The following is a 144179-nucleotide window of genomic DNA, read 5'->3' as shown; positions in this document are numbered from 1 at the left end:
TATTTTGAACCATTAGAGCTTACATCTGTACAAGTTTCTCTCATAACTCAAGAGGACTCAAACCAAGAAAAGCCAAGGGTCTAAAAAATCACAGTTATATACCAAACAGTGGGAAAAAGGAGAGGGATATCAGTGCAAGACACCTCTCAGGGTCAGCTGCTCGTGGCGCTTCCAGACAGTTATTGTATTGTATGAAAGGCTGTCATTTTACCTGCAGGGAAGAAATACATGTTTGATGCAGAATGAGGAGGCAAGCAACATATCTAGAATTTTTTCTATGTGCCCTTAAGGAGAAAGAGAGAAAGAAGAAAGAATGCAAGGTTCCTATTAACTATGAAAAGGGAAAAAACAACAATATGCTCCAGTGAGCACCAAGATGACTGTTCAGTCCTAGTATAAGAACACATGATCTGTGCCACATGATAGATGTGCATTAGTGCTGAAAATCACAACTACCATTTTGAAATGACACCAGGAGAGAGACACAAACGGTGGCTGAAGATTCAGTTAGCAAAAGTGACATGGTAGTGCATATCATTCTAGAAACTTTTAACAGCTGGACTTTTTAAGAAGTGAGGTCACTTTAAATGGAAATTGAATGTCAAATGACACTTCAGTCATAAGTACATTACTGCTGTTTTCCTGTATTTGATATAGTTGCCATTAATGCCTATAGTCATTTAATGAAGGGTCTTTAATGAAAGATCTTCCTGGAAATACGTCCAAGTTTGCTTCCCTAATAATACAGGAAAATTTAGAAAATCTATAGCAATTTATTTCACAGCCAGGTGGCAAAGGATGCATAGATCAATGATCATAACACTACTGGAAAACTTTTGTATTTCATTTTAAGTATAGGATCATTGCCTTTCAAATTTGCATGTTTTCTACAAGGAATGTGTGTTGTATTTCATATAGTATGTGTTCAAGTTTGCTTCTATTAAGCAAAGCAAAGATGCCTTGATGTTCATACTACTTCAGGAGGAACAAGATTAGTTGTGGTTAGTATTTTCACTGACTCACACATCAGCAGGTACTTGAAGGCAGTGGCTTCATCGTAGCGTGGGCATCTCAAATATTGAGTGGATTACATTTTGTTCAACTATTTTAACAGGTTATAAGAAGTTTTATAAAGTCAGAATAGGTAAGTGACGAAGAGTCCACCATTCTCAGTGACTAATTCGTAACTGCAAGAAGCATACAGGTTTAATGGTTACCTTAAATGTACTTCATCACTTTGACTTTGGAGAGCCGTTTACTAATGCAGGCATCTGCTAGGTCAGTCTGAGACCAGAAACAGTTTTCAGACCAGTTGACATAGCTTAGTAGCACTGTGCCACTCAAAACTCTGAAGTGTAAGACTCACTGTGCTTTCTGTGATCTTGAAATATATTCAAATTCTCTTAAACACATTTAGACAGTTACAAAGGAGGACAAATTGCAGAAATCATTACTACTGGCAAGTCTGCCCTTGATAGCATATGGAAGCAGTGGCAGGGAAAGAAAACTAAAGGATACTCAAAGGCTAACAAGAGGCTGGAGGCCTTGCTTCAACTGGCTGCTTATGTAACCATCTGAGCTACCACCTTATCTTTTACAAACATACACTTCCTTGCCATTATTATTGAATACAATAAAAGACCAGGACCTAGGAAGATTTTTCTGAATACTGTTTAACTGAATGTCTAATGTGTTCTTCACAAGTTCTATGCCTTTGAAAATAGAAAATCTGCAGGGGAATGTTCCTTGCTTTAAAAACAGAGGAGGGAATTGTTCTTGCAATAATTCTCTTGTATGAGAATCATTTCATTTTCAACTAAATTAAATGCAAAATTTAGAGATGTTACTCTGCATATGCAGTCTTCAGAAAAGTCCTTAAATTGTGTCACCGACAAAGATTTGCACGGAAGCCAAAGTCTGAGGTCCTTTATTAGGCAAATGCTTTACTGACTCCCAAGGTTTTCAGAAATAGGTTGCTAGCAGTTTAATATTAACAACACCTTTCTGGAAAGACAGTAAGGGTTGATTTCGGGACATTTTAAGGAGGGTACAAACAGCTAAGCTGCTCAGGGATCAGTATTTGCACTTCACTCTCATTAGAGTATGCATTCGGCAGCATCAGTGCAGGAAAAGACCACAAAATAAGATCAGCAGTTAGAAATGCAGTAGCAGCATTTCCTGGTTTTGAATCCAACACTTACACGGGGCTTTAGACCCATCATAGTATATAAATAAAATGGTAATCCCACAAGTGATTTAACTTTGAATTTGTCTCCGCTGTAAGGAGGAAGGACCACATGACCCCCACATTGGCCCCTTCCAACCAAATTATTCTAGGATTTTAGCTATGAATTGAACTTTATAACCCAAGTTTTAGATTTAGAATGCCTGAGAAGATGCTTATTCAGCTGATCTATACTAGCATAGTCCTGTGATGAAATGGATCAATCAGAAAAGACAAACAGCAAAGTAAAACCTGGAGCATTTTTCAGTGGAAGAAATTCTGAGTATTAGAAACTATTTCAAATTATTACGACATTGTAAATACAAACATTACTATGCTATTATTTATGTCTCCTTTGAGAAACACTACCTACTGAAATGTTTCTCATTAAAAAAGCCTACATGTACTATCTTATCTTTTTAATTATTTTTCAATGAAGAATGCTCAACTTTCACTTCTGCTCTTCCCAGAAAGCTGCAGACGTCAGTTGCTCATTTCTGCCACTCTTAGTCATCTCAAATAGGGCTTTGTGCTCACCCAGTCTCTCATTTCACTAGTTAACAGGATACAGCTAAATGCAACTTCCATGAGTGAGGTCTCAGAGTACGTTCCTTTTTTATACAATTTTTAGATCCAAACTCCAATTACTTTAGTGACAGCAATGACAGAGGATAGCAAGATTTAACCCCCTTCCTTATCTCTGGCCACTGAAAGCCAAGCTCTAAAATTAATGAGATTCTGATTGCATCAAGCATAAGTTTGAAAAAGCTAGAAAAATACTTCAACCACTTATCACCTCATTTTCATCTCTGTCCGATCATATTCATCTATTTTTATATTCACAGAATATTCATATATGTTCTATTTATGTATTTTTGATTTATATTTATTGAGTTCTTGATACCTGATCACATCAATATACACAAAGAATGAATTTGTTGCTAGTGCTATGATCTTATTTATTAGACTTGAAGCAAGCTCCAGTTTTCTGTATTTGAAGTGAGAGTTCTTTGGTGGAGAAACACACTATAGCATTCATTGGTACTGTTTGTGTCACTGTATTGCAGAAAGTTTGATGACAATATCCTGTTACCAAAGTAGGATTGTAAATTACTGTTAACTCTTTCTGGGAATAACTACTAAGAGAGACATCAAAATCCTACTTCAGGTCTGGTCTTTCTGCCTCCTTTGTTTTCTCATGTAGTCTAAAAAGGAACTGAAGTCACCAGCCCCTGTGTTTTGAACTGAAAGAACATAGGATTCCTTCTGCCTCTTTGAAAGAGGCAAATTATCTAGAGGCCAAGGAATCTAACTGAAAGAACTGCTCTCCTAACTAGTCAGGTGCACAAAGCATACAGTGCATTTCCTCTTGTTCTCAGCTGTTACAAATGGGGAGCAATTTGTAATACTGGACCAAAGTTTCTGATTGCCTCCTTTGCAAACTGTTACAATCTGATCATGCTAAAGTGTGTATAGAATTAGGTACCATTACCCAGCAGAACAAAGTGGCAAAAGCTTCAAGCCTCCACCTATTTTGTAATCCACTGTTATTATTTTACCAGGAAATATTTTCCTATTATAAATACTTTAACCAGCTAAATGATACCAGACATTAGCAAGCAGTTCAAAACTGTTGTTTAAGGGACTTTTTTTTATTATTATTAATTGGTCTTGACACTGCAATTTACACTCACTTCCTAGACTAACAACCAAGAAACAACTTGCTCTATTACCAAGGACTCCAACTAATGCTTGTTAATGTTTGCAGCAAAACTCAAAACCACAAGACCTTCTCTATGTTTTGGATTTCATTATGAACTCAGTCCATGCTCAGTGAAAGATCTGATAGAAGTCTAAAACCTTTAAAGTAAGCCCAAGATCAATATTGTGCTGGGAGAAGTATATTTACTGGGTTTACTTCAAAATCATATAAACCCTCTGGTATTGGTTAGAAGCAGACAGAAGATCCTGTTCAGAATCCTAAGAAATCATGCATGAAGCCCTTTTCTGGGTCAGATTTTAACCAGATTTAAAAGAGTTTAATGACTCCAGATAAACTTTGGGATTTTCAAACACTTACTGAGACTTTCAAGGATCTACCATCAATAACTTTAATGGTAATGACCATTTCAAAAACATATTCAATGGCCTTGCAGTAGACAGACAGATGAAAGAGAAAATCTTTAGGCTGATATGCCTGAATCTCCCACACTGCTTCTGGGAAATGAGCATGACTAGGTACCCATATGAAGTACCTGTAGACCAATGCGTGTGAGATGGGGACTAAACAGGAGGAATCTGAAGTGGGTATGTAGTTGCAGGGCTACAATCTCACTGGGATCACAGAGATGTGTTATGATAGCTCATACACTGGAAATGCTACACTGGATAGGGGCTTTAAGAAGGGGACATTGGGACAGTAAGAAGGTGTACCTGTCCTGTGAGACAGCAACAGAAATGCATGAAGATCTGCCTTGGGATGGATAATGAGCTAGGTGAGATCTTATAGGTTAAGGTTAAAGGGCACACAAACATGAGGGACGTTGTTGTGGGTGTCTGCCACAGGCCACCCGAAGCCTTCTGCTAGGGAGATATTCTGTTGGACATGATACTTAGAAACATGGAAGAGGTGGTCAGGGATGTGAATGAAGGCTGGGGACAACCTTTCCTACATAATGGCCTTGCAACCGTAACATGGCAGAGTTCAGGATCCTATGAGGAAAGAACAAGGAAAAAGGCAAGATGACAAACATAAATCTGAGGAAAACAGACCAGTATACTATAAAAATTCCATGGAATATAGTTCTAGAGAAGAAAGGAAACCAGGACAGCTTGTTTCAAAGGATCACAACCTCAAGTTCAGGAATGTTCTATCCCTACATGTAGGAAATCAGGCAAATAGAGCAGGAGGCTTGTATATATCAACAAGGAGCCCCTGACAAAACTTGAACATGAAAGGGAGCATACAAGAGCTGTAAGAAGAGTCAGGTGACTCAGGGGGAATACAGACACATTTTAAGTTGTCAGGTACAGGGCTAGGAAAGCCAAAGCCATATGGAGCTGAGTCTGGCAGCATCATGAAGGACAACAAGACAGGCTTCTACAAGTACTTCAGCAGCAAAATAAGATTCTGGAAAAGGAGGCCTGCTGCTGAATGGAGCCTTTAGCAAATTCAGGTCCCTGTGGCTGGTGGAAAAGTCTGCAGCAAGGAAGACTTGCCATAGGTTGAGGAGAACCAGGTTACTGCACACACATAAATCCCTGAGACTTGATGGGATGCACCCACTCATGGGTACTGAGCAAGCTAGCCAATGTCACTCTGAAGAAAATTATCTTTGAAAGATCATGGAGAGCAGGTGAGGCTCTTGAGGATCAGAGGAAATCAAATGTTACTCCTACCTACAGGAAGGGCAAGAAGGAAGAACTGGGAAATGACAGGCCAGTCAGCCTCACTTTAATCCCTGGGAAGGTGATGGAATACATAATCTGTCAACAAGAAGGTGGATAGGAGTAGTCAATATGAATTTACAAAGGGGAAATCATGCTTGGTGAACCAGATAGCCTTCCACAACAGAATGACTAGCTCAGTGGATGAGGGAGAGCACTGGATATTATCTTGATTTTAGTAAGGCTTTTGATGGTCTCCCAATGCATCATCATAGGAGGATGAAGTATGGGCTAGGTAAGAGAACAGCAAGGTGAACTGAAAATTGTTCAGCTATTGGACTCAAAGTGTTGTGATCACCAGCATGAAGTCCAGTTTGAGGTCAGTCAAAATACCACAAGGGTCAATATTGAAGTCACTAGAGCTAAACATCATTGCTAATGACCTGGTTGATGGGACAGAGTACGTACTCTGTGCATGATACAGCATAGTCATGAATGGCTGACATACCAGATCGTTGAGCTGCTTGTGCAGGCCTTGACAAGCTGTGCCTGGGAAGATCATGGAACAGATCCTCCTAGAAGTTATGCTGAGGCACATGGAGGACAGGGAGGGAATTTGAGACAGCCAGCATCGCTTTGCCGATGACAAGTCCTACCTGACCAATCTAGTGGCTTTCTACAATGGAATAACTGCATCAGTGGACAAGGGAAGAGCTACAGATGCCATTTATCTGGATTTCTGCAAGACCTTTGACACTGTCCCCCACAACATCCTTCTCTCTAAGTTGGAGAGATATGGATTTGATGGTTGGGCTGTTCAGTGGATAAGGAATTGGCTGAATGGTCACATCTAAAGGGTGGTGGTCAATGGCTTGATGACCAGATGAAAGACAGTGACAAGTGGTGTTCCTCCAGGGTCTGTTCTGGGACCAATGCAGTTTAATATCTTTATTAATGATATTAACACTGGGATTGAGTGCACCCTCAGCAAGTTTGCTGATGACATCAAGCTGGGTAGTGCAGTCAATACGCCAGAGGGGCAGGATGCCACACAGAGGGAGCTGGACCAGCTAGAGATGTGGGCCCATGCAAACCTCATGAACGTCAACAAGGACAAGTGCATGGTCCTGCACATAGGTAGGGGCCATCCATCCAGGCTGCAGGATAATAAGATAAAGAGCAGCCCTGTGGTAAACGATTGCAATATTCATGGATGAAAAGCTGTACATGAGCCATCAATGTGCATCTACAGTCCAGAAGACCAACGGCATCCTGGGTTGCATCAAAAGAAGTGTGGCCAGCAGAGAGAGAGAGGTGATTCTGCCTCTCTGCTCTGCTTTGCTCTGGTGAGACCTCACCTGGAAAACTGTCCAGCTTTGGAGCCCTCAACACAAGAAGGACATGGACCTGTTGGAGTGCACAAAAATTATCAAAGGGCTGGAGCACCTCTCCTGTGAAGACAGGCTGAGAGAGTTGGCCTTGTTTAGCTTGAAGATGAGAAGGCTCTGGAGAGACCTAATAGCAGCCTTCCAATACCTGAATGGTGCCTACAAGAAAGCTGGGAAGAACTGTTCATGAGGCCATGTAGCAATAGGACTAGGGGTAATTGTTTTAATCCAGAAAAAGGTAAATTTGGGTGGAATATTAGGAAGACTTCTTCAATATGAAGATGGTAGATCATTGGAACAGGTTGCTCAGAAAAGTAGTAGAGGTCCCATCCTTAGAGATATTCAAGGTCAGGCTTGATGGGGCTCTGAGCAACCTGATCTAGTAAAGATGTCCCTGTTTACTGCAGGGGTGGTGGACTAGATGACCTTTAAAGGTCCCTTACAACTTAATACATTCTGTGATTATAAGGTGGAAAAATAGGCTGATAGGTACATCATGAAGTTCAACAAAGGAAAAATGCAGAGTCCCAACTCTGGAGAAGAATTACCCCATGCAGCAATACACACTTCAGTTGACCATTTGGAAAGCAGCTTTGCAAAACAGGAAGTGAGAGTCCTGCCAGAATGAACCTGAACCAGCAATATGCCCTTGCAGAAAGGATCAACAGCAACCTCCAGGGCTACCTTATGAAGAACACTGCCACCACATCAAGGGAGGTGAGACAACAACTAGAGTACTGGGTCCAGTTCTCAGCTGTGCAGTCCAAAAAACTACTATGGACAAACAAGTGGGTTCAGCAAAGGACCACTAAGATGATTAAGAGACTGAAGCAGATGATGGAGAGAGTCTGGGAGATATGGCATGGTTTATTGTAAGGAAGAAAAGGATCAAGGAAGATCTCATCAATGTTTACAAATACCTTTAGGGAGACAGCAATCTGAGTCTTCTCAATTCCTACTACTACCACTATTACCCAGCACAAATTGAAATGCAGGAAATTCTATTCAAATCTGTGAAAAACCTTTTTTACTGTGATGGTCATCAAACACTGAGACAGTTGCCCAGAGGGCATCTCCATCCTTCAACATATTCAAAACCTGGCTATCCATGATCCCAGCAACATGGTCTACCTGTCTCTGTTTTGACTGTGTGTGTATGGAGGAGCAGGGGGGAAAGGAGGGGTTAGACAGTCTCTAGAGGTCCCTTCCAGCCTCAGTGTTTTTAAGATTAAAGTTATTTGTAACACACTGAAGGAAAAACTGAAGGGTCTGTTTCCTCTCCATAGATTTACCAAGAAAAACAAGAGGTGTTAATTAGACAGTCCAAAACTCGTGCTACAGAATTTGGGAAGGAAATAATAAGAAAGATTTATACACTACCTATCAGGAAAACTGAGAGGAAAAAATAAGCTAAAACTGTTAAAACTGACACAGGATAGGATGAATTAAGAGAGAAGTAGACACATTTGCAGATGGCAAAATATTGATTATGATTAAGCATACAATGTTACTAGTTTGTATCTTGCCTAAAGCCACTCAAGAAGTGAAAAAATGTTTCATCCTTGGCTCTCTTGGCACGAAAGGTTTGTTTTACCAGTTTCTTCCTAAATGTCTAATTTTAAGCCTATGAGAAAAAAATTAGTAAATCATGAGATGATACTCAGTGCTTCAGATAGTAAGAGACAATTTTGCTGTCATGTTCAACATTATCAAAGGCAAAGAATAATTTATTAAACAAATAAAACCCGCTGACAGTCACAGAAGTATTTTAACACCCAGTAATGTGAAACTATTAGGCCAGTAAAATTCAGCAAACACAGGAACAAATAAGCATTCTCTGATATGGATACGATTTCATCTCATGATGGTGTTTATCTGAAGTAAAAATAATCCAAAAGATAATTTTGTAAAGTTTTAAAGATAGTATGCTGATTCAATAGTCCAGTGTAGCACGCTGTTTGCCCTTAAGTCCTGCTGAAAAGAGGCATATACCAAAAAAATCCTCTAGCATTTTTCTTAAATTTCCTTGCATACAAAAGCTAAATAATGTGAATTTATGTTAAAAAATGAATGACTAAAAAATTCAATCGGATTCAATTTGACCTATAAATTTTAATATCTAATCAATTATAGATGATCTAGCAAGATTTACAAAAACAGTGACTGAGCACAATTCTAGAACAAGTTTGGCCACAGAACTCTCCTTACTTTGAATATTTCATGTGCTAAATTGTTTGCGGATCATAGGTTTACCTTTAAGTAAAGAAAAAAAAGACTTACTAGAGCTTTCAGAACTACTTTAAGGAAATCACCTAGGAAAAGAATATTTCGTATTACCTCTACATACAAATTTTGTTTTACACTGTATTAGAAAAATGCTAACTGGAATTACTGTTCTATTGTAATGTATGCACAGATTGAGGTCTTGGATTTATTATACTTTCTTTTTTATTTTCACACAATAATTGAAGTAAAACTGTTTGTCAGTCTCCAATTCCTAACCAATCAACTATACAATCCTTTTATGGATTATATCACCAGAAATTAAAGATTATTCTGCTATTTTTTAGTGTGTTACACACAAGAGGATTTCCAATTGACTTTCTGCACATTATAAGAATGTTAAATAATGGCTTCGAAGACAGTCTAATTTATTTCTTTTTTCTGTTAGCTTGTTACTAGCACAAAGGGAAACAAGCAAAATAATTAAGATACTCTAACCACTGAATATAACCACAGTAGTGAAAAAGTCTGTAACTTTAAAGCAAAGACCTTTAGAAAGGTCTGAGTGAGCTTTTCTCACACAGAGTGAGACTTTCATAGTGTTACAGCTTTTAAAATAAATTTAAGTGTGATTCATGTCTTGATATCAAGTCTCCTTCCTCATCAAATATGTCATCATATACTTCTTCACTATTGAGCTGGAACAGGTGATTTCTAGAGCTAACCACAGCTATTCAAATTGTGACATTAAGCATTTTTTAAAATTTTGTTTTCAGTGGAAACTTCACCAAACATTCCTGCTCATCCCTCCCTTTTTCTTCTCATGCCAGATCACTTTTAAATCCTTTTTTTGTGATTTGGAAACTAAAAGGAAAATACAGAATTGGGAACAATGAGTATACCTCAGAGGTGAGGCCACAGAAGAAATGAAGGACTGCTGTCAGGGAGAACTACAGTCCATAACCAACCTGGTTTCATAGTTCTTCTTTTAGAAAAATTAGAGATTTTTGTTTCCTTTAATTTATCTCTAGAATCAAATTTAATAATCTTTCTTAAACCTAAAAAGAAGTAAATATGGCAGTGAAACTTCTTATTTGTAGCAAAATATTTTACACTTAAAATAGAAAAGTAACTGTACAATACAGTTCTTCCAGGAAGGATACAATGTACAATCACACCTCTACTTCATAAACAGTATATAGCATAATTAGGTCATAGCTGGTTTAGAACCAACAGCTTTTCCAGTCCACCTTTCCTTCCATCTTTGGAGTGCAGAATGGGTAAGTTTTTAGTACTGTTCAGACTTCACGTAGGCTTGTTGTTATTGGTAAGTACTCCCTAGTCCCCAGTTTTTACCACATTCAGAATTTGTTTTCTCAGTGAATTGTGGAAAAGCACAAGTGTTCTGATAGCACCTTTTCCAATTAAGGTCCCTGAATATATTTTTTAAACTGTCATCTCTGCAATAACATTTAAAGGTTTAGGAATGCCAACTCACATTCCAGTATGAAAAACTGAGCATTGTTTGTCCTTGAATACTGAATGTTATAGCAGTCACTTATATGAATACGGAACGAGGCTAACAAACAACTGAAAGACCAGGCTGCTGTACATTTAAAACAAACTATTAACTTCCCAGAAACTGTACAGCTGCATGGCAGCAAGCCAAGAAATGCAGGAGTGTTAACATTCTCTAAAAGAAACAAAAAAAATGACAAGTGATCCTGGTGTTTTTTATATGATGTGCTTTTTATGTAGCAGGCAGATATTGAAGTCCTGTTCTTTACCTAGAATTCCAGAATTACTTAAAAGGACAAAATAAAAAAAAACCTTCTTGTAACAGAAGAGAGAGTTTCCAGGAAAAAGGAAAGAGAAATGAAAGTAAGTTATTGGCTTTGCTGAGAGAAAGTAGAAAAAGAACAGGACCTTCTTAGTTTTGGTTATGTTAAAGGTTGCAGAGATTTTAAAAATGCCTCTGACAGGGCACTTGTTGAAAAACATCAAAAACTTTACAACACAAATGGCTAGATTCTTTATAGCTAGTCACTTGCAAATAGCTTTCTGAATCAGGAAAAATTCTGATTTCCAGACTTATGGTATTGCATATCACATCTCCAAAAGTCATTAATGAAGATAATTTGCTCAGGTCTTTATTTTACATTCCTGTGCATAGTAGTCTGCACAGGGTGGTTTGACCCTGTCTGGACGCCCACCAAAGTCTCTCTATCACTCCCCTTTTCAGCTGGACAGGGGAGAAAATAGATATTGAGAGACTTAGGAGTTGAGATAATGACAAAGATCATTCTGTAATTACTGTCACAGGCAAAACAGACTCAACACAGAATAAAGGAAGTTTGTCTGAGTTCAGCTTAGGTAAATCAGGCAAACAGGCCTGACAGACTTCCTTCACCAGAAAACCTCCAAGGACATTTTAAAGTGCTTGTTTGTGCAAGAAATGCCATCAAAACTAGAGTGAGGAGGTTGAAAGAGATGGCCTTCATCTGGAGTCAGTGAAGCATATTCAGAGACACAAAGCTAATCTACACTGCAATTACCACTATAAATAAATTAGCTCCTGTAACAATAGCAGGCAAACTACACCGCAGAAGCCAGGTGCCTTTAGCAGTAAGCCCCCTACATGCCTTTTTCTCTTGTATAAACAAACAAATGCTTAGACCACGCTGAGCTCTGTGCTGACACAGGTAAGTTACTGGTAGTGCCCCAGTCTGACTACTTGAAGGGCAGCTCATCTGCTGCTATGATAAATCTAAAGCAGCAGTCTGGTGTAGGATAAAAGCCAGGCAAATATGTGAGTCAAACCAAACCCCATGCAGTTGATGGCTAATGGCTTGCCAGATAGTGAAAACAGGTTTCTTACTGTTTTATTATGATTCCTCTGTAGTATTTTTGTCCTAAAATACGGGATCTGGAGATGAAGGTGAGATGACAGGATCAAAAGAAAACAGCTTGTGTTTCTTCATACAATATAGAGATATGCTTTGGAAATCCCTGTGCAGAAAGCTGCATGGGTACAAAAAGTGACTACATAAATGTCTAAAGTACACTTAACTCTCAAACTGTTACCTGTATTCCCCAAAGCCTGATGGAGAATGAAGGCCATGAGAAGTATGCAGGCCAAGAGACAACAAGAAGAGCATAAAAAACTACAGAAATTCTGGACTGCCCAAAACAATCCAGTCTTTACTGACTTTTATTCCTGAGGGCCATAGCATCCACAGATGAACTGAAAAGCTCAGGTAGCCATGGTGCAATGCCACACTGATGCATTCATGACCAACTGGGGCAGGAGAACTAAGATTCTACTAAATCACTCGGTGGTGAAACAGAAGATAAAAACTGTGATACCTGGATAATGTTTACAGATTACTATTTTTATGTGGTTTTGACTGGAAAAAAGCCCAGGGGAGCATCAGGACTACAACCCCTGTCTTTATGGCTTTTGCAACAGCTGTTCTCTCAGGATGGTGTATTCTTTCTCCACCTTCTGTATTTCCAGGAGTATACAAAACTCAGTGTTTGACATGCTGCTTATTTAAAGAAAAAAATATATTTTTAGCACTTTGAGCCATTTGGCCTCATCTATTTATTTGGAACTTTCTCACTCGGATAAGCGCCATGCACCAGATGGCACGATCGAGACCTTTCTATTTCATTCACATGTGTTAAATAAAGTCTATCGCATTCAATCCATGCTATGAAATATTTGGCATCTTGGCATCTGTTGACAATAGTGGTAATGTTAGCTATGCACACAAAGTATAAAACACAGGGATATGTTTATTTTTCCTTTATCAGACTTTCTTCAGTCATATAAAACTTTTTTAAATGGCATTTTTGATGTACCAGAAATGAGCCAAAACAGAGTTCATTCTAGACTTGTCTCCCAAAATCATACAAAAGAGTTCTGAAAGGACATTCAAAATCTTATTAAACTCAACTTACCTAATTTATTGATGGCAAACATGAGCTTCCTTTTAAAAAACTGAAAAGATGCAATTTTGCTCTGTCAGTGTATTAAACTGAGTGAAAATCGACTTAACAGATTTAGCACATTGTGTGGTTTAGATGGATACATTGCCCCTGAGAAGGACACAGTAGATCATTCTTGACTGGGAACATACCACCATCTCATCATTTCCCATAAGTTCACAGGATAAAAGCATTTGGCTTTTGTCCACTCAAATTTTTACATAGACTATACTGCTCTATTCATCCTAAAAACCTCCCTTCAGTTGTGCCTAACTATGCAATGATATTTCTCCGTAACACTCTCTTAACCTTCAGAAAGCTGCTGATCGGAGAAGTCCTGAGTCAGAGGTACTGCCTGGTTTTAATAGCTCTCAGTGGGAATAAAAAGAAAAAATACAATTGCTTTTTTGGTCACATTTTATCATCCCCCGCATCTCATGGCATGGAGTGCCACTGTTGACTAAGTGACATATGAATGATTACCTCCTTTTCTGAGTTTTGAGTCAAAAACCTGCTAATTTCATGTGATGTGTCCTACTTTGTGTACTGAAACAAAAAGCAACTAATACATCTTCACCCTGAGACTTCCAATTTTAGAGAGATCATATAAGTCACATTTTCCAGCCTTAGTCCTATTCTGTTTCTGCTTGTACAGAAGGTGCTTCATGACTGATCATGTCACATTCTGTTTTGAAGATGTAGGTACTGTACAGCTTTATGCAATGCTGTTCTCTACATTGTTGTCTATGCCTTTCCTAAGTAATCATGTCAACTACTTTTTTAACCACTTCACAGTTCTGATTTGACATTTTCTCCTGTGTAACCCCAAGAAGTAACTCCTAAACTCCAAGTCAGCTTAGAGACCATGTATTTATTTCTAAAGTTGTGACTGCTTTTTTGTGTATCATTCCTAGAATCATAGAATACAATAATAGAATTGTTTAGCTTGGAAAAATCCTTTAAGTGATCAAGTCCACCACTAAACCATGTCTTGAAGTGCCACTTCTACACATCTTTCAAATACCTCCAGGGATGGTGACTGCACACTTCCCCGGGCAGCCTGTTCCAGTGCTTGACAATCCTTTCAGTGAAGAAATTTTTCATAACATCCCATCTAAACCTCCCCTGGGAAACCTGAAGTTACAACCTCCTTTCAGGTAGCTGTAGAGAGCAATAAGATCTGCCCTCAGCCACCTTTCTTCCATGCTAAACAAGCCCAGTTCCTTCAGCCACTCCTCATAAGACACATTCTCTAGACCCATCAATAGCTTTGTTACCCTTCTTTGGGCATGCTCCAGCACCTCAATGTCTTTATTGTAGTGAGAGGCCCAAAACAGAACAGTGCCAAGTACAAAGGAATGATAACTTCCTAGTCCTGCTGGCCACCCTGTTTCCAATATAAGCCAGGATGCTGTTGGCATTCTTGGCCACTTGGGCTCACTGCTGGCACATATTCAAGCTGGCTGTTGTCCAACACCCACAGGTTCTTTTTGCTGGGCAGCTTTCAAGCCACTCTTCCTGAAGCCTGTAGCGCTCCACGGGTTGTTGTGACCCAAGTGCTGGACCCAGCACTAAGCCTTGTTGAAGCTCACAAAATTGGCCTTGGACCATCTATACAGCCTGTCCAGATCCCTCCGTAGAGCCTTCCTACCCTCCCAAAGTTCAACACTCCTGAAGAACTTGCTGTCATCTGCAAAGTTACTGAAGGTGTGCTCTATCCCCTCATCCAGATCACTGATAACCATACGAAAGAGAACTGGCCCCAGTACTGAGCCCTGAGGAATATCACCAAATGGATTTAACTTCATTCACCACAAAACTTTGAGCCCAGCCATCCAGCCAGTTTTTCACCCAGCCAAGGCAATGCCCATCCAAGACAGGAGCAGCCAGTTTCTCTAGGAGAATGCTGTTGGAAACAGTGCCAAAGACTTTTATAAAGTCTGTGTAGGTAACATCCACAGGCCTTACCCCATGCATTAAATGGGTAACCTTGTCATATGTCCTGATTTCAGCTGGGATAGAGCTAATTTTGCTTCTAGTAGTGGGTATAGTGCTGTGGTTTGGATTTAGTATGAGAATAATGTTGATAACATACTGATGGTTTTAGTTGTTGCTAGGTAGTTGTGTCTACATGAAGTCAAGGACTTTTCATCTTCTCACACCCTGCCAGGTTCACAAGAAGCTGGAAGAGCACAGCCAGGATAGCTGACCCAGACTGGTCAAAGGGATATTCCCTAGCATAGAACATCATGATCCCTACAGAACTGGGTAATTTAGCCAGGAGGTGGAATCACTGCTTGGAAACAGAATATTACCAGGAGAACAACCAGTCTTACTCTCTATTATTTCATCAGTCTTTTAAGATCCTTCTGAAATTCTTATTAGCTTTTCAGTGACTTCACAACCCAGAATGAGACAATACTGAAAGGAAACTTTGTGGTGTCATTATTCACTTAGCCTTTCAATATTATTGGGGTTTTTAGCAAAAATATAAAACTTACTAGTACAGAAATATGTTGAGACTCCACCAATGGTCACCTCCCAGCATGGCAATGACCCCATATTCCTACTGTGTGACTCTGATACCTGCACAGGTCAGATGTATTAGTACATTAGAATTTATTGCTATCTATGTAGTGCTGGTAGCATCTGTGACACTTGGTCATGATATGTATTATGCCAGGGGCTGTGTACACTGGAATACACCAGAGGCAGGCAGGTAGGCAGTCTCATGTCAAATATTAAATACTAACAGTAATAGATCAGTGTTAATTAACATTAGATATGCACTAGAATAAAAATACCTTAAGGATCATTTAGAGAACTCAGACTAACATTAGCATGTTCTGTTAAAGATCACTTTGTCCCCCCAAAATTAAAAAAGACCCCTAAGTATCATCAACACCATTGGGAAAGTCAGAGGCAGAGACAAAATAGATTGATGAGGATTTTACAGCACAGTCAGCAAATGAAAAATATCTGTTCATTCACAGTCTGTAAAGCCTTCAGCTAGGCCACCTAAACTTTGGTGTAGCAGCCTTCTAGTGCCTGCAGAGTTTAAAATATGTTCACTGGATCATACTCAGCAGCCCACATATGAGCACAGTGAGAATTAACAGTCATCTGTCTAACTCACCAATATCATTAGGTATCTTGAATAAGCAAGAATCTGTGTTAGCATTCTGTTCCTGTATTTTGTAATGTGGCAATTAAAACTCTATGTTCAATGGCAGGAGTAAGGGTACAGGGAAGAGAACAATGAACAGAAGTGGGTTTTGCCTGTTTGTTTATCCTGACTCTTGGGATGAAGAGTGCTAGCTGTGGATTTTTTGTTTTCTGCTTTATTCAGAGATAAATTTGGTATTTTCACATAGAAAATTTCCATAGGCAGCATATGCTGTGCTAAATGTTTTGAACATTTTGATCCCTAGATGTATATACTAGATGTATATTCCCAGGTATGAGCAATATCACTTAGCACCTTGTGATACTTATGTCAATAAAGGTGATAAATTAAAATTAAACTAAAACAGTGCAATTTACCAATCTTTAGGCAACAGGCAACAATTCATGAAAACCCAGTAAACGTGTCATGAAAAGCTAGTAAATGCATTAAAAAAACCTTTTCCTTTTCAAAATTTTACACAATGGAAGTACAATTACCATTTGTTTTTTTTTTTTCTTTTCAGTTCCTAAAAATGCTATTGTTCCAATCTTAACATCAAGTACATCATCGTATTAGTTCAGTTATCCCACTCTTACTCACACTACATTTCAGGCTTATCCAGGTTTTTAAGGAGCAAAATGCTTATACAAAATATTCAACAAGTTACTTTACACTGTATGGTATCTTTATTTAAGTTTCTGTTTGAATATGTTCACATACAAGACTTTTCTAAATAAAACTATTGTTTGTGGAGTTTCTGTTGAGTTTCATCTCATCCTCCTCACCAAAATGCTGGGAAAAACATACACTACCCATTCCTCTCTAGTGAAAACGATTTGTTATGAGGAGATTCAAAAGCCCTGAAATTAAACTGAGTATGGTGTTTTTACTGAAAGGCTGTAATGAAAACAAGCTAGTTAAATATGGTTTGGGGTTTAGTGAAAATACTTCACATGGCTGAATACGCCAAAGATGCTTTGTAGTTTGATCCTCTAAAAACATCATTACTAAAAGTCAAAGTAATCAGGCAACCAAACCAGAGTTGTTAGTTTTCCATCTGCTCTGACTTCACTTGGTAATTTACTTACTCTTTAAAGCACTAGGTTTTGAAGTGTGACTCCCTTTAGTCCCTGAGTAAGAAAAAATTAATAACCATTAATAACCATTGCAAAATAGATAGCTTCAGGCACTGTATTTTTAGCAGCGGTGGTATACTTTGTCTTTTTAAAATTCATTGTATTTATATCATGTCTGTGAGACACCTGACTAGAGGTAGGTGGGAATATTTCTTCTTTTCTCAACTGTACTCCAAATTTTGGTTCCTTAATAACCAAAACTGAGCAAAACAGACCTTTTGTCACTGTCCTGTTAAGTACTGAAGAAAAATTATGAAGTATTTTTACAGACAAAAGTGAAGAGTTGTCAAAACTACTGAAAATGCAAGACATAGCTTGTAAGAAAGTAGAAAGTGTGCTCAGGGAGGAAGACTCTGTAAATATATTTCCTTTATGAAAATGCCGGGTGGCAAAGCTAAATTACATGAATGCACAAGGACCCATAGTTAATTTAATTTAATGTTATACTCCTGAATAAAACTAACACAGATCAACTATTTTTCAGGTCACTGAAGGCTACTTGAATTTATTCTTGAAACAGTTATTGCCTTCAGCAAAGATGCACATTCACTTGGAACCTTATCTTTAGTAGTCTGAGGCAGGCTACAGACATTGTTCATGACCCTTCTTTAAATCTGTACATGAAGGAATGTCAAGATAAATCAGCAGAATTTGTATTCATTGCATGGATGACACAAACACAGTTTCAATAAATACAAAAACATTGTCCACAAGCTTCCTTACAGTAAACACTGAAAACTGCTTATTTAGCTCTAAAATATACAAAACAGAGCTATGTCTTGAGGAGAAACTTTTAGAAAGTTATGAACAGGAACTGTAGGGCAGATGGACATGGGAGGACAGCATATGCTCCTGAAACACAATTCTGTACACATTTGCATGGTCTGCTTTGGCACGATAGCCATAGCTGCTTTCATTATGAAATCAGAACAACATAACCTTAGTGTTTTCTACCTTCCTTTTTTCCTCTTAAGTTTTTTGACAACTTCAATTTCCCATCATGGTCAACTACTTAATACACTTTAAAGCAGATCAAAAGTACCACTAAATAAATAAATAAATAAATAAAAATTTGCAAAGAAACTAGACTAGCAGAAAACCAAGGCAGTAGTCTCACCATGCTGTTTTCTTCCTGCGTGAGCAAATCATCAAAAAGATCCCTGGCTGGTGATGGTTTAGAGAGTTCCTACTGATATGATCCACGTTCTGACTAATTCAATCATCTACTACTGCTTTACACATGGTTACCTTGGAATGTATTCAGCAAATTACATTGAATCTAGGACTTTAGAGATGTTGAACCTAAACTCTTTGAGATGATCTCGGCACATCTGACCTCCTGCCATGCAGCCCAAGAGCAGGACTCAGCAGGGCACTCCATCTCTTTCTTTAAGGTCAGAGGTTGGACTTACACTTCTGCCACTTCATCTATTCCAGAATTGAGATGACAATTAAGAAAAGCTGATGGTGAATAGAATGACCCTGAAACTACAATGACTGAGAGCAAGTGCTGGGTGGAAGAGAAAGTGGGCAGTCCCAAGCACAAGCACACACATCAATGAAAGCAACAACTTTACCACCTAGCAAAAGGAAGAAGGCATAGGGGTTTCCACATGATCCTTCCCAGAATTCATGATGCTTATGAGACACAGGACAATGACAAAACATTGTTCTCTCTGTATCATGAAAATATTTGCTACATTCCTGTAAGTATGTTTAAGACTATTTGCTACATGACATGAACCATCAGTTCCTTGAGGGGTCTCCTCATACTCCTATTTTTAGTGCACGGAAATGGTGAACAGACAGTTGAGAATATCAAAACTGTCTATGTTAAAACATGCAGCTGACACAAGTGTAAATTGTGATGCCAAACATGACGGCATTTCTGTGTAAACATAGTTGTGATACAAGAAATAATTAAGAAGTTTCTGGTAGCTGAACACACCTAGCACAGGCTGTAAAGCAGCCCTTGTTGCAGCTATGTAGGCACCTTTCAAAAAGAAATGTTGCTGGGCTCACAAACGTTTCTTTTTAGAATATGATCTAATTTTAAAGGCCTGTTTGATGTGATTGCTTGACATTTAGACTTTTCCCCACAAGAGACAAGCAGTTGAAAAGATTTTCTCTCTGTCTTCGCTCTATTCAAAAGAAAGGCCAGCATTTATGAACTAAGGAAACCTTAGACCAAGGTCCCAATTGAGGTGTAACCAGAGGACAGACATGCATTAACCTCGTCACAAAACTTTTTAATAACTGTGACTAAAATCAGTCCTTTGCATGACTGACCTTTGATAAGCCAGGAGAGATATGACAAGAACCTTTACCGACAATAGACTCTCAATGGTTTCAAATGAAGTAAATACACTGGAACAGAGCGATAAGGACCTGAAGCTTAGTTTACGTTACTGTTAGTTACCCACAGCAAGAACATTTTTAAATATGGTCACAACTCAAGGCAATCGGATCCTTTCCTAGAGTCTGCTTTTTCAGAGGACAATTCTAACATACTGATAAGGTCTAGTGTCAGAACAGAAAGACTGTCAAGAAATATGAACATAAAACAATTAAACATAATGTAAAGGAAGATTTAGATTAATGAAATACAAATTAAGCAAGTAGCACACTCAGGAATAATTTGTTATATTAAACAAACATGTTTGAAGTTTCTTGGTGCATCCCCTATCATATCTGGATTAAGTCGGGTGTCTAATGCTTTCTATCTCCTCTTGTAGCCCCAGCTTCTGAGAAGGGTAGGAGACAGGAGAAAAGCAAACACTTTAGGGCCACTGTTGTGAAAAGATTATATCATCTGAGGCAACCCCACTGGCATAACCTTATTGCAAGAAACTGTATGACTAATTTAGTATTTTAGGGCCCTGCACCTCCAAATTCTGAGTAACAGAAAACACTGGCAACAGTTGTGAATGCCTGGTATATGGTCTTTTCCTGGTTTGTATGTCAGTGTGATCCATCTTCAAGACAGTTAACTGCAAATGGGGGCAGGGTGAAGAATAAAAAAAAGGAGCTAATGTCCTCAATAGAAGACACAGGAAAGGGAAAAGAATCAAACTCACAGTTAAACTCACAAAGAAATTAAGAACAGTAAGTAAAATACAAGCTTGAAAACTGTACCAGAAGATGAGGACTTTAATCTAACACCTGCACGACTCTCTTTCTTAATTTGTTGGATGTTACACTAGAGTTTTTCTCCCTTATTTTGTTAAAAAGTTCAGCTATCATCCATCTTCTCTGCACTATTTAATACTGTGAGATTAAACTTTCTCATCATCACTATTATCACATCTTTTATTTAATCACCTATTTTCTTCAGGGCCAGAAGAACTTCCTGTGATTAGGTTTACTCTGGGCTACAGACTAGTTTTGCCCCATGCTGATGCAGCAAGAAATCAATAGTTTAACTCATTTGTAATTCAATGGATCACCTAATTAGCAGCCTTCCAAAAATGAAATTAGTTAATTACATATAACTTCTTCAGAAAGATTAAACGATACCCGACTCATTTTCCCATGGTAATTTTTTATTTCCACCCTAAATCACTGCTCTTTGTTCCACATGTATTTTTCATCGTATAGCTATTGCTAATCTCCTGGAGACATGAATGTCAGGCCATGTAAGCATGGATGTTCATTATGTGCCTAATTAATCAGTCCAAGTAGGCAGGTCTAGGAATTTCAATGGATCTATATTTTCACGTCTCAGGGCTATTACAGGAAGATGATGGATTTAGAGAGGCTCTGCAGTAATTTATAAGAACAGTGTGACTTGTCTGACTATTGTGAATTGTATGAACTGTGGAAGTGTATGGGTTAATGCAAAAGAAAGCTGCCTGGGGAAAAGACAGGGGAGAATAAAATGACAAAAGTCCCTTTTCACCAAATATTCGAGAGCTGTTAAGGAACAATACTAGAATTATCAGCATTGACTATTTTGCCTTCTGTCCAGTCAACCTTTAAAATAACTTTTGCAGAGAATATGAAAAGCACATGAACACGGGCAAACAAACAAAACTACTGCTAGGATAAAATGGGATAGATCTTCGAAAACAGGGACAGCTCCTTTCACCCAGAGGGAAGGCCACACCTCTGAGAGATATGAGCATAGCTAACATCAGCATGACATTAGCACAGACACATTTGTGCAAATTATTGGGTGGGGTTTTTTAAATCTTCCTTTTTCTCCAGATTTTTTCACTTTAGTAAAAAAACAAATAGTGCCGCTTTATGATCCACTAGTCTTACACTCCAAAGAGAAAGCTGCAGGAACCCAAATTCCATCAGATCTACTACAGAGTTCTGTAGCCAAGCTAGGAATTGGGGAATCTCCAAGTCTCCTCTGCAGTAAAAATTAAAGAATGTAAGTGGATACCTAGAGGTGGACACTCGCTTCACTGCACTGTTCAGCTCTCACACTGACATTGATCTAAAAAGACCCTAAACATGGAATTTTCAGGAATACATCGACAGATGATTTATAGAAGAAGGAGCATCTCCTTAAGTTTAATACTAATTTATTTTCTACTTTAGAAATCAATAAAATATGCATTCTAGGGAATACATACTTTTAAGACATGGAGGGGAAAATGAAGTTTAACAGCAGAAACATTCTAGATTAAGGCCCAAGGACAGCACAGACTTTTTAGTTCCTCCCTTCTATAAACTATTGCCAATCCAAAAATACCTATCTAATGTCTTTTTGGGCCTCACCTCTGGGAAATGTCATCCTTATATTTTACCTCTTGTTGGTGCCTGCATCTTGTTTTGACAGATCACTGTGTACTCCTGGGGGGGGGTGGGAGGTGGGGCAGGGAACAGAGAGGCATATGGGACAGAGATACTAACTATATTTTAAACTAAGGAAAGCAAAGGAATTAGAAATAGGAAATCTAAATTTATTGAGATTACCCCTAAGCAAAAGACTGCTTTCTGCACAGAAAGCACTCTTCCTACATGTAAAATCTCTCGCTCTCTTCTTGTTCTAATTGTTCAGGATGCATCTGCCTTAAAGGACTTCCATGGCATGTGACGGTACAGCACAGAAATTATTTCTGAGTTATCCAGAACTGTCTAGAATTTATTAGGGAAATAGCCCTTACTGTAGGTGTAATTCAGCCATTAAATTGTGTAATTAGCCATTTTATGATTCATCAGTGTTGGCCCATTTGTTTTGAAGTACAATAAAAATAGACACAGGGAGAAACAACTCCATTAAGTTTCTAAGCAATACATATGTTTTCCATTACATTTTCCACAAGATTTATCACTATAGTGAGGTTGGTAAAATACCCGCTAGTGCTGCAGTGGTCAGCTGCAGATAAATCTTTTGGGGATTTTTCCTAAGTGGAGCTATAGCACATTAGTCATTAGACTATAGCTATAGTCATTAATATAGACTCAACCTGAATTGACAAGTATTTCTACATAAAAGCAGAAAAAGGACACACAGTAAAATGAAATAAAACATATGTGCTAAAAGAAACAAAGAGGAGGTGGGGGACACATGACCAAGAGAGCTGAGGAAGTTTATTTAGGACGTTTGGTGACAAAACTGTTTGCAGTGGCTTGTCACACTTCCTCCATTTTTCCCCTCCCTGTCTCACAGGCTGATTCTCCTGCAGTCTTCTCTGACTGTCATGAACAACATGTAAACTTTTAATTCTGGGCCATCACTAGCATCAATCCTTCCAACCATATACCAAAATGTAATTTAAAAATTCAGTAATGTGGTGCATGCACAGGGTATGCTTACTTAAAGCGTTTTGGCTTTCATCCAAGAAGAAAATAATTGTTCAGTAATGTAGTTTACATTTTAAACTCAATTTGTATCGATATACAACACCTTCCTTGAAATTGCTGTCTTCTTGATTATAAGTAGAAATATCCCGTCCCTTTTATAAAGAAAAAGATGCTGACAGTTCAATGTGGATGTACATTTTAGTGCCAGCCATAATATGGTATCAGTATGTACCCAACCAATCCCCGGAAACTTTATGTTTTCATTTAGCTTTCTTAGAGATGAGAACACATGATAAACCTATCAGAGCTACCATCCCTCAACCTTGCCTGGCAGGCTGGGTGATAGAGCCTGCTTTACATTCAGACAGAAGACAAATTAGAGTCCACTGTGCTCAGGCTTCACGCTCTATTCTTGCAACAGAAGTCATTCATCTCATCCCCTTGATTGAGAGATACTGGGCAGTGTGCTGGGAAAGGGGGGAGGAGGATGAAGTAAAAAATCAGGGCAAGGAAGAAAAGTGCAAGGGAGAAGAGCAAAAAGAATTCAGGGCCTCATAAGCAACCCGAAGTAAAAAAGCATGATAATGTGCAGAGACAGAATAAAAGCTAAGGTCACATTCTCAAAACTGCATTTCAGTTAATGAATGTGTTTCTAGAATCAGATTATATATTACCGAGCACAAACAGATTTAGAACAAGATGTTTCAATTGCTTGAAAAAAAGAGTCCTTCCACTAATAGACAAGTAAGTGTATGGTGTGGCATGCAGCTTGAGAAACAAAGGCTCAAGCACTGCCAGGTTAACAGATAACGGGATGGAGCCTTTAGGCCATGAACCTCGGGGAAACTAAACAAGGTGGCAGCATCGTTGCCGGCCCCCTGCTGGGACAGGCTCCAGGAAAAAGTGTCCTCTATTGTTAAGGTCTATCTGCTGTCTGACGAGGTTTTACAAGTTCTATTAGCATGGTAAGACAGAGATGCTGCTGGGACAGCAAAACGTTGACCAATCAGATGTAGCCCACGAACACCGTATGTTTGACAGAAAGCAGCCGCCTGCAGAGCATATGAACAGGAATGGTTCTTCACAATAAATCGACTCTTGCTTGCATCAAGCTGTGTCCCGTCTCTCTGCGTCGCGGCAGTATGGCACCATAAACAGCTATCTATAATACAGTCTAACTGTAATGAATAAAATATTTATTTAAAAAAAAAGTCCAAAAGAAATGAAGATTTGTATTCTTAAAAACTGCAAGACATGTTAAGCTAGTTTTAAGTCAAAACGCAATGTGGAACAAGAACTCCGTAACAGAAGTGCTTCACTGACAAACTCAAGAGACATTATTGTTTTCATGCCCCTTAACTACCTTTTTGTTCTACACCTCCTGTAGAAAGGCAGTAGAGACAGCACCGTGGCCATGTCATCAGAAAGCAAAGTCCTGAAGGTACCCGGGACTTACACTACTGACAGCTTCAGATTACCTTGCTTACCACAAAAGGTAACTTACTTTTATAAAAAAAAAAAATATGCAAATACATAGTACGGAAGAATAAATATAATCTGGCTCTTTAAGCATTGTTTTACAAAATATATTTAATATAAAGTTAGAGGACAGGAAAGCGGCATGTATCCCGCAATCACACTGTTACTGTAAACACAGAATTTCCTCCTAAAGATCAATGGACCCAGTAAAACAATAAATTAAAAAAAAAAATTCCACAGCAATTATTCTATTTATCTATACAGTGTTCTGATTATGAAGCCAAGCACTTTTCAGTAATGCTTTAACCAGGTTAATTAATGTCATTTCTATTACACTCCAAGAGTAAACATTTGAAGCTTCTGATATTTCATTTAATTCAAAGCGATATTTCAAGATGACATGCTTCTTCTCTTCCCCTAAACATTAACATCATCTACCTCTGCCACCCATACTTTGGCAAAAGTTCTATGAAAGTTGGCAGTATTAGTACATCACAAAGCCGAACCATGAAACCATGGTGCATCCCTTCATCATCTCTAAGGTTAACTCTGTTTCATTACTATCTGACATAATTAAGGCAGCATATTTGAAGTCTTGCATGACAGTTACCCTACCTAACAATTTGCAACTAAATTTTAAGATAGGCAAATATGTAACTTCATGACACAAAACCCCTTGGAATACAAGTTTTGTTTTTCCTAAAGTATACCTGTCCATTTTCTATTCAACTGTTACTCAGGAGACAGAAGAAATGCTCAGGGAACTATAAAATAGCTAGTATTTTATTCTTCTTGAGTTAAAAATTTAGCCTTCCCTCAGTTTAAAAAAAATGTCCTTGATTAGAGTAAAATAAAAAGTCACATTTTATTTTTACCTGAAAGGATTTAATTCTTAAACACAGTATCATTTTAATATTATTAGAAATTTTATTAACACAAATCTCTTTCTATAACCTCTGTAAATTAACTGCTTGACAAAAGTATAATAATAAGCAGGAATATTCAGTCATATTACTCTTTCAAGACTTTTCATTTCAGTGCATCTTCAAAACATATTTATGGATGTGCCATCTTAATTCCTCATGCAAAGGTTGATTAATCTCTAATAACGCTAGTATCAATAATAATAAATGAAATTTTGATTTGCATTTTGTCATTCTCTTATAAATTTAAACTGACTAAAGAAGTCTTGCAGTAAATTTCTCAGATTGTAATTTGTTAAAGTGGAAGCCTAAGTAATTTATCAGAAGATACACATGCAACAAATGTTTTACTTGGGAAAAAAAATAAACAGCAAACTACTCAGAAAGGAGATGATAAAATTATTCAACTTACTTGTTATAGGTAATTCTTTCTGAATTTCATCCCTGAGTAAAAAAAGTAATTTGCTTTCAATTTAAAAATTGAAAATATATTAGCAATTAAAAGTTCATGCTTTCTTGGTTTTGTCCATTGGTCACATGGAATTGTCATTGGTTCATTTATGTAACTAACAAATGTATCACAAACTGGAAGTCACATGGTGATATTTTTCTACCACATGTGTGTTGCAATTCATGATGTCTGGAAAGTATATAAGCCTTCCAAAGCAATGATAAACAATTTTCAATGCCTCTATACGTCTAACAAATGCAAACGTCACAGCTTATATTTCAAATAGCATATCTGTTCATAAAATTCTTCCTTTTTTCTTACAATGTTGCCTTTTGTAACAATTCAAATATCAAAATGACAAATGAACATAAATATTTTTGGTAAATATGCAGCCACTGTGGCTTAAAATGCTCTTTTTATATTTCTAGCAATAAAGAAACTAGTACTTACATACTCAAGGAAAATTAATACAAAATATTGCAAATACAGCCAAATGTAAAGATCTACAGCCATTTTTAATTAGACACTCCCAAATTAGTACTTTTAATCTAATTTTGTAGGTACCTGAGCTGATCAGCAGATATTAAGTGGCTTGCTAAGAGTCACACACAGACATGTTAGAACGTGTTGAACCCTCTCCAAATCAGTACATTCCCCCCAGGGTAGACTTTTATGAGGATAAAACTGACAACCACTTTTATCCTGCAATCTTTAATTTAGACTAGAAAAACAAGTTCTCAGAAAAGTCAAATACATGCTCATTATCAACCAGGATAAAAATGACAGTCACCAGAGATAATAAATACAAAATGATTCCACTATCATTCCACAGATTTTTTAGGAAATTAAATTTCAGTGATTAAATATAATAATTTAAAGATGAAAAATAATGCTTTAAAATAACATAACACATTACAGAATAGCAAGGTGCATTAAATGAAGCACAAAAGCTTTGATTAACCACAAAACCAAAAAGCTATTATGAAGTGCATGAAGAAAAAAAAAAATAGCATTCACCTAAGCTTCTTAAGTGGTAGGTCTGACAATATGATGCTGAAAAAGGGAATGGATACACTCACATATTTAAAAAAGGTATGTTTTCTACATCTGTACTAGTGATCTTTTTAATCAATATGTAATTTTATTGTACCCCCCACATATAATATTCTATTTAATTATATTTCTAAACAATCCATACACTTAGTGAATTTCTTTTTAATTCCTTTTTTACTTTCATTAGAAGTAAAATATTTTTAAACAGCGTTAGGCTTATGATACAGGCAAAATACTGCAATTTATTTCACTAAGCAAGGACATCTTACATACAATTTGCAAGCTTCTGAGATATTGAAAGTTAATGAAACTGCAGATCAATAGGATTAGAAAGGTGAGTCACAGTCATTGTGATCCGTAGAGCTGTAAACTCTAAGGCTGTTTCTGAAACTGCTAATAATCAGATTCTTCCTGCCCTTGTATTTTCTGAAAGTAGTAAAGCAGAAAATATAGTTGTGCAAATGAGACCACATTTGGAGCAGTTTCATGAAAAATGATGGTTAAGGAAAAACGTTCTGTATGTCATACTCCCAAGTTAAAAACTATCTTGAAGAGAAACAAATTTCCTTAAGACCACCCTAAATGTTGGCATCACCCTGTTAAAAAGTTTGGTTTTTTTTTTTCAGGACAGTAAAATCTGGGCTAGCACTGAAAGCCACGCGGAGTCCTTACACATTCCTTCCAGGTTGGAGAAAGTAATGTAAAGGGTAAAATGTGAAGAATAGGAAAGTTGCCTTGCTGTAATTATGTACTAAGAATAGTAACAGTAACTACAAGTACATTTCTATCAGTATTGTTACAGTATACACAACACTTAGAAAAGATATTGAAATCATGAGAAATTTCTTCAACTCAATTAATGAAAATTTTACTGCAAAATTGCCATGGAGTTCCTTGGTTGCAGTACTTTTCTACTCTTCCAATCACGTGATTTAAAAAAAAAATCTGTCTTTATCAATTTTAAATGACAAGGTCATTTCAGATGTAAAATAATTAATTATACAAAGTCTCTACACAAACCAAGTCATTTTCTTTTTGTGACAGGTGTCATCTATGGTGCCTGAACATAAAAGGCTTCAAAAGAAAACTAAAAAGACCTTGCATCGAGCATAAGCTAGCTTTGCTGTAAGTACTTGCCTATTACAGGTCGAAGCATGAAACAGAGACGGGAATAAAAAGAAGCTTCAAATGTCACATGCCTGTATGACATTCAGGAACTGTTTCTACGGGTAGATTGCACCAGTTACAGAGCTGGCATCCTTGACCATCAAAAGTGTGAAGAACTAAAAAAAAAGGGTTTAGGCATCTTAAAAAAAATAATCTGTTGAACACATTTTTCATGTGTGAGCATGTATGCACACATGGTTGTGTCATTTTGTAGACCCATCCCAGTGCTTTATGAGACATCTCAAAAGCAGAAACATGAACTACTATTTTTATGTAAAAGAATACAGCTATCAACCCAAATGAGAATTCCACCTACCAAGTGATAGGTGGATATGATGCAGTGGTATTTTTGATATTTCTAGGCACTAGCATGAGAGAAGTTTACAATGTCGTTGCTAATATTTGTAGGATTCCTGAAACTATCACTCACTGCATTTATAAAGACCTGCCCTATCTGACTTTTGTTGAGATCACAGATATAATAAAATCTGTTTAAAAATTACATAGGAATATTTAACTGTCAAAAAAGACCTAGCATTCTCAAGAAGATTTAAGATTAATTTATTATTCCAGTTGTATAATTCCTCAGTGACCTTCTTCAACGTATATCAGGATAACCAGCATTTCATCTTTTCATGCTTATCTCAAGCCTTTTCTATGGTCACTAGCAGCATAAGCACTGTTTACTCACACCATCTTCTTAAAGACACTCAAATAATAAAAGTTGGTAAACTTTCCCTCCCACTCACCTTTTATTTCCTTTTTTAGGTAAGCTTTTAATAAAAGGCAATATTGAGAATGCAGTCAAGCAAAATACAACAAGGAAAAGCTCCTAGCATATCTGTTAAAATTCCATTCAGTTTGGCTGTGATTCCAGTTAAACCACAATAGGCCTAATTAACTACAAAAATAATTCTAAAGTTCCACAGAAAGCTTCCAACTTACAGAATGAAGCATAAGCATTAGTCTTCAAAAACTTAACATTAATCTGTTGGAATAAAAACATTATTAAGATAATGACGACAAAGTACAGAAAGTCTGGTCAGTAAGAATTATTAAAATGAAATGAAAGAAGCAGATGAAGTATTTTCAAGCATCATTAAGGCTTTGCTTCTTTTTCAGGCCCAATCTATTTGGAAAAGGATTCATAAGAAAAATTCTAAATGCCATCTAAAGAGTACTTTTGTTGTTATAGATTAAAGAAAGAGTTTCCTACACAAACACATAAACATCATACACATTGCTATTCTACAACACTAATTGGCTTGTACTTATTGATAAATGTTTCTTTTAGTGAAGAACTTTCAGTCATTGTGTATCACTAGTCACAGTGTCTGATCTCACTTGGATTTGTTGGACAAGATCAAGACATAAGCATGCAGTTCTCAGTCCAGAAGCAGAAATTCTGTAAAATCTCACTGAAGTTACACATCCATTTGGTATCACAGGTGATAAAGTAAAAAGAGGCTAAGAGTATCTTTTATTGCCATGGCAACAGATCTAGTTTCAGTTTTCTGCAGTTGACAATATAACCTTGACAGTGAAAAAGGATTGTGGCCATCCAGTGAGAGTAAGCCAAACAACATTTTCTTTGGCAGGGCTCAATAACCCAAAATAGCCTAGCAGTTTGCTAGTTAACTATCAATTCCCTCCTAAACAGATCATCAATATTGAATATTCAGTAATGCGTTATCAAAACCTTTTTCACCCTGAATGAAAGTAGATTTACTTTGACACTGACAAGGTAATTTAATGCCCTTAAACTGGGCAGTAAGCTAGACAGTTGCCATTAGCGTCCCACACTATAGATTTGTGCCCCTCCAACTTGCTACTTCTCACTGGAAAATATTACACAGGTAAGTTCAGTGCTTTGCCAATGAGACAAAAACATGGCTTTATGCATTCTGTTCAGGTTCACAGCTCAGTTTTGCCAAGTTATGCAGATAAATCAGCTCTAAGCCACTGACTCTGAGATTCAATAAAGTTCTTTCTTTGGAAAGATACAAGCCTTTCAAACCTACTTCATGATTTACAAAAGCATCACTAATAAGTGTTCCTCTTAAAGCCCTAGACTGTACTTTCATATGATGGGATTTGTTGTCTTCAGTGAAAGGTGATAATAACAACCTGGGACTTCAGGCATCCAAAGATTTAACTGACAGCCTGCCCTAGACATAAAAGGGCTACCTGCACATTGCTTATATAGCAGTAGCAGCAGCAGACAGTAATTATACATTTAATTGGAGTTCTAGTCATGTCTCATAAATGAGCCAACATTTATAATCAGCTCCAAGAACCATTCTCAGCTCAGGCCATATGACTCAGGCAGGACTCGTATGTAAATAAACACATTTCTGTTCCCCCTCCCACTTTCACAAAAACAGTATTTTATCAAGTTCTGATTTTTTCTTTTCTCTTGTCATACATTTGTGGACTCATTAAACCAGATTTCCATATACTCATGTTTACAATTATATAGATTTTATGGCACATCCAAGTCAGTTGTCTATCACCAGAACCAATGGCAGGTAGGCATTTTCTTACTTAGTGCTGCTTATGATACAGGTGCTCATTTACATATGTAAAAACATTGAAATACAATAGAAAATTTGGCTCACATTTAGAGTGGGTGGGAGCAAAAGGGGAGGCTCAGGTAGGTTCTATTATTTTAAAGAGAAAAATCACAGGTGCTTTAACACCTATTCAAAATACACCCTCCAAAACAAGAAAAGCCTCTGACAGCAATATAACCTAGTGATGGTATCTTTTCAGGTTTCCTTTTTTTCCCTTCCTCTGCAGGTGTGTTGAACTGTGGCTGTGGACAATAAGCACATTCATACACCTAGAAGCAGAGCCAGCATACCTTCGGGGAAAAAAGGTTAAAATGGTTAAGGTGGTAGAAGTGTTATTCCTGTCTTAATTCACTATTTAGGTGTACAATTATTTTCACACACCAGGAAAGCACATGTGTTTATTTTTCAGAACACAATTCAATACACTCAGCACAAATGAACCTGTGATTCTTACAAGCATCTAAAGTTTACCTTATTTTCAGAGTTCTAAAACCATACAGCCCTAATTATTACCCATTAACATTCCTCACAATATTTGCTGCTTGTTGAAATACCTGCCTTGCCCCTCCTATGGGCAGTTTTTTCCGCTACTGGTGCCAAAGACCTTGTAGCTTTACCAAGTAAAGCATCATCAAGAGGGACATACAGGACACAGGTATAACTTTAACTTTTGAGAGGAGAAGACATTTCCTTCTCCAAAAGTTTTTCTTTCAGAAGAAGCGTTACTAATTTTTACAAGCCTTTTTCTTGCCCTTGGGAGTCAAGGGCTATACCATATAGGGATTGTCCTCTATTTTTAATTTTATTTTCTGTAATATTCACAGACCTTAGACAATTTGTTCTGACTGAGACTTCAGGCAACAATATGACTACTGCATTTAGTGAAATGGGAAATATATCACATATATGCAGAATTAGGGACAACAGTTCACTTGGATCAGTTACTCCTTCCCATGTGTATGCATATTTACTCTTTACAGTACGTATTCTTCCTCATTCATTGTTCTTTCTTCATTTTAAATGTTAATATGCAAGAAGAAAATGTACTGAAAAATTTGTTGTTCTTTTATCTGCTGCACACGGGAATTTGCTTTAGTACTTGCAAGAAAATAAAGTAAAAGAGAATCAATACCTTCCCCCCCACACCTTTTTTTTTTTTTAAGAAACTTCTAGACACATACTTTCTGGATAACATCTGCAGCTTAGCAAGAGATCTATATTGTATAACAAGGAGAGCACATCTCAAAACTTCATTCATTTTTCAGTGGGTAGACATTTCTCATCTCTAATAGGCCTTTGCTCAAAAGCTGAAGTTATTCCAGCAAGACTCATGCTCCCATATATTCATTCCTGAACTCACATTATCATACATTTGATCTTTTATTTGCTTGCAGAAAGTATCAGCTTTCTGCCTGCACTTGTTTTTCTTCAGGAGATAAATCAATCAATCCCCAGCATTTCTGCTTGTACTGTTGCATACAGTACACAGTTACTGGATTGGGATAACAATGTCAATATTATTTTACCCGTTTTCATTTGTTTAATATCTGAATCAAATAAACAAAACTTTAAATGTGATGAAAAAAAGCATAAACCTCAAAAGAGTTAATGGGCAACGTTGATCAACTCTGTTCAGTTCTGTCAGTGTATAAAAGGAATGTGATTTTTTTTTTAGTTACTGCAAAATGACTTCCTTGCTTTCGTTAGGTTTATACATTCTGCACATCTGCGTTCTTCGCTCATCTGCTGACTTACAAACATTCTGGATTTCACATTCCAAAGTATGAGGGTTGTTAAAAAAGACAACCCATTCCAATTCTTTTCTTTCCATTTCTTGGGTTTATCATTATTTTTTAGGACTGACCTGGCAAGACTCCTGAGGGTAAACGCTGAAGATACAAAAGGTCACTTTATTCTCTGAGTTATTGTGGATTTGCTTTGTGTTGGTCTCATGGATTTATATTTGAGCTTACAACAAAGCTATGATCATGAGGAGAAAGATTTTAAATCACACCAAAAGCACCCTTTCCACAACAAATGCAAATTCAACAATCTCATGGCCATACCTACAAAGGAAAAAAAGTCACCAAAACTGAAGCCCTACCACATTTAAAAGCTGCTCAACATGCAAATACAACTCAACATAATTGTTACTTCGTGAGATGTGAGAGGCTGAAGGTTTCAGAGAATAATGACAGGAGGGACTTCAGCTTCCTTTGTCAGGTAACAGATAACCTGAGTTGCTATTGGTTGGGTTCTGTTCATTTGTCATGTAACATCTAATAACTCAATTTTGGTTTTGCTGAACACATTTGAATCTGAGCTACAAAAAATCCCAAGCCACCTTTCTATGATAGTATGAGTGCTTTTGAAACCCATGTGACACTACCTAGGAAGTCTGACCATGACTCTAACAGCTGTTAATGACCAATTCGTACCATAACAACAGATAATGTGACAGATGATGTAGACACACCACCCAAAGGCTTTGAATATATATGACAGGTTTTAGGAAAGGAAGATTGACACACAGAAGAGCCCAGAGGAAGGTATTTTTATACTATAGCTTGACTTTAGACCTCTCTCCTCCTTCCACCACCTCCAATTCCATGGGCTTTTAGACCAACACAACTTTCAGAAACAAATTAATTCTGCTCCAGGAACAAGACTCCATAGAGAGTGTATTTTGTATAGTCATACAAAAAGGAGGACATTTATATGCCATAAACTGGTATGCCATAGGAAACTTAACTGTGTAGTCCATTCATCTGTCTTGTCAGAAAAGAACTGCACAGAGTGGATTGACAGACACTCACTGTATACCTTTGTTCTCAGTGAAGATTTATCACTCATACTAAAACCTCTCCCATCCTTAAGCCACTGGAAAGGAGAGAGGAAGTAGACACAATTAAAAAGAAATGCTGTAAAATAGAAAGACGTCCAAATTACGTTGTCCTTGATAAAGTGTTTCCTCTGGGCACTAGGCAGTTATTAGGTGGTCTGGTGCAAGCTTAAGACAACTCACAAAAGCCCCCTATCTTCAACAGTGCAAATGAGGTTAATGGACTCATTTTCACTCTGTGATTTGCTTTCTCTGTTCTGCTTTTTTATTTTATGCAGATAATTGGAAACAACAAAGAAATATCATTCTCTAGAGCTTAGTAGGGAAAGGAAGTTAACTTCTTTCCAAAAACTCAAATTCAAGACACAATAGGAAAATAAAACCAGTGGGGAGAGAAGAATAGTTATACAGAAGGGTAATAGGCAATTAGCATCCACCCTCCCACATACACCAGCTCACATTCACACAATCTACAGAAATGGCTGATCTTTAGCACAGCTTCCCCTAGCTCTCAGGCTTGAATAAAACATCATTGCTGTCTGTCCCTTGGGAGGATCCTGGTACTGCTGGGAGATAGCCCAAGAGAGGCACAAAGGAAGGAAAAAAAACCAAAACCCAAGCTGTAACAGTACTGAACATGATTTATCCTCTAAAGAATCCTCTTATGATTTACTTGTAATTTTTCAAAGCTTGAAAAGTTAGTTCTGTGGACTGAAGTCACGAAAGACACATCTCCTTTATTCACATACTGCTGTACGGGTTGTCAACATCCAGCTTTGACAGTCAGTGACAAGCTTTTCTATTCAAATGAATAAACAAACTGAGGAATAACCAGAATCCATTTAGGAACTATTTTTGCGGGAAACAGAGTGTCAATTAGTTTCTCTAAAAGGACAACTCCCTCATAATTGTAGCTGGTGGCTGCTACTAGACAACGAGACAACTAAGGAAGCTGACTAGCTGGGTCCAGGATACTACTCGGAGACCAAACCATCTATTATTTTGTTAACACCTTCAGTGTTGAAACAGTGTTCAACCAGCCCTTACTCTACCCATTTGCACGCAGAGGAAGGCAGCACTCCGGTTCATAGGCTTGTTCCTGTCTGTCCCAAAATTTCTAATGCCAATTGCAAGACACAACCACCTTGTCCCTCTGTACTCCCCCTATTATGGATGTAGTTATCAAGTTCTAATCAAAATACTGTGAATATAACGATGGACTTTTCCAGACATCACTGCAAACCTATCTGTGTAAAAGTCAGCTTATATATCTAATTTCTCTGGGATGTTTTATCATTACATTTGGCATAGCAATATTCTCCTTGCCCACTCAATCTTTAATCCATTCCCAATTTTGATAGATTGTCTATTATGAGACTATGCGATATTGCCATTACAAAGTTATGATAATAATATATCAAATCCATCTTCCTTTTTTTCTCCATGAAAAAATGACAGTCACAAAAAATCACATTCAAATCTGTGGTATCTGCCTGTGGTAAATGCTGTCGTTGTTTTCATAGAAAAGGTCTACCTAGCATCCGCCTTAATACTTTAAGAAAACATTGTACCGCAGTACCAAAATACAACCTTTAAATCTTCTCTTCAGCAAAGACAAGACTATTGCCTCTAGTATATATTTGCTAAATTGACACCAGGAGACTAGAATACAGAGGCACACTTATTTTAAAACTCAGGGAAAGTCTGGAGAACAAAACATTCGCTAACAGGTGGTTCTTCTTTCAAAGATAAAGAAGGAAAATTTAAATCAGAAGAACATACGTGTTCAGAGTCTTCCAGAAATGTTGAGTGTAGTCTCTGAGCACAAATTCAGTGAACTTAGACTTGTCAGTATTTTGTAAGATCAAGAAATAGGGCAGTGAGATGAGATGAATATAACTTTACTATCTTTAAAACTGATCATTTAGCTTCTGCACCCGAGATGTATGTTTGAATTTTAGGAACACAAAGGTTTAATATTCAAAATATCTGTGACTATTGTATTCAGAACTTGTATCGAGAATATTGTATTCAGAATATTGTATTCATAACTCTAGCAAAGAAATTGCTGGATTCCTTTTCACATTTAAATTTTATCATCACTAAATAATTGATAATTCTTTCTGCTAGCCCTCTAGCAGTTTGCAAACAAACAAATATAGCCATATCCTCTGAACTCAACAGTCAGTTGCCCCTTTCCTAAGGAATTACACATATTTGCAGAAAAAAAGGTACTTGAACCTTTCTTATCTGAAGTTACTCCTAATGAAACTAATGTAAGCAACAATTACCAAGTGGCAAAAATGTTTCAAATTCCCCACTATTCTCACTTCTTGACCCTATTCTTTCAAATATTACTTATTAAGAGCCATAACTTGAAATATTTATAAAGAAAAATAAGGAGGAACACGTACATATAGAGGGAATAAAACAAAAGTAACTTTGCATTACGAGATGCAGATCATGAAGATAAAGATTAGGTTTCTAACATGCATCCAAAAGACTGGCATTAAGTTGCAAGTAATCTCTAATTAACAGACATAAATAGCAAAATAATATGTGTATATATATATATAGAGAGAGAGAGAGAGCGCACAATATTAAAGCGGGAGGATGCTAAAATGGGTTCATCAGATTTAAGTCCCCAATAAAGACTCCTCAGATTCACTCCTTGAGGCAGTTAAAACACAAAGGTACAATGTTGCAAGTGGAGACTTCATATTTTGAAATAGAACTGGACAGGAAGGTTAGGACAGTGCTATTCTGTTGATACACCTTTAGAAGACCTTCCATGTTATAAAAGATAATAAGGAAAAACAAAACCTCCATAGTTTAGACAACAGGACAATGTATTTGGGTGAACAGATGTGAGAACAACGCTTCAGAGAATAAATTATTTTCTTTCATATCCCACTAGAATAATTAATCTGCAAGCATACTTTTTATGGAAGGATGTTGGAATCTAAAGCAGAAGTCAACAATTGGAAGTTGTGCATATTTCAGAATCTAGCTGAAATGACAACAAATCCACCAGCATTTTGACTGAGAAAGTGTGTGAAAGCTACCTAGAGAAACTAAACAATCTGTCCCTCACAACTAAATAATCAAAGGTAAAAGACAATTCAGAAGAAATCAGGCAATCTCTTTCCAGAAATAGAATAATGTTCTGGACATTGAATCTATCAGAGTTTAACACTGGATGTATTATGTATAGCATTTCTTTTAATTTTTGATAGCAAGTTCATTTAAGGAGAAGGCCTCCGACTGTCCTGACAAATTGAAAGTGGTATGTTTTGATGTCAAAATAACTTCCAGGCTCTAGCATATGACATCTGGCCATGCTAGAACCCTTATTTGAGGCAGTATGATGAATAAATATTCAGCATTATTAGGTGAATTAAGGATATTGGGATTGTGATATCATCGACACAGTATTTCCAGAAATTTTGTGTCATCAGTATCTGCAGGATTACAATCTATTTTTAATTAACTATATATTAGTTTTGTAACATCATTTAAGCACTAATTTACATATATATTTTAAGGATTCTACTGATAGAAGATAATGAAATGAGAATAACCTTGAAAGAATTTCTTCCCCTGTTTACTCAAGGTACTTCATATGCCACTTTTTCATCACTTGCACAATATTATGACTATTTGCAGTATCGCATTTATAGTTTATTTGATTAGCTATGAACCTTACAAAATTGAAAAGAAATATCTGTTTTCAACACTAATAAATTCTACTTTTTGAATTCCCATTCTCTGCCCAAAGTTTTTATGTGCAACAGCACATGTGTGGGACACTTCAGATGTACAACTTGTAATTCCTTCGTGATCTTAGCATTTGAGCTTGCTAAGAACTCTGCTTGAACAAAGACTGCAAGTCATTGCTGAATTGGATTTTTTTTTCAAATTGGACTAGCAGTACAAAAAATTATACGTATGCTTGAGTTAAAAAACTCTTAATAAAATTTTCCTATAAGACAGTAGCATATAAAAAACTTTTCAGCATGCTCAATAGGCTTTTCAATACAGGATTTTAAATATCTATTTTATATATCTAAGAGTTTTGATGGCGTATTTTCTTAAATGCAAACATAGGGCAACAGGGGGAAAAATCATTAAAGCCACATTTTGCAAGAACTCTTTTTAGTATATACTCTGCCAATAGACATAAATACAGAACAATCTAAGGCTTCAATTTATGAAAGTTTCTTAATTACCCACAATGATTACAGCTCAAAAAAAATATCAGCAAAAGGTTAAGACTTGTCCTGAGCAATGATATTTTTTTCTCTTCAGGATTCTGAACTTAAAAGGATAAGTTTATCTCTCTTCTCAGTGCCATTTAATTAAACTGCTAATGGAAGGTTGCCCTTTCAGAGAACAGTCTCTGAAATATTCAGAGAAAATCTGGGAAATCATTCCAAGTCAGACTGACTTTTGTACAGAACTTCTCAGAGTTTCTTTTTCAAGGATGAGGAGTTGTAAAAAGATTCTTAAAACTAAAATTAGGTTTAGTATCTTACTTTTTGATTAGCAGCACCTAGCTATTTTAGCCATATTTATGTGAATGAATTACATCATGAGCTCTGTTTCACCTATTACGTAGATTAAAATACAACAGCACTTGAGGCAGATACTTGATTTTTGTAATTTTTTTTTTTTTACCTCCAAAGTAATACTTCTCTCCAGTCTTAACTTGTAGAGGGCTGTTTGTCCGAACAGCTGAAGCTTCGTCGCCATCAACGGTGAGGACAGCAAAATTTTCCTTAGCTAGGAATCTGACTTCATGCCACTGCCCATCATTGAGACCAGAGCCTATGAAGAACAGAAAACATTGGAACATTTAGTTCAATACTTATTATCTTTTAGTGTTTTGTGTGTCTTTCTACTAGGCTCATTATGTAAGATATAATGTAGGGTATTGCAGAAATGAAATAATTTTACTGTAATAACAATGCATTGTTAGTAACTATTACCAAAAACCCCAACATTATATCATAAATACAAATCTTGAAACTACCAAAGTGTCCATGCTTATATCTAATTACAGATGTTATCACTCACCTTTCCCATCAGAAGCTCAAATTATACATGCTATATAGAGTATCTCTTGTTTCTGTGATCAAGTTCAAAAGGAAAATATATTGATTAATCCATTTAACTATAGTAACAATCCCCAAAGGCTAATTATTGCTGCATTTATCAAAAGCCAGATATTTCTAAGAAAATATAGGAGGGTGAAAGGCTCCCATGGAAGGTGACTTCACAGATAATCATGTCAGTGCAACGTGGGGCTAGTCACAGAAGATGAAGACGTTATCACTGAGGCACCGCAAAACCAGCAAATGTCTGCCAAAACCCCCTATCTTAGGGGAGCACCATCCTCTTGATACTGGTAGCAGTGAAGCAGACAGATCTGTTCATTCATTCAGATCTTTTAAAAACCAGATTTTTTTATACTTCTGACATTGTCTCCAGCACCTGGCAGGAAGCCAGCGTGCCTGGCATGTTAAGCTGTCATTGTGGAACAGCAAAAGAGTGCTAACTTGCTCTAGTCATTACGGCGCAGATAGGTTATGTTGGGTCTTCAAGTTAAGTAGCAAACGCTCTAGTAAAAGTAAATTCTAAATTAGAGGAACTCTTACAAGTGACAATTATCTCCACGTAGATAAAAGTGCTAAGTCACCATAGCAAAAATGTCATTTGCCAAAATAATTTACAATACAGTAAGTTTTTAAAATTAAGTGGGACACACAATATCAGCAGAAATACAACATTAGATAAACTTTCCAAATATAAGAATATTATCTTCTATAAACAAGGAATAATATTCATGGCAAACAAATATACCTAGATATTTAATGATTTATTTTTTCCCCCCAGTGCTTCCGCATGTTTAAGATACAAAATCAAGTCCTGAGTCTTATACCTTGGAATATATTTGGAATGTGTCAGTGTGAATAAAAATGGCAGAAGCCCTTTAAAAAAATGTATCAATACGAAAGGTTTCTACCAAAACTTGTTCAAACTGTAGTAATAGATGAAAGACCTAATACACTAAACATAAAAGTTTTCTGTTTGTAAGCTCCTTTTTATTTTTCAACACATCTGACAAAGAAGCAGAGAAACATCTAACTCCAACACAGGTAAAAACAATTTCAACAGACAATAAACTCAGAAAGGAAAAATACATGCCTTATTATAGTTTCAAACCAAAATTGTTACAGTGTTCCTACAAGTGAAGTGTATCACAACATAAATAAACCCCCAATCTTCCATCTCTCTGACAGTTTTTATGGGGTTACTCGGTGACCTGGGTTATATAGGGTCACTCACTAACAATGATGAGAGACATCTGGACAAAGTTAAAACTTGGCTATTAAAACACAAGGGACAAAATTGGTGGCACGGGCCGTTTGTCAGTGAGTCAGAGGCTAAAGTGCTCTCTGAAAAGGGGGATATTTCAGAAAACAAGAAGCAACAGGCCATCAAGCAATAAAGCGTCAGCCTACCTTGAAGACAGTTTGCATTGCATCAAAAGAGGTAATAGAAAAGCTTTTGCACCTCCAGAAACTGCACCCAGAGTGTCACACCTCACCTGATCTCTCTGAATGCGTCCACCTCCCGCAAGCATCAAAACATCACTGCTTTTCTCTTCCTCCTGGCCTCAATTTGCAGTGGCATCAATTTAGATGGCAAATTTCTCCTCAATCTTTCACAGTAGTAACTTTCCAGGCCATTGCTGCTTGTGCTTTGATTTTTTTAATATGATGGTTCAACAACTAAACAAAAGGTTCTTGATTAGATATAAACATATGCAGAAAATGTTACCTGTTTTAAGTGCCCAGATACTGCCAGAGGGGTCTGTGCTGCGGTTCCTGTGAGGAGAGCCCAAGACTGCTCCGGGCCGGACACCACCAGTTCCAACCGGTTACAGCGGCCCCATCACGGGGCACAGTTGAGCCCCTCGGCCGCAGGTGGGCACCGCGGGGACGGCGCCTTTGAAGAAGGGCAGGCTGCTGCCTGGAGGTGAGGGGGTGTGAGCAGCAGTCGTGGGAGCTTGAGGAAGAGGACTTTGGCCGCTCTCTCTAAGCAGAGAGTCCCTTGCGGACCCCCCGACGGTGTTTCGAGGTGGGGGGGGGGTCATCGGGGGAGCTGCTGCCTGTGGAGAGCCCGCGCTGGGGCCGCAGGCCAACGGCCTGAGGGGGCAGGAGCGGCAGAGGGGAGCGGGTGCTTCCCGAGCGTGCCCCGTGTCCTCCTGTGCTGCTCGGGAACGGGCGCCAGGGGGGCTGGAAGTCAGGAAGTGAAATTGAGGTTGGGAGTAGGAAAAGTGGTGTTTTCATGATTGTTTTTTTACTACAGAAATTCGTTTTAATTAAGTCTGTTTTGCTTGCAGAACAGTTGTAATTGTTACGTGGCCTCCCTGTCCTGCGCCAGGAGCTGATTCTCAGCCGTGTTTTCTCCCCTTCTCCTGTTGAGGGGGATTGGGAGCAGCTGGGTGCAGCAAAACACTGCAGCAACTGGTAGAGCTAAAGATTGATGCCATGAAATTGGAATTTCACTGTATTTCTTACAGTACGCTTTAGTTTTCCCTCCTCACCTCTGGAAGATAGCCTTTCTTAAAGGAACAAACTGATGGTATTAATGACAAATGTGTTTTAAGCTGGCTATTGCAGGAGATGCAAAATACTTTAGTTGTATCAGTTTCTATTTTTGACTGCATATCTTAGTCTGCTCTGTACATACTGAATCAGTTTTGCAAAAATACCTGTGCTTTCCTTGTATGGCATGCTAAATAACACTAGAACAGGGACTGGAACCATGTACGCAGGCTAAAGAGGCAATCTCAGACATCAGGGTTATGTAGTTATTTACTACTATGTGCCTGACTGCTTGAATAATCTTTATTGGAGAGTTTGGGTTCATCTTTTAGGGACCATGAGATGTAAAAAAAACCCCCAACAACCACACACCCCCCACCCCACACCCACAATTAGCTCAGCTTCTCCCTGAACAAATAGGGTAAATACTGAAGAGGAGGAAACAAACAAAACCAGCTCCATTGTTTCAATCACAACCAATTTGTGGAGTCCCTCCATGTGTTGGGGTTTTTTTTAGGACACACACATACACATGTGCACACTATTTGTTGAACTCAACATGGATTTCTGTACATCTTAAAAGTCTGAAAACATTTTTTCTTAAAACACAGTGATGTTACCTGCTGAATTAACAAGTGAAAATGGTGCAGAGTATGCTAACTCTCCCAGCGTGCAGTGAAGGAAAAACACCCCAAGCTCACTTACAGCACACTAAAAAACTGAACATTGCAATGACTCAAGGCTAGCAGAAAGGTGCAGCAGTGGAGCAGGTGGATCTGCTGAGCAGATGGAATAGAAATAAGAGCATGAGAAGAACTGCAGGTTGTCAACAAAACCGAATTCCATACACTCTCTGTGGGCAGAGCATTTAGCAAAATACACTAAGGGTACATGTTGCTGTCTGTAACCTGCTTGAAAGAAGCATAATTGGATGACTGGTATTTTGCTGTATATTTGCCCTTACAATGTGGCATTGTTTTTGTCAGGCCCTGAAAGTCACCCTGTTTCTGCTTTATGAACTCTTCCCTGTATTGACTCCAAAATGATTATGAGTTAAGGCTGTCTTCTTAGCCTCGCAAATTAGCCAACCTTATGGAGCTTTACAGTATGACAGTAACATTTCTAACTATTCTGGATGAAACTTTCCACAAATATTCAAGTGCAATTTTACGTTTTTTTTAAGAAAACTTTTTACTGCCACATTTTCCTGTGATTTTTCTCAGTGATAATGAGAATCCCTCTCTATAACTCTGCAAGCACTCACTATCATCTTTACAGAGTTTTGCTCCCCAGTGGTGTAACTAAAAACACCTTTTACCTCTGCCTGTGTTTTTATCTGCTTTTTATTTACACTTTGTTTTAGAGGCATTAGTGTTGATACTTCTTTCTTAATGTGATAATGCTTAGTTCCAAGGACTTAAATTTGTTATTGAGATAGATGGTATATTCTCCTATAGGAGATAAATTTGTACAGCTGCATGACCTATTTTTATTGGAATATTTTATTATATGCCTGATATATAGTGAGGAATTATTTCTACTTGTACTTAAAAAAAAAGTCAAGCTTAAAGGGTATCTGTCTGTAAACCAAGATTTAATACTAAGGCTAGAACATGGCTCTTTCTATTAAAAGTATTTTCAGCTTTAAAGTTTAGAACAGAAAATATCCCAAATGCACAGTGGTGATTTCTCATTGCAGTTTAATCTCTCTCATCAGAACTGATACATATATTTATTTGCATTCTTTTTTTCTTATTGTAACTTTCTGGTATACAAATTGAGGAAAGAGAAGATGCACATACTGCTGCCACCACTAATTCCCCGCTGAGTTCCGGAAAAGCTGGTTTCATATGCAAATTAAATATGTTAATGAAATTTATTCTTTCTATCTATGATTTCTATTTAAATGACATTATTTTAAAAGTAGGACTCTTGAGGTAGGTGCTTTGATTGAACAAGAAGCAGCAGATGTTTTGCTTATTACAGACATGGAAGACGGATTAGATTAACGAATACCAAAAAACTGCAAGAGTTTGATACATAATGGAGAACTCAAAAGACAACATCTGTTTGAGTTATGCTTCAGAGAAAACAATGGTAGCAAAAATCTCAGATTCTTCTACAGTTAATTTTATGTGATCCAATCTTCCTATAGAAGGTCCTGACCCATGCAGTGGCTATGAATGAGTGCCAGATTATACAGCCTGCTGATGTATGTGGCCAGAATTATTCTGAAGTCAACAGCTGCATCAGAGCAGAACCTCGTAGTAATTTTGAAATATTACTGTAACTCAGAATTCGGTTAAAATGTTTATAGCAGGGAAATAATAGTATCATTAGCACTCCATGAAGCACTCAAACAATGTGGCTGCATACTGACCTTTAGTTCCTACTGTAATAGTTAATATACTGTAATTTCTTGTAAACTCTTATTAGGAGATTAAACCCTCAGTACTCCAGATGGGGAGACTTCGGAGCAAAACAGGGAGCAGGCACATGAGCAGCCCTCACAGAAGTGCTGTAAACAAGGATACTTTCCTGGGTATTCAGCAATGACTCTATAGATTCCTTGTAATCCAGGAATCCACAAGTCCAGTCAAAGTTTCTCTGTCAGTGGCAAGACCCATCCTGTCAGAAGCTGAAGGCAGAGGGAGAGGTTTCAATTCAGCCAGCCAGCACCATCTTTTGTCTGAGGATGGTGGTGTAGTTGCTATACGTGCCTAATCCCTCACTAAATCAGTACAATTTTGCACTAAAACCAGACTATAAGGAAACAAGACAACAATGTGTTGTTTGAAACATTCAGCAACAATATATGAAATGAATATTCAATCAGAAAAAAAACCACCCATCGGGATGTCATTAAAAGAGCTGTGCTTTTCTGGGCTAATCATATTTTTTAGACTGTGAAAACAAAATGACAGTTGTTCCTATAATAGGTTAGATATTTTATGGAATAAGTTATCTAACTATGTAGTCCAGTTTAGGATTTATGATTCAGAATAGTCCTTTTCATGTTTACTTTTATTAATTTTTAAGCTATCCAGATGATCAGTAAGCTGAGATACTGGCAAATGCAGTCCTTGAGGGGATCTTAATGATGGGAAAACACTGTTCTCCAGCAAAAACAAAACAGTTATGACAAATACCATCCTCGTGTTTCAGCTCAAGGTTCTTGATTAAGGTGAGAAGCATGCCACAATTTTGCCTGTTGACGATATTTTATTTATATTACACTTTGTCTGCATGTTAATGCCAGAAGAAAAAGATGAACATTTAGCTTTCAGTACATCTCCAGCCTTGTATACATAGGATGCATTTAAAAACAAACAAACCAACCAAACAAAATAGGTAATTTTCCTATTTGCATTGTTAACACTGTTGTGCAGTGCACTGAAAATGCAGCAATTTCATACAACTGCAATGCTGCAGACTCTGTAGCATTCAAACCTATTCTTATAAGAGGCTTGAGTACTGGTGATTTCAATGAAATGGACCATAAACCTGGCAAATAACGGTCAGACTCAGAATGATTTTTTGGTTCTGTCTGTCAGCGAAAAACTAATAAAACTCAGATGAAAGAGTGTACTTGAATAACAGAAAAAAAACAATGTTTTGCAAATTTTAAGCTTAGACACTTGTAGAATCTAATGCAACTGCTGAAACAGTTTTAGCTTTTCAAGCACAACCTTTTTCATCTCCTCTCACTCTTCTCACGTTCTCAGGGGAAAAAAAAAGTGTTATTATGCCTTAGATAGAAAAGTATGCACACCTGGAAGTTGGAATATCTATATGTGCCTCAGGTTGCAGACAGGATTCTGTTGTTAATGAACAAATACACTTTTTTCCACTACTATCTTTCTCTGTTCTAGTCCATGTCATTAAATGTTGGCTTTAGGAATACAATCTGGTGTCCTGGAATTGCACAGATTTTTTAGCTGCTCAGTGGTAATCATCTCAATGAATGGCTCCAGGATTAGTCTTTAATAAAAAATACACTATGGCTGCCATCAATTACTTGTGGTAACTGTTACTAACTTCCTCAAAACTCTTTCTAGATCAGCATCTAGCTTTATCTGTTTGGGTTTTTTTTTTTTAACTGACAACAGTGTAATTACTATAAAGCACCATGGGCCATATACAGATAATCAGCCATCATTGTATAGACTTGAACAGTGATCTACATCCTTAAGAGTACACAGAACACAATTAACTTAACTTTCTTTACTTAAAACCACAAACACAAAATCTGATCTATTTCTTAGGTTTCAAATAATAATTAGGTTTCAAATAATAATCATTACTGAAACTAATAATTCAACTACTCTTTGTCCAGCATACACATTTCATACAATAAACCTCCAGATATTTTTCAGGAAAGGATTTATATTTATCTTTTCTTATTTTTCTTGTAAATGATAAGAACTAAAACATCTTAGAAACAGTATTATAGTCATAAAACTTTAAGTTAACTTCATATAGTTACCTGCCAGATACCATTTTGCACTAAAGAATTATTAATATTAATATTGTTGTTATTGTTACATGCTCAGCATCTCAATATTTTCAGTGAGCTAACTAAATTTTCCTTTCCATCTTATGAAACTTTAAGGTACTTCTTCTATGTGACTATTATTCTCTCACATTTATCCATATTAGACATATTCCTTTAGGGTCTTCTAGGAAGACCTTTCTGAATTTGGAGCCCTTCCGTATGACAACAGTTATTTAGAATATTTACTCTATATTTTTTTCACATTCATTCTGGATAAACATGATGCACCACTTTTACAAGGATTTAGCTGAACCTCTGTCACAAGGTATGAACTGTGTAAAAACCATGTCCAATGCTCCCCAGCAGAAAAAAATACCGGATGTGGACATAATCTAGCAAATAACAATGACCAATGAATTATTCTTTCTTCAATATTATTTTTCATTGAACTCAAACTACATTAAATGATCTATTCTTTAAGCTTGGAATACTCCACTGCCAGAACCACACAGTGCTATATCTGAAGACTGATTTTCTTTGAATGACTGTGCATGCTGTGGTTGAGACTCTTATTAGTGACGCCTTAAGACTGGACTTAACCTTGGTTTCAAACAGTTCTGTTGAGGTGAACAAAAGCAATGAGGATCCACACAGCAGAAGGCAGTTTCAGGCATCAAACAGACACCTGTAGAGGTGGAGGTAGAGGTTTACAGGTAAATTGCATTTGGTTTTTCCTTTGTTGCTGGAGTGTATGTATAAAGCAAATCTCACAGTTGTCCCAGATAGTGGGCCTTGCTTTGTATTAGTATCAGTCTCAAAATGTGAGGACTGTATTTCCTTCAGCTCAAAACAAAGTCCAAGCTGACAAGCTCCAGTCTCAAGTGTGCAGATGACATTGCATGGACTTTCACAGCTCGGCATGAATTGTCCTGCTCTGCAGATCCACTCGTATTGTGCTGCACTGCTTGCTACAGCAGATATAGCCAGGTGTAAAATGTTGAAAGCAATCTTGTTTTGAAAAGAAAAACAGCTGCTTCTCTGCCAGTGAAAGGAAAAAAGGGAAAACTTAAGAGAAAAAGTGTGAACACCACCTTGCCATAGCACTCAGTGGGGTATTAGACCTGCTGCAAAGTAGAAGTTCAAGTGGCATCTCCCTGTCCTAAAACCAATATATTAACCCCAGAATTAGTATGTATTTGCTGGCACAGATGTAATTTTTCATTTGTATTAAGTGTTTGTTTTTAAAAATCAGAAAACCAACCAAAAAAACCCCAACAAACAAAAGTTCTTAGTGAATCAGAGTAAAGTCTTAATCTAGTGATCAGTTCAAATGATCCACTGTATTAACTAAAATATTTTTGTATATACTTTTTTTTTCTTTGTTAAGAGCACAGTAGCAGGTATACATATAAATGTAACAAAATATATTCTCTCTCAAAGGGAACCACACTAAAAATATTTGGACAGTAAATTTCTAAGAAAACCATAAAAACATGATTAAAAATCTATCATTGCAGGACTGCTCTGCATTTTACTGAATATTGCCTTTCACAGACTCCTTTTGAACAATGCAAGTTATACCTCAAGAAGAAATTCAGCAGAAAGCATGTACTCTGATTCTGTCCACAAACTCTGTGCTAGGTTTTAAAAGCTTATTTCACGCGTTCATTTAGGAAGAAGTATCTTATGAAAGCAGCCTTTCAGTACAAAAGTTGCTCTAAGAAGTGAAGAAACTTGAAAATGTCTGCAGCCCCTGTATTTTCCTGCCAGTTCAATATGGCAGTATTTCCTCTCATCTGCACCTTTCACTAGGGGTTGTTAAAGAGGAATGTGTAGTTTAAATAACTAACCCTTGCACCTTTGAAAAGGTATCAAACTATCTGTTCTTCAAAAATATGTTGCCTTATTTTGCTGCTCCTTACCAGAGTGTAAGATGAACCCTGCATGTCAGTAAAGCATCCCCAGACTCCTGGGGATGACCAGCCCAAACCTGATGAGAGAGGAAAGGCAGTTTTTTTCAAATACAGCCACGCAGTATTTGAATTCAGCATAGCCAGTGAGGTCAGAGCCAAGTGCTGCTGCCGTGCTGGATGCTAGAAGCGCTACTTTCAAAATCCAGAGTGAATCCACCAGCCATAGCGGAGAGGAGCCAGGAGAAGCAGAGCCCTGCCGGTACGACTGGGAGGACACTGGGAAAGCTGGCACGGGAGAAAGCCAAAACGGTGACACGTACCTTGCCTGTGCATCATAATTCTACCTGCTCGTTAGTAACGGAGGGGTTGAGGGGTCTGAAATTGTGATGTTATCAGCACAACTTTAGAACCACGTGCCTCAAAAAGAAAGTTAATTTATTAAAGATCCACGCAAATATATCTTTATCCTTAAGCTACGGGGAGTTCCGCTGGGTTTAATGCCACTGGAGAGGTAATTAAGACGGTAATCAAAGTAAATCCTCTGCTGAAATCCTGAACCTATGGGTGTCTGTACCAGCTGAGAATTTAGGCCAGCTTATAGGAAACCCCTAAATTTTCAGGGAGAGTATCTTTCATACCAGTCTGATAATCAAAGTCATTGTAATGGAGAGGCAGTACCTTTTCCCAGTTACAACTGCTACTAGATTTAAGTATCGAAGAATTTGCTCCCAGCTCAATTTATATGTACTCATAAATACCGAATCTGTTCTGACAGTGAGGGAATCAAGCTGCATTAAATTAATACCTCCTGGGCTTGAAGTAAATTTGTTTAACCAAAATGTCCATTCTTTTGCTTTGCAATTTGACCTTTTTTCACCATTTGCTTCTCCCTATGCACGAGTAGAAGAACTGTATTTTTATAACCCCGTATAAATTATATTCACAGTACAATCCCCTTAAAACCTTGTTTAATGGAAAAATGCATGATGGGAATATAACATTTTAAAACAACAAAGGCGTATCTGGGAAAATTATGAATACTTCATTCTCTATATGGTATATAAAATTTCATTTTTCTTATCTATTAAATGCCTATTTTATCCCCTTGTGGTCACTGCAACTCAGACCTAAGGTCTTTAATCCCTAATTTCTAATGGTCACTTCAACATAACCCACGTCAAAACCAAAAGCAGCATACTAGCATCACCTCCTACGCTACAAAAAAAGTATACATATCAGCTATTTTGAGGAAAGATTTCTATACAGAAGCATAAAGCATAAATACTTATGGCATTGAAGAGAACTTTCTGCTTTGGATTTAAATATACACTTACAAAGATGCATTTTTGTATTGGGTTGGCCTTGGCTGGTCACCAGGTGTCCACCAAGCATCTCCATCACTCCCCTCCTCAAAAGGACAGGGACGGGAGGAAAACAAGATGGAGAAAAAACCTTGTAAATCAAGATAAAAGCACTTCAGTATAGCAAAAGCAAAAGGCTGCATGCAAAAACAAAGGAAAAAAAACCCAAAAGATTTATTCTTTACTTCCCATCAGCAAGTGATGCCCGGCCACTTTCCAAGAAGCAGGGCTTCAGTACACGTACCAGTTGCTCTGGAAGGCAAATGCTTTAAATAACACATGCCCCAGTCCATCCTCTTTTCTCTTAGCTTTTTATTACTGAGCAAACATATGGTATGGAATATCCCTTTGGTCAGTTCAGGTCAGCTGTCCTGGGTCTGTGTCTGCTAGCAAGATCTTGCCCACCCTCCGCCTCCTGGGGGGAGGGGGAAATGTTGGAGAGACAGCCTTGATACTGTGCCAGTGCTGCTGAGCAGCAGCCAAGACACTGGTGTGTTACCAACACCTTGCCACCTACCAGTATACAGCACAGTGCTATGAGGGCTGCCTACAGGGAAAATTAACTCCCATCTCAGCCAGACTATATTTCAGAAATATAAATACTTTGAAAAAATTATCTAATATTTATCAATGCTTATCATATTTTACAAGTTTAAGCATGTGATGGGACCCTCAGTTAGGACACTAAATATGGGTAGATATGTCTTTCCTTTAAAGTGGGCACACCAGAAGTACCTAGAGAAGCTAATCTGTCAACACTGGAGTTGAATCTGTCCCATTTCGTTCTACACGTAGCTAAATTAAAACAGAATCTTTATAAAAACAGAGACTGAGATTCACTACTGAGAAAGAAATGTATGTACTACTATTATAACATTAGAGTACCTTTAAGATCAAGCCTTAATGGTTTTTACTTTGCACATGGTATATAATTAATAGAATATATTTTTAAAAATTATTAGTTCTTCATAAAGAAAAAAATATAGTACTTGATACATGGCATCTAATAAAAGAATAAATGGTTGCATTTATTATTAATGTAGAGTCTGATCAGTAATTGGGGCTTCACTGCACAGCATAAATAATCAAAGGAAAGGATATTCAATAGCTTTATGTGCAGCTATGCTTACGTTATGGAAGTTGCATGTAGGTAGGCAGGCAGGCAGACAGATACATATATACATATCTACCTATATATAAAAGGGAACAATGTGGTTCATTCAGGTCTGCAAGGTCTCGAGAGGTAACTTACTCTTGGAGGCAATAAGTGAACCTTGACTTTATGAGAAACTGGAATCACCATCTGAAGGCAGTAATTATGCCACATCCACTGTTAGAGCCATTTTCTGCCTCGCAGTGCAGCTCTGCTCTTGGGTCTGCACTGATCCAAGGTGTTAGTAGAAGGACCAGCAGTTAGTACAGTAGGTCTTGGTAATTTTATATTTTCACAGGAGACACTCAAGCTGAAGATTCAAATTCAAGTGTGAAAGTTGTTCATAGATAGAAGTTTGTTTTCTGTTCTGTTCCCTTAGGATATTTTGTTAAGGTGAATAATGATAGATTCTAATAGTTCGGCAGTTTATTACAGTGAGGTGGAACACTAATGCACATTTCAGAAGATTTTTAAGCTCTTCACTGACAACACTGTTGTAATAGCCACTTGATTATTGCTTTTTACTTCACAGGTATCTTTGCATTTTATTTTTTTTCTTTGATCCAGCAGGCAAGCAAAGAAATATGTTATACCAGGAAAAAACAAAGGGAGATGATGGAAATTTTGTTAAATTGGGTGGGATAGGAAATTTACAGCTTAGTCTAAATATTTCTCAGAAATCATCAACCAGTACTTAAGAATAAGGTGCCACTTCAGGAATTATCAATAATTGAGAAATTTTTTTCTGATTTTTTTTTCTGTCCATTCACCTTTCAGTAATATCACCAGTTTTTTTAGATCACAAGTGAGACCACAATGGAAAAAAGAGAGGTTTAAACCTGGGAGATTTTTTTTTCTTCTTTTCTGCAGCTTCTATTAAAAATTGTTCATACAAATATAGATTCTTTAGCGTCAGAAAATTTCGTCTCAGTCCTCACTGTAAAATTTCTTTATGATACGAACTTGAACTAGAGTGCTATAATAATTTTTCATTGCAGATTTTCTGTTGTGTTTTATGCATTAGGTGGTCTGTCATATGCATAATTAGTAATTATAGGACCCACAGTCAATAAATCATGAAAACATATTATCTTTGCGTCATACTTTACTTGGGTTAACAACATTCTGATGCATAGTAGAGGCTGTCACTAACATTTTATGAAGATAAATCATTGAACTCTGCAACTCATAAGCTGAATTGTAATAAATCATCCAGTTCACTGTTGTTAAAGGCCTCGTGACATTGTCAGTTAAATACAGCTGAGCACAACTTTTTGACTGTAACAGGAATACATGCTGCTGCTGACAAGTATACCCATACTGGTAGCCTCAAGACTGGTGAGGGACTTTTGGCACCAATTCATCTTAGAAAGTCTAGTCTCATTCAGAGCATCAATAATTTCATTTAGCTATTTGTGATCTGTTGACAAACCCCTCCTCTCCCTGAAAACAATAGCAAGGACAAAAAGCTTTTTCATATACACCTTACAAAAAAGTGACTACAGCTATTTGCTTTGCTGTCATTCTTGAAATGCTAGCATGGCAAGAAACACCTTTGTTGTTGAAGTGGTGTAACTGTTAAAAAACTGTATGATAGTGTAACAAATGAGGGAAAAAAACCCCAAAACTTAAATTGTGATCTAAAATGAGATTACTTTGAATAGAACTACCACATGAAAGTTGCTACAAAAATTAGTAAATAAAAAGCCAAGTAATTTGAGTATGAAATTTATTCTATGGAGGGCTTACTGTGGAGTTTTTTTAATTCACTAAAATATCCCCTTTGAAGAGACAATGTTACATAAATTTATCTTTTGAACTACTGAAAACCCAAATATGATTTTGTTGCTTAAATTGATATTCACAGAGGATGTTACACACTCAAAACCCTACCTATTTATTTTTACTTAAAGTTATCTGCCCATTCCACTTGTTCATCACTGACACATAGCAACTTCAACAATAAAATACGTTATAAAATAACAACAGCTTTGCAATTGTCCTAAAAATCCTCAGTAAATAAATAAATACTCAGTAAATAAGCATTTACCACAGTAAATCAGTTTTTTCATGCATGTCTTGCCTTCATATCACAGAGACCATCTGGAAATAGATTTTCAAACAAAACTTTGCTGAAAATTTGGTGGTGTAACTAATGTTGTTTTAGTTTGAGAAAAACACAGTACAGCCACATGTGAGATCCCAAAGCATGTTAAATAGAAATGAAATTTTATTACAGATTGTTTCTTGTCACTTATGGGCAAGAATGCTGGCAGAAGTCAAAAACTTCAAGTGATACTTCTTCCAAAACAATTTGTCTATATGTTGCTTTTTAAGTCATTCAGTGCAAAATAATTTAGATAGCTGTACATAATAACTTTGCATGCTACTTGGCTCATGATTGGGTTAAACAACACAGAAAATAAAGGCAGCTTGATAAACCTTCTTGTTCTGTATTTGCCAACTTCTTTTTAAATTTAGATGACCTGTCAAACTGGTAATTAAATGTTGATTTATTACAGAAGGCTGGTAATTACTGTTACTCATTTGCTAAAGACATGATTTTCATAGCACTATAGAAAATCAGGAAACACACAAAGTCCTTAGTGTTTGCTTTCAATCTTTTAAGACACGGCAACAGGAAAGCCCTTTCAGCTTCACACAGTAATGTTAGATTTATGGTTTGGAACAAGCTCAGTCACTCTTCATGTAGTTTATGTCTTTGTAATGTTACATTTATTCTTACAGAATCACAGAATCACAGAATCTTAGGGGTTGGAAGGGACCTCAAGAGATCATCGGGTCCAACCCCCCTGCCAAAGCAGGCTCCCTATCTCATATTACACAGATAGGCATCCAGACGAGACTTGAATATCTCCAGAGAAGGAGACTCAACCACCTCCCTGGGCAGCCTATTCCACTGCTCCGTCACCCTCACTGTGAAAAAGTTCTTCCGCATGTTGGTGCGGAACTTCCTATGCTCCAGCTTACAGCCATTGCCCCTAGTCCTGTCCCCACAGACCACTGAAAAGGGGCTGGCCAAATCCCCCTGCGTCCCAAGTCTAAGATATTTATAAACACTAATTAGGTCTCCCCTAAGCCTTCTTTTCTCCAGGCTGAACAGACCCAGCTTACTCAGCCTTTCCTCATATGGGAGATGTTCCAGGCCCCTAATCATCTTCGTGGCCCTTCTCTGGACTCTCTCCAGGAGATCCCTGTCTTTTTTATACCATGGAGCCCAGAACTGGACACAGTACTCCAGGTGGGGCCTGACCAACGCAGAGTAGAGGGGGAGGATCACTTCCTTCGACCTGCTGGACATACTCTTCCTGATGCATCCCAGGATCCCATTGGCTCTCTTCGCCACCAGTGTGCACTGCTGGCTCATAGCCAACCTGTCATCAACCAGGACCCCCAGGTCCTTCTCCACAGAGCTCCTTTCCAGCAGGTCATCCCCCAGCCTGTACTGATACAGTCGGTTGTTCCTCCCCAGGTGCAAGACTTTACACTTGCTCTTGTTGAACCTCATCTGGTTAATAATATCTATAATTAATAATACCTATATAATAATTAATAATTAATAATATCTATATAAATAATAATATCTATAATTAATAATATCTATATAAATATAGTAATAACAAAAGCAGGGCCAGGGAGAATCTCCCACCTTTATTCGACCCAGGGAGAACCATTGTGACAGAGGATGAAAAAAAGGCTGATGTACTCTAATGCCTTTTATGTCTCAGTCTTTAGCAGTAAGATCAGTTGTCTCCTCCTGATACCCAGACCCCTGAGTGGAAAGATGGAGACAGGAACTGGACTGAAGCCCCCATAATCCCAGGGGAATTGGTAAGTGACCTGCTCAGCCACCTTGATCTACACAAGTCAGTGGGTCCGGATGGGATACACCTGAGGGCACTGAGGGAGCTGGCAGAAGTGCTCACCAAGCCACTTCCCCTTATTCACCAGCAGTCCTGGCTGACCGGGGTGGTTCCTCCTGACTGGAAGCTGGCACGTGTGACACCCATCTACAAGAAAACGCAGGGGGACCCAGGGAACTACAGGCCTGTCAGCCTGACCTCGGTGCTGGGGAAGGTGATGGAACAAATTGTTATCAACGTTTGCTGATTCTTCCCTTGGGAAACTATAGTGGGCATAATCATTATGAAACTTAATTGTTGGTTTTAATATAGTGGGCATAATCATTATGAAACTTGATTGTTAGTTTTAAGAAGGGGTCTCCTTGGGAACCTTTATGCTTGCATAAGTTTAAACAAATATAATTGTGTTCCGAATCATAGTATATCTTGGGTCTTAGCTAACTTCGAAAGCATAGAATGAGCAAAAAGAAAGAGACAAGCTGATCAAAGGGGAAAACACCTTGCAGCCATGACAACCTTTGGAGCCCATACCTTGATCACAATGATGGGAGAGGGGCTCACCGAAACTAACCTTGAACGCATCAACGATTTGCGTGGAGACGGATTGTAAAAACCTTGTTAATGATTGAACTAAGAATGAAGGAATAGAAATTTCGGGGGCTTTTGTCTTGTCAGCTACCCAAATGTATAGATTGATTACCTTATTCTGTTGATGGGTATAAATATCTGTAATCTATCTCTCGACAGTGCGGAGCAGTGAGACTTCGGTCCCTGCCCACCCAGCGCTGCTGCTCTTTCTCTCTGAATAAATTACTATTAATCACACTCCTGTAGTGAGTGCTTTCTTTACCGATAACACAAATCATCTTGAGTGCCATCATGTAACACATGCAGGACACTCAAATGATCAAGCCCAGTCAGCATGGGTTTAGGAAAGGCAGATCATGCTTGACCAACCTGATCTCCTATGACAAGGTGACCTGCTCAGTGGATGAGGGGAATGCTGTGGATGTGGTCTACCTGGACTTTAGTGAAACTTTCATCACTGTCTCCCACAGCATCGTGCTGGAGAAACTAGCTGCTCATGGATGAGATGGGTATACTGTGTGCTGGGTTAGAAACTGGCTGTACAGCTGGGCCCAAAGAGTTGTGGTGAAGGGAATTCAATCCAGCAGGAAGCAGGTCACACGTGGTGTTCCCCAGGGCTCAGTGCTGGGGTCAGTTCTCTTTAACATCTTTATTAATGATCTGGATGAGGGGATCAATTGGACTCTCAGTAAATTTGCAGATGACACCAAATTGTGTGAGTGTTGATATGCTGGAAGGCTGGAAGGTTCTACAGAGGGACATGGACAGGCTGAAAAAAGGTCCTCCATTGGCAAATTCCTTTGAAATCTTCATCACTAAGGACCTAACTAAAATACAAGTAGTTGTAGAAGTCTTGATCTTTTAGGGAAAGTTACTTGAAGAGACATGCTTGTAAGGGCTCTCTGGATGATAATGAGCCTCATGATGTCTTTTCTTCTGAGTCCACAGACCTCAGATACCAAGAAGAGGGTGAAGAAACCTCTCAAGAAGTTCAGTCAGGAGTAATGCCCAAACTACCTTGACACACTAACAGGCCCCACTAGGAGCCATTACTGACAAAGCCTCCCCATGGGCTCATTAGAGCAGACAACTGGAGGCCATGAGGACAAACACAGGCAAAGCACAGGCAGCTCTGATGCTGAGGACACCCTGACTCTGATGAAACAGCAATGCCAAGCGCTGACCCTCAGCCCCTGGGAAGGCAGATCCTGACCCTCACCTGTGTCTCAGGGCTCTTCCATGGGATATGGGGAGTGTGACTCCATTGGAAGAACAGGGGTAGGACACATGGTGGCCTCCTCTGGTGTGGGTGCAAGGAGGCAGTGATGCTCCATGGCTATGAGGACAACGTGTCTCCCCTGAGGCCTCTGTGGCAGGGACACCAGCCATAGACGAGGGTCCAAAGATCTCATTTCTATCAGGCCCTTTCACCCTGTCCAGCACCCTTGGTGATCTGCACCACAGCCCATCCTACACTGCCTCATGCCTGTGCCTGTTTTCCAGCAGGCTGCAGGCACCCAACGCTCTTCCCACCTTGTTCTCACCCCACGATGTCCCTGCCTGTGCTGCTGTCTCTCCCTCCTCACCAGCACTTCCTGGAAACACAAACTTACCAGCTCACCTACACTTTCCCTGAGTGATTTTTTGCACCACAGCACTGCCCTCAGAATGACAGATCATTATCCTCATGTCCAGTCTGAACTTCAAAGCTGCAGTTTCAGGTTGACCTTCTTTCTTTTGTTCTTTCCACATAGCACAAAGAGGGCTTCCCTCAGCCTCCCTTTGCCCTGGCTAAAGAAGCCTTTTTCTCTCAGCCTCTCCACACAAGAACCCTAATCATATTTTGGCAGAATTTCTCTGCCCATTTGACAGTTCCTCTCCATTGCTTCAGACCAGGGAACCCGACACTGGGACTGACTGCTCCAGAGGTGGTTTCACCAGTGCTGAGTCCACATGGACAAGAAGGGCCCTGGTCTGCGTGGCCACGTTCCTCCCAGTGCAGCCCAATGTGCTCATGGCCAGATTCCTGTTCAGCACCTCTGACTGCTATGGCATCCCCTGGAATGCCCAAATTCTTCTCCTTGCAGCCCATTCTCCACCTGTAATATCTGAGCTGCCTTGATGTGTGGGTGTTGTGCTGGAACCTTTTGTCGTGGTTTTGCCCCAGCTGAGAGCCGAGCAGCACACAGCCAGTCTCTGTCTTTGGCTGCTTGGCAACAACTAAACCATCCGTGTGTTAACAGCACTGCTCTGATCTGAACTCCCAAACACTGCAGCCCGTTGTGTCCAGCCAGAAAGAAAAGCTCTATCCTGGCAGATAGATGCCACCAGGACACTTTTGTAGACAACATATTCGTTCAGAGTGGGTAATCACTTTGGTCAGTTATGGTCAGCTGGGCCTGTTCCGTCCCCTTCCAGCCACTTGTGCACTCCCAGCTGCAAGCACTTCTCAGCAAGGAACAAACATATTTATTTAGAGTTTTTTCCTTACAAATCCAAACCACAGCACTCAAAGCTTTTGTTTTGGAGCTGTACCTGGACATTTAGCAGTTTCTAAGGTGGATGCTGGTAGAGCCTGAAAATGATGTCAGGAGCTTTTAGGATCATTCCCCTGGGTAGGAATTACAGAATCATGAAATAACAGAGTTGGAAGAGACTTTGAAAGATCATCTAGTCCAATATTCTCTGCCAGAGCAGGATCACCTAGACTAAATTGCAGAGGGCCGCATCCAGGTAGGTTTTGAATGTGTCCAGAGAAGGAGACTCCACAGCCTTTCTGGGCAGTATGTGCCAGTGCTCTGTCAGCCTCACAGGGAAAAAGCTGATCCTTACATTCACAAGGAACTTCCTCTGCTTCAGCTTGCACCCATTTCCCCTTTTGCTGTCACTGGCTCCACCCTCCTGAATCTCACCCTTTATATATTTATAAACATGAATAAGGTCAGCCCTCAATCTCCTCTTCTCCAAACTAAAGAGGCCCAGCTCCCTCAGCCTTTCCTCATAAGGAAGGGGTTCCACTCCCTTAACAATCTTGGTGGGCCTGCGCTGGGCTCTTTCAAGGAGTTCTCTGTCCTTCTTGAACTGAGGGGCCCAGAACTGGACACAACATTCCAGGTGAAGTCTTACCAGGGCAGAGAAGAGGGGCAGAAGGACCTCTCTTGACCTAGTAACAGCACCCCTTCTAATACACCCCAGGATGCCATTGTCCCTCTTAGCCAGGAGGGCAAACTGCTGGCTCGTGGTCATCCTGCTGTCCACCAGGACCCCCAGGTACCCCATCACTCTCCAACAGGCCATTCCCCAACTGTCACAGATGGGATAGAGAAGAGGGATGCACTTCACTCTTAAGAGAGAGGCAATAATGTGTTTATTGATATAAAACAGAAGGGATTGTGGAAGAAAGTTCAGCAGCATGCTACAGTGGATGCTGATCCAGAGGTCTCCTAAAGAGTTCTGGACAGGCAGGAAAAGCAATGTCATGAGATCCAACCCTGTATGGAGAACCTTGCTCTCCCCCAAGCCCAGCAGTTCCCTCCCTGGCCTCCTGGGACTCCCAACACTTTTCCTCACATCATCTGTGCTCACAGGCACAGACAGATTTCTCAGACAACAAACAGCAGTTACACATGGTCCAGTTTAATAACCATGAAATCTCTCCCCTCAGCTGCCTGCTACAGCCAAGCAGCATGTGCAGGGGGTCAACTTTCAGAGGAGATTCTCTCCCAGAACAGCTTTAATCAGATACATAGAAAGGTCACTTATCAACACCCTGACCTTCTGACAGAGCAGTGCATTAGACTTCTGAAAGATGGGACATTTCCAACTCTCTGAAGTTCAAAGCAGAAACAGGTGAGCTGAGTGGAGCTGAACAAACAAACAGCAAGTGGAGGTGGAAACCTGTGAGCAAAGTGAAGGCCAGTGATATGCAGAAGATGAGCATGTTGTTGCTACTTAGAAACATCCAGTCATCAGTTTCCACACAGCATCCTTGAGCTCCTGGTTCCTCATGCTGTAGATGAGGGGGTTCACTGCTGGTGGAACCACCGAGTAAAGAAATGCCAATAACAGGTCCAGAAATAGGGAGGAGATGGAGGGGGGCTTCAGGTTGGAGAACACACCAGTGCTGAGAAACAGGGAGACAACAGCCAGGTGAGGGAGGCAGGTGGAAAAGGCTTTGTGCCGTCCCTGCTCAGAGGGGATCCTCAGCACAGCCCTGAAGATCTGCACATAGGACACCACAATGAACACAAAACACCCAAAAGCTAAACAGATACTGACCACAATGAGTCCAATTTCCCTGAGGTAGGTGTCTGAGCAGGAGAGCTTGAGGATCTGGGGGATTTCACAGAAGAACTGGTCAACAGCATTGCCATGGCAGAAGGGGAGAGAAAATGTATTGGCTGTGTGCAGCACAGCACTGAGAAAGCCACTGCCCCAGGCAGCTGCTGCCATGTGGACACAAGCTCTGCTGCCCAGGAGGGTCCCGTAGTGCAGGGGGTGGCAGATGGCAACGTAGCGGTCATAGGCCATGACAGTCAGAAGATAGTACTCTGTAATGATCAAAAACAAAAAGAAAAAGAGTTGAGCCACACATCCTGTGTAGGAAATGGCCCTGGTGTCCCACAAGGAGCTGGCCATGGATTTGGGAACAGTGGTGGAGATGCAGCCAAGGTCAAGAAGGGAGAGGTTGAGGAGGAAGAAGTACATGGGGGTGTGGAGGTGGTGGTCACAGGCTATGGTGATGATGATGAGGCCATTGCCCAGGAGAGCAGCCAGGTAGATGCCCAGGAGGAGCCAGAAGTGCAGGAGCTGCAGCTCCCGTGTGTCTGCAAAGGGCAGGAGGAGGAACTCGCTGATGGAGCTGCTGTTGGACATTTGCTTTCTGTGTGTATGGAGCCCTGTCCAAGGAGGAAAAGGCACAGTAAGACGTTAGAGAACTCTTCTTTGAGGAAAACCTCTTCCAATTCTTAGGGAATACACTCAGGTTGACTCTCTGGTTTCAGGAAGATTTGTGCAGGTCCCTTTTGGAGGTCTGTTTTGTGCTGGCTTGAGCGTGCCACTGCTGGGAGGAGGGTCAGCTGTGGGCTCTGGGGAACTCAGTCCTGCCTGGCAGCAGTAAGTGAATAGAAGGATATTGTGATCTCAGACTAAATCCCCTGTGGATAGGCATGAGCTTTTCAGCACTGTCACCCAAGGGCAGAGCAGAGCTTTGGAGCTTTGGTTTTCTCCTAGCTGTAGCTGGGGAGTGTTACTTCTGTCAGAACTCCCTGACATTGCTGCTGTAGTGCCAGTGAAACCTTCCCCTGAGTGCAGAGTGGAGAGAACTGCTCTGTCCATCAACCCTGGTCTCAGCTAACCTGTGCTGGATGCTCTGTGATCACACCCTGGTGTTCTCTGTTGAACATCAGTGTCTGCACTGCAGGGGTTGTCAGGGAGGTACCAAATCCCCACTGCCAGGGCATTTCTGGGAGCAGCTCCTTCTTTCTCCCCCGTGCCAATGTCTCTGCTACCTGGAGCTTTGCCTGAAGCTGCTTCTCTTTGCCCATGTCACCTCCGGTTCTGTGTTCACAGACCTCATCCAACCTGCCCTGCGCTCAGCTCTGCTCTGCAGACCCCTCCTGGCATCAGGGCACTGCCTTGAGCAACCTCTGTGTGTGCAGGGCTCAGGAAATCCTCTGATGTGGACATTCTTGAGGGGATTAATTAGTTCTAATACACCACACTCAGCACAGCCCACAGGAGAGGAAAATTCAAAGCAAAGACTCTGCCTGGCAGGAAAATGCTTCCTTGATGTTGTTCTTCAAATTCCCTTTGGAATTTCTCAAGGATCAGCTGGAGCTGAGAGCAAAGCTGACCCAGGCAGCACTTTCCTACATCAGAAGGACCTTACACTGCTCTTCTCTTGGTCACTCCTTCAACCCACAGGTCCTTCTCTATCCCCGTGGAAAGCCCACAAGCCAGGCTGAGTGCTGAGCCTGGCAGCAGCAGAGTCCCTGCCCCAGCATACAGCCCCCAGGGCGCAGGGACCCTGCTCACAAAGAACAGCCCTGGGCACTCCTGGGTGCACACGCTGCTTCACACCTCTGCAGCCATGACAAGGAGAAGACAGCTGTCCTGCTCTGTCCCTCTGATGAGGCAGAAGAGCATCCCTTCCAGGCAGCACTTTCTGGTCCTATAGAGAACCTGTCCTCCTGACAGACCCCACACACTGCCCCACGTCCCAACTTTAGGAGATCCCTCCAGGAACAGAACCTGCATTGCCCTGCACCCACAGACATACCAGGCAGAGTATTGTGGAGATTTCTCCTCCAGTGAGCTCTCAGCATCCATCAGCTCTTTCAGCCTCACAGGTCTCTGCTCAGTGCCTACAGGCAGTGTCCCCAGCCCTGTGCACTTGGCAGAAGAGCTGCTCCTGGGCAGAACTGTCTCTTGTCAGGGCTGCCGGGTTGCCATGAGCTCCCACTGTCCCAGGAGCCCAGCCCAGCTCACAGCAGAAGAGCAGGTGAAGACATCATACCCTCCATCCCCTCTGGGCTCCTCCCTGGAGCTCCAGGGAATCTACTTGGAAAGACACTGAAGTCCTCTCTGATGTTCCCTCCCTCGGCTGGGGAGAAATCCTTCTGTCCAGCAAAGTCCTTTCTCCTGATCAAACCAGAGCTGGGCAGGAGAATCACCTTTCCATGTCTCCCCATGTGACAGGACCCCCCGGCAGCAACAGGAAGGGGAATCTTTCCCCTGTGTAAGAGAGTCAGTTGACTGACTCCAGATCCCTCATCCTTGCTTTGCAGCCCTGGGGCTGGAAGGGAACACAGCTCCAGCCTGTGTCTGCCTCAAAGCCACTGGATCTGGGATTCTTCTTTCCCCAGTTCTGGTGGGCACAAAGTAGGCACCTTCTGTCTGGGAGCTGGTGGTGCCAGCTCCCATGGGAATTCCTAGATTTGTAGATAAGTTTGTAAGATCCCCTTCTCCATGAGAGTGGACTTCATCCGACTGAAAATGTATGTCACCCCCATTTGCCTGTACCCAAAACTGAAGACCAGGAATGACTCTTTGGGAGCCCATGGGAGAGGCTTCTGCTCCTCATACACACTTGAGAGTTTGAGAGACAAATCCAGCATTTTAATTTTTCCTTGTCATAAATCTCTCCTAACTCCTGTCTTTTACTTCTGCAAAACTTTCCCACACCCAGAGTCAGCAGACGTCCAACAGCAGCTCCATCAGCCAGTTCCTCCTCCTGGCCTTTGCAGACACACAGGAGATGCAGCTCCTGCACTTCTGGCTCTGGTGACACACAATGGAGTTTCTCACCAAACCACACAACTCAGGCCATGCAGCCCAGAGCTGTCCCGAAAACTGGACTGTCCCCAAAACCACATGTCCTGGAGCTGCCTCCCCCTCCTCCCACCAGCCCCCCCTTTTATGCTGAGCATGATGTAATTGGCATGGAATACCCTCTTTGGCCGGTTCGGGTCGCCTGTCCTGGCTGCGTCCCCTTCCTTCTCCTTAGTAGGGAAATAGGAACAACTGAAAAGTCCTTGATTGCTTGGCAACAACCAGAAGCATCAGGGTGTTATCAGCACTGCTCTCATCCCAACTCCCAAAAATAGCATTCCATCCACTATTAGAAAAGAAATTAACTCCATACCAGCTGAAATCAGGACACTGAGATAAGTTCCCTGTCAAAGGGGCTAGTTGGGGAGGGGTGGTCGCGGCAGGGTGCAGCACTCTGTTATTGTTGGGTTTGTAAGGTACTCTGTGCTATCACTGGGTGTGAGTGCAATTGGGACTGATATTGTTCCCCTTTTATGGTGCTTTTGTCAGTAAACTGTCCTTATCCCAACCCACAGAGGCTCTGTCTGTTTCTCCTCCAGGAGTGAGTGAGCAGCGTGTGGTGCTCAACCATTGCTTGGGGCTCAACCACCACAGTTTCCAAGCCACAAGCAGTGAGCTTCTCCAGGAGAAGGTGGTGGGAAACTGTGTCCAAGGCCTTGCTAAAGTCAAGGTAGACAACATCCAGAGCCCTTCCCTTGTTCAAGAAGCAGGTCACCCTGTCATACAGGGAGATCCAATTAGTCAAACAGGACCTGCCTTTATGAACCCAAGCTGACTGGGCCTGATCACCTGGGGGTTCTTCATGAACTGGATAATGCTACTCAGGATGCTCTGCTCCATCAGCTTCTCCAGGACTGAAGTCAAACTATCAGGCCTGTAATTTCTCTGATCACCCTTCTCTCCCTTCTTATATAGGGGGTTATGTTGATTGATTTCCAGTCTTCTGGTACCTCTCCAGTCAGCCAGGACTGAGGGAATGTGGCTTGGTGAACACCCCTCGCCAGCTCTTTCAGCACCCTTGGGTGCATCCCATTTAGCCCCACAGATCTGTGCACATCTCTGTGGTGCAGCAGCAGGATCATCTCCTGGATTGCGGTGGGGTCATTCTGCTCCCTGTCCCTGTCTCCTAGCTCAGGGAATTGGATTCTCCCAGTACAACTGGTCCTCTGTACAACTCAAGACAGAGGCAAAGATTTCATTAAGCACCTCAGCCTTGTCCTCATTTTTCGATGATACGTCTCCTCCTGAATCTGATAGGGGATGGAGGGTCTCCCTGGTCTTTCTTTCTTTACCATGGAGCTTGGCTTTGGACCTACAATGAGAAATGTTGTCCTGAGGAACTGGGGTGGGGCTCAGTGTCTCCTGACACACCCCTGGTAAGTCTGGGTACTCTCATCCCGTTGTCCTTTCCATCATCATTACACATCCCATGTTGTGCTGCCCCAGGAAGAGCTCTGAGCAATGCCTGAGGGACAGGATCTGTCTTCCCTGGGCTGGGGGTCAGGGCTTGGCCTTTATGCTTCATCAAACCAACCCAGGGCTTTCTCAGCATCTCAGCTGCTTGTACATTGCCTTTGCCTACCAGCCAACATAGCCTCCAATTACCTGTTCTAACGAGTCCCTGGGGAGGCTCAGCCAGCAATGGCTCTCGGAAGGACTCATTAATACTTCAGGGTACTTTGGCTTTTGACATTGAGTTTATTGTGTAATTTCCTGAGCTTCAAGTACCTGAGCTTCAAGGACTCAGCACCAAATGCACCCAAGGGCTCATAAAAATAAAAATCAAACCCTAACGAGCTATGTCTCTTTGTGTAATTATCTTCAAGTCTTCAAGAGATGTACAGATCATGGAAGCGGTTTCAAAGGGAGCTCAGAGTAAAATTGATTTATTTGTAAGAGTGTAGATTATTATTTTCTTTTAACCTCTCCTCAGGTGACAAACTCTGAGATTGATCCAGGGTGTCTCCTAAGGAGGTCTGGATTGGTCCAAAAAAGGGTTCCCTTGTGGCAGTGAGGACAACCTTGCTGCACATCTCCACAAGCCCACCATGACTCTCATCAGCCAACTGGGACTTGCATCCCTTGTCCTTACATCAGGTTTCTCTGCTGCACTCCACAGTGGGGCGTTACAGCCCCTCTCTACCAGCTCCCCCTGCTTTCCTTAGAGAACTGGCTGCACACAGGCAGCAGAGAGGCAGTTATTGTCCAACCAACAAAAGAAACCTGACAAGATTCACCATTAAATTAAACACTCCTCACTCTATGCCAAGTGCAATCTGCCACCAATGAGGTTCACCTTCCACAAAGCTTAACCATGTGAGAAATGTTTTAGTGAGGAAGGAGACTATGAAATCACTGCAACTGAAGAGTTGGCTAAAGACAGAATGAGTCAGACAACTGCCAGAAAGGCAAGGGTTTAACTCCCTGAACCTCAGAGCAGCAGCTGGATGGTTGAGAGGTGTCGGAATGGTCAAAGGGGAAGGGAAATCTAGAGAGCAACCACAAGTGCTGGTGTGCAGATCCACTGGTAAGTGGTGATTTCAGACACGGTCGTAGAATCTCCTTGGGATCCATAAGGATCATCAATCCAACTCCTGGCTCCACACAGGGCCAGGCAAGTCAGAGCACAGGTCTGAGCGCATCATCCAGATGCTTCTTGAACTTGGTCAAGTTCAGTGCTGTGACCACTTCCTTGGGGAGCCTGTTCCAGGGCCCGACCACCCTTTCAGCAAAGAACCTCTCCCTAATATCTAGCATAAACCTCCCCTGTCACAGCTTCATGCTGTTCCCTCAGGTTCTATCACTGGCCACCAAAGAGAGATCAGCACCTTCCCCTTCGCTCCCCCTCCTCAGGATGCCATAGACTGCAATGAGGTCTCCCCAAAATCTCCTTTTGTCCAGGCTGAACAAACCAAGGGACTTCAGCCTCTCCTCAGAAGACTTGCCCTCCAGACTCTTCACCATCCTCATTGTCCTCCTCTGGACACTTTCCAATATTTTTATGTCCCACTTGTACTGTGGCACCCAAAACATCACCCAGCACTTAAGGTGAGGCTGCACCAGCACAGTGTAGACCAGGACAATCCCCTCCCTGGACCAGCTGGCAAAGCCATGCTTGATGCACCCCAGGATACGTTTGGCTCTCCTGGCTGCCTGGGCACACTGCTGGCTTGTATTTAATTTCCTGTCTACCAAGAGCCCCAAATCCCTCCAGCGTCTGACCCCCCAGTCTGTATGAAGGGGCTGCCCCTGCCCAGGTGCAGGAGCTGGTGCTTGCCCTTGTTAAACTTCATGGTGTTGGTGATTGCCCAGCTCTCTGATCTGTCCGAGTCTCTGCAAGGCTTCTCCACCCTCAACAGAGTCAACAGCTCCTCACAATTTGGCGTCATATGCAAATTTACTTAAGACACCCTCCAGTCCAGTTGTCTGGTGGTTTATGAAAACATTAAAAAGAATCAGAGAATCACAGAATCACAAGGTTGGAAAAGACCTTTAAGATCATCAAGTCCAACCATTCCCGTCCCAAGCTGAACCACATCCCTAAAGTACCTCATCAACCCTTTTTTATAAACACACCCAGGGAAGGTGACTCAGCCCCTCCCTGGGCAGCCTGTTCCAGGCTCCTTTGGTTAGTTTGGGTCACCTGTCCAAACTGTGTCCCCTCCAGCTTCCTGGGTGCCACTCGCCTTCTCACTAGCAGCATGTAAAGCTGAAAAGCCCTTGAGTGCTTGGCAACAACTAAAACCACCAGTGTGTTATCAACATTGCTCTCACCCTAAGTTACAAACACAGCACTACATAACTACTACAAAGCAAATTGACTCTATCCCTGATGAATCCAGGACAGCCTGGAGCTGGAAAATAATTTCCTCTTTGAAAAAGTAAAATAAACAACACAACCCATGAAAGACCAAAACAGTAATAGAAAAGAAAATAAAACTATAGGGAAATATAAAAGATGGAAAATGTGGTGACTCTTTTTTTTTCCCCTTTAGATTTTTTTTCTCTAGATTTTTTTTCTTTTCTTCATTTCTTTTGGAGTTGGGAGTGAGGAAAATATAGTAATTATCATTTGGCAAAGCAATATCAGTAAAAAAAAAAATAGTTTGTGGTGTACAGAGCCCCATGCCCATGATTCTGTGAAAGCCCTGCTCAGCAATAGCTAAAGCATCTGTGTGATCTCAACACAGTTTGGGTCACAAATCTAAAGCTCAGCACTGTCCAGGCTGCAAGGAAGGAAACCAACTGCATTCCAGCCCCAGCCAATCCAAAGATGCTTCTCATGAACTGAAAGGAGCTGAAAGAGTGCTTGCTCATAATGGTTCTGCAGGACACGAAATTAGGGAAGAAGATGCTACATGGCAGGGCTGCCATCCAGAGGGACCTAGCCAGGCTGGAGTGGTGGGCTGATAGGAACATTATGATAGCCAGCAAGGACAAATCCAAGGTCCTGCCCCTGGTTTGAGTAGCCCACTGCAATGACAGAAGCTTGGGACTGCCTGGCTGCTTTTCAGCCCTGTGTACAAGGCTCTGGACTGTAGATATCTGGGGCTGTAGGTCCCCTGCACAGCCTGTGGAAGTGCTGATCCCCCTTGGCTCAGCACATCTCAGAAAACATCCAGAATATTTCTGAAATTTGACTTCCTACAATGCAAGAGAGGCATTGATAAACTGGAGCCAGTTCAGGGGAGGCCACCAAGATAGGCAACCTTGCCCAGTGAGAGGAGGCTGAGGGAGTTGGGCTTGTTCAGCCAGGAATGAGAAGGTCTTGAAGGGGAACACGTATAAGTTGGGTTTGCATGGCAAGGTGTTGGGAGTGGAGGGGGCTACAGGGGTGGCCGCTGTGAGAAGAAGACAGAAGCAGAGGTGGTAGAGAAAATGAGGTCTGAAGTGAAGCTCGGGAAGAAGAGAGGCCTTGGGGGAAGGTGGTTTTGAGAGTTGGTTTTATTTCTCATCACTCAATTTTGATTTGATTTGTAATGAATTCATTTTCCTGAGTTGAATCTGTTTATTCCTGATGGTGGCTGGTGATTGATCTCTCCCTGCCCTTATCAAGACCCATGAGCCTTTTCTTACGTATTCTGTCCCCTGTCCAGCTGAGGAGGGGCAGTGATAGAGCATCTTTGGTGGGCACCTGGGGTCTGGACAGGGTCACTCCACCACAAGGTAGCAGTGTAACTGCCTATGATAAGGTTCCAAGGTGACATTTTCAGACAGTACAGAATAAAAGTACAACAGGCCACGGGAGACAAGAGGGCATCAGGCCAGATGTAGGCAGAAAGTTCTCTAAAATGAGGACAGTCACCCTTTAGAAGCTGTTTCCTAGAGAAAATGAGTTGCACCAGCTTCATCCCGGAATGTTTTCAAGGTCCATCTGGACACAGTGCTTATTCATGTGGTATGACTCTGCTTCAGGAGGAGCTTGGTCTACAGGACTCCTGAGGTTCCTTCCAGGCAGAATGACACTGTCATTCCTTCCCAGTCACATTATCAGCATTACAGAAAGCACCTGGGTTGTCCCTTACCAGAGATGCAATTCACATGGAGTGCAGGGCTGCCTCTCAGGTACCCCAAACAGCCCTGACTGCTGCCTTGTCTTCCTTCACTCCCATTTACCCTCTTCTCCCCATCTCACCTTCTTTAACATCTCTATACTCTCAGATCCACCTACCCTGCTATCCCTTCCCACATGCAACATGCTCTGAATTATTTGCATCTTCTTTTGCTGTTTCTAAGCTGGTTGCTGTGGTTCTTGCTACATCAGGCACCAGCTTGTGGGAGGTGGGGTTCAGAGTGGGTCAGGAGAACACATGAATTGAATCAGTGGTTGAAAGGCTGGTGCCTGCACAAGAAGTTTGGGTTTTTTGACCAGGGGATGGTGTACTCTGCTCCGGACATGAGTACTGCTAATGGGGCTCGCCTGTCCCATAGAGGAAAGCGGATCCTAGCTCAGGAGATGGCAGGGCTCATTGATAGGGCTTTAAACTAGTTAGGAAGGGGGAAGGGGATATTACAAAGGCCGCTGGGGTAAGGCAGGTGCTTTGGGAGTCACAGCATGAGTTGATGGAGGAAACAGATAAATGCCAACAACACAATGGCAGACTTGGGGATGTTGCTCCACATGAGAGTAGGGATAACTCTGTGGATTACCCCGTGAACTCCTCAGTGGAGCCGCTTTTGTCCATCCCCTATCGAAAAACTCGCTGTGAGCTATTGGGGATATCTGCATCTGCTGCCCCACTAAAATGCCTATATACAAACGCACGTAGCATGGGGAACAAACAAGAAGAATTGGAGATCTTTGTGCGGTCACAGGGCCACGATCTCATTGTAATCACTGAGACGTGGTGGGACAGCCTGGATGACTGGCATGCTACCATGGATGGCTACGTGCTTTTTAGGAAAGATAGGCTAGGGAGACGAGGTGGAGGAGTTGCTCTTTATGTTAGAGAGCACCTAGAGTGTATTGACCTCCAGCTGGGTAGGGACGAACCACTTGTCGAGAGCTTGTGGGTAAGAATTAAAAGGCAGGCCAGTATGTGTGATGTAGTCGTGGGCGTGTACTACAGGCCCCCTGATCAAGAGGAGTGGGTTGACAGTGCATTTTTCAAGCAATTGGAAGTAGCCTCAAGATCGCAGGCGCTGGTCATTATGGGGGATTTCAATTACCCAGATATTTGCTGGGCAAGCAATACGGCCAGTCGTATGCAGTCCAGGCAATTTCTGCGGCATATGGAAGACAACTTCCTGATACAGATGGTGCAGGAACCTACGAGGAGAGGGCGGGTGCTGGACCTTGTTTTCACTAACAAGGATGGGCTCATTAGGGAGGTGAAGGTCGGGGGCAGCTTAGGACAAAGTGACCATGAAATGATCGAGTTCAAGATCCTGAGTGGAAGAGGCAAGCCAAAAAGTAGGACAGCTACCCTGAATTTTGGAAGAGCTAACTTTGATCTCCTCCGAAATCAAATAGGGGCTATCCTTTGGGCTGCTCTGTTTGAAGGAATGGGAGCCTGCGAGAGCTGGCTAACATTCAAACAGCACTTCTTCCAAGCACAGTATAGGTGCATCCCTTTGAGTAAGAAATCGGGAAGGAGAGGTAGAAGACCTGCGTGGATAAGCAGGGAGCTTTTAAGTAAACTCAAAGGGAAGCAGAAGACCTATAAACTGTGGAAACAGGGTCTGGGATCATGGGATGAATATAAGGATGTTGCCAGGGCCTGCAGGGATGCAACTAGGAGGGCTAAAGCCTGCTTAGAAATTAAGCTGGCAAGGGACATAAAAGATAATAAAAAGAGTTTTTTCAGGTATGTGAATAGTAAAAGGATAACCAGGGATAATGTAGGTCCCTTGTTAAATGAGGCGGGTATCTTGGTAACGGGAGATGATGAGAAGGTGGAGATACTGAATGCCTTCTTTGCCTCGGTCTTTACTCCGAAGGCTTCTCGGGACCCACAGATACTAGACGAAAGTAGCAGTGGTTGGGGAATGAACGGCTCACCTCTAGTTGAGGTAGGGGTAGTCCAGGAGCGACTCAAAGGATTGGATGCACACAAATCCATGGGTCCAGATGGGATACACCCACGTGTGCTGAGAGAACTGGCGGAGGTGATTGCAGAGCCACTCTCTATCATCTTCAATAGGTCCTGGACTACAGGAGAAGTGCCTGAAGATTGGAGAATAGCCAATGTGACTCCAGTCTTTAAAAAAGGCAAGAAGGAGGATCCCAGTAACTACAGGCCAGTCAGCCTCACTTCTGTCCCTGGAAAGGTGATGGAACAGTTTGTTTTGGATGCCATCTCCAAACAACTGGAAGAGAAGAAGGTTATGAGGAGTAGTCAGCATGGATTCACCAAGGGGAAATCGTGCTCGACCAATCTCATAGCCTTCTATGATGTCATCACCAACTGGGTGGACGGAGGGAGAGCAGTGGATGTCGTCTACCTTGACTTTAGCAAAGCTTTCGATACTGTCTCCCACGACATCCTGATAGAGAAGCTGAGGGAACAAGGGTTAGATGAGTGGACAGTGAGGTGGGTCGAGAACTGGCTGTCGGACCGGTCTCAGAGGGTCGTGATCAGTGGAGTAGAATCTGAATGGAGGCCTGTGACTAGTGGTGTTCCCCAGGGCTCGGTGTTGGGTCCAGTCCTGTTTAATATCTTCATTGACGATCTTGATGAGGGTATAGCATCCACCCTCAGCAAGTACGCCAATGATACAAAGCTGGGAGGATTGGCTGACACGCAGGAACACTGCGCTGCCATCCAGCGAGACCTTGACAGGCTGGAGAGCTGGGCTGGGAGAAACCAGATGAGGTTCAACAAGAGCAAGTGTAAAGTCTTGCACCTGGGGAGGAACAACCGACTGTATCAGTACAGGCTGGGGGATGACCTGCTGGAAAGGAGCTCTGTGGAGAAGGACCTGGGGGTCCTGGTTGATGACAGGTTGGCTATGAGCCAGCAGTGCACACTGGTGGCGAAGAGAGCCAATGGGATCCTGGGATGCATCAGGAAGAGTATGTCCAGCAGGTCGAAGGAAGTGATCCTCCCCCTCTACTCTGCGTTGGTCAGGCCCCACCTGGAGTACTGTGTCCAGTTCTGGGCTCCATGGTATAAAAAAGACAGGGATCTCCTGGAGAGAGTCCAGAGAAGGGCCACGAAGATGATTAAGGGCCTGGAACATCTCCCATATGAGGAAAGGCTGAGTAAGCTGGGTCTGTTCAGCCTGGAGAAAAGAAGGCTTAGGGGAGACCTAATTAGTGTTTATAAATATCTTAGACTTGGGACGCAGGGGGATTTGGCCAGCCCCTTTTCAGTGGTCTGTGGGGACAGGACTAGGGGCAATGGCTGTAAGCTGGAGCATAGGAAGTTCCGCACCAACATGCGGAAGAACTTTTTCACAGTGAGGGTGACGGAGCAGTGGAATAGGCTGCCCAAGGGAGGTGGTTGAGTCTCCTTCTCTGGAGATATTCAAGTCTCGTCTGGATGCCTATCTGTGTAATATGAGATAGGGAGCCTGCTTTGGCAGGGGGGTTGGACCCGATGATCTCTTGAGGTCCCTTCCAACCCCTAAGATTCTGTGATTCTGTGATTCTGTAACTCCATTCAATGTGTATTCCCTTGCCTGTGGTGTCCTTCAGTTCATGACCTTGCTATCCTCTTAGAGCCATCCAAGGGAGGATGAGACATCTCTCACTTGCTTTTACAGCTGGAAAAGTGGATCTTCGGTCCAAGGGACTTGAAACAGGTAAACAAGGTGATGAGGGTGACAGAGAGAGGAGAAGGACTGCCCCATTTATTGGATATAGGCAGCAGTGGTGCTGCAGAGGCCCTCTCTCTCAGAAGAAGAAGCAAGGGGCTTTCCAGTGCCTGGCACAGCTGGTTCTAGATGAATCACCAATGGACCCACTGATAGAAAATGATGAGAAGATGATCCTTGCACCCTTTTAGGTTGTTGTTCTTTGAAGGTATTTTTGATACCAGCTTAGGAAATAAATGCCAAGCCTCAGGCTCTGAACTGACATTAACTCCATTTCATTAGAGAGATGACACACAGGACTCCAGCTGCAGTGTAGTGATAGAACATGTAGAGAGGGTCTCTGGGTCAGAGAGGCAGGACTGGTGTCCTTGGAGAAGCAGGATGGCTGCTGTCATTCATGTATGACCATGATCATCAATGGCAGAACATCCAAAGCATACATACCACTTGTTTGAGATAAATGGAAGATCACTTGTCCATTTCACCACTTCTGAAACAGCAGCAGAAGGATGAATTTTTTCAATGCACCCTTGAGTTCCTTGTTCCTCATGCTGTAGATAAGGGGGTTCACAGCTGGAGACACTATGGAATACAGAACCGTAGCCATCAGGTCAAGAGCTGGGAAGGAGATGGCTGGGGGCTTCAAGTAGGCCAGCATTACAGTGCTGATAAACAGGGAGACCATGGCCAGATGAGGGAGGCAGGTGGAAAAGGCTTTCTGCCTTCCTTGCTCAGAGGGGATCCTCAGCACGGCCCTGAAGATCTGCACATAGGACCCCACGATGAAAATAAAACAAGCAAAGATTAAAACTGCAGTAAGCACAATTAGCCCAATTTCCCTGATGTTGGAGCCTGAGCAGGAGAGCTTTAGCAGTGGGGGAATTTCACAGAAGAACTGGTCCACACCATTGCCATGGCAGAGTGGTAGTGAAAATGTACTGGCCGTGTGCAGCACAGCATTGATAAACCCACAGCTCCAAACAGCTGCTGCCATGTAGACACAAGCTCTGCTGCCCAGGAGGGTCCCGTAGTGCAGGGGGTGGCAGATGGCAACGTAGCGGTCATAGGCCATGATGGTGAGAAGGGAATATTCTGCTGAGATCAAGAAGACAAGCAGAAAGACCTGTGCAACACACTCTTTAAAGGAAATGGCCCTGGTGCCCCAGAGGGAATTGGCCATGGCTTTGGGGACAGTGGTGGAGACAGAGCCCAGGTCAAGGAGGGAGAGGTTGAGGAGGAAGAAGTACATGGGGGTGTGGAGGCGGTGGTCACAGGCTATGGTGGTGATGATGAGGCCGTTGCCCAGGAGAGCAGCCAGGTAGATGCCCAGGAAGAGCCAGAAGTGCAGGAGCTGCAGCTCCCATGTGTCTGCAAAGGCCAGGAGGAGGAACCCAGTGATGGAACTTCCATTGGACATCTGCTTCCTCTGGGCATAGAGACCTGTCCAAGAAGGAAAAAGCAGTGACAGGTGAGGACAGTCTTGTTGGAGAAAAAACAAACACATTTCTCACAGACCCTTCTCCTGTCACCTACCCACCCATTTTCCAGCTTGGCAGGAGCTTCATGCAGCTCCCTTGATGGAGTTCTTTGTGCTGGCTGAACGTGCTGTGGAGAGCAGGGCCTCTGCCCATGGGCTCCTGAGGGGCTGGTCATGCTCTTGTTCAGGGTCTGCCTGGGAGCACAGGGGATGTGGGGGCCAGATCTGACAAAGGGCTAAAATCCCTTTCAACATTCAAGAGCAGGTCAGCAACTGCACCCCCAATACCAGAGGAAGTTAGTTGCACAAAGAGCTTCAGACATTTGTTTGTTTCTTTTTGGACAGCCCTTGCCCAATCCCTCTCCTCCTCCCCTGGGGTCTTAGAATCACAGAATCATAGAAAGTGTTAGGTTTGAAGGGATGTTCAAAGGTCATCTAGTCAAACCCCCTGCAGTGAGCACGGACATCTTGACTAGTTCAGGTTGCTCAGGGCCCCATGAAGCGTGACCTTGAGTATCTCCAGGGATGGGGTCTCCACTACATCTCTGGGCAACCTGTGCCACTGATCTACCAACCAATATTGAAGAATTTTTTTCTAATATCCAACCTAAATTTACTGCTTTCTAGTTTAAAACCATCACCCCTCATCCTGGGGTGACTACATGTCCTTGTGAACAGCATGCCTTGTCTTCTCTGAAGTCAAAAGTCCTGAGCATCTCTGCTGCACTCAGGCTGAGCAGGTATTAGTACAGAGAGGCAAAAGGATTTGCTGTGGCATAGTGTGGGGGATGGGGGGTGGCCAGCTGGTCTGTCCAGATGTCTTGTTCCCAGCTGCCTTGTGCTTGCTCCTTCCCCAGATGGAGGAGCACTGCACTCTGATGTTACCTGGAGAATAAATCACACCCCGCTGAGAGCATGGGGATCTGCTGCAGATCACTAAGTGTCTCACCTTGCCTCCAGGAACCTGAACAAGGTCTCCACACCCCACTAAATACCAAGGACGCAGAGTTCCTTTCACCAGCCCAGCAGTATTTCCCTGCCTGTCCTATCTCTGCTCTTGTCCATCAGGTTCCCCACAGATGCCGTGGGAGGGATGTGCAGTCTGGAGGGCAGCACACAGCTGTGAAGGACACCCCAAGGAAGTATCAAGTGTCCCAGTGATGGTATCTCATGAAGTCAGCTCATTCCTCACCACCACTGATTGCACAGTGCAGAGCCCCAGAGCTTAGAGGAAAGCCAGGACACTGGATTCCCATCGACACACATGTCTCTGTGGGAGGATGGACAAGGTCAGGTCCTGACTTTGCAGCTGAAACTCCCATCCCCAGAGGGCCCGGCAGCAGTAAGAGCAGCACAGACAGGCGGAGAGATTATAATCATAGTCCATCATAGAAGACTTTCAGAGAGACAGCCAGGCACTTAGGAAAGACTTCCCCTTTCCCAGCTTTTCACACCAGCTCCCAGGTGGCAACATGCGACATGGCAGGGAGACAGAGGTGTCTCATGCCCTGGACCCCCTCAGCTGTGAGGACAGATGCTCAGCTGGGGGAGAGAGGAACGGTGAGGTGCGGGGGTCTCTCAGGAGAAGAGATATGTGCTGCAGGGGATGGCAGGAGGTGCCTGTCTAGCTCCAGAGAGGGAATTTCTGTTCTACATTTCCTCTCATTCCACGCCCCTGTTTCTGTTGCCTTGACCTGTCTGCTGGGTGCTGCTTCTCTGACCCCTCTCTGTGCCCTGCCATTGCTCACAGACCCCATCCCAGCCAGGGTGTGCTCAGCTCTGCCCTGCAGACACCTCCAATGGCAGAACACTGCCCAGGGTCATCGCAGGTGATGCTGGTGATCTGTAAGCTGTGGAGGGTCAATCTGATGCTCCCAGATTTAGTGAAACAGATTTGGCAGCTAGTGCCTTCTCCAAACCTGTGAGAGCAATTCTCAATGCCCACTCAGCCAACCAGGAGGAGGAAACTAAAAGCACAGGTTCCTTTCCTTGAAGGTAAGGCCTCCTGTTTAGGGTTTGTTTGTTGGGGTTTTTTTCCAGCTTACAAGATTCCCCCCTGGAGATGACTCGGCTGTGATCCTGGGCTCTCAGCAGCCCTGACTCATGCAGCACCCTTTTGGTAGGCAGAAGGACCCTTTTCTGCAAGGCATCACTCCTTACACCCTGAGCTCCTTGGGCAGGCTGAGTGCTGAACCTAGCAGACAACAAGAGTCCCTGCCCCATCACAGCCCCCTGGGGTGCAGGGACCCTGCTCAGAAGGACAGCCCTGGGCACCCTGCAAGCACACCCAGCTTCACACCCCTACAGCATCCCTGGGACAAGGCAGACATGATGCCACAATGTTCCAGTAGTTTGGCAGTGAATCATGGACCTGGGGCAGGTTCTCCTGCAGACTGGTGAAGTTGTGAGAGTCCTCCTGAAAGACCCCATCAGCTGTGGGATGTGCCCCTTTAGGAGATCCCAGCAGCAGCTACATCTGCATTGCCCTCAGCTAGACACTTACCATGTCAAGGCCTGGGAAGGTTTATCTCACAATAAATTCTCTGCCCCCTTCACAAGGCTCTGTTATCTCCTTGTGGTGCCTGCCAGCAGCACCTCCAGCCCTGCAGCGCTCTGTGGAGGAGCTGCTCCTGGGCAGAGCTGTGTTTCTGCAGTGTTACCTGGTTGCCATGAGCTCCCAGTATCCCAGGAGCCTGGCCAACTCAGGAGCAGAGGCCCAGCCCAAGGGAGCCCTTGAAACGTCCTTGGGGGTCCCCAGAAACCTCTTCTGAAAGAGACTGAAGGAATCACCGAATTGCTACTAATGTGCCAGCTCTGCAGATGGCTGCACTTCATTCCAGCAGTGCCCTCTCTCTGCTCAGAGACAGAGAGAGGTAGAAGATGGCTTGTTCCTTGTCCCACCATTAGACAGGACACATGGACAGGGACAAGGAAGAACCCATACTCAGCCTGGGAGCAAATCCCCTTGGCCAACTGAAATGACGTCAGATGTCAGTATTTAGGGCCACAAAGCTGACCACACACATTGTTACCAGCACAACCTTTGCAGGCAGCTGTCCAGGTGGAGGCCAGAGTCTCTCTCTGTCTTCTTCATCAGCTGCATTTACTACATCCCCAGGGATTTCAAAGTTGGCTCATTTCCATCTCTGCTTATCACCAAGCTCCTGCCAGCACTGCCCTGCAGTGTCATGGTCCCTTTGAAGAGACACCCAGCCCTCCACAACATCAAGCAGTTGAGAGCAAAGGCCAGAGCTCTCAGGGCACTGGAGGATGGGCATGGAAGAAATCTTCCCAGTGTAACCTTACAGAGGGTCAGTCAGAACTCCGTGACTGATCACAAGGAGACATATTTCTCCTGGGTGTCCTGGCAAAAGCACACTCTTTGTGAGATCCTGGGGGGATTTAGGTCTGTGTCAAACCTGTTCTGGGGTGGTTCCCAGCAACCATGGGAATGAACAAATCTCATGCTCAAGGTTCAGGAGAAAAGGAAGGAAAACATGAGGATCAAGGTGAATCAGAAAATGGCAAGAGAGGAAAGGTGAGGGAAAGGGGCAGTCCAGTGTCAACAAGCTGCTGGTTGGTATGCTTCTCTGGCTGAACCATCCTCTCCATTATGCCCCTACTTGAGTAATGGGAGCAATGGTTGCCTGCCCCAGGCATCAGGAAATTCCCCCTTCCCAATGACCTTTCCAAAATGATGCTGTGGGACGCACAGCTTCTCTCTTACTATTTCTGACAGGTCGTGGAGATGAGGGCAGGCCTACCCAATGACCTGAGGAAATCCACATTTGCACACATCTTTAGCAAAGGGCCAAAGCAATCATCGAAAGAACAGCAGGCTGGTCAGCCCCACGTGGGTTCCGTGGAACCCAGGGAACTACAGGCCAGTGAGCCTCACCTCTGTGCCTGGGAAGATCATGGAACAGATCCTCCTGGAGGACATGTTGGAGCACATGAGGGATGAACGCGTGATCCAAGACAGCCAGCAGAGCTTCACTAAGGGAAGGTCGTGCCTCACCAGTCTGGTGACCTTCTCTGATGGAGTGACAGCATCGGTAGATAAAGGGAAGGCAACTGATGTCATCTACCTTGGCTTCTGCAAGGCCTTTGACACAGTCCCCCACCACATCCTTATCTCTAAATTGGAGAAATGTGGATTTGATGGGTGGAGCATCCAGTGGGTAAGAAACTGGTTGACAGAACGTAGCCAAAGGGTGGTGGTCAATGGGTCTGTGTCCAGGTGGAGGCTGGTGACAAGCGGTGTCCCCCAGGGGTCTGTCTTGGGACCAGTTCTCTTTAACATCTTTATCAATGACATTGATGATGGAATTGAGTGCACCCTCAGCAAGTTTGGGGATGACACCAAGCTGAGTGGTGTGGTTGACACACCAGGAGGAAAGGAGCCATCCAGAGGGATCTTGACAGGCTGGAAAGGTGGGGCTGGGTGAACCTCATGAGGTTCAACACTGCCTAGTGTCTGGTGCTGCACTTGGGCCGGAACAATCCGAGACATGGATACAGACTGGGAAAAGAGCTCCTGGAGAGCAGCCCTGCTGAGAAGGACTTGGGGATTCTGATAGATGAGAAACTTAACACAACAGCAGTGTGCTCCTGTAGATTTGCAAGGCCAATGGTATCCTGGGCTCCATCAGCAGAGGGGTGGCAGCAGGGACAGGGAGGGGATTGTCCCTCTCTACTCTGCCCTCATGAGGCCCCATCTGGAATCCTGTGTCCAGGTCTGGGGCCGACAATAGAAGAAAGATCTAGAACTGTTGGAGAGGGTTCAGAGGAGGGCCACAAAGATGATTAGAGGGCTGGAGCAGCTCCCCTATGAAGAGAGGCTGGAGGAGCTGGGCTTGTTCAGCCTGGAGAAGAGAAGGCTGCGGGCAGACCTCACTGCAACCTTCCAGTCCCTGAAGAGAGCAGAGGAACAAGAGGGGAATCAGCTTGTTAAAAGGGTAGACAATGGCAGGACAAGGGGGATGGATTAAAGCTAAAGGAGGGGAGATAATATAATAATATTAGATATTAGGGGGACGTTTTTTACAGAGAGAGTTGTGAGGTGCTGGAACAGGCTGCCCAGAGAGGTGGTGGATGCCCCACCCTTGGAGGTGTTCAAGGCCAGTTTGGATGGGGCCCTGGGCAACCTTGTGTAGATGCATACTGGAGATTGGTGTCCCTGCCTGTGGCAGGGAGGTTGGAGCTCTGTGATCCTTGGGGTCCATTTCAACCCATGCCTTTCTATGATTCCATGATTCTATGAAAGGCAGCATTTGAGGGTCCCCATTTGGCCTCAATGGGTCCAGACAAAACAAATACACACCAGTTAAGGGCTATGTAAGAGAATTTAGTGAGCTCATAAATATTAATGGAAAGCAGGAAGCTGACAGACATGCAATGCATATTATGTTATATACTACTGTGAATAAGGCATCTGTAAACCTTGGAAATACCTAATCCATAGGTAAACAAGGGAGGGATTTTTGGATGGGAATAGGGTATAAAAATGTTGCAGACTCTGCCCACGGGTGTGCCTACTTTGCTAGGTCTTTGCTCTGGCAAGAAGGTTTAATAAATTACTGGCATTTCTCACAGTAGCAGGAATAGATCAATAAAAAAAACCTGTACTGGAATCAGGCATGGCCTATTGCACTACTCAGGGTATGAGTGAACCCTGGGGCCAAGGGAAATTTAAGCCCTTTTGAGATACTGTGTGGAAGACCACAGGAAGCTTCGGGCTGGACACGTTGAAATGAGGCATATTCACTTTGGGGTTTTGCAGTTTGACTTCTGGACACTCCAGGTTGACGTCTGGGACCTCAACGTCTATTTTCAGCTCCTTGATGTTGACATCAGGTTCTTTCAAGTCACCTTCTACCTTCATCAGGGCAACGTCCACCTCTCCCTTCACTTTGTGTACCTTCAGGTTCCAATCGACGTCTGGCATGGACAACTTTGGCCCCTTGAGATTCAACTTTGGCATCTGAAATTTGGAGCCTTTTATTGTCCCTTCTGGACATTCAAAGTCCACCTCAGGCACATCCACATGCACTTTGGGACCTTCCATGTCTGTTTTAGGGCCTTTCAGATCTTCAGAGACCTTCAGGACCCCAAATATAAAGGAGAAGCCCTACATTGATTAGGATATTCTGCCTTGCAGAATTACACAGTATCTCTGGGAAAACAGTGGAAACCAATTAAGAAACGTGTATTAGGGACCAGAGCTGAAGGTTCAGACTGCCCCATTACACGCCTTTGGTCCTGGAAATTGGGGGTTTATTAAAATTTTTGAGGGAAAGGTGGGATGGACCATACCAGGTGTTGCTAACAACTTCAACAGCCAGTGAGGTACAAAAGTGACCTACCGGGATTCATTATTATAGAGTGAAAAGAGCCCCAGGAGAGCAATGGGCTTCTGAACGCCAAGGGTCTTTTGAAATAGAAAAAGGGGGAATTGAGATAAGGAAACCAGCAAAACTAAATTAAGTGATTTTATACAACCTTAGAGTTATTTAATAAAAAGAGCTGCATAGTAACCCCCTCTGGCTCTTGTGCTGCTCCATGTCCTGCTCCCTGTCCCTTCCCTTCTCCCTCCCTCACCCCTTCCCCTCTGTCACTCTGGCCTGCTCCCTGGCCCATGTCCATCTCACCTCTCTTCCCCCTTTTCTCCCCCACTGCCCCCCGTGCTGCTCCCTTGCTCTGCCTGTTTCTCTCTCCCCTTTCCTGCCCTTGGCCCTTTCCCTTTCCTTGCCTTCTCTCCCTCTCTTTCTCTCTCTCTTCCTCTCCTCCACTCTTCTGATACTTTCTCCTCCTGTCAGCATAGTCATGCCTCCATGTTCTCTTCCTCCACCTTCTCCTCCTCTTTGCCCCACTGTTGCTTTTCCCCTTCCATTTTTTTTTCTGACTCATCATCCTAGAAACCCTTTTTCTGAAGGATGCGGATACGGGCAGGCTGGTTGCCATCCCTCTCCCACTGGAGTTTGTTGACGACGTCCTGCAGCTTGCTGAGGGCCTCCCCCCTGCTCCTGATGGGCCTCACCATCTCCTCAGCCAGGGCCTGCTGCAGGCGGCGAGCCTGGCGAGTGGCAGTGCTGCACTCCTGCTGCAGCAGCGCCTGTGTCTGGCGGAGCTCAGCCTCCTTCCAGCGCTGCAGCTGGCGGGTCTCTGCTACCCGCTGCTGCTGGTTCAGCTCCTGCAGCTGGTGCTCCGACAGAACCCGTCGCTGCTCCCACTGAGACTCGAGCCGTTCCGCCAGCACCTGCCGCTCCCTGGCCAAAGCCGCCTTCAGCTCCCGGGTTTTGGCAGTGAAGCGGCGGCGCTGCTCTTGCTTGTGGAGCATCACAGAGGTGAGGCTCACTGGCCTCCAGTTCCCTGGGTAATTCCCAGTCAAGTCACTTTATTTGGCCCACAACAAGCATGCAAGAGAAAGGGGAAAGAAAGAGAAAAGAGTGAAAGAGAGCAAGGGGGAGTCCGAGCCCCCTCAAGAGGGTCCGAGCCCCCCCACACTTTGTCCTTCAGTTGACCCTGTGTCTGGGCACTTACTCAGAGGACTTGGGATACACGCTCTGAGATCAGCCACTTGGAGAGAAACAAGATGTACATCCATTCCTGATGGGTGGAATTCACTTTGCTGCGTGGGTGTCGTGGGGATGAGGTTTCATGGTGATTGAGAGAGAGGAAAGAGGGGGGTAGGGTTAGAGAGAAGAAAGAGAGGGGGTATGGTTCTATTGGCACTTGTTAAGGCATATCTCTGGTACCTTACAACCAGCTCCTAGAAAGAATATTAACTCCTTCCCTGCAAAAACTAGGATATGTCCTTAAAAAGAAAGCCAAAAGGAGTGGCAGATTCTGTGATTCTGTGATTCTGTGATTTTGCCACGAAAGAGAGGTGTGAGAAGGTGTGAGAGACTTTGCAGTCAGCAATGTCAGTGAAGAAGGAGGGGGAGGTGGCATTCCAGGTGCTGGAGCAGATTCCCCTGCAGCCCGTGAAGAAGACCATGGTGAGGCAGGCTATCCTACTGCAGCCCATGGAAGATTGTGGGGAGTAGATATTCCACCTGCAGCTCAGGGAGGACCCCACGCTGAAGCAGGTGGAGACACCTGAAGGAGACTGTTACTCCATGGGAAGCCCATGGTGGAGCAAGTTCCTGACAGGACCAGTGGAGAGAGAAGCCCACGCTGGAGCAGGTTTTTCTGGCAGGAATTGTGACCCCATGGAGGACCCACAAAAGAGCAGTCAGTTCCTGAAGATCTGCACCCCATGCAAGAGACCATGCTGGGTCAGTTTGTGAAAAGTGGTACCCATGGGAGCAACTCCCATTGTAGAAGTTTGTGGAAGACTGTCACCCCTGAGAGGGACCCCGCACTGGAGTAGGAGGAAAGTGAGGAGGAAGGAGACAATGTGTGATGAAGTGACTGCAACCCTCACTCCCCATTCTTTGTGCTGCTTGGGGGCAACAGGCAGAGACTTTGGGAGTAATGTGTTCCCTTGAGGAAGGGAGGGGTGGGGGAAGATGTTTTCAGATCTGGGCTTATTTCTCATTACTTGGCCCTTTTGTGCTTCTCCATGTGCCCAGAGATGTTCTCCAAGGCGAGCTGTTCCATGCTTTCCCACGGAACCCACGTGGGGCTGACCAGCCTGCTGTTCTTTCGATGATTGCTTTGGCCTTGGCTAAAGAAGTGTGCAAATGTGGATTTCCTCAGGTCATTGGGTAGGCCTGCCCTCATCTCCACGACCTGTCAGAAATAGTAAGAGAGAAGCTGTGCGTCCCACAGCATCATTTTGGAAAAGTCATTGGGAAGGGGGAATTTCCTGATGCCTGGGGCAGGCAACCATTGCTCCCATTACTCAAGTAGGGGCATAATGGAGAGGATGGTTCAGCCAGAGAAGCATACCAACCAGCAGCTTGTTGACACTGGACTGCCCCTTTCCCTCACCTTTCCTCTCTTGCCATTTTCTGATTCACCTTGATCCTCATGTTTTCCTTCCTTTTCTCCTGAACCTTGAGCATGAGATTTGTTCATTCCCATGGTTGCTGGGAACCACCCCAGAACAGGTTTGACACAGACCTAAATCCCCCCAGGATCTCACAAAGAGTGTGCTTTTGCCAGGACACCCAGGAGAAATATGTCTCCTTGTGATCAGTCACGGAGTTCTGACTGACCCTCTGTAAGGTTACACTGGGAAGATTTCTTCCATGCCCATCCTCCAGTGCCCTGAGAGCTCTGGCCTTTGCTCTCAACTGCTTGATGTTGTGGAGGGCTGGGTGTCTCTTCAAAGGGACCATGACACTGCAGGGCAGTGCTGGCAGGAGCTTGGTGATAAGCAGAGATGGAAATGAGCCAACTTTGAAATCCCTGGGGATGTAGTAAATGCAGCTGATGAAGAAGACAGAGAGAGACTCTGGCCTCCACCTGGACAGCTGCCTGCAAAGGTTGTGCTGGTAACAATGTGTGTGGTCAGCTTTGTGGCCCTAAATACTGACATCTGACGTCATTTCAGTTGGCCAAGGGGATTTGCTCCCAGGCTGAGTATGGGTTCTTCCTTGTCCCTGTCCATGTGTCCTGTCTAATGGTGGGACAAGGAACAAGCCATCTTCTACCTCTCTCTGTCTCTGAGCAGAGAGAGGGCACTGCTGGAATGAAGTGCAGCCATCTGCAGAGCTGGCACATTAGTAGCAATTCGGTGATTCCTTCAGTCTCTTTCAGAAGAGGTTTCTGGGGACCCCCAAGGACGTTTCAAGGGCTCCCTTGGGCTGGGCCTCTGCTCCTGAGTTGGCCAGGCTCCTGGGATACTGGGAGCTCATGGCAACCAGGTAACACTGCAGAAACACGGCTCTGCTCAGGAGCAGCTCCTCCACAGAGCGCTGCAGGGCTGGAGGTGCTGCTGGCAGGCACCACAAGGAGATAACAGAGCCTTGTGAAGGGGGCAGAGAATTTATTGTGAGATAAACCTTCCCAGGCCTTGACATGGTAAGTGTCTAGCTGAGGGCAATGCAGATGTAGCTGCTGCTGGGATCTCCTAAAGGGGCACATCCCACAGCTGATGGGGTCTTTCAGGAGGACTCTCACAACTTTACCAGTCTGCAGGAGAACCTGCCCCAGGTCCATGATTCACTGCCAAACTACTGGAACATTGTGGCATCATGTCTGCCTTGTCCCAGGGATGCTGTAGGGGTGTGAAGCTGGGTGTGCTCGCGGGGTGCCCAGGGCTGTCCTTCTGAGCAGGGTCCCTGCACCCCAGGGGGCTGTGATGGGGCAGGGACTCTGTTTGTATACCAGGTTCAGCACTCAGCCTGCCCAAGGAGCTCCCCAAGGTGTTTTAAGGAGACAGGTAGAAGGAGTGATGCCTTGCAGGAAAGGGTCTTTCTGCCTACCAAAAGGATACTACATGAGTCAGGACTGCTCACAGCCCGAGATCTCAGCCAAGACATCTCTAAATGGAAATCTTGCAAGATGTAAAATACCCTGAAACACTCAGGAGGCTTTATGTGCAAGGAAAGGAACCTGTGCTTTCAGTGTTCTCCTCTTGGCTGGCCTCACCTCACCTCTCCTCTCCCACCCAGCTGAGCATCTGTCCTCACAGCTGGGGGGGTCCAGGGCATGAGACACCTCTGTCTCCCTGCCATGTCGCATGTTGCCACCTGGGAGCTGGTGTGAAAAGCTGGGAAAGGGGAAATCTTTCCAAAGCGCCCAGCTGTCTCTCTGCAGATCTCTATGCTGGACCATGACTGTAAGCTTTCTTGTCTCTCCACTTGTCTGTACTGCTCATATTGCTGACAAGCCCTCTGGGGATGGGAGTTTCAGCTGCAGAGTCAGGACCTGACCTTGTCCATCCTCCCACAGAGACATGTGTGTCGATGGGAATCTGGTGTCCTGGCTCAGCCTCAGTGCAGCAGAGATGCTCAGGACTTCTCACTTCAGAGAAAACCCTCATGGGAGGTGAGGAAGGGATGGGCAAGGGCTGTCCAAAAACCCTCAAGCAACAAACAAATCTCTAAAGCTCTTTCTGCAGCTAACTACCTTTGTTTTGGAAGGAGCAGTTGCTGAAATGCTCTTCAATGTTAAAAGGGATTTTAGCCCTTTGTCATATCTGGTCCACAGATCCGCACTGGTCCCAGGCAGACCCTGAACCAGATCATGACTGACCCCTCAGGAGCCCATGGACAGAGGCCCACTCAGCCAGCCAAACAAGAGCTCCAGCCACGGAGAAGATGAAGCTCCTACACGGCTAGAAAATGGGTGGGTGGGAGATAGGCGAAGGGCCTGTGAGAAATGTGTTTGGTTTTCCTCTGACGAGACTGTCCTTACTTATCATTGCCTTCTCCTCCTTAGACAGGTCTCCATGCCCAGAGGAAGCAGATGTCCAATGGAAGTTCCATCACCGAGTTCCTGCTCCTGGCCTTTGCAGACACACGGGAGCTGCAGCTCCTGCACTTCTGGCTCTTCCTGGGCATCTACCTAGCTGCTCTCCTGGGCAACGGCCTCATCATCACCACCATAGCCTATGACCACCACCTCCACACCCCCATGTACTTCTTCCTTCTCAACCTCTCCCTCCTTGACCTGGGCTCTGTCTCCACCACTGTCCCCAAAGCCATGGCCAATTCTCTCTGGGGCACCAGGGCCATCTCCTACACAGGATGTGCTGTACAGGTCTTTCTGCTTGTCTTCTTGATTGGAGCAGAGTTTTCCCTTCTCACTGTCATGGCCTATGACCGCTACGTTGCCATCTGCAAACCTCTGCACTACGGGACCCTCCTGGGCAGCAGAGCTTGTGTCCACATGGCAGCAGCTGCCTGGGCCAGTGGGTTTATCAATGCTGTGCTGCACACTGTCAATACATTTTCAATTCCACTCTGCCATGGTATTGGGGTTGACCAGTTCTTCTGTGAAATACCCCCACTCCTCAAACTCACCTGCTCAGACACCAGTGTAAGGGAAATTGGGCTAATTGTGGTCACTGCATTTTTAATTTTTGCTTGTTTTGTGTTCATCGTGGTGTCCTATGTGCAGATCTTCAGGGCCGTGCTGAGGATCCCCTCTGAGCAGGGACGGCACAAAGCCTTTTCCACCTGCCTCCCTCACCTGGCCGTGGTCTCCCTGTTTATCAGCACTTTAATGCTGGCCTATCTGAAACCCCCCTCTATCTCCGCCCCAGCTCTTGATCTGGTGGTTACAGTTCTGTATTCCATAGTGTCTCCAGCAGTGAACCCCCTCATCTACAGCATGAGGAACAAGGAGCTCAAGGGCACAATCAAAAAACTCATCCTACATCTGCTGTTTCAGAAGCAGTGAAATGTACAAGTGGTCTTCCGTTTCTCTCAGACAAGTGGTGTGCTCTGAGTGGTCTGTCATTATCATGGTCATACATGAATGACAGCAGTCATCTCACTTCTCCAGGGACACAAGCTCTGTATCTGTCCCAGAGGGCCCATCTGCATGCTCAGTACATTACAGCTGGGTCCTCCCTGTCATATCCCAAATGAAATGGAGTTGTGTCAGTTCAGAGCCTAAGGCTTGGCATTTATTTCCTAAGCTGGTGTCTAAAATATCTCCAAGGACCTTCAACCTAAAAGGCTGCAGGGAGTATCTCCTCTTTATTTTCTATTAGTGAGTCCATTGGTGATTCATCAAGAATCAGCTGTGCTGGGCACTGGAAAGCCCCTTGCTTCTTCTTCTGAGAGAGAGGGCCTCTGCAGCACCACTGCTGCCTATATCCAATAAAAGGAGCAGTCCTTCTCCTCTCTAGATATCACCTTCCTCATCACCTTGTTTACCTGTATCTTTTTGTCAACCCCCGAAATATTTCAAGTCCCTTGGTATGAAGATCCACTTTTCCAGCTGTAAAAGCAAGTGAGAGATGTCTCATCCTCCCTTGGATGGCTCTAAGAGGATAGCAAGGTCATGAACTGAAGGACACCACAGGCAAGGGAATACACATTGAATGGAGTTGGTGCCTGATGTAGCAAGAACCACAGCAACCAGCTTGGAAACAGCAAAAGAAGATGCAAATAATTCAGAGCATGTTGCATGTGGGAAGGGATAGCAGGGTAGGTGGATCTGAGAGTATAGAGATGTTAAAGAAGGTGAGATGGGGAGAAGAGGGTAAATGGGAGTGAAGGAAGACAAGGCAGCAGTCAGGGCTGTTTGGGGTACCTGAGAGGCAGCCCTGCACTCCATGTGAATTGCACCTCTGGTAAGGGACAACCCAGGTGCTTTCTGTAATGCTGATAATGTGACTGGGAAGGAATGACAGTGTCATTCTGCCTGGAAAGAACCTCAGGAGTCCTGTAGACCAAGCTCCTGCTGAAGCAGAGTCATACCACATGAATAAGCACTGTGTCCAGATGGACCTTGAAAACATTCCGGGATGGAGCTGGTGCAACTCATTTTCTCTAGGAAACAGCTTCTAAAGGGTGACTGTCCTCATTTTAGAGAACTTTCTGCCTACATCTGGCCTGATGCCCTCTTGTCTCCCGTGGCCTGTTGTACTTTTATTCTGTACTGTCTGAAAATGTCACCTTGGAACCTTATCATAGGCAGTTACACTGCTACCTTGTGGTGGAGTGACCCTGTCCAGACCCCAGGTGCCCACCAAAGATGCTCTATCACTGCCCCTCCTCAGCTGGACAGGGGACAGAATACGTAAGAAAAGGCTCATGGGTCTTGATAAGGGCAGGGAGAGATCAATCACCAGCCACCATCAGGAATAAACAGATTCAACTCAGGAAAATGAATTCATTACAAATCAAATCAAAATTGAGTGATGAGAAATAAAACCAACTCTCAAAACCACCTTCCCCCAAGGCCTCTCTTCTTCCCGAGCTTCACTTCAGACCTCATTTTCTCTACCACCTCTGCTTCTGTCTTCTTCTCACAGCGGCCACCCCTGTAGCCCCCTCCACTCCCAACACCTTGCCATGCAAACCCAACTTATACGTGTTCCCCTTCAAGACCTTCTCATTCCTGGCTGAACAAGCCCAACTCCCTCAGCCTCCTCTCACTGGGCAAGGTTGCCTATCTTGGTGGCCTCCCCTGAACTGGCTCCAGTTTATCAATGCCTCTCTTGCATTGTAGGAAGTCAAATTTCAGAAATATTCTGGATGTTTTCTGAGATGTGCTGAGCCAAGGGGGATCAGCACTTCCACAGGCTGTGCAGGGGACCTACAGCCCCAGATATCTACAGTCCAGAGCCTTGTACACAGGGCTGAAAAGCAGCCAGGCAGTCCCAAGCTTCTGTCATTGCAGTGGGCTACTCAAACCAGGGGCAGGACCTTGGATTTGTCCTTGCTGGCTATCATAATGTTCCTATCAGCCCACCACTCCAGCCTGGCTAGGTCCCTCTGGATGGCAGCCCTGCCATGTAGCATCTTCTTCCCTAATTTCGTGTCCTGCAGAACCATTATGAGCAAGCACTCTTTCAGCTCCTTTCAGTTCATGAGAAGCATCTTTGGATTGGCTGGGGCTGGAATGCAGTTGGTTTCCTTCCTTGCAGCCTGGACAGTGCTGAGCTTTAGATTTGTGACCCAAACTGTGTTGAGATCACACAGATGCTTTAGCTATTGCTGAGCAGGGCTTTCACAGAATCATGGGCATGGGGCTCTGTACACCACAAACTATTTTTTTTTTTACTGATATTGCTTTGCCAAATGATAATTACTATATTTTCCTCACTCCCAACTCCAAAAGAAATGAAGAAAAGAAAAAAAATCTAGAGAAAAAAAATCTAAAGGGGAAAAAAAAAGAGTCACCACATTTTCCATCTTTTATATTTCCCTATAGTTTTATTTTCTTTTCTATTACTGTTTTGGTCTTTCATGGGTTGTGTTGTTTATTTTACTTTTTCAAAGAGGAAATTATTTTCCAGCTCCAGGCTGTCCTGGATTCATCAGGGATAGAGTCAATTTGCTTTGTAGTAGTTATGTAGTGCTGTGTTTGTAATTAGGGTGAGAGCAATGTTGATAACACACTGGTGGTTTTAGTTGTTGCCAAGCACTCAAGGGCTTTTCAGCTTTACATGCTGCTAGTGAGAAGGCGAGTGGCACCCAGGAAGCTGGAGGGGACACAGTTTGGACAGGTGACCCAAACTAACCAAAGGAGCCTGGAACAGGCTGCCCAGGGAGGGGCTGAGTCACCTTCCCTGGGTGTGTTTATAAAAAAGGGTTGATGAGGTACTTTAGGGATGTGGTTCAGCTTGGGACGGGAATGGTTGGACTTGATGATCTTAAAGGTCTTTTCCAACCTTGTGATTCTGTGATTCTCTGATTCTTTTTAATGTTTTCATAAACCACCAGACAACTGGACTGGAGGGTGTCTTAAGTAAATTTGCATATGACGCCAAATTGTGAGGAGCTGTTGACTCTGTTGAGGGTGGAGAAGCCTTGCAGAGACTCGGACAGATCAGAGAGCTGGGCAATCACCAACACCATGAAGTTTAACAAGGGCAAGCACCAGCTCCTGCACCTGGGCAGGGGCAGCCCCTTCATACAGACTGGGGGGTCAGACGCTGGAGGGATTTGGGGCTCTTGGTAGACAGGAAATTAAATACAAGCCAGCAGTGTGCCCAGGCAGCCAGGAGAGCCAAACGTATCCTGGGGTGCATCAAGCATGGCTTTGCCAGCTGGTCCAGGGAGGGGATTGTCCTGGTCTACACTGTGCTGGTGCAGCCTCACCTTAAGTGCTGGGTGATGTTTTGGGTGCCACAGTACAAGTGGGACATAAAAATATTGGAAAGTGTCCAGAGGAGGACAATGAGGATGGTGAAGAGTCTGGAGGGCAAGTCTTCTGAGGAGAGGCTGAAGTCCCTTGGTTTGTTCAGCCTGGACAAAAGGAGATTTTGGGGAGACCTCATTGCAGTCTATGGCATCCTGAGGAGGGGGAGCGAAGGGGAAGGTGCTGATCTCTCTTTGGTGGCCAGTGATAGAACCTGAGGGAACAGCATGAAGCTGTGACAGGGGAGGTTTATGCTAGATATTAGGGAGAGGTTCTTTGCTGAAAGGGTGGTCGGGCCCTGGAACAGGCTCCCCAAGGAAGTGGTCACAGCACTGAACTTGACCAAGTTCAAGAAGCATCTGGATGATGTGCTCAGACCTGTGCTCTGACTTGGCTGGCCCTGTGTGGAGCCAGGAGTTGGACTTGATGATCCTTATGGATCCCAAGGAGATTCTACGACCGTGTCTGAAATCACCACGTAGCAGTGGATCTGCACACCAGCACTTGTGGTTGCTCTCTAGATCTCCCTTCCCCTTTGACCATTCCGACACCTCTCAACCATCCAGCTGCTGCTCTGAGGTTCAGGGAGTTAAACCCTTGCCTTTCTGGCAGTTGTCTGACTAATTCTGTCTTTAGCCAACTCTTCAGTTGAAGCGATTTCATAGTCTCCTTCCTCACTAAAACATTTCTCACATGGTTAAGCTTTGTGGAAGGTGAACCTCATTGGTGGCAGATTGCACTTGGCATAGAGTGAGGAGTGTTAAATTTAATGGTGAATCTTGTCAGGTTTCTTTTGTTGGTTGAACAATAACTGCCTCTCTGCTGCCTGTGTGCAGCCAGTTCTCTAAAGAAAGCTGGGGAGCTGGTACAGAGGGGCTGTAACACCCCACTGTGGAGTGCAGCAGAGAAACCTGATGTAAGGACAAGGGATGCAAGTCCCAGTTGGCTGATGAGAGTCATGGTGGGCTTGTGGAGATGTGCAGCAAGGTTGTCCTCACTGCCACAAGGGAACCCTTTTTTGGACCAATCCAGACCTCCTTAGGAGACACCCTGGATCAATCTCAGTCAGAGTTTGTCACCTGAGGAGAGGTTAAAAGAAAATAATAATCTACACCCTTACAAAGAAATCAATTTTACTCTGAGCTCCCTTTGAAACCGCTTCCATGATCTGTACATCTCTTGAAGACTTGAGGATAATTACACAAAGAGACATAGCTCGTTAGGGCTTGCTTTTTATTTTTATGAGCCCTTGGGTGCATTTGGTGCTGAGTCCTTGAAGCTCAGGTACTTGAAGCTCAGGAAATTACACAATAAACTCAATGTCAAAAGCCAAAGTACCCTGAAGTATTAATGAGTCCCTTCGAGAGCCATTGCTGGCTGAGCCTCCCCAGGGACTCGTTAGAAGAGGTAATTGGAGGCCATGTTGGCTGGTAGGCAAAGGCAATGTACAAGCATCTGAGATGCTGAGGAAGCCCTGGGTTGGTTTGATGAAGCATAAAGGCCAAGCCCTGACCCCCAGCCCAGGGAAGACAGATCCTGTCCCTCAGGCATTGCTCAGAGCTCTTCCTGGGGCAGCACAACGTGGGATGTGTAATGATGATGGAAAGGACAATGGGATGAGAGTACCCAGACTTACCAGGGGTGTGTCAGGAGACACTGAGCCCCAACCCAGTTCCTTAGGACAACATTTCTCATTGTAGGTCCATTATGACACCCCCAGTACAGAGGCAGGCTGTCCATTGTGACATCCACAGTAGCTGTGGAGGCTGTCCATTGTGACACCCCTGGTAGAGAGGCAGGTTGTGCATTAAGACACCCCCAGGACAGAAGAAGGCTTTAAATTACCACACACCCCTTATAGACACTTGTGGTGCAAGTCACCACCTGTATAGAGGCAGGTTGTCCTTTAGAGCACCCTGGTACAGAGGCACAGTGTGCGAGATGACCCAGACAGAGGCAGATTGTCCATTATGACACCTCCAGTACTGAGGCAGGCTGTCCATTATGACACCCACGGTATGGAGGCAGGCTGTCTTTTTGGCACCCTGTTACAGAGGCAGGCTGTCCATTATGACACCTGTGGTATGGAGGCACCAGGTGCAAGACTCCTCCGGTATAGAGTCAGGCTGTCCATTACGACACCCCCGGTAGAGAGGCAGGCTGTCTGTTACCACAGACCCTGTACAGAAACACTGGGTGCAAGACACCCCCATTATAAGGGCAGGCTGTCCTTTACAGAACCCCGGTACACAGGCAAGACGTGCCAGACACACCCTGTACAGAGGAATGGGGTGCCAGACACTCCTGGTACAGAGGAAGGACTTGCCAGACACACCTGCTACAGAAGCCAACTTTCCATTACAACACCCTGATAAAGAGGCAGGCTTTTCATTTCGATATACCTGGTACATGGGCAGGCTGTCCATTACCACACACCCCGTACAGACACACAGGGTACAAGAAACCCATGATACAGAGGCAGGCTGTCCTTTACAGCACCCCGGTACCGAGGCAAGGGGTGCAAGATACACCCTGTACAGAGGCAGGGCTTCCATTACGAAACCAGTGGCAGCGAACCAGGCTGCCCATTGTGACACCCCTGGTACAGAGGCAGGCTGTTGATTGTGACATTCACCTTACAGAGGAAGGCTGTCTATTCTGGCACCCCATGTACAGATGCACAGGGTTCAAGACACACTTTTTCCACAGGGAGGCTGTCTGTTATGTCACACCTGGTACAGAGTCATGCTGTCCATTATGACACACCCCGTACAGACACACGGGCTGTAAGACACCCCCGGTTTAAGGGCAGGCTGTCCTTTGCTCACCACAGTACAGTGGCATGGGGTGCCAGACACACCTGGTACAGAGGAAAGTTTTCCATTACAACACCGCCAGTACAGAGGCAGGCTGCCAAATACAACAGCCCCTGTGCAGACACACAGGGTGCAAGAAACCCCCATTGCAGAGGCAGTCTGTCCTTTAGTGCACCCCGGTACTGAGGCAAGGGGTGCTAGACACACCCTGTACAGAGGCAGGTTGTCCATTATGACACACCCACTACAGAGGTAAATGGTCTGTTATGACACCCCCAGGAGAGAGGCAGGGAGTGTATTAAGACACCCCTGGTTCAGATGAAGGCTTTTGATTACCACACACCCCATACAGAAACACCTGATGCAAGACAACCTTGGTATAGAGGCAGGTTGTCCTTTATAGCACCCTGGTACACAGGCACGGGGTGCCTCTGTCCCTGGTGCGAGGCTCCATGGACAGAGGCAGGCTGTTGTGACAAAGGCAGGTTGTTCATTGTGGCATCTGTGGTACAGAGGCAGGTTGTTCATTGTGACATCAACAGCACACAGGGAGGTTGTCCATTATGACTTCTGCCTTACAGAGGAAGGCTGTCTATTCTGGCATCTCATATACAGATGCACGGGGTTCAAGACACACTTCTTCCACTGGTAGGCTGTCTGTTATGACACACCCGCTACAGAGGCAGGCTGTCCAATACCACACTTCCGGTATAGAGGACAGCTGTCCATTGTGACACCCTGTACAGAGGCACAAATACAAGAACTCCCCAGTATAGAGGTCAGGCTGTCCTTTATAGTACCCTGGTACAGTGGAACAGGCTTCCAGACACACCTGGTACAAAGTCAGGCTGTCCATTGTGGCACCCCATGTACACAGGACAGTTGTCCATTACGACACCCCTGTTACATAGGCAGGCTGCCCATTACTGTTATAAATGGCAGTGACAAATTTGTAAATTTCCAAACACAATTTGTTTAAGCAAGATGCGAGCAGGCAAAACAGTGCTGGGCGACAGGACCCAGACCCTTGCTCCTGCAAACGGCACGCGCCTCACTCCTCTGGAGTCCCCTTTTCATAGTCCCGTAGTTCCGGGCACACGTGGCATATCCTGGTGTTTTTCTGTGGCCGTGTAAGCTGGTAGTGGGGGTCGTCCTGGTCCCTCATAGTCCTTCTCTATGTTGTGTTAACTCATTTAATCCTATCAGGATATTGCTAGTGATGAAACAATGGTCTCCCTTTGCCCTGGTTTACCTATTTACAGTCATAGTAGGTTTGAGAACAATTCCTAGTTAATCTACTTATCACACCTTCTGGTGCAGTTGACTCATTTCTGGGCAGTCAGCGGGTAGGTAGCTGGGTCCGTAGGTCTGGTGGACTTGTGTTCCGTGGAGAATGAGTGTCAGGTGAGCAACAGCTTGGTCTGAGGAGGGGTGAGAGGGCTTCTGGCCCGCTGGAAGCGACTGCCAGAGGACTAAGTGTACTTCTGAATGGACGTGTGCTTCCAAATTCATGGTCCCCAATGCAGACATAGTTACCCTATCTTGGCTCCCCTGCTAAAGGGCTGCTTCCCCTGAGGAAGGAGATGGAGGGAGCGCCCTTCATTGCTGTTGCCTGCCCCGCTGGTAGTGACTTGTCCCTGGGGAGGGCTCATTGCCCTTCAGAGATTGCCATATGTGACCTGGGGCATCAGCAGGGCTTTTGCACCTCATTTCCCAGTACCCCCTGAGCACCCTCATCCTCCCAAAGAGACACAGAGATGTTCAAAACAAAGATATTTTAATGGAGAACAACAAGAGAAAGAAATGTCCCATCAAAGAGACTCTATGCCCCCTACCCAAATACACCCTCCCTTTCTTCCTCCATCACCAGCCCCCTGCTTCCATCTCATTCCAGCTCTGGCTCAACTTCCTACTCCGTCACCCCTGTCCTGCCAGCAAGAGCCCTGTGCTTGCTGGATGGATTTGCTGAGGCGCTCAGTCCCCGCATCCTGCCCCACATCTGTGAGTTCACAGCCTGGGACTGTGTCAGGTCCATCCCTGCTTCCCCCCACAGGTCCCAGTTATCCATCCCCATGGTGTCTTCGAATGTCAGGATGGTGTTGGCAGTCTCAGGGAAGCTGTAGGTTGGGGTCAGCAGGTCCTGGGGCAGCGGGTGTTCTTCCACAGGGTTTGCTGTGCCTCACACGATGCTTTGGGCATGCTGGCCCAAGACAGGCTGCTCATTGGAGCTGGTTGTGGGAAGACCCAGGGAGGCTGGGGCCAGCACACTCCCCTCTCTGCCGGTGCCTCCAGGCTGGCCCAGCATGGGCATCCTCCCAGGACTGTCCTGGCTGGCATCTGCTGGGTCCAGGGTGCATCCCAAGAGCCCTAGGGCCTTCTGGAGAGCGTCCTTATCAAACACTGCAAGGTCTGATACTGGGTCCACGAGCGATTCTCCGGAGGACTCATTGCTGCCTGGGGGGTTGTTGGTGTCCGGGGGTGCCTCCATGGATCCGACTGTTCCCAAGGTGTTGATCTGGGCAGGCTGCCCCTCAACGTGCTGGTAGCCAGCAATGTCTGTTGGCAGCACTGAGGGGCCTGGGGCTGGTGCTGGCCCTTCTCTTCCAGTGCATCCTGAGTCCACAGGCTTGTGGCTGCTTCTGGGACCACCCTGGGTTCCACTCACTGTGTCCAGGGGGCAGCCAAACAGCCTAAAATCCTCTTTGCAAAGCCCCTCCTTGGACACTGAGAAGTCTCCGTCCAGCTCCCCAAGAGCTGGGTTGTTGTCACCAGCAGAGGGGCAGGGTGGGGTGTTGCTGCCCAGGCAGATCTTGCTGCAAGGCTGTGTCCCAGGAGGTGTGGCTGTACCAGGGATGTGTTTTTTGGTGGGCTGCCCCTGGACACTGTGGTAGCCAGGGATGGATGTTGGCAGTGCTGGAGGGACCAGGATCCTGGTTGTTCCCTGGTGGCTGTTGGGTGTCACCTGTTGCGGCTGGCTCTGGGGGGTCAGAGAGACTGTCCGGAGAGGGTGTTGAAGACCCATGGGATTCCCAGGGCAGCACCCAGCACGGGATTGTTGCGAATAAACATCAGTGTCCCAGGGGGAGGCAGCCCTATGATTGTCCACTGGATCTGGATGAACCGGGGGTCGAACAAGCAGCCGCATGGACCCCTCTGCAGACCTGTGTAGGAGGACAGGGAGCCATGCTGGAACAGGGCAACACTCCAGGCCAACAGGCAGCCAGTCCTGATGGCTGATATCACCCAGCTCTGTGCCAAAACTGCTCTGGAAACAGGGGTGATAGGGATGCTGGCAGTGCCCATGGGTGGGAAATACCGAGAGCGCCGGGGTGGCAGAGAAGACAAGGATTCCATACCTGCCAGTTGTTCCTGGGGTTCCTGGCGGGTCAGAGACACCAAGCGTGCCTGGGGTGCAGGGAAGGGCTGCTGCTGGCCAGGCAGTTGGTACAGGATGGCTGATCCTGAAAGAGAGGCAGGAACAATGGCCAGTGGTCGTCTCTGCTCTTGGCCCCAAGAAATGAGTGTCTCTTGCTGCAGAGGTCGGGGTGGGTTCCTACCTGGAGGGTAGACGGTTTGGGGAAGGACAAAAGTCTGCTGGAATTGGTGGGACAGGGGGGCCATGGAGCTGTGCGGTCGGCGCTGCCTTAGTAGCGGCACCATGGTCCATTCTGGCTCTTGGCTGCTAAGGACTCTCTGGTGTCTCCCAGGAGGGAATGTGGGGGCTCCCCGTGTTCCACCCCAACTCCTATGATGCCACAATTGGCAGGCAACTCTGGAGATCATCTAGTGCTACCCCTTGCCAGAGCAGGATCACCTCAAGCTGGTTTTGAATGTCTCCAGAGATGAGATTCCACAAGCTCTCTGGGCAGCCCTTTCCAGGTCTCTGCCAGCCTCACAGGAAAGACGTTCCTCCTCATGCTCTGGTGGCACTTCCTATATTCATGTTTATGCCCATTGCCTCTTGTCCTGTCACTGGGTTCTAATTCCTTTAAAATCAAAATCATATTCTAATCTAAAATCAAAAACCCTAGAATTAGGGTGACTGTGGCAATGTAGCTTTTGCAGAGTGGGCTTGTGGCCCACAGTCCTGGTTTTGGTCAGGATGGAGTTAATTTCATTTGTAACAGCGGATGAATGCTGTGTTTGAGAGTAAAATGGGAGTAGTGCTGATAACACCCTGATGTTGTTAGTTGCTGTCAGACAGTCAAGGACTTTCTCAGCTCTTCATGAGAAAGGAGGGGCGAAGCCAGGACAGGTGACCTAACTGACCAAAGAGAGTATTCCACGCCAGTTACGTCCTGCCCAGGATATCGGGGGCTGATGGGAGGAAGGCCTGGGGCGGCTCCGGGATGCGCGGTTCTTGGGGGACGGTCGGGTTCTGGGACGGCTCTGGGTGGCACGGCCTGAGTTGTATGGTTTGGTGAGAAACTGCATTGTGTATCAGCAGCTTCATATATTTCTGCTTTGAAGTCCTGTTAGTATTGTTACATTGTATCTTTCTGTTATCTTAGTAAACTATCCTTATCCCAACCCATGGGCCTCTTAATTTCTTGATTTTGGGGTTATTTGCCCCTTCCTTTTCCTTTTCCCTTCCCTTACTTTTCACATTCCCCCTCCCCTTCCCTTTTCCCTGCTCTTTTCCTGTAAGGAGCAGGCAGCTGCGTGGATCTTGGCCCTCAGCAGGGTGAAACCACGACAGTCTTTTTGGCGCCCAATGTGGGGCCCGAAAGGTTGGGATAACGGTAGATCTGACCTTATCCCATTGTAATTAAGTCAAAGTTGTGATAAGTACTTTGATTTAAGCAGTCTCTGGTCACGATGCTCTGGTATTTACTTACAAGGCTGTGCTCACAGCTGTAGCAGCAAAAGCACCGTCTGTTGTATGCAATCCTAGCAGGATCCTTTAACATCCTGGGGCTGCAGCTCCTGTTTTCGTTCCCATACCTCATTTTGGTGTATTTTATGAAAACAGTTTATGATACAGTGATATCGATGATCATGAACGTGTTTTGGTATCTGTATGAGATTTTGCTGCCCTGTCCACTCTTTGGACAGGGAGGAGTTAATAATGGCAGCTGGTATGGTGGGAGTACGGAAAGAAATATCTATGCTGCTTTCTCTTCCTTTGGGCTAAATACAACAGCTCTGGTAACAGTTTTTGAAAATTTCCAATATCCCTGGGATATTCAAACTAGCATTTTGCTGTTGTTATGTTTGGTGAATATGGTTCTGCTTTTGTTAAATATTAAGCAAAGGTTTATGAATACCACTCAAGAGTTTTCTGCGAGGCCAGATAATCACGAGTGGCAGGGTACGTGGCAGAGTATGGGCAACTACCTAGGCACTTTCTCACGTCCGATGGTTTGGAGTTTCACTCCCGAACAGTTACAGGACCCTGATAAAGTGGCTGCATATCTGAAAAGAAATTGCCGCAAGTTTCCCAGAGATGCACAGCTTACTGCACTGTGCTGGGCCCTGGCCACTATTTACCAAACACTGCTTGATAGCAGTCAGCACTGTCAGAGGGAAAGGAAGGAAAACAGACCAGCAGAAACTGCAGCTACTGTAACCACTGGGACTAACACTGAGGCCACTGTAACCTCTGTGACTAGCACTGTGGCTACTGCAACCTGCCCAACTGATGCTGCAGCTACTGCTGCCCCTACAGCAGATACTGCCGGTAAAACAAAAAATCAACCCACATCAGTGTCTGTTGCTCCCGTACGAAAGAGGAAATACACAAAGAGAGTTGTTCCTGTAGTGAAGGATGAGGATGAGGATGAAATTGAATCAGGGCCACCTGATGAAGGTCAGGATAAAGCAGGGTCATCTGATGAATGTCAGGATGAAGCAGGGCCATCCAAACCATCTCAGGCTAAGGCAAAGCCATCTCAACCATCTCAGGATAAGGCAAAGCCATCTCAACCATCCCGGGATAAGGTTGTTCCGTCTCAACCATCTCAGGATGAGGTTGTTGTTACACGATCCCTGTCCCTGAGTGAGCTGCGTGAAATTCGAAAAGATTTCAGCCGCCGCCCAGGTGAGCACATCATCACTTGGTTGCTCCGATGCTGGGATCACGGGGCCAGTAGTCTGGAATTAGATGGCAGGGAGGCCAAGCAGTTGGCATCCCTAGCTAGAGAAGGAGGCATTGATAAGGCAATTGGGGAAAAGCCTGAAATCCTCAGCCTCTGGAGGCGACTACTGTCAAGTGTGAGGGACAGGTATCCCATAAAGGAATACATCACATGTCAAACACCCAAGTGTAACAACCTAGAGGCAGTTATCCAGCACCTGAGAGAATTAGCTGTACGGGAGGTAATTTAATATGATCTGAACAACTCACAGCTTCCCTCTGATCCTGATGACGTCCTATGCACCCCAGATATGTGGCGTAAGGTTGTACGAAGTGCACCAGCAGGGCACACCAATTCATTGGCAACAATGGACTGGAGTGATACATATCCACCAACCGTATCTGAGGTGTCCGGTCACCTTCGGAGATATCAGGACAATGTTTCTCTCTCTGTGATCGCAGCGGTAGAGAAACTGGTCAAGCGGCTTGACGAAAATGTGTCCAACTGCCAACCCGTATGCAGCCATGTTGCAGCTATTGGGAGAAAGCGTCCATCATCCCAGAAGGGAGGATACAGTAGGTACACACCGTGAGAGACGCTGTGGTTTTACCTGCGTGACCATGGTGAGGACATGAGTAAGTGGGGTATGCAGCCCACCGCAGCCCTTCAAGCACGAGTAAATGAGCTGCGAGGCAAAAGAATTGCACAACGCGATTCTGCCAGGAAGAACGATGCACCAGTGAACAGCCAACACAGCAACAATAGAGGTGCCCTGCCTCCAGCCAGGTGGAGGAGAGGGATAACCGTGTTTATTGGACTGTGTGGATCCGATGGCCTGGCACGTCAGACCCACAAGAGTACAAGGCTCTGGTGGATACTGGTGCCCAGTGTACGATAATGCCATCGAATCATGTTGGGACAGAACCTGTCAGCATTTTTGGAGTGACAGGGGGATCCCAACAATTGACTGTGTTAGAGGCTGAAGTGAGCTTAACTGGGAAGGACTGGGAGAAACACCCAATTGTGACTGGCCCAGAAGCTCCATGCATTTTAGGTATGGATTATCTCCGTAGAGGGTATTTTAAAGACCCAAAAGGGTACCGATGGGCTTTTGGAATAGCTGCTTTGGAGACAGAAGACATTGAACAATTGCGTGCCTTGCCTGGACTCTCGGACAATCCTTCTGTGGTGGGGTTTTTGAAGGTCGAAGAACAGCAAGTGCCAATTGCTACAACAACAGTGCACAGGAGACAATACCGTACTAACCGAGATTCCCTGATCCCCATCCATAAGCTGATTCGTCAACTGGAGAGTCAAGGAGTGATCAGCCGAACTCGCTCACCCTTCAACAGTCCCATATGGCCAGTGCGGAAGTCTGATGGAGAGTGGAGGCTGACAGTGGATTATCGTGGCCTAAGTCACTCCAGGTATGAGTGCTGCTGTACCGGACATGCTGGAACTGCAGTATGAACTGGAAGCAAAGGCAGCCAAGTGGTACACCACAACTGACATTGCAAATGCATTCTTCTCAATACCACTGGCACCAGAGTGCAGGCCACAGTTTGCTTTCACCTGGAGAGGCATCCAATACACGTGGAATCGTCTGCCCCAGGGGTGGAAACACAGCCCCACCATCTGCCATGGACTAATCCAGACTACACTGGAAAAGGGTGAAGCCCCAGAGCACCTGCAGTATATTGATGACATCATTGTATGGGGCAATACAGCAGAAGAAGTATTTGAGAAAGGAAAAAGGATAATTCAAATCCTTCTAGAAGCTGGCTTTGCTATAAAGCAAAGTAAAGTCAAGGGACCTGCTTAAGGAATCCACTTTTTAGGAATAAAATGGCAGGATGGGTGTCATCAGATCCCAATGAACATCTTTGATTCACAGACTATGAACATGGACCACGTCAGGTGTATCAGTCAAGAGCCCGAGATGCAGCATGCAACGGTCCAATGGCGCATAATGACACCATGAGAGACAGTTACGACGAATGAAGCCTGAAAATCATCATGGACTAAATGTTCATTCACTCAACAAACTCAGAAGAATGGTCCATAGACTAAGGGAATAATACCTGTATGCACACGTGTGTGTATACATGTGTGTACAGATATATATATGTCTGAAACAAGGAATGGTTGGATTTGGTCATGACGTAAATGGTATGGAATAAGGGGTGGATAATGTCCTGGTTTTGGTCAGGATGGAGTTAATTTCATTTGTAACAGCAGATGAATGCTGCCCAGGATATCGGGGGCTGACGGGAGGAAGGCCTAGGGCGGCTCCGGGACGCGCGGTTCTTGGGGGACGGTCGGGTTCTGGGACGGCTCTGGGTGACACGGCCTGAGTTGTGTGGTTTGGTGAGAAACTGCATTGTGTATCCGCAGCTTCATATATTTCTGCTTTGAAGTCCTGTTAGTATTGTTACATTGTATCTTTCTGTTATCTTAGTAAACTATCCTTATCCCAACCCATGGGCCTCTTAATTTCTTGATTTTGGGGTTATTTGCCCATTCCTTTTCCTTTTCCCTTCCCTTACCCCTCACCCCCCTTCCCCTTCCCTTTTCCCTGCTCTTTTCCTTTAAGGAGCAGGCAGCTGCGTGGATCTCGGCTCTCAGCCGGGGTGAAACCACGACACCTCAGAACCCCTATACATCACAGTCCCTTTACCTCACAATCACCTTACATCACAATCCACTTAACTCATAATCCCCTTACCTCAAAATCCCTATACATCACAATCCCTTTACCTCACAATCCCTTTACCTCACAATCCCTTTACCTCACAATCCCCTTAAAAAACAATCCCCTGACCTCACAATCCCTTTACCTCACAATCCCTTTGCATCGCAATCCCTTTGCCTCACAATCCCTTTGCCTCACGATCCTCTTAGCTCACAAAGCCCTTACCTCACAATCCCTTTAACTCACAATCCCTTTAATTTACAATCCCCTTACCTCACAATCCATTTTCCTCACAATCCTCATACCTCGTAATCCCCTTGACTCACAATCCCTGTACCTCACAATCCCCTTACCTCACAATCCCCTTGCCTCACAATCCCCTTGCCTCACAATCCCCTTGCCTCACAATCCCCTTGCCTCACAATCATCTCACATTACAATCTCTTTACCTCACAATCCCCGAACCTCACAATTTCAGTCAATTAATTCTGTGACTTCATAATCCCTTTACCTCACAATCATCATAACTCACAATCCCTTTACCTCAATATCCCCTTACCTCACAATCCCCTTCCTTCACAATCCCATTACCTCACAATACCCTTTCCTCACAATCCATGTACCTCACAATCCCCTTACCTCACAATCTTTTTACCACACAATCCCCTTGCCTCACAATCCCCTTAGCTCTCAATACATTGACCTCCCAATCTCTTTAACTCACAATATATTAGTTCCTCTCCTTACCAAAAAATCTACCTCAGTGAATCCCCTTAACTCACAATCTATCTGTCAATCGATTCTGTGACTTCATAATGCGGTTAACTCACAATCATTTTACCTCACTTTCCCCTTACCTCACATTCCCCTTTACCTCACCATATCCTTGCCTCACAATCCCCTTACCTCACATTCCTCTTGACTTCACAATCCCCTTGCCTCACAAGCCCTTTACCACACAATCCCCTTACCTCACAATCCCTTTACCACACAATCCCCTTAACTCACAATCCCTTTAACTGACAAGACCCTTAACTCACTATCCCCTTACCTCAGAATTCATCTCAATCCCTATACCTCACAATCTCATTTCATCACAATCACCTTACCTCACAATCTCCTGACATCACAATACCCTTACCTCGCATTCCTTTTACCTCACAATCCCCATGCCTCACAATCCCTTTCCCTCACGATCCTCTTACTTCACAAAGCCCTTTCCTCACAATCCATTTACCTCACAATCCCCTTTACTCACAGTCCCCTTTACCTCACAATCCACTCACATCACAAACCCCTTACCTCACAATCCCTTTAACTCACAATCCCTTTACTTTACAATCCCCTTACATCACAATCCCCTTACATCACAATCCCTTTACCTCACAATCCCTTTACTTGATTATCCCCTTACCTCACAATCTCTTTACCTCACAATCCTCTTATCTCAGAATCCCCTTACCTAACAATCTATCTGTCAATCAATTCTGTGACTTCATAATCCCCTTAACTCACAATCATCTTACCTTACATTCCCCTTACCTCAATATCCCCTTACCTCACAATATCCTTGCTCACAATCCCCTTACTTCACAATCCCTTTATCTCACAATCCCCTTACCTCACAATCTATCTGTCAATCTATTCTGTGACTTCATAATCACCTTAACTCACAATCATTATACCTCACAATCCCCTTACCTCCCAATCCCCTTACCTCACAATACCCTTACCTCACAATACCCTTACCTCACAATCCCCTCACGTCCCAATCCGCTTTCCTCTCAGACCTTTTGCCTCAAAATCACCTCACCTCACAATCTCCTTACCTCAAAATCCCCTTACCTCAGAATCCCTTTACCTTACAATTTCCATGCCTCACAATCCCTTTCCCTCACGATCCTCTTACCTCACAAAGCCCTTACCTCACAATCCCTTTAACTCACAATCCCTTTAATTTACAATCCCCTTACATCACAATCCCCTTACATCACAATCCCTTTACCGCACAATCCCTTCACCTCACAATCCCTTCACATCACAATCTCTTCACCTCACAATCCTTTTACCTTACAATCCACTTACCTCACAATCCCATTACCTCAGAATATCCTTACCTCACAATTCCCTTACCTCACAAACCCTTTACTACACAATCCCTTTACCTCACAAAACGTTTCCCTCCCAATCCCCTTACCACACAATCTGTCAATCAAATGTGTGACTTCATAATACACTTAACTCAGAAGCATCATACCTCAGAATCCTCTTAGCTCACAATCCCATTACCTCACAATACCCTTTCCTTCACAATCTCCTTACCTCACAATCCCTTTAACTCACAATCTATTAGTTGCTCTCCTTACCACACAATCTACCTAAATCTATCCCCTTAACTCACAATCTATCTGTCAACCAATTCCGTGACTTCATAATCCCCTTAACTCACAATCGTCATCCCTCAAAATCCCCTTACCTCACAATACCGTTACCTTACAATCCCCTTGACTCACAAGCCTTTTACCTCACAATCTTTTTACCTCACAATCCCTTTACCTCACAATTCCCTTACCTCACAAAGCCTTTATGTCACAATCCCCTTACCTCAGAATTCCCTTACATTACAATCCCCTTAATTCAAAATCCGTTTACCTCACAACCCTTTTACCTTACAACCCCTTACCTCACAATCCCTTTAACTCACAATACATTAGTTCCTCTCCTTACCACACAATCTACCTCAGTCAATCCCCTTACCTCACAATCTATCTGTCAGTCAATTCTGTGACTTCATAATCCCCTTAACTCACAATCATCTTACCTTACATTGCCCTTACCTCAATATCTCCTTACCGCACAATGTCCTTGCTCACAATCCCCTTACTTCACAATCCCTTTATCTCACAATCCCTTTATCTCACAACCCCTTACCTCACAATCCCTTTAACTCACAATATATTAGTTCCTCTGCTTACCACACAATCTACCTCAGCCAATCCCCTTACCTCACAATCTATCTGTCAATCAATTCTGTGACTTCATAATCCCCTTAACTCACAATCATCTTACCTTACATTCCCCTTACCTCAGTATACCCTTACCTCACATTCCCCTTGACTTCACAATCCCCTTGCCTCACAAGCCCTTTACCTCACAATCCCCTTGCCTCACAATAACCTTTGCTCACAATCTCCTTACCTCACAATCCCTTTACCTCACAATCCCCTTACCTCAAAATACCCTTACCTCACAATTCCTTTACCTCACAAACCCCTTACATCAGAATCCCTTTACCTCAAAATCCCCTTACATCACAAATATTTTACCTCAATACCTTTACCTAACAATCCCCTTATATCACCATCCCCTAACCTCACAATACCCTGACCTCACAATCTCCTTACCTAACAATCCCTTTACCTAAGAATCACTTTACCTCAAAATCCCCTTATCTCAAAATCCCTTTAACTCACAATCCCATTACCTCACAATCCCATTACCTCACAATCCCATTACCTCACAGTCCCCTTATGACACAATCCCCTCATGACACAATCCCCTCACGACTCAATCCATTTACCTCACAATTCCCTTTATCCAACAATCCCTTTACCTCACAATCTCGTTTCCTCAGAATCCCTTTACCTCACAATCCCCATGCCTCACAATAGCTTTCCCTCACGATCCTCTTACCTCACAAAGCCCTTACCTCACCATCCATTTACCTCACAATCCCCTTTACTCACAGTCCCCTTTACCTCACAATCCACTCACATCACAAACCCCTTACCTCACAATCCCTTTAACTCACAATCCATTTACCTTACAAACCCCTTACATCACAATCCCCTCACCTCACAATCTGTCAATCAAATGTGTGACTACATAATCCACTTAACTCAGAATCATCATACCTCAGAATCATCTTAGCTCACAATCCCCTTACCTCAGAATTCCCTCACATTACAATCCCCTTAATTCAAAATCCGTTTACCTCACAACCCCTTTACCTCACAACCCCTTACCTCACAATCCCTTACCTCACAATCCCTTACCTCACAATCCCTTTTATCTCAAAATCCCCTTACAACACTATCATTTTACCTCAAAATCCCTTTACCTAACAATCCCGTTATATCACAATCCCCTTACCTCACAATACCCTTACCTCACAATCCCCTTACATCACAATCCCTTTACCTCACAATCATCATACCACAATATCCCCTTACCTCACAATCCCCTTACTTAACAATCTGTTTACCTCACAATACCCTTGCCTCAAAATCCCCCTACCTCACAATCCCATTACCTCACAATCCCATTACCTCACAATCTTTTTACCACACAATCCCCTTGCCTCACAATCCCCTGAGCTCTCAATCCCTTGACCTCACAATCCCTGTAACTCACAATATATTAGTTCCCCTCCTTACCACAAAATCTACCTCAGTGAATCCCCTTAACTCATAATCTATCTGTCAATCGATTCTGTGACTTCATAATGTGGTTTCCTCACAATCATCTTGCCTCACATTCCCCTTAACTCATAATATCGTTGCTCAAAATCCCCTTATCTCATAATCCTTTTACCTCACAATCCCATACCCTCACAATCCCCTTACCTCACAACCCCCTCACCTCACATTCCCCTTAACCTCACAATCTCCTTACCTCACAAACCCTTTACCTCACAATCCCTTTACCTCACAATCCCCTTACTTCACAATCCCTTTACCTCACAATCCCTGTACCTCACAATCCCCTTACCTCACAATCCCCTTACCACACAATCCCCTTAACTCACAATCCCTTTAAGTGACAAGCCCCTTAACTCACTATCCCCTTACCTCAGAATTCATCTCAATCCCTTTACCTCACAATCCCATTTCATCACAATCACCTTACCTCACAATCTCCTGACATCACAATACCCTTACCTCACAAAGCCCTTACCTCACAATCCATTTACCTCACAATCCCCTTTATTCACAGTCCCCTTTACTCACAGTCCCCTTTACCTCACAGTCCACTCACATCACAAACCCCTTACCTCACAATCCCTTTAACTCACAATCCCTTTACCTTACAATCCCCTTACATCACAATCCATTTACCTCACAATCCCTTCACCTCACAGTCCTTATACCTTACAATCCACTTACCTCACAATCCCATTACCTCAGAATATCCTTACCTCACAAACCCTTTACTACACAATCCGTTTACCTCACAATTCCCTTACCTCACAAACCATTTCCCTCCCAATCCCCTTACCTCAAAATCTGTCAATCAAATGTGTGACTTCATAAAACACTTAACTCAGAATCATCATACCTCAGAATCATCTTAGCTCACAATCCCCTTACCTCAGAATTCACTTACATTACAATCACCTTAATTCAAAATCCATTTACCTCACAACCCCTTACCTCACAATCCCTTTAATTCACAATATATTAGTTCCTCTCCTTACCACACAATCTACCTCAGTCAATCCCCTTACCTCACAATCTCTCTCTCAATCAATTCTGTGACTTCATAATCCCCTTAACTCACAATCATCTTACCTTACATTCCCCTTACCTCAGTATACCCTTACCTCACAATATCCTTGCTCACAATCCCCTTACCTCACAATCCCTTTATCTCACAATTCCCTTACCTCACAATCCCATTACCTCACAATCTATCTGTCAATCTATTCTGTGACTTCATAATCACCTTAACTCACAATCATTATACCTCACAATCCCTTTACCTCACAATCCCTTTACATCACAATCCCTTTACCTCACAATCCACTTACTTCACAATCCCTTTACCACACAAGCCCCTTAACTCACAATCCCCTTACCTCGGAATCTCTATACATCACAATCCCTTTACCTAACAATCCCCTTCCATCACAATCACTTTACCTCACAATCCCCTTACCTCACAATCCCTTTACCTCTCAATCCCCTTTCGTGACAATTGCTTTACTTCACAATCCCTTTACCTCACAATCCCGTTGCATCACAATCCCCTTGCCTCACAATCTCTTTACCTCAAAATCCCTTTACATTACAATCCCCTTAACTCACAATCTATCTGTCAAACAATTCTATGACTTCATAAACCCTTTAACTCACAATCCCCTTGCCTCACAATCCCCTTGCCTCCCAAACACATTACATCACAATCTATCTGTCAATCAATTCTATGAATACATAATCCCCTTAATTCACAATCCCCTTACGTCACAATACCTTTACCTCATAATCCCCTTTCCTTACAACACCCTTACCTCACAATCACCTTAACTCACAACACCTTTACCTCATAATCCCTATACCTCACAATCCATTTACCTCACAATTCCCTTGCCTCACAATCCCCTTGCCTCACAATTTCTTTACCTCACGATTCCTTTTACCTCACAATCTCTTTACCTCACTAACCCCTTACCTCAAAATACCCTTATCTCACAATCCCTTTAACTCACAATTTATTAGTTGCTCTCCTTACCACACAATCTACCTAAATCAATCCCCTTAACTCACAATCTATCTGTCAACCAATTCTGTGACTTCATAATCCCCTTAACTCACAATCGTCATCCCTCAAAATCCCCTTACCTCACAATACCGTTACCTTACAATCCCCTTGACTCACAAGCCCTTTACCTCACAATCTTCTTACCTCACAATCCCTTTACATCAAAATCATTTTACCTAAAAATCCCTTTCCCTCACAATCCCCTTACATCACAAAACCCTTGACTCAAAATACCCTTACCTCACAATCCCTTTACCCAAAATCGCCTTACAACACTATCATTTTACCTCAAAATCCCTTTACCTAACAATCCCTTTACCTCACAATCCCCTTACCTCACAATCCCCTTTCCTCACAATCCCCTTACCTCACAATCCCCTTGCCTCACAATCCCTTTACGTCATAATCCCCTTGCCTCACAATCATCTCACATTACAATCTCTTTACCTCACAATCCCCGAACCTCACAATCTATCAGTCAAATAATTCTTTGACTTCATAATCCATTTACCTCACTATCATCATAACTCACGATCCCCGTACCTCAATATCCCCTTACCTCACAATCCCCTTACTTCACAATCCCATTACCTCACAATACCCTTTCCTCACAATCCATGTACCTCACAATCCATGTACCTCACAATCCACTTACCTCACAATCCCATTACATGACAATCTATATGTCAATCAATTCTATGAATTCATAATCCCCTTAGTTCACAATGCCATTACCTCACAATCCCCTTATGTCACAATCCCCTTACCTCAAAACCCCCTTACCTCACAATCCACTCACCTCACAATCCCCTTTCCTCTAAGTCCCCTGAACTCACAATCGCTTTACCTAACAATCCCTTTAGCACAGAACCACATTACCTCAAAAATCACTTTATCTAACAATCCCCTTACCTCACAATCATCATAACTCACAATCCCCTTACTTCACAATCCCTTTACCACACAATCCCATTCATTCAGAATCACCTTACCTCACAATCTCCTCATCTCACAATACCACTACCTAACAATCCCTTTACGTCACAATACCCTTACCTACCAATCACTTTACCTCACAATCCCCTTACGGGACAAACCCTTGCCTCACAATCCGTTTACCTCTCAAACCCCTTAACTCACAATGCCATTACCTCACAATCCCTTAACCTCACAATCCGTTTACCACACAATCCCCTTAACTCACAATGCCCTTACCTCACAATCCCCTTACCTCACTCGCCCATTATATCACAATCCCCTTAACTCAAAATACCCTTACCTCACAATCCCCTTACATCACAATCCACTTAACTCATAATCCCCTTACCTCACAATCGCTTTAGACCACAATCCCTTTACCTCACAATCCCCTTAAATCACAATCCCTTTACCACACAATCCCTTTACTTGACAATCCCCTTACCTCACAATCCATTTACCTCACAATACCCTTGCCTCACAATACCCTTAAATCACAATCCATTTACCTCACAATCCCCTTACCTCATAATCCCCTTACCTCACAATCCCTTTACCTCACAATCATCATACCTCAATATCCCCTTACCTCACAATCCCCTTAATTCACAATCTCTTTACCTCACAATACCCTTGCCTCAAAATCCCCCTACCTCAAAATCCATTTACCTCACAATCCCATTACCTCACAATCTTTTTACCACACAATCCCCTTGCCTCACAATCCCCTTAGCTCTCAATCCCTTGACCTCACAATCCCTTTAAATCACAATATATTATTTCCACTCCTTACCAAAAAATCTACCTCAGTGAATCCCCGTAACTCACAATCTATCTGTCAATCGATTCTGTGACTTCATAATCCGGTTACCTCACAATCATCTTACCACACTATCCCCTTACCTCACAATATCGTTGCTCACAATCCCCTTATCTCACAATCACTTTACCTCACAATCCCCTTGCCTCACAACCCCCTCACCTCACATTCCCCTTAACCTCACAATCTCCTTACCTCATAATCTCCTCACCTCACAATCTCCTTACCTCACAATCCCTTTACCACACAATCCCCTTAACTCACAATCCCTTTAACTGACAAGACCCTTAACTCACTATCCCCTTACCTCAGAATTCATCTCAATCCCTATACATCACAATCCCATTTCATCACAATCACCTTACCTCACAATCTCCTGACATCACAATACCCTTACCTCGCAGTCCCTTTACCTCACAATCCCCATGCCTCACAATCCCTTTCCCTCACGATCCTCTTACCTCACAAAGCCCTTACCTCACAATCCATTTACCTCACAATCCCCTTTACCTCACAATCCATTCACATCACAAACCCCTTACCTCACAATCCCTTTAACTCACAATCACTTTACTTTACAATCCCTTTACATCACAATCCCCTTACATCACAATCCCTTTACCTCACAATCCCTTTACTTGATTATCCCCTTACCTCACAATCTCTTTACCTCACAATCCTCTTTTCTCAGATTCCCCTTACCTCACAGTCTGTCTGTCAATCAATTCTGTGACTTTGTTATCCCTTTAACTCACAATCCTTATACCTCACAATCCATTTACTTGATTATCCCCTTACCTCACAATCTCTTTAGCTCACAATCTTCTTATCTCAGAATCCCCTTACCTCACAATCTATCTGTCAATCAATTCTGTGACTTCATAATCCCCTTAACTCACAATCATCTTACCTTACATTCCCCTTACCTCAATATCCCTTTACCTCACAATATCCTTGCTCAAAATCCCCTTACCTCACAATCCCTTTATCTCACAATCCCCTTACCTCACATTCCCATTACCTCACAATCTATCTGTCAATCTATTCTGTGACTTCATAATCACCTTAACTCACAATCATTATACCTCACAATGCCCTTACCTCACAATCCCCTTACCTCACAATAACCTTACCTCACAATACCCTTTCCTCTCAGTCCTTTTGCCTCACAATCACCTCAACTCACAATCCCTTTACTTGATTATTCCCTTACCTCACAATCCCTTTACCTCACAATCCTCTTATCTCAGAATCCCTTTACCTCACAATGTGTGTCAGTCAATTCTGTGACTTCATTATCCCTTTAACTCACAATCATTATACCTCACAATCCATTTACCTCACAATCAATATACCTCACAATCCCCTTACCTCAAAATCCCCTTACCTCACAATCCCATTACCTCACAATCTATCTGTCAATCAATTCTATGAATTCATAATCACCTTAATTCACAATCCCCTTACCTCTCAATCCCCTTATGTCACAATCCCCTTACCTCATAATCCCCTTTCCTCACGACCCCCTTACCTCACAATCCCCTCACCTCACAATCACCTTAACTCACAACACATTTACCTCATAATCACTATACCTCACAATCCATTTACCTCACAATCCCCTTGCCTCACAATCCCTTTATCTCACAATCCCCTTACTTCACAATCCCTTAACCTTGAGGCATGCAGTTTGAGAAACAAAGCCTCAAGCACTGCCAGGTTAACAGATAACGGGATGGAGCCTTTAGGCCATGAACCTTGGGGAAACTAAACAAGGTGGCAGCATCGTTGCCAGCCCCCTGATAGGGCAGGCTCCAGGAAAAAGTGTCCTCTATTGTTACGGTATGTCTGCTGTCTGATGAGGTTTTAGAAGTTCTATTGGCATGAGAAGATAGAGATGCTGCTGTGATAGCAAAACATTGACCAATCAAATGTAGCCCAGGAACACGGTACGTTTGCAAGAAAGCAGCCGTCTGCAGAGCATATGAAAAGGAATGATTCTTAACAATAAATCGACTCTTGCTTGCATCAAGCTGTGTCCCGTCTCTGGCCGTCGCGGCAAAGAAACATCAATTAGGATGTAAGTTTGAGTCTAACACTGTATTTTACGTAAATTACACACTGAAGGACTATGTGTTCTGTGGAAATAAAATGACTTTCCAGTACCCCCCTCCTCCTGATCTGTTCGATGAATTCCTTGCTTGTCTCGAATTGGTCACAAATGCAGGCAAAGCATTTCAATGTCACTAGTTCAAGCTCCCCCTTGTCCTTGAAGGTACACAAAACCTGCTGAAACCAAACTTGTAGTTTGGATCAGAGTCAAGTGTTCAGTTTTTGTCTGAGTCTGCGCAAAACAGAAGGTTACTTGCAGTGACAAATAGGAGCCATCCGACTTCATCCCCATGACCCACAACGACCACCACCAAACAGCAGTGCGCGGGCAGAATTGGGAGGAGTTGATGGAAATCACTTCTTGGAACTCATTTTAATACGAAGCGGGACAGGTTATGAATATGTACAGGTGTATGAGGTAACCTAATGAATAAGTAACATTGAACTGTATATAACCAAGAAGAACTGCCACGTTAGTGTGCATGTCTGCAGTGGAGCAATGCCCCATGCACCCAGCGCTGAACCATGACAAGTAGCAACTAATGAAACCCCACCCCTGTCTGACGTGAAGTCAATTCGGACTGATGGGACATCTCAGCTCCGTGGTGGTAGATAATGCAATCTCTCTCTCTCACTCTCTTTCTCACTCTTTTCTCTTTCTCTTCCCTATTCCCCCCCTTCTCCTGCACACTTGTTGCAGGCTAAGTAAAGTAACTTAAACCTTGACTCCATTTTGAGTCTTAATTCTGTTCCCGAGAATTGTGAAGACCTCCTCACGATAAAGCACCTAATTGGACATCACTCAGGGGTTAAGCCCAGCTGCCCCCAGCCACCCAGAGCAATCTGAGGTCGGTTGGAACGCAAGGGGGTTTAACCTCTGCCAAAGCAGTCTATCTGGGTGCAGATCGTGAGACACAAGTAAATGAGCTGCGGGGTAAAACAATTGCACAATGAGATTCTGCCAGGAAGAATGCTGCAAATACAATCAGCAACAATAGAGGGACCCTGCCTCCATCCAGGTGGAGGAGAGGGATAACAGTGTTTATTGGACTATGCGAATCCGATGGCCTGGCTCGTCAGACCCACAAGAGTACAAGGCTCTGGTGGATACTGCTGCCCAGTGTACGCTAATGCCATCAAATCATGTAGGGGCAGAACCTGTTTGTACTTCCAGAGTGACAGGGGGATCCCAACAATTGACTGTGTTAGAGGCTGAAGTGATGTAACTGGGAAGGACTGGGAGAAACACTTCATTGTGACTGGCCCAGAAGCTCCGTGCATTTTAGGTATAGATTATCTCTATAGAGGGTATTTCAAAGACCCAAAAGGGTACCAATGGGCTTTTGGAATAGCTGCTTTGGAGACAGAAGACATTGAACAATTGCGTGCCTTGCCTGGACTCTCGGACAATCCTTCTGTTGTGGGGTTGTTGAAGGTCGAAGAACAGCAAGTGCCAATTGCTACGACAACAGTGCACAGGAGACAATACCGCACTGACCGAGATTCCCTGATCCCCATCCATAAGCTGATTCGTCAACTGGAGAGTCAAGGAGTGATCAACCGAACCCGCTCACCCTTTAACAGTCCCATATGGCCAGTGCAGAAGTCCAATGGAGAGTGGAGGCTGACAGTAGATTATCGTGGCCTAAATGAAGTCACTCCAGGTATGAGTGCTGCTGTACTGGACATGCTGGAACTGCAGTATGAATTGGAATCGAAGGCAGCCAAGTGGTACACCACAACTGACATTGCAAATGCTTTCTTCTCAATACCACTGGCACCAGAGTGCAGGCCACAGTTTGCTTTCACCTGGAGAGGCATCCAATATACATGGAATCGTCTGCCCCAGGGGTGGAAACACAGCCCCACCATCTGCCATGGACTAATCCAGACTACACTGGAAAAGGGTGAAGCCCCAGAGCACCTGTAGTATATTGATGACATCATTGTATGGGGCAATACAGCAGAAGAAGTATTTGAGAAAGGAAAAAGGATAATTCAAATCCTTTTAGAAGCTGGTCTTGCTATACAACAAAGTAAAGTCAAGAGGCCTATGCAAGAAATCCAGTTTTTAGGAATAAAATGGCAGGATGGGAGTCGTCATATCCCAGTGGACATTATCAATAAAATAGCAGCTATGTCTCCACCAAGCAACAAAAAGGAAACACAAGCTTTCTTGGGTGTTACAGGTTTTTGGCGAATGCATGTCCCAAACTACAGTCTCATTGTGAGCCCACTTTACCACATGACTCGGAAGAGGAATGATTTCCAGTGGGGCCCTGAGCAGTAACAAGCCTTTGAGCAGATCAAACGCGAGATAGTCCATGCAGTGGCCCTTGGGCCTGTCCGGACAGGGACAGATGTTAAAAATGTGCTTTACACGACAGTTGGGAAGAATGGCCCCACCTGGAGTCTCTGGCAGAAAGCACAAGGGGAGACTCAAGGTCAACCGCTGGGGTTTTGGAGTCGGGCCACTGATGCTACATGGAGCAAGAGGGGTTGCACTAATTACTCAGCGGGCTCGAATAGGAAACCCTAATCCCCCAGGTATTGTGGAAGTGATCACAGACTGGCCAGAAGGCAAAGATTTTGGGATGTCACCAGAGGATGAGGAGGTAACACGGGCTGAAGAAGCCCCACCTTACAACAAACTGCCAGAGAATGAGAAGCCATATGCCCTTTTCACTGATGGCTCCTGTCGCCTTGTGGGAAGGCATCGAAGATGGAAAGCTGCTGTACGGAGTCCCACAAGACGAGTAGCAGAAGCCACTGAAGGAAAAGGTGAATCAAGCCAGTTATCTGAGGTGAAGGCCATTCAGTTAGCCCTGGACATTGCTGAGAGAGAAAAGTGGCCAATCCTCTACCTTTATACTGATTCATGGATGGTAGCTAATGCTCTGTGGGGGTGGTTGCAGCAGTGAAAAAAGAACAACTGGCGGCGTAGAGGCAAACCCATATGGGCTGCTGACTTATGGCAAGATATTGCTGCCCGGTTAGAGAAGCTTGTTGTAAAGGTACGTCATGTTGACGCCCATGTACCAAAGAGTCGGGCCGTAGAGGAACATCAAAACAACCATCAGGCAGATCAGGCTGCTAGCATTGAAGTGGCTCAGGTAGATCTAGACTGGCAACGTAAAGGTGAATTATTCCTAGCTCGATGGGCTGATGATTCCTCAGGTCATCAAGGGAGAGATGCAACATATAGATGGGCTCATTATCGAGGGATGGACTTAACCATGGATGCTATTGCACAAGTTATCCATGAGTGTGAGACGTGTGCCGCAATCAGGCAAGCAAAGCGGTTGAAGCCCCTTTGGTATGGAGGACGGTGGATGAAATATAAATATGGGGAGGCCTGGCAGATTGATTACATCACCCTCCCACGAACCCGCCATGGCAAACGTTACGTGCTTACAATGGTGGAGGCGACCACCGGCTGGCTAGAAACATATCCTGTACCCCATGCCACTGCCCGGAATACAATCCTGGGCCTGGAAAGGCAAGTCCTATGGCGACAAGGCACCCCAGAAAGAATTGAGTCAGACAACGGGACTCATTTCCGAAACGCTCTCATAGACATCTGGGCAAAAGAGCATGGCATTGAGTGGGTGTACCACATTCCTTATCATGCACCAGCCTCTGGGAAAATTGAACGATATAATGGGCTCTTAAAGACTACCCGGAAAGCGATGGGTGGTGGAACATTCAAACACTGGGATACACATTTAACCAAAGCCACGTGGTTAGTTAACTCTAGGGGATCCACCAATCGAGCTGGTCCTGCCCAGTCAAAATTTCCACGTACTGTAGAAGGAGACAGAGTCCCAGTGGTGCATATGAAAAGTATATTAGGGAAGATGGTTTGGGTCATCCCTGCTTCAGACAAAGGTAAACCCATGTCTGGGATTGGTTTTGCTCAAGGACCTGGTTGTACTTGGGTAATGCAGAAGGATGAAGTTCGATGTGTACCTCAAAGGGATTTGATTTTAGGTGAGAATAGCCAATATAATTAATAAGGTTGAAATTGTATTATAGTAATTGCTAAATAGCCCATTACTGTACATTCATTATTGCTATCCTTGCTGTATGTTGTTGTATGTTGTACCAATGGAGTTACAGCCGGAGTCATACAAGTCAGTGAAGGAAGAGTGCCACGATGACGGGACCAAGGACTTTTTTCCTCCTTCCCTTTGAAAATGACCTTCTTTGATTCACAGACAATGAACATGGACCATGTCAGGTGTATCGGTCGAGAGCCCGAGATGCAGCATGCAACGGTCCAGTGACGCATACTGACAACATGAGAGACTGTTACGACGAATGAAGCCTGAAAATCATCATGAACTAATTGTTCATTCACTCAACAAACTCAGAGGAATGGTCCATACACTAAGGGAATAATACCTGTATGGACATGTGTGCGTATACATGTGTACATACATATATGTGTGTCTGAAACAAGAAACTGGTTGTACCCAAAAGAAATGGTTGGATCTGGTCATGACGTAAATGGTATGGAATAAGGGGTGGATAATGTCCTGGTTTTGGTCAGGATGGAGTTAACTTCATTTGTAACAGCAGATGGAATGCTGTGTTTGGGAGTTAAAATGGGAGTAGTGCTGATAACACCCTGATGGTGTTAATTGCTGTCAGACAGTCAAGGACTTTCTCAGCTCTTCATGAGAAAGGAGGGGCGAAGCCAGGACAGGTGACCCAACTGACCAAAGAGAGTATTCCATGCCAATTACGTCCTGCCCAGGATATCGGTGGCTGATGGGAGGAAGGCCTGGGTCGGCTCCGGGACGCGCGGTTCTTGGGGGACGGTCGGGTTCTGGGACGGCTCTGGGTGGCACGGCCTGAGTTGTATGGTTTGGTGAGAAACTGCATTGTGTATCAACAGCTTCATATATTTTTGCTCTAAAGGCCTGTTAGCGTTGTTACATTGTATCTTTCTGTTATCTTAGTAAACTATCCTTATCCCAACCCTCGGGCCTCTTAGTTTCTTGGTTTGGGGTTATTTGCCCCTTCCTCTTCCTTTTCCCTTCCCTTACCCCTCAGCCCCCCCCCCCCCCCCCCCCCCCCTTTCCCCTGCTCTTTCCTTTAAGGAGCAGGCAGCTGTTTGGATCTCAGCTCTCAGCCGGGGTGAAACCACGACAGTCTTGGAACCCACCACCCTGAGGGCAGAGGTTTTGCTTGGAGGAATAGGGCTTTCTCATAGGAAGGGGTCTGCAGTAGAGGGGCTGATATAGGTTTTCCTGAATTCTCCCACCCACAACATTTCTGGGTTTGGTTTCCTCTCATTTCCTTGCATTATCCCTGATGCCTGGAGATTTTCCTCCTGGCAGATGTTTCCCTGTCACATGGCTTTTTCCTGTCATCTCTCACAGACCCCATCACAAGCTCTGTGGACTCACCTTGGCCCTACAAAAACATGTCTGGGTTCAGAGCACTGCCTGGGTGCATGTTCTTGTTGGCACGTGGTAAAGGGCAGGTCAGAGCATCCCTGATGAATCCGGTCATTGTCATGCAGCTGCTGTCCATGGGAAGAGAAGTAGCAGAAGACACTTCAGGTAGACCCAGTGATCACTCAAAGTGAGGATTCAGAAGTCTCAATGGCTTGTTCACACTGGAGAGCTCCTTTTCATAGCTCCTGTCCCATTGTCCAGCGGTAGGAAAAGGAGAAGTCAGACTCAGGAAATCTCCTCATCTTTATATGTCCCTGTGTTCCGAGCACCAGCTCTGGCTTCTCACAAACACACCCAGCAATTCCCTCCCCTTAAGGGGGGCAAATAAAGCTCTATTTTGATTTGCCTCAGGAAACACTAGAGCTCTGTCCAATCTCTGCTGGCTCTGGAAGTCCACTCTACACCCCAGACAAAAGTGTTCTCTGGATTACAAGACTGTCTTGATCCGTTTCTAAGGTCTCAGGTTCTGTCAATGCAATTTTCAGGCTCTACCAGCGTCCACCTAGGAAACGCCTAAATGTCCAGCAATAGCTCCCAAACCAAAGGTGCGAGGAGCGAAAGACATTCCTAGCCTTCAGCTTCCACAGATAACCCACAAAACACCCCCAAACTAAACAGATACTAAATACAAGAAGACCAATGTCCCTGGAATAGGTATCTGAGCATGTGAGGCTGAGGATCTAGGGGACTGCAGAGAAGAACTGGTCAACAGCATTGCCCTTGCAGAGGGGCAGGGAACATGTATTGGCCTTGTGCAGCACAGCACTGAGAAACCCACTGCAGCTCCCGTGTGTCTGCCATGGGCAGGAGGAGAAAGTGGGGAATGAAGCTGGTGTTGGACATTCTCTGCCTCTTTGCATGAAGCCCTCTGCAAAGAGGACAAAGCATTAGAACTTCTGGCACTCTTCACTGAGCAAGACGTTTTCATTGCAGACCCAAGGACTGCCTCTCCCTGTTCTATAATATATTGGAAAGGTCCTTTTAGGGAGGTGCATTTCCTGCTGGCTGAGGGGGCCTCTGGCTGTCTGGGGCTCTGATGTGAGCTCTCCAGGTGTCAGTTTGTCCTTGCAGCAGAAGGTCTATCTTTTTTGATCTATAGGATCTTTTCTGGATGGTGCTTTCCACTTCCCCCAACTGTAGAGCAGAGATTTGTAGATTTGGTTTTAACGATTTTGTTCTTGTGCAACACCAAGAAATGCCCAAATTCTCACCTAACTCCCTTCCATTCATAGGAGGAAAGATTCCCCTCAACCTGAATCCCTTCCTTTCATAGAGGGAAAGAGTGCCCTTACTGTGTCAACCTCGGGGTCCTGTCTCATGGGGAGGCAAGGAAAGGTGATTCTGCTTCCCAGCTCTGGTTTGATCAGGAGAAAGGACTCCGATGGACAGAAGGATTTGTTCCCAGCTGAGGGAGGGAAAATCAGAGGTGAGACTATAGAGTGATTCCCACAAGGCCTGAGGCACCAGGAGGGAGCCTAGAAGAACTGGTCTTATCCTGCTGAGCTGGGCCAGGCTCCTGGGATGGAGGGAGCTCATGGGAACCCAGCAGCTGTGATAAGATACAGCTGTGCCCAGGAGCAGCTCCTCTGCCAAGCACACAGGGCTGGGGACACTGCCTGTAGGCACTGAGGGGAGACCTGTGAGGCTGAGAGAGCTGATGGATGCTGAGAGCTCACTGGAGGAGAAAGGTAAAGAGATTTTGCTTTGAATTTTCTGCTCTTGTGGACTGGGTGGGAATTGGGAGCTGCGATTTTCTTGAATAACTTTGAAGAAGTCAGTGGTCATTAGGGCTTGTCAGAGCTTGGCCAGAGCCCTACACACACAGAGGTTCCCCAGGGCAGTGCCCTGATGCCAGGAGGGGTCTGCAGAGCAGTGCTGAGCAAAGGGCAGGTTGGATGATGTCTCTAAGCACAGAGCAGGAGGTGACATGGGCAAAGAGAAGCAGCTGCAGGGACAGTTCCAGACTGCAGAGACTCTTCAGGGAGGGAGAAGGAGCTGCTCTCAGAAATGCCCTGGCAGTGGGGATTTGGTACCTCCGTGACATCCCCAGCAGTGCAGACCCTTTGCCTCAGAGACTCCCTGGTGTCTGCCACCCGGCACAGGCTCTGCACCCAGAGTTGCAGGGTTTCAGGCTGAGTCTTCTCCTTGGTAGCATAACCAAAGTAGCAAGAAACCTCTGAGTGCCCCGCACTCCTAGGGACTGTTGTGCCCCAGAGAGGAGCCTCATGCAGAAGACATGTTGGTGCTAAGGGCATGGCAATGCTGATCATCGCCTGTTTGTGGGCAGCTGCACTGAGATGTGTGTGCCCCTGGCTTGGAGTGGGGATCCTTGGGTAGTATGAGACCGTAGGAGGGATTTGGAGCTCTGCCCTGGAAACTGGATTCCTCAGCTCGCTGAGACAGCCAGTTTCTTCTAGGAGGAACACAAGGATGTGATCACAGAGCGTCCAGCACAGGGCAGCTGAGACCAGGGCTGATGGACAGAGCAGCTCTCCCCACTCTGCACTCGGGGGAAGGTTTCACTGTCACTGCAGCAGCAATGTCAGGCAGTTCTGACAGAAGAAAAACACCTCAGATGCAGTGAGGAGAAAACCAAAACTCCAAAGCTTTTCTTTGCCCTCAGCTGAAATTGGAGTGACAGTGCTGAAAAGCTCATTCCCATCCACATGGGAGTCAGTCTGAGATCACACCATCCTTCTGTTTACTTACTGCTGCCAGGCAGGACTGAGTTCTCGAGCACCCAAAGATTTTTAAGAGGTTTTCCTGAAAGTAGGTGTCCCTAACATCTCACTGTGCCTTTTCTTCTTTGGACAGGTCTCCACACTTGATGGCAGCAGATGTCCAATAGCAGCTCCATCCGACAATTCCTTCTCCTGCCCTTTGCAGACACAAGGGAGATGCAGCTCCTGCACTTCTGGCTCTTCCTGGGCATCTACCTGGCTGCTTTCTTGGCCAACGGCCTCATCATCATCACCATAGCCTGTGACCACCACCTCCACACCCCCATGTACTTCTTCCTCCTCAACCTCTCTGTTCTTGACCTTGGCTGCATCTCCACCACTGTTCCCAAATCCATGGCCAATTCCTTGTGGGACTCCAGGGTCATTTCCTACACAGGATGTGTGGCTCAACTGTTTTTCTTTGTATTTTTGATCACAACAGAGTACTGTCTTCTCACTGTCATGGCCTATGACCGCTACGTTGCCATCTGCCACCCCCTGCACTACGGGACCCTGCTGGGCAGCAGAGCTTGTGTCCACATGGCAGCAGCTGCCTGGGCCAGTGGGTTTCTCTATTCTCTGCTGCACACGGCCAATACATTTTCCCTTCCTCTCTGCCATGGCAATGCAGTTGACCAGTTCTTCTGTGAAATCCCCTATATCCTCAAGCTCTCCTGTTCAGATACCTACCTCAGGGAAACTGGAGTCATTATGTTTGGTGCCTGTTTATGTTTTGGTTGTTTTGTGTTCATTGTGGTGTCCTATGTGCAGATCTTCAGGGCTGTGCTGAGGATCCCCTCGCAGCAGGGACGGCACAAAGCTTTTTCTACCTGCATCCCTCATCTGGCTGTTGTCTCTCTGTTTCTCAGCACTGGTGTGTTTTCCAATCTGAAGTCCCCCTCCCTCTCCTCCCTATTTCTTGACCTGTTATTGGCATTTCTTTACTCGGTGTTTCCACCAGCAGTGAACCCCCTCATCTACAGCATGAGGAACCAGGAGCTCAAGGATGCCATGTGGAAATTGCGGACGGGATGTTTCTAGGCACCAATGCCACATCACCAACTCTGTAACTTTCTCCTTCTAGTTTGTCTAAACCATAACAACATTGTCCACGTTCATCTCATTCCTAATACAGTATCTCCTGATCTTGTGTGACCCCGACACTGCATAATGAGGAGTTGTTCTCTCTTTCCATCATGACTGCCTGCAAAGGTACACAATTATTAGTGGCTTGGTTTTTTCCTTCTTACATTTAAAACCAATTTACTATCTTCATCAACTGAATCACTTGACTTCTTGGAAATTTCCAGGAGGTGTACTGATGGTAGGGGAAGAAATACTTACCTTCCCCTGTACCTGCATTACCATTAGACTTTCTCTTTCATCTCCCTCATCATTCACGTGTTTTTACCTCTCCTGATGATTTGGCCATGCTTAAGGACATGTTTTCAGCAGACTGGTGAGAATTATGCACTTCACTTTGCTCAGTGGTTTCCACCTCTGCTTGCTCTTTGGTCACTCAGATGTCACTCAGCTCTCCAGTGTCTGCTCTGGGCTTCAGAGTTTTGGAAAACCCCGCATCATTAAGAAGTCTAGTGAAGTGTTCTGAGAGAAGTTCAGTCTGTTCAGAAGTAAGCTTTCTATGTATCTGATTAAAACTGCTATGGGAGAGAATCTCCTCTGAAAGCTGACCCTCTTCACTCGCTTCTTGGCCGTAGCAGCAGCTGAGGAGAGAGATTTCATGGTTATTAAACTGCATCATGTTTAACTGCTGTTTGTTTTCAGAGAAATCTGTCCCTGCCTGTGAGCACAGATGATGGGTGGAAATGGGTTGGGAGTCCCAGGAGGCCAGGGAGGGAACTCCCTTAATTCATTGGTGGTAGGGGTGTGTGTGGGGTGCGTAGGGGGTGCTGAGGGGGCATATGGGAAGTGTTTTGGAAGGAAGGGGTGGGGGAGTTCTGGGCATCATGGTGTGGTTTTGGGCGATTCTAGGGTTGCTGGGGGAGTTAAGGGTGGGCTATGTGGGATTAAGTGGTTTGGGGGAACACATGATTTCTGAAGGGGAGAACAAGGGGGTGCTTGTATGGGGAATTGGAGGGGGAAAGGAGGTTTTAGGGGGTAATATTGTGCTGGGGTGTATAAAATGTAGGCTTGGGATGTTAAGGGGGGGCTGGGGGGGATACCTTTGTTCTCTGAGGGAGCATGGAAGGGGTGTAGGAGGGTGCTGGGGAAAATTGGAGAGATTTGGAGGTGAGAAGGGGGGTGTGGGGGCAATGGGCACCAGCATGGCTTCTGGAGAGGTTATGGGTGAGCTGAGGTAATGTTTAAGGCATGGAGGGACATTTGTGCGTGCTGGGAGTGCACATAGAGATTTTTTAGGGGCGTGCTGGGGGTGGATATCATCAAATCCCAGAGTTTGTCAAGGTCTGTTTGAAGGGAAGCTCCATCTTTTTAATAGTCCATGTGTGCTTGCCGATGGCTCTCCAATTTGTGGTGCCTATTGCAAAATGACAATAGTAAGTGTTAAAGAACCTCGTACTCTGTGTCTGGATGTGCAGCATGTTTGAAGGAGAATGCTGGTAGAGGATGAAAATGACGTCAGGATCTGTTAGGACAGCTGACTTAGGTTTGAAAGCCTTGAACCTCAAGCTTAGTGAGGCTTTTAATGTCTTTTAATGAAAGAACATTTTGCTCTGGAGTTATTGATGGACCTTTAGCAGTTTTCAAGACTGACATTGGTAGAGCTGGAAAATGGCATCAGGCAATGTTATGCCCATATTATGCTCTGATCCTCAAGGTTACTGAGGCTGCTAGTTGGCTACCTGGGAAGATTTCAGGAGAGGAACATTATTCCACCCTCGAACCATTTCTTTGGGAGCACGTGATGGATGTTTGGCATTCTCAAATGTGGACACTGGTAGAACCACAACATGATGTCAGGCACTGATAGGACCGTTCTCTTGGCTATGAAAACTGTGAGCCTCAAGGTTACTGGGTTGGTTAGTGGCCTTCCATTGAAGGTTTCAGGCAAGGAAATATTTTCAGGCTTGATGCTGTTTGCTGCCAGAGCAAGGAACGAGAAAGTGTAAGGAACTTTGCAGACAACAATGTCAGTGAAGTAGGGGGACAAGGTCCTCCAAGCCTGTAAGGGGGTCTGTGAGGAATCCTCCCCCTGATGAGGAAGGAGAGGCCAAGAAAATGTGTGGTGAATAGACCCCCAACCTCCATTCCCTGTCCCCCCATGCTGCTCATTCAGGGGAAGGAGAGAATGGGAGAGTGAAATGGACCCTGGGAAAAACAGGGAGGAATTTTTCTACTCAGACGCCTACCTCAGGGAATTTGGAGTCACTGTTGCCGGTGCCTGTTCAGGTTTTGTGTGTTTTGTGTGCATCGTGGTGTCCTATGTGCAGATCTTTAGGGCTGTGCTGAGGATCCCTTCGCAGCAGGGACGGCACAAAGCCTTTTCCACCTGCCTCCCTCACCTGGCTGTGGTCTCCCTGTTTCTCAGAACTGCCTTCTTTGCCTACATGAAGCCTCTGTCCATCTCCCCCCCTTTTTTACATGTTGTTTTAGACCGGACCGTCCCCAAAAAACATGCGTCCTGGAGCATCCCCAGTCCTCCTCCCACCAGCCCCCCTTTATACTGAGCATGATGCATATGGCATGGAATACCACCTTTGGCCAATTTGGGTCACCTGTCCTGGCTGTGTCCCCTCATTTCTCATTAGTAGGGAAATATGAGCAACTGAAAAGTCCTTGATTGCTTGAGAACAACTAGAAACATCAGGGTGCTATCAGCACTGCTCTCATGCTAACTCTCAAACAGCATTCTATCCACTATTAGAAAAGAAATGAATTCCATCCTAGTCAAAACCAGGACACTATCTACCCCTTTTCCATACCATTTACGTCATGACCAAATCCAACAATTTCTCTTGGGTACAACAAGTTTCTTGTTTCACACACACAGATAATGTTTGTCCACATGTACACACACACACACACACGTGCATAAAGATATTACTCCCTTAGTCTATGGACCATCCCTCTAAGTTTGTTGAGTTCATTTAGACCATGATTTCGTGCTCTATGTGTTGTTACAGTCTCTCAGGGTATGAATAATAGTATGTGCCATTGGATCAATGCATGTACATCCCGGGCTCTCAACCAATAGACCTGACATGGCCCATGCTCATAGTCTCTTGGCCAAAGGTGTTTATTTTCAAAAAATATTCTTGGGAGGCCAGGTTTTAGTTCCATCATGGTGGCACTCTTCCTTCATTGACTTGTATGACTCTGACTATAATGCCGTTGGTACAACATACAGCAATTACAACAATAATGAATATAAAGTAATGGGTTATTTAGCAATTATTATAATACAATTTCTACTTTATTAATTATATTGGCTATTCTCAGCTAAATCAAATCCCCTTGAGGTACACGTTGAACTTCTCCATCCCTCTGCATTACCCACCAAGTACAGCCAGGTACTTGAGCAAAAACAATGTCAGATCTGGGTTTACCTTTGTCTGAAGCAGGGATGACCCAAAACATCTTTCCTAATATACTCTTCATATGCACTACTGGGACTCTGTCTCCTTCTAAAGTATGTGGAAATTTTGACTGGGCAGGACCAGCTCGATTGGTAGATGCCCTAGACTTAACTAACCACGTGGCTTTGGCTAAATGTGTATCCCAGTGTTTGAATGTTCCACCACCCATCGCTTTCAGGGTAGTCTTTAAGAGCCCATTATATCGCTCAATTTTCCCAGAGGCTGGTGCATGATAAGGAATGTGGTACACCCACTCAATGCCATGCTCTTTGGCCCCGGTGTCTATGAGAGTGTTTCGGAAATGAGTCCTGTTGTCTGACTTGATTCAATCTGGGGTGCCATGTCGCCATAGGACTTGCCTTTCCAAGCCCAGGATTGTATTCCGGGCAGTGGCATGGGGTATGGGATATGTTTCTAGCCAGCCAGTGGTTGCCTCCACCATTGTAAGCACGTAACGTTTGCCATGGCAGGTTCGTGGGAGGGTGATGTAATCAATCTGCCAGGCCTCCCCATATATATATTTCATCCACTGTCCTCCATACCAAAGGGGCTTCAACCGCTTCGCTTGCTTAATTGAGGCACAAGTCTCACACTCATGAATAACTTGTGCAATAGCATCCATGGTCAAGTCCACCCCTCGATCTCGAGCCCATCTATATGTTGCATCTCTCCCTTGATGACCTGAGGAATCATCAGCCCATCGAGCTAGGAATAATTCACCCTCACGTTGCCAGTCTATATCTACCTGAGCCACTTCAATCCTAGCAGCCTTATCTACCTGATGGTTGTTTTGATGTTCCTCCATGGGCCCGACTGTTAGGTACATGGGCGTCAACATGACGTACCTTTAAAACAAGTTTCTCTAACCGGGCAGCCCCGGTGACCTATCTTGCCATTGCTATGACAATATCTTGCCATAGGTCAGCAGCCCATATGGGTTTGCCTCTACGCTGCCAGTTGTTCTTTTTCCACTGCTGCAACCAACCCCACAGGGCTTTGGCTATCATCCATGAATCAGTGTAAAGGTAGAGCACTGGCCACTTTTCTCTCTCAGCAGTGTCAGGGCTAACTGGATGGCTTTTACCTCAGCGAACTGGCTTGATTCACCTTTTCCTTCAGTGGCTTCTGCTACTTGTCTTGTAGGACTCCATACAGCAGCTTTCCATCTTCGATGCTTTCCCACAAGGCGACAGGAGCCATCAGTGAACAGGGCATATGGCTTCTCATTCTCTGGCAGCTTGTTGTAAGGTGGGGCTTCTTCAGCCCGTGTCACCTCCTCATCCTCTGGTGACATCCCAAAATCTTTGCCTTCAGGCCAATCTGTGATCACTTCCACAATTCCTGGGCGATTAGGGTTTCCTATTCGAGCCCTCTGAGTAATCAGTGCAACCCACTTGCTCCACGTAGCATCAGTGGCATGGTGTGTAGAAGGGACCTTCCCTTTGAACATCCAGCCCAGCACCGGCAGTCGGGGTGCCAGGAGGAGCTGGGCTTCAGTTCCAATCACTTCTGAAGTGGCTCGAACCCCTTCATAGGCGGCCAGTATTTCCTTTTCTGTTGGAGTATAATTGGCCTCAGAGCCTTTGTAGGCCCGACTCCAAAACCCCAGCGGTCGACCTCGAGTCTCCCCTTGTGCTTTCTGCCAGAGACTCCAGGTAGGGCCATTTTCCCCGGCTGCAGTGTAAAGCACATTTTTAATATCTGTCCCTGTCCGGACAGGCCCAAGGGCCACTGCATGGACTATCTCGCGTTTGATCTGCTCAAAGGCTTGTTGCTGCTCAGGGCCCCATTGGAAATCATTCTTCTTCCCAGTTACGTGGTAGAGTGGGCTCACAATGAGACTGTAGTTTGGAACATGCATTCACCAAAAACTTATAACACCTAAGAAAGCTTGTGTTTCCTTTTTGTTGCTTGTTGGAGACATAGCTGCTATTTTATTGATAATGTCCATTGGGATATGACGACTCCCATCCTGCCATTTTATTCCTAAAAACTGGATTTCTTGCGTAGGCCCCTTGACTTTGCTTTATAGCAAAACCAGCTTCTAAAAGGATTTGAATTATCCTTTTTCCGTTCTCAAATATTTCCTCTGCTGTATTTCCCCATACAATGATGTCATCAATATACTGCAGGTGCTCTGGGGCTTCACCCTTTTCCAGTGTAGTCGGAATTAGTCCATGGCAGATGGTGGGGCTGTGTTTCCACCCCTGGGGCAGATGATTCCACATGTATTGGATGCCTCCCCAAGTGAAAGCAAACTGTGGCCTGCACTCTGGCACCAGTGGGATCGAGAAGAAAGCATTTGCAATGTCGATTGTGGCATACCACTTGGCTGCCTCTGCTTCCAGTTCATACTGCAGTTCCAGTATGTCTGGTACAGCAGCACTCATACCTGGAGTGACTTCATTTAGGCCACGATAATCTACTGTCAGCCTCCACTCTCCATTGGACTTCCGCACTGGCCATATGGGACTGTTAAAGGGTGATTCTCTTTGGTCAGTTGGGTCACCTGTCCTGGCTTCGCCCCTCCTTTGTCATGAAGAGCTGAGAAAGCACTGCTTTCATTTTAACTCTCAAACACAGCATTCCATCCGCTGCTACAAATGAAGTTAACTCCATCCTGACCATAACCAGGACAAAAATGTTGCCCCGAAAAACTCCAATTTCATTTTCTTAAGATGGGGATGGGGTCAGGGGACACAGCCTAGTAGAAGTGACCATAGGAGGCTGGGCAGGGTGTTCACTAGGGACAGGAATTAGTGACAAGGCTCTGGGCAGGAAATTTGGCCAGGATTAAGGCCAAAGTGGGTGCTGAAGCTCTGCCAGAAAAACCTGAGAATTTTCTTCACATTTAAAATGATACAAGCACATTTTCACTGAATATTTCCAACCAATCAACTGTTGTTTTCCACAATCAGACTAAGTTAGGAACTCTGGGGATAAGTATGAAACGTAGTAGGAAAAACACACATCCTCCTGAGTCTTTGGGGTGTCAGGACACTGTCACACTGTGCACTGAAACTTGCCTTTTGGGTATTTCCACCTGCCCTGAGGAAATGGACTGTGTCTCAGGGACCCTTTTCAGCAGACTATCTGGCCATGTGCCCTGTCCTTTGCTTTTGGGATTTACTCCACCCCCTTACAGATTTTTACTCATAGTTGGGGAATGTGTTTTATTTCTTTTTTAAATTTTCAATATGAGGAAGAATTCTGTTTCAATTCCCAGCCAGTCCTCAGGGTAAACGGGGTGGGAATTGTTTCAATTCCCAGCCAGTCCTCAGGGTAAACGGGGTGGGAATTGCAGCAAAGGGGCTGCAATATTCGGCTGCAGACTCAGTGCAGAAGCCTGATGGAGGAAAAGAGTGCAAGTACCAAGCATCCCTTGGAGACATGGTGGGGTTGGGAAGGTCTAAAGGAGGGTCATCGAAGCAGTGTGGGAACTCAGGGAGACAGCTGTTGTGAGCTTTCCACACCCCCTTAGGAGGTCCTCTGGTTCTCTATCAATTGGAGAAAGCTGCTGTCACTTCTGTAAACCTCTTTTTTTTTTTTTTTTAAGTGCTCATTAAAATATTCCACTTTAATTAGAGTCCTAAAACTTCTCCAATTAGCTGTACAACACTGAGGAAAAGACACATAGCTCGTTAGGGCTTTTTTCAATTTTAATGAGCCCCTTGGTGTATTTGGTGCTGATTACATGAACTGCAGATACTGTGAGGAGATTGAAGCAGTCTCTGCAAGAGTTAAGGTCAGAAGAAAAAGCTGAACTGCTGTAGTGTTAATTGGTCCCGCTGAGGCCCATTACTGAGAAAGCCTCTCTTCTCATGAATGGGTTAGAGCAGAAAATTGGAGTCTGTGATTTAAGGTAGACTAAGGCACTGTGCAAGTGGATCTGATGCTGAGTAAAACCTTGATGTATTTTATCAAGCAGAAGAGCCAGCCCCACAGAAGTGGGATTCTGCCCCCTGCATTGCCTCAGGGCTCTTCCTGGGCCAGTGTCACATGGAGTGTGTGATGCAGGGTATGGTACAAGGGTACCACAGCTCCCAGCATCCTGAGGGGGTGCAAGGATACAGTGAGGTCCCAGTTCTGTGAGATTAGTATGTGTGGTGGTTTAGGCCTGGCTGGAGGCCAGATGCCCACCAAAGTTGGTCTATCACTCCCCTTTTTAGTTGGACAGGGGAGAAAATATATATTGAGAGGCTCAGGAGTCAAGATAAGGACAGGGAGAGATCATCCTGTAACCAACGACACGGCAAAACAGACTCAACACAGAGTGAAGGACAGAAAACTCTCTGATTGATGACACTGCACTACACAGACAGTGACACCAGAGTCAGATAATGAGAAGTGTGACCAGATCTTAAAGCACCTTCCCCCACCCCTCCCTTCTTAGCAGACTTCACTTTAGTCAGGATTCTGCTCCCTTCTCTGGTGGCAAATGCAGCTGCTTGTGTTTTTCTTTCTTCTATATGTGATTCCCAGAGGCGCTGTGACCATCGCCAATTGGCTCGGCCTTGGTCAGCAGCAGCTCTGGCCTTGAATTGGCCAATGTTTACTCTCTGGAGCCTGCAGAGAGCTTCTGGCTGCTGCTTACAGCAGCCATTTTCTGTACCCCCATTCTCTCCCAGTACCCAGCTATGCAAACTGCAACACTACACCCCTGGCCTCTGTGAAACACATATATGAGAACTGATCTTTAAGTCCCCATGCCAACAGAAATTCTCTACAATCGTTACACTACCCAGCTCTGTTCATTCTGTTCTGCTTATTCCCTCAGCTAATTAGTGTCCTTATCTCAAAATCCTTGAGCCTCACGGTAGATGCCAGAAAGGACTGTGGTGTTTTGCCATGGCTATAGGCCAAATGCCCACCAAGCCACTCACTCACTCACTCACTCCCCTTTTCAGCCTGAAAAAGGGAGAAAACATATATATTGAGAGGCTTAGGATTCAAAATAAGGACAGAGGGATCACTTTCCAATTAGTGTAAAGGGCAAAACAGACTCAGCACAGAATAAAAGAAAGAAAAGTCATTTATTACTACTACAACTACGCAGCCAGTGAACTAGAGTTGGGTAATGAGAAGCTTGGCCAGGTATTAAAGCACATTCTCCCTGCCACACCTACCTTCTCAGCAGAGTTAAACTTTAATTTCGATTTTACTCCCTTCTTCCGCCCCAACATGGTGTGGGGTGTGGCAGGGAATGGGGAGTGGGGTTCTGGAGGTTCCTCACCAGCTGCCTTCCTTTCCCAGGTCTTAACACTTCTACTTCCCCCCCACCCCTCGCTTCTTTGCAGACTGACTTGAATCATAAATTCTCTCCCTTCTTCCCCCCCGTCACAGCATAGGGAGGGGCAGGGATTGGGGAATGGGGGTTTTCAGTCCCTTCCTCCCAAGTTGTCTTCCGTCCTAGCTGGTGGGGGTGGGGGGAGGAGGGGGCATTCCACACACCCCCCCTTCGTCTGTGGCACCATGGGGTCCCACTCACGGGAGAGTTTCCTCTACAAACTTCTGCAGCGTGAGTCCTCTCTGTCGGGGAGTCATCTCCTCACCACAGGCCTCAGCAGGACTCCCTTCCATGGGGTGCTGACATTTGGGCCCAGACTCCCACAGCCTGGTCCCCTGCAAAGTCACAAGTCCCTTGGCAAGCCTGATGTGGTGTGGATCAATCTCTTGACAGGCCATAGATGTCTCTGCTCCCCATCCATATCCATGGGCTGCGAGGGTACACCCGCTCCACCATGGTCTTCTCCACAGGCTGCAGGTGAATCTCTCTTTCCAGCACCCAGAGTGCCTCATTCTTCCCCCCTTCTCCTTTGGGCCCGTCCCTGGTGTCACTCAGATTGTTACATCTTCTCACTCCCTTCTCCGGTGGCAATATGCACCTGCCTGCAGTTTATTTTTCTCCTATATGTGATTCACAGATGTGTTGTGACCATCTCCGATTGGCTTGGCCCTAGTCAGCAGCAACTTTGGCCTTGAATTGGCCAATATTCACAGTCTGGGGCATGCAGAGAGCTTCCAGATGCTTTTTGCAGAAGCCATCTCAGCAGCACAGCTACACAAAACTGTTAACCCAGGGTGCCAGGCAACTGAGGTCACAGGACACCAGCGTCCTGGAAAATCTGTGGCCCAGGAAACCAGGGACTTAGAAACCAGGGGTCATGGAAACCAGGGTTTCCAGGAAACTGGGGTGAATGGAAAAAGGCACACGGGAAAGTGGGGGCAGGAAAAAACAGTGGCACTGGAACAGGGGAGTGTGGGAAACCAGGAGTGCAGGTAACCTGGGTTCACGGAAACCAGGGTGAGGCGACCCCAGTGGGGTGCCGGAAAACTGGGCACGCAGGAAACCAGTGACATGGAAAATCAGTGCCCAGGGAAAATAGCATCTTGGGAAATCAGGGCACAGGAAACCAGGAGTTCGTGGAAAACTTGGTGCTGGGAAACTGGGGTCCTGTAAATTCAGTGACCTGGGAAACCATGGCCGTGGGAAAGCTGGGTCCTGGGGAACTGGGGGTATGAGAAACCACATGCTGTGAAAATACAGGTGTGGGATCCAGTGGCACAGGAATCTGGGGGTGTGGGAAAGTAGGGTCCTAGGAAACCAGGTGACCGGGAAAACAGTGTGAATGGAAAAATGGGGAACGAGAAACTGGCAAAGTGGGAAACCAGTGACATAGGAACCGGGGCGGTGCAAGAAACCATGAGTGAGGGAAACCTGGGTGCCGGTAAACCGGCGCACTAGGAAACTGGGGGTGCCTGGAGACCGGGCTGCCAGGAGAATGGCATGCAGTGAAAACTGTGGGTGCGGGGAAGCGGGGTGGAGAAATGTCAGTGTGCTGGGGAAATGGGGTCCCAGGAAACTGGGGGTGCAGGAAACCTGTGTGGGGAGACCCTGGTGTGCTGGCAAACTGCAGTGTGCACAAACTTGGATGCGCAGGACACTGGGAGCATGGGAAACCAGGGTGCTGGGCAACTGGAGGCGCAGGAAACTGGTATCCTGGAAAATCAGTGCCCCGGGAAAACAGTGGCCCAAGTAAATAGGGCCCAAAAAACTAGGGGCTTGTGGAAATTGGGGTGCTGGGAAAGCAGCGCCCTGTAAATTCTGTGACCCAGGAAACCAGGGGCATGGGAAACCTGGGTCCTGGGAAACTGGAGGCATGAGAAACCAGGGTGCTGTGAAACTAAGGGTGCATGAAACCACTGGCACAGGAATCTGGGGATGTGGGAAAGTAATTGCACGGGAAATTGGGTTGCCGGGAAACTGTGATGCTAGGAAAGCGATGTGCTGGGAAACTGCAAGTGTGGCAAGCTTCACTGGAGAGACAACAGTGATCTGGGAAAATGAGGTGCCAGCACAATGGGCTTGCAGGAAACTGGGGGGCACAGGAAACTGGGTGTGCAGGAAACTGGGATTCCGGTAAACTGGGTGCGTGGGAAACAAGCATCCTGGAAAAACAGTTCTCTGGAAAAGCAGTGGCCCAGGAAACCAGTGGAAATTAAACCAGGGGCTCATGGAAACCGGGGTGCCTGGAAACCAGGGTCCTGTAAAGTCAGTGACCTGAGAAACCAGGAGCGTGGGAAACCTGGGTCCTGGAAAACTGAGGGCATGTGAAACCAGGGTGCTGGGAAATTAGGGGCATGGGAAACCAGTAGTGCAGGAACACGGGGACGTGGAAAACTAGGGCCGCAGGAAACCAGGTTGCTGGGAGACCAGGCTGCCAGGAAAGTGAGGGCACAGGAACCAGGGTGGGGAGACCTTTGTGTGCTAGGCAACTGGGGGCATTGGAAGCCGGGGTGCTGGGAAAACAGTGTGCCGGGAAACTGGGGGTGTGTGAAACCGGAGTGGGGAGACGTCGGTGTTCCAGGAAACCAAGGTGCCAGCTAACAGGGCACGTAGGAAACCAGAGTCTCTGGAAACAAGGGTACAGGGCAACTTGGGGCACCTAAAAACTGGTGTCCTGGAAATCAGTGCCCCGGGAAACCATCAGCCTGGGAAACCAGGGCCCAAGAAGGCAGGGGTCATGGAAACTGGGGTGCCTGGAAACTGGTGTAAATGGAAGAAAGGGGTGTGGGAAAATGGGGACGTAGGATACCAGCGGCATGGTAACTGGGTCCGCCGGACACCGGGAGTGCGAGAAACTGGGTTGCCAGGAAACTGGTAATGCAAGAAACCAGTGTCTTGGAAAACCAGTGCTCTGGAAAACCAACAGCCCAAGAAACCAGGGACTCATTGTAATTGTGGTGCTGGGAATCCAGTCTCCTGTAAATTCAGTGACCTGGGAAACCAAGGGCGTGGGGAAACTGGGGGTGTGTGAAAAAGTAGCATGGGAAACCAGGGTGCTGGGAAACAGGGGGTGTGTGAAAAAGTAGCATGGGAAACCTGGGGGCGTAGGAAACTAGGGTCGCGGGAAAACAGGTTTCCAAGAAGTAAGAGTTCTAGGTAACTGGGGGCGCAGGAAACAAAGCTGCTGGGTAACCAATGTGCCTAGAAACTGGGGTGCTGGCAAAATGGGCATGCAGGAAACCAGGGTGCAGGTAAACCAGGCTGAAGGGCAATTGGGGCACGGTAAAGCATTGTCCTGGAAAATCAGCACGCCGGAAAACCAGCAGCCCGGAAAACCAGGACAAAGAAACCAGGGGCTCATGGAAACTGGAGTGAAAGTAACCAGCATGAATGGTAACAAGGGGTGCGGACAGTGGGTGTATTGGAAACCAGTGGCATGAGAAAACATGGGCACGGGAAACTGGGAGTGTGGGAAACCGGGGTGGTGGAACACTGGTGGCACGGGAAATCAGGGTGGGGAGACCCCAGTGTATCAGAAAACTGGGGTTCTGAAAAAAGGTGTGCGGAAAACTGGGGACGTGGGAAACCAGTGGTACAGGAAATGCGGGGTGCAGGAAATCAGAAGGCTGGGAAACCGGTGTGCCGGGAAACCAGGATGCCAGTAAACAGGGGGCGCGGGGATCTGAGTTGCTGGGAAAATGGGGTGCTAGAAAACTGAGGCCTCAGGAACCAGGGTGGTGGAAGCCCATGTGCCAGGAAACTGGGTGCATTGGAAACCGGGGTAGGGAGACACTGTTGTGCCAGCAAACTGGGCACATATGAAACCAGGGTGGCGGGAACCCGGCTTGAATTGAAAAAATTGGCGCAGGAAACTGGGGGTGTGGGAAACCTGTGGCTCAGGAAACAGGGGCAACAGGAAACCTTCATCCTGGAACATCAGTGCCCAGGAAAACCTGCCGCCCAGGAAATCAGGGCTGAAGAAGCTGGGGGTAGCGGAAACAAGGGTGCTAGGAAACTGGGGGCACAGGCAACCAAGGTGCTGAGAAACCGATGTAACGGGAAACTGTGGGGGCAGGAAACAAGAGTGCGCAGACGCAGGTGTGCCAGGAAACTGGGGTGCTCGCAAAATGGGTTCACAGAAAAATGGAGTGCCAGTAAAACTGGTGTTGGGCAACTGGGGGTGCAAGAAATCGAGGCCCTGGAAAATCAGTGCCTTGTGAAACGAGACCCCAGGAAAACACCTCCCCGGGAAAACAGGGCCAGAGAAGCCAGAAGCTCATGAAAACTGGGGTTCCAGGACACCAGGGTCCTGAAAATTCAGTGACCCAGGAAACCAGGGGCATGGGAAACCTCAGTCCTAGGAAACTGGGGGCATGAGAAACCAGGGTGCTGGGAAACTAGGAGCGTGGGAAACTAGTGGCATGGGAACCTGAGGTTTGGGAAACTAGGGGCACAGGAAATCAGGTTTCCAGGAAACTGGAGGTGGAGGAAACAGGGCTGGGGAGACACAGTATTTCCAGGAAACTGTGGTCCAGGCAAACTGGGTGTGCAGGAAACAAGTGACATTGGAAACTGGGGGTGCAAGTAACCAGGAGTGTGGCAAACCAGGGTGCTGGGCAACTGGGGGCACGGGAAACCAGCGTCCTGGAAGATCAGAGCTCTGGGAAACCAGCGGCCCGGGAAAGCAGGACCAAAGAAACCAGGCGCTCGTGGAAACCAGGGTGCCAGGAAACAGGAGTCCTGTAAAGTCAGTGACCTGGGAAACCAGGGCGGTGGGAAAGCCGGGTCCTGGGTAGCTGGGGCCATGAGAAACCAGGGTGCTGGGAAATGAGGGGCGCAGGAAACCAGTCGCGTGGGACCAGGGGGCATGGGAAAGTAAGGGCATGGGAAACCATGGTGTGGGAAACCAGGGTGAATGGAAAAAAGGGGTGGGGAAACTGGGGACAGGGGAAACCAGTGGCATGGGAACTTCGGGGGCGCAAAAAACCCAGAAGACAGGATACCAGGGTGCCGGGAAACTGGGGGTGCGGGAAAATGGCGACCTGGAAAATCAGTGCCCTGGAAAAACAGTGTCCCAGGAAACAAGACCCCAAGAAACAAGTGGCTCGTGGAAAACAGTGTGCCAGGAAACCTTGGTCTTGTAAATTCAGTTACCTGGGAAACCAGGGCTGTGGAAAACCTTGGTCCTGAGAAACTGGGAACATGGGAAACCAGGGTGATGGGAAGCTAGGGGCATGGGAAATCAGTGTTGTTGAAACCTGGGGGCGGAAGAAAGTAGGGGCGTGGGAAACCAGGTCATAATATGACTGGGGTTAGCACATTCGTGATGCCAACACAGTAGAAGAGCAATATGTGGGTCACCCTGGCCAATACTACAGGTAAGGATTCCATTATTCTGGCAAGAGCATCAGAGGAGAACCTGTTTTCAGAGCTCAGTCTCATTGGTCTGCCTGTGGACACAAGGCCAAACCTCATCAAAGAGCCCAACCTGTGTGCTACCCCCCAGTCCTGCGCGGACAATCGGGACGGGGTTTTTTGCCCGCTCGCCACAAGTGACAAAAGAACCCCAAGAGCTGGAATTGCTGGGAGCAGTGACAGTGGACACCTGTATGAAGTTTAATTATAATTAGAATACAACTCAAACGGGACAAAACGTTAATGCTACTTTGTCAATTTATCAAAATGCTGCCACAGGGTGTAATTATACCTCAAACAAGGTATCAAGGTCTTTTAATGTTCCTGTTGCTTTACCTAGAGGGGTATTGCTGTCTGCAATAAAGGCTGGATTGATTGTTCTAGTAGTTATTGTGGTTGTGTTACTAATGTTGCCCTGAATTATCTCTCTGCTGCAAAGGGCCCTGCAGTGGACGATGAACGTGATTTCTGTAGCACAAATACAAAAAGGGGGAGTTGTGGGGAACTATGACAGGCCTGTAGAACCCTTGGTTGAGAATATAGAGCTGGGCCTTGAAGATATTAAAGTGCACCCTTGAGAAAGAGGAAGTGTAGAACATCCAGAGAAGTAAACCATTTTAAGGAATTTGCTGACTGCAGATGAAAGAACCTGTCAAGAGATAAACCTTGTTAGTGAAGTTAAAAACGTCAACCAATTGCATGATAGCATCTACCTGAGAGACAGTTAGCAAAAGGACACGTGTAGTAGTAGCATATATAAAATGAGGATACAGAACTAAATCGGGTCCTTTTAGTTTGTGCACCAGGAGACCTCTTGTATGTGTCGTTTGTCCATCTCAACAGTGACAGGGTCCAACAAGGCCAAGTGCTGGGTCCTGCACTTTGGTCACAATTACCCCAGGCAGTGCTACAGGCCTGGGGCAGTGTAGATGGAGAGCTCCCTAGAGGAGAAAAGGACCTGGGGGTGTTAGTATAAAGCTGTGGGTGTTAGTGTAAAGCCAGCTGAACATGAGCCAGGAATGTGTCCAGGTGGCTAAAAAGGCCAAGATTATGCTGGCCTGCATCAGAAATAGTGTACCTAGGTTGAGTAGGGAAGGGAATTCCTGTTATACTCAACTGTCCTGTTTTTGGTCAGGATGGAGTTAACTTCATTTGTAGCAGCAGATGGAATGCTGTGTTTGAGAGTTAAAATGAAAGCAGTGCTGGTAACACCCTGATGTTTCTAGTTCCTGTCAGACAGTCAAGGACTTTCTCAGCTCTTCATGAGAAAGGAGGGGTGAAGCCAGGAGAGGTGACCGAGCTGACCAAAGAGAGTATTCCATGCCAATTACGTCCTGCCCAGGATATTGGGGGGCTGACAGGAGGAAGAGCAGAAGCGGCTCCGGGACACGCGGTTCTTGGGGGACGGTCGGGTTCCAGGACGGCTCTGGGTGGCACGGCCTGAGCTGTGGGTTCAGTGAGAAACTGCATTGTGTAGCAACATCTTCATATATTTTTGCTCTGAAGTCCTGTTAGCATTGTTACATTGTATCTTTCTGTTATCTTAGTAAACTATCCTTATCCCAACCCACGGGCCTCCTATTTCTTGCTTTTGGGGTTATTTGCCCATTCCTTTTCCCTTCCCTTACCTCTCACCTCCCCCCCTTCCCTCTTCCCCTGCTTTTTTCCTTTAAGGAACAGGCAGCTGCTTGGATCTCGGCTCTCAGCCGGGGTAAAACCATGACAGGTGGGTTTCCCATCTCACCTCCTCATGTCTTCACCATGGTCATGCAGGGAGAACCACAGGATGCCTCTCGGTGTGTACTTTTTTCTGGAACAGGGGAAGGCCTCCTTCAGGTAGCTGAAATTATTATCTGCCCAGGTGGGCAGTAGGACACATCCTCTTTGAGTTGCCAGACCTCTCAGGACAACTTATTCACAGCTGAGACAAGGGAGGAACAAAGACTTTCTTCCTATAGACAGAGTTGGCCAGACACCTCAGCCACTGTCAGTGCTTCTTCCTTTCCCCAATCCATTACTGCCAGTCAGTTGGCATATGATGCTGGTACACTCCACACAGATTTACGCCACATGTGTGAGGAACATTGGACTTCATCAGGATTGGTGGATAGCTGCAGATCATCAGGATCATAGTAATTCATCTCTCACATGGCTAATCCCCTCAAATACTCCATACTCTGCTCTGTGGTCATGCACTTGCCTGGCCAACACATGACCGAATTTCCTCACTGAACTGGTACTTTACCCCACACTTGACAGAAGTGCCTCCAGAGCCTGAGGGCTTGAGACTTCTTTCCAATCACCTTGTCAATGACTCTTTCTCTGGCAGGGATCCCAGCTGCTTGGCCTCCCTGCCTTCTAATTCCAGGCTGTGTGCCCCATTGTCCCAGCATCAGAGTAGCCAGGTGATGATGTGCTCCCCAGGAAGGCAGCTGAAATCTTTTCTCATTTCTCCCAGCTCACTCATGTACAGGGGTCAGGTTATAATGCTCACTCCTGGAGGAGCAACAGACAGACCCTCTGTTCGGCTGGGAGGAGGACAGTTTACTGACAAAATCATGGTGAAAAAATGATAATAGCACACTGCAGACTACACTCACATCCAGTGACAACACAGAGTAATTTATTGACCAAAGGATCACAAGGTACTGCACAATGCAAGGACAAAGAAAACACCCCAGTCACACTCAGACTACCCTTAAGGAACCCAGGAGGGCCCCTACCCAACCAGCCCCTTTTATGAGGGAGGGATATCAGGTGGTGTGGAAAACAGCCTGGACACACTCAGTTCAGCTGTGCTAACTCAGATCACATTTGCTGGCTGCTTGGGGAGGTGAACTTTTGCCTGGCCTGAAACAGGACAGCTGTGCATTTAATCTCCCCTGTCTGTCACATATTTCTACCTGTCCAAAGTCAATTGACCAAGTCTGAAATCATTGTTCCAAGAGTGGATCTGCAGAGCAGTGCTTCTGGTTGCTCTCTAGATATCCCTTCCCCTTCCCCTTGGACCATTCAGACACCTCTCAACCATCCAGCTGCTGCTCTGAGTTTCAGGGAGTTAAACCCTTGCCTTTCTGGCAGTTGTCTGACTCATTCTGTCTTTAGCCAGCTCTTGAGTTGCGGTGATTTCACAGTCTCCTTTATCAAAAGAAAATCTCTCACAGGGTTAAGCTTTGTGGCAGGTGAACCCCACTGGTGGCAGATTGCACTTGGCATAGAGTGAGGAGTGTTTAATTTAATGGTGAATCTTGTCAGGTTTCTTTTGTTTTTGGAAAATAACTCCCTCTGTGCTGGCTGTGTGCAGCCAGTTCTCTAAGGAAAGCAGGGGAGCTGGTACAGAGGGGCTGTAATGCCCCACTGTGGAGTGCAGCAGAGAGACCTGATGTAAGGACAAGGGATGCAAGTCCCAGCTGGCTGGTGAGAGTCATGGTGGGCTTGTGGAGATGTGAGGCAAGGTTGTCCCCACTGCCTCAAGAGACCCTTTTTCGGGACAGTCCAGACCTCCTTAGGAGACCCCCTGGATCAACCTCAGTCAGAGGTTGTCACCTCTACTCTAAAGTGAAAATAATATCCTACACCCTTAAAAATAAATCAATTTTACTCTGAGCTCCCTTTGAAACAGCTTCAATGATCTGTACATCTCTTGAAGACTTGAAGATAATCACATGAAGAGACATAGCTCGTTAGGGCTTGCTTTTTTATTTTTAATGAGCCCTGGGGTGCATTTGGTGCTGAGTCCTTGAAGCTCAGGTACTGAGAAGAAATTACACAAAAATCTCCATGTCAAAAGTAGAAGCCAAAGTACCTGAAGTATTAATGAGTCCCGCTGAGAGCCACTGCTGGCTGAGCCTCCCCAGGGACTCGTTAGAACAGGTAATTGGAGGCCATGTTGGCTGGTAGGCAAAGGCAATGTACAAGCAGCTGAGATGCTGATAAAGCCCTGGGTTGGTTTGATGAAGCAGAAAGGCCAAGCCCTGACACCAGCCCCAGGGAAGACAGGTCCTTGTCCCTCAGGCATTTCTCTGGCTCTTCCTGGGGCACCGTGTGATGTGTAACACTGACGGAAGAACAACAGGATGAGAGTTTCTCCTCATTGTTGGTCCAAAGCCCAGCTAGAAATTCATCTGTCCTCCATTTAAATAAAAGAAAGACCAGGGAGACCCTCCATCCCCTATCAGATTCAGGAGGAAACATTGTGGAAAGATGAGGACAAGGCTGAGGTGCTTAATGAAATCTTTGCCACTGTCTTTAGCAATAGGAGCAGTTATACAGAGAGAATCCAATTCCCTGAGCTAGGAGACAGGGACAGGGAGCAGAATGAGCCCCCCTCAATCCAGGAGGAGATGGTCCTGCTTCACCACAGAGATGTGCACAGATCTGTGGGGCTGAATGGGATGCACCCAGGGGTGCTGAAAGAGCTGGCAAGGGGGGTTCACCAAGCCACTTTCCATCAGTCCTGGCTGACTGGATCAGTCAACGTACCCCCCTATATAAGAACGGACAGAAGGATGATCAAGGAAATTACAGGCCTGATAGTTTGACTTCAGTCCCAGAGAAGCTGATGGAGCAGAACATCCTGAGCAGCATTATCCAGTTCATGAAGAACCCCCAGGTGATCGGGTCCAGTCAACTTGGGTTCATAAGGGCAGGTCCTGTTTGACCCACTGAATCTCTCTCTATGACAGAGTGACCTGCTTCTTGGACAAGGGAAGGGCTCTGGATGTTGTCTACCTTGACTTTAGCAAGGCATTGGTGTCGGTACATAGGGCCTGGCGGTCGGAAGATTTCGGGCTGTACGGAAAGGTAGGACCCCCCCCTCTCTTTAGGTAACCAATAGTAGGTAGCCGGTGAGGTAAGCGGACGGAAGTGACATCCGATCCCTGGGGTATAAAGCCCCGCGCCCCTCTCTAATAAACGCCATTTGCCGTCCACCACATTGGTGTCTGTGAGCTGAATGGACCGTGCTGCCAGAGTGTGGCGCCGTTGCCGTTCCTGAACCAGGTCGCCATGCCTTACCAAAAGGCAACACATTGGACACATTTTTCCAGAACTTTCTCTTAGAGAAGCTCGCTGCTTGTGGCTGGAAACTGTGGTGGTTCAGCCCCAAACAATGGCTGAGTCCCACATGCTGCTCTCTCACTCGCGGAGGAGAAACAGACAGAGCCTCTGTGGGCTAGGATAAGGACAGTTTACTTACAGAAGCACTATAAAAGGGGAACAATAACAGCCCAAATTGCACTCATACCCAGTGATAGCAAAGATAGAACCTTACAAACCCAACAATAACAGAGTGCTCTGCCATGCCATGACCAGCCCTCCCCAACCAGCCCCTTTGATGGGGAAGTGATGTCAGGTGGTATGGAAAACAGCCCAGGTGAACTCAGCTCAGCTTTGCAGCCTGCTTGGGGAGGTGAGCTCTGGCCTGTCCAGTAGAAGGACATTATCCACCCCTGTTTCCACACCATCTAAATCATGCCCAGATCTTACATTTTCACAGTACTGGGGAGGTTCATAACAGTATTTATTATTTAGACTATCTGCCATGGACCACCATCCAGGAAATACTATAGAGAAATATGTAATATTTGGCCTTTTTTCTCCTTTGGCATTTTCTAAAGCCAACTGGATGGCTTTCACCTCTGCAAACTGGCTGGATTTGCCTTCTCCATAGGCAGCTTCTGCAATTTGTGTAGGACTCCATACAGCAGCTTTCCACCTCTGATGTTTACCAGCAATGCCACAGGACCCATCGGTGAACAGGGCATATTTTTTCTAATTTTCTGGACGTTCACTACACACTATGCACTATTCAGCACGTCACCTGCTTCTCTGGTGATATTCCAAAATCTTTGCCCTCTGGCCAGTCTGTGATCACTTCCAGGATTTCTGTGCAATTGGGGTTTCCTATTCCAGCCCACTGTGTGATAAATGTGACCCACTTGCTCCACATAGCATGAGTGGCATGGTGTGTAGGAGGGGCCTTCCCTTTGAACATCCCGACCAGCACCAGCAGTCGGGGTGCCAGGAGGAGCTGGGCTTCAGTTCCAATCGCTTCTGAAGTGGCTCGAACCCCTTCATAGACGGCCAGTATTTCCTTTTCTGTTAGAGTGTCTGGATCCTCTGTAACCCCGACTCCAAAACCAGAGAGACTGACCTTGAGCCTCCCCTGGTGCTTTCTGCCAGAGTCTCCAGGTAGGGTCATTCTCCCAGGCTGTCCTGTAGAACACATTTTTTACATCTGGCACAGTCTGGACTGGCCCAAGGGCTACTACACAGACTATCTCCTGTTTGATCTCTTCAAAGGCTTCTCACTGGTCAGGGACCCATTGGAAATCGTTCTCTTACCAGGTTACACGGTAGAAAGGGCTGACAATGAAACTGTGGTTTGGGATATGCATTCTCCAGAAACCCACAGTGCCTAGGAAAGCTTGTGTCTCCTTTTTGTGGGTGGGTGGAGACATAGCTGCTATTATATTGATAACATCCAATGGGATCTGATGACACCCATCCTGCTATTTTATTCCTAAAAAGTGGATTCCTTAAGCAGGTCCCTTGCCCTTACTCTGTCTGATGGCAAAACCAGCTTTAACAGAATTCAGATTATTTTCTTCTCTTTCTCAAAAAATTCCTCAGGTGTGTTGTCCCATGCCATGACATCATCAATATACTGTAGGTGCTCTGGGGCTTCATCCAGCTCTAATGCAGACTGGATCAGTCCATGGCAGATGGTGGGGCTGTGTTTCCAGCCCTGGGGCAGTCAATCCCAGGTGTACTGCATTCCCTTCCAACTGAAAGCAAACTGTGGCCTGTATTCTGCTGCCAAAGGAGTCAAGAAAACCACATTTACAATGTCAATTGTAGTGTAGCACTTGGCTGCTTTTGACTCCAGTTCATACTGGAGTTCCACCATGTCTGGCACTGCAGCGCTCAGAGGGAGCACTCAGGGCACGATAGTCCAGCGTCAGCCTCCACTCTGCATTGGGCTTCTGCACTGGCCCGATCAAACTGTTGAAGGATGAGCGGGTTCTACCAATCACTCCCTGACTCTCCAGTTGATGATCAGTTTCTGAATGGGAATCAGGGAGTCTCTGTTGGGTGTGGTATTGTTGCCTGTCCACCATCATGGTAGCAATTGGTACTCACTGTTCTTCAACCTTTAGCAGCCCCACAACAGAAGGGTCTTCTGACCGTCCAGGCAGAAGAGACACTTATTCAATTTCTTCTGTCCTTGAGGCTGCTGTTCCAAAAGCCCACTGGTACCCTTTTGGGTCTTCAAAGTGCCCTCTCTGCAGGAAGTCTATGCACAGTATGGACAGAGCTGCAAATCATCAGGACCACACTAAATCATCTCTCACATGGCTAATCCCATCAAATAATGGATATCCTGCTCCATGGTTGTCCACTTGTCTGGCTAATAGACAGCATCTTCAATGAACTGGTACCTTGCCCTTACACTTGATCAAAGTCACCTCCGGAGGCTGAGAGCTTGAGACTTCCTTCCAATTGCCTTGTTACTGCCTCCTTCTCTGGACAGGGATCCCAGCTGCTTGGCCTCCCTGCCTTCTCCCTGCTGCGTGCCCCATTGTCCCAGTTTCGGAGTAGCCAGGTGATGATGTGCTCCCCTGGAAGGTGGCTGAAGGCTTATCTTTCAGCTCAAGGACAAGGATCGGGTTATAACCTCTGGTATTGCCTCTTCAGGTCCTTGCAATGGTCCCAGTTCATCATCATCTTTCACAATGAGGAGTGATTTCTCCATGTATTTCTTCTTCTGGATAGAGGTGATTGACAGTCGTACTGGTTGGCTGTCTGGATCAGCTCTGGGGTTGGCCTCTGAGGTTTGAGCACCCATGGTGCTTGTTGGGGAGACTGGAGGAGCTGCACTCTCTGAGGCATGGGTAGCTCCAGTGCCTGTTGTAAGGGATCTTTCTGGCTCAGCTGTGGTGGTGTTTTCTGAGACCTGGGCAGCCACAGTGCCTCTGGATCTGTTTTTCTTGTCTAGGTATTTTTTCATGCCCTCCCACACCCCATGCCACCCCTGACCCTTCAGCCCAGGGAAGACCTCTTGGCAATATTCTTGGAACAGTTGTTGGTTACACGTATGTCCAGACAGACATTCAGGACAGAGAGCAAGACACATATGCTGGTCTGAACATCCCAGGATAGTCAACATTCTCAACAGATGATGTAAAAAGCCTAAAGGGAAAAGGGGAGGAAAAAGCACCCCTGACCTCATCCTCTACCATTATCAAAACCTTCAGGCCCCACCTTGTGATTTAAAAAGGCGTGTGGTGGTTCAGCTCCAAGCAGTGGCCTAAGTACAGTTTACTGACAAAATCACAATGAAAGGAGGACAAAACCAGCCCACAGTGAATTTCACTTATACCCAGTTATGACCCAATAACTGCACAACATTATGACCAGTCCGATGACTTGGATGCAGTTGCACTGCCCTGGAGGCACCAGGAGTGCCCCTCCCCAACAAGCCCTTTTTATAGGGGAGTGATGTCAAGTGGTGTGAAAAACAGCCTGGGCTAACTCAGCTCTCCTGTGCTGCCTGCCTGGGGAAGTTAATACTGCCCTGGCAAGATGCAGGACAGATGGGATGTGATTGGGATGGGGATGGGATTGGGATGATGTAGTCAAGGCACCCATCGATCATGAGGCGTGTCAGTTTGCCAGGGTTGTTTGCCTGTGCAGCTGTAAAGTCACAGGCTGTAAGAGGTTATAACTGCCCTATGACCTGCCCAAATTCTTCCACAAACCCTGCCAGCCAGGGACTGGCTGCTGAGGGAGGGGAAAATGTTGGAGAGACTATAACAGTGATGATTAAACTGTTGCCCAGAGGAGCAGCCAGGAAGATGCCCAGGAAGAGACAGTATTTCAGAAGCTGCAGCTCCTGTGTGTTTTTAAAGGCCAGGAGGAGGAAGAAGCAGCTGATTGACCTGCTGTTGAACATGTGGTGCCTCTGGGTATGGATGGTCCTAACTGTGACCATCTGCTGTCATAGAATTTTGCCAATGGAATTCCCCACCAAGCTCAAAACTGCTGCTCCCAGGCACTGCCCTCTTTCAGCATTGTTCTATGGAACCTTGAACCCACTCATGTCTCTTGGACCACCTCTGGCCCTTCAGGTGACATTAGGGGTTGGTGTCTGAGCAACTGTCTCCTGGCCTCCACCCTCAGTAATTCCCATGGGCACCGGGACCAGCAGCTCCCAGGCAGCAGGTGCCTGTTTTGTGCCCACTGGAATTGGGGAAAGAGGAATCCCAGCTCCGGTGGCTTTGAGACAATCGCAGTCAACAGCTGTATCTCTTATCAGCCCCAGGGCTGCAAAGAAAGGATGAGGTGCCTGGAGGGTGCAGCCATACTCCTTAACCTCCACAGGGGAAAACAGTCCCCTCCCTGTCCCTGCCTGGGGGTCCTGTCCCATGGGGAGACAAGGAAAGGTGATTCTCCTGCCCAGCTCTGGTTGGATCAGGAGAAAGAACTCTGCTGGACTGGAGGATTTATCACCAGAAGAGGGTGGGACCATCAGTGAGGACTTCAGTGTCTTTCAAAGTAGGTTCCCTGGAGCTCTAGGGAGGAGCCCAGAAAGGATGGAGGGCATGATGTCTTCAACTCTTCTTCTGCTGTGAGCTGGGCTGGGCTCCTGGGATGGACAGTGGGAGCTCAAGAAATATTGCAGCGCTGCAGAGAGACAGCTCTGCCCAGGAGCAGCTCCTCTGCCAAGCACACAGGGCTGGGGGCACTGCCTGTAGGCACCGAGGGGAGACCTGTGAGGCTGAGAGAGCTGATGGATGCTGAGAGCTCACTGGAGGTGAAATCTCCACAGCCTCTCCCTGGTATGTCTGTGGGTGCAGGGCAATGCAGGTTCTGTTCCTGGAGGGATCTCCTAAAGCTGGGACATGGGGCAGTGTGTGGGGTCTGTCAGGAGGACAGGTTCTCTCTAGGACCAGAAAGTGCTGCCTGGAAGGGATGCCCTTCTGCCCCATCAGAGGGACAGGGCAGGACAGCTGTCTTCTCCTGGGCATGGTTGCAGAGGTGTGAAGCAGCGTGTGCACCCAGGGGTGCCCAGGGCTGTCCTTGTGAGCAGGGTCCCTTTGCCTGCCGGGACTGTGTGCTGGGGCAGGGACTCTGCTGCTGCCAGGGTCAGC

The 144179-nt window shown here is 44.8% G+C and overlaps 3 protein-coding genes across 3 annotated transcripts; 1 reads left to right on the top strand and 2 right to left on the bottom strand.

Moving 5' to 3' along the window:
- Positions 1-58717: 58717 nt before the first annotated feature.
- LOC311194253 (olfactory receptor 14A16-like) lies at positions 58718-59641 on the bottom strand (the record flags this gene model as incomplete). Its single annotated transcript, XM_084267295.1, has 1 exon — positions 58718-59641. The coding sequence occupies one exon, from the start codon at positions 59639-59641 to the stop codon at positions 58718-58720; it is 924 nt and encodes a 307-aa protein (XP_084123421.1).
- A 12196-nt stretch (positions 59642-71837) lies between these two features.
- On the bottom strand, positions 71838-72773 carry LOC311194501 (olfactory receptor 14A16-like; the record flags this gene model as incomplete). Its single annotated transcript, XM_084267607.1, has 1 exon — positions 71838-72773. The coding sequence occupies one exon, from the start codon at positions 72771-72773 to the stop codon at positions 71838-71840; it is 936 nt and encodes a 311-aa protein (XP_084123733.1).
- Positions 72774-84194: 11421 nt separating this feature from the next.
- Positions 84195-119808, top strand: LOC311194500 (olfactory receptor 14A16-like; the record flags this gene model as incomplete). The annotated part of the gene is made up of 2 exons (XM_084267606.1): positions 84195-85040; positions 119731-119808. 2 exons carry the CDS (start codon positions 84195-84197, stop codon positions 119806-119808), a joined length of 924 nt encoding a protein of 307 aa, XP_084123732.1.
- Between the last annotated feature and the right edge of the window lie 24371 nt (positions 119809-144179).

This window comes from Gallinula chloropus (assembly GCF_964237585.1).
Source record: "Gallinula chloropus genome assembly, chromosome: 8".
Lineage (NCBI taxonomy): Eukaryota > Metazoa > Chordata > Aves > Gruiformes > Rallidae > Gallinula > Gallinula chloropus.
Note: the sequence above shows the minus strand (reverse complement) of the source record. Positions and strands in the feature narration are given on the sequence as shown.